This window comes from Haliotis rufescens, unplaced genomic scaffold (assembly GCF_023055435.1).
Source record: "Haliotis rufescens isolate VD_foot unplaced genomic scaffold, xgHalRufe1.0.p SCAF_1, whole genome shotgun sequence".
In the NCBI taxonomy this organism is placed as follows: domain Eukaryota; kingdom Metazoa; phylum Mollusca; class Gastropoda; order Lepetellida; family Haliotidae; genus Haliotis; species Haliotis rufescens.
Window position 1 is genome coordinate 6,598,079 of NW_025963779.1, and position 128,142 is coordinate 6,726,220.

The 128,142-nt window shown below is 39.2% G+C and overlaps 11 protein-coding genes across 11 annotated transcripts; 9 read left to right on the forward strand and 2 right to left on the reverse strand.

Annotated features, from left to right (window-relative positions):
• Positions 1–6,321: 6,321 nt before the first annotated feature.
• On the forward strand, positions 6,322–11,793 carry LOC125372626. Its single transcript, XM_048383069.1, has 3 exons — positions 6,322–6,727; positions 7,778–8,119; positions 8,519–11,793. Exons 1-3 carry the CDS (start codon positions 6,322–6,324, stop codon positions 11,791–11,793), a joined length of 4,023 nt encoding a protein of 1,340 aa, XP_048239026.1.
• Positions 11,794–17,473: 5,680 nt separating this feature from the next.
• Positions 17,474–18,309, reverse strand: LOC124136713. The gene has a single exon (XM_046502708.2). It carries the CDS (start codon positions 18,256–18,258, stop codon positions 17,524–17,526), a length of 735 nt encoding a protein of 244 aa, XP_046358664.2. The 5' UTR covers positions 18,259–18,309; the 3' UTR covers positions 17,474–17,523.
• A 3,083-nt stretch (positions 18,310–21,392) lies between these two features.
• LOC124136712 lies at positions 21,393–22,252 on the forward strand. Its single transcript, XM_046502707.2, has one exon. It carries the CDS (start codon positions 21,468–21,470, stop codon positions 22,200–22,202), a length of 735 nt encoding a protein of 244 aa, XP_046358663.2. The 5' UTR covers positions 21,393–21,467; the 3' UTR covers positions 22,203–22,252.
• A 4,198-nt stretch (positions 22,253–26,450) lies between these two features.
• LOC124136711 lies at positions 26,451–27,185 on the forward strand. Its single transcript, XM_046502706.2, has one exon. It carries the CDS (start codon positions 26,451–26,453, stop codon positions 27,183–27,185), a length of 735 nt encoding a protein of 244 aa, XP_046358662.2.
• Positions 27,186–41,981: 14,796 nt separating this feature from the next.
• Positions 41,982–42,849, forward strand: LOC124136728. Its single transcript, XM_046502724.2, has one exon. It carries the CDS (start codon positions 42,034–42,036, stop codon positions 42,775–42,777), a length of 744 nt encoding a protein of 247 aa, XP_046358680.2. The 5' UTR covers positions 41,982–42,033; the 3' UTR covers positions 42,778–42,849.
• A 740-nt stretch (positions 42,850–43,589) lies between these two features.
• LOC125372628 lies at positions 43,590–44,867 on the forward strand. The gene has a single exon (XM_048383080.1). The coding sequence runs from the start codon at positions 43,590–43,592 to the stop codon at positions 44,865–44,867; it is 1,278 nt and encodes a 425-aa protein (XP_048239037.1).
• Positions 44,868–52,576: 7,709 nt separating this feature from the next.
• LOC124136727 lies at positions 52,577–53,424 on the forward strand. Its single transcript, XM_046502723.2, has one exon. It carries the CDS (start codon positions 52,577–52,579, stop codon positions 53,396–53,398), a length of 822 nt encoding a protein of 273 aa, XP_046358679.2. The 3' UTR covers positions 53,399–53,424.
• Positions 53,425–57,296: 3,872 nt separating this feature from the next.
• Positions 57,297–59,483, reverse strand: LOC125372633. Its single transcript, XM_048383092.1, has one exon. The coding sequence runs from the start codon at positions 59,481–59,483 to the stop codon at positions 57,297–57,299; it is 2,187 nt and encodes a 728-aa protein (XP_048239049.1).
• Positions 59,484–63,763: 4,280 nt separating this feature from the next.
• LOC125372636 lies at positions 63,764–64,585 on the forward strand. The gene has a single exon (XM_048383099.1). The coding sequence runs from the start codon at positions 63,764–63,766 to the stop codon at positions 64,583–64,585; it is 822 nt and encodes a 273-aa protein (XP_048239056.1).
• A 2,715-nt stretch (positions 64,586–67,300) lies between these two features.
• On the forward strand, positions 67,301–68,194 carry LOC124136709. Its single transcript, XM_046502705.2, has one exon. It carries the CDS (start codon positions 67,301–67,303, stop codon positions 68,120–68,122), a length of 822 nt encoding a protein of 273 aa, XP_046358661.2. The 3' UTR covers positions 68,123–68,194.
• A 3,376-nt stretch (positions 68,195–71,570) lies between these two features.
• On the forward strand, positions 71,571–72,314 carry LOC124136708. Its single transcript, XM_046502704.2, has one exon. It carries the CDS (start codon positions 71,571–71,573, stop codon positions 72,312–72,314), a length of 744 nt encoding a protein of 247 aa, XP_046358660.2.
• Positions 72,315–128,142: the final 55,828 nt, after the last annotated feature.

Sequence of the window (128,142 nt, forward strand, 5' to 3'; positions counted from 1 at the left end):
CATGACGTCATAATGTATGATGCAACGTCACTTGCCTGTCACGTCACAATGACCCTGTCCGCAAATGATATAATTGTCACTCAATCTATGTCTTTGTAACTCGCAAAACTAAATAAATGAAGCAGGTAAATGTCTGACTCAAAACAAGACTAGTGTGTAAGGAATGTTACGAGGTGAATCTACCTTATACATACATCGCCCTTCGATCTTGGGCTGTGCAGAACCATTCAGCTCGTAAAGTCTCGCACACCCGTCTGGCTACACTACTGCCTACGCCAACAGCCTGCATTGTAACAGAATCCTATCTCATGGAACATTCACGGTGACGCGGCCATAGTACCACTTTGATGTGACTTGTAATTTAAAAGGATTTTTTTATTTTTTTAAAGTACAGAAGATAACCATACAAAAACAGATTCCATTTTCGAAGCAGCACATATCTTTAACTCTCCCTGTGGCATTCTTGGCCAATGAGCATATTTCGATTTTTTTCACGGTTTCTTTTTAACTGTGTTCAGAATTGTTTTTATATTTGATTCAATTTTTTATTGAATTTGATTTGCCTTTAGCTTTGCATAGAGGATACAGTTCTTCTGTGAATATAAATTAGAGAGAATGGTTGTAAAGCTTCATTACGCTAGGTAATTTATGTATTTAACGTTATTGATCTGAGAACGTTTGCACCTCTGAGTGCGATTTAATTTAGATAACCTTGCTAAACATTTAAAGTCACCTTACAAACTCGAGCAAGGGAAGCGGAGTCTCACTGAGTAGAGGTGAAGTCACACGTGCTTGAAGACTCATCGCCTCTCCGGACTGATTTCCTGTGGATTCAATATGTGAAGTCCATTGTTGGTGACCACCGACTCTAAATGGCTCGAATAATGCTGGTACACATTCATCCTTTATATCATGACAATGGAATCTTCAAAACCATTGAATAGCTGTAGAAATGGCTGTCACATTTCATGATGACGACAGTATGGACATCTGACTGCTGAAAACGAGAGACATTTTCCTTTGTACACTGTCATTTCTGGTTGTATAGAGTTAATATTTCATGAACATTTTTTCAGTCGGTATCCGCAATGCAGTCGAAGATGAGTATTAATGTTTACTCCTATGTTATTTTTATTATCAATTACAAAACGCTACGCTCCCTCAGTATTCATTTATTTTACATCCAGACATGTAATCTGTAAAGTGGTCGGGCGTCCAGCCGGAGAGCGGAAGGTAAAAGATGTTACTTCCTTTACCCTAGGCCTGCCTGGCGCTTACCATTAAGGGTGCTGAAACAAGGACTGCTCGCCTCGGAGCCAGTACACTGTGTCTGAGTGGGGTATTCATGTTAAACTGCGGCATGGTATCTCAGTGAGATAGCACTATCAAATCGGCATTAGTCCGGACAAGTACATGCAATCACACACGCACGCACGCACGCACGCACGCACGCAGGCACGTGCATCTTGGACGAGACGTTAAACCCCATTTTACTTCACCTCACTTTATGAAGTACTGTTAATACCAACAGCGGAATTTAGTTACGGTATAATGCCATATATGACATGATTTCATGATACAGTGTTCAGACTGTGATGGCATGGCTTGTATAGCATAGCTGTATGACGGAGAGTTCAATAATATATCGTAATATATGTAGTGACGGTATAATGCCATATATGACATGATTTCATGATACAGTGTTCAGACTGTGATGGCATGGCTTGTATAGCATAGCTGTATGACGGAGAGTTCAATAATATATCGTAATATATGTAGTTACGGTATAATGCCATATATGACATGATTTTATGATTCAGTGTTCAGACTGTGATGGCATGGCTTGTATAGCATAGCTGTATGACGGAGAGTTCAATAATATATCGTAATATATGTAGTGACGGTATAATGCCATATATGGATTTACTTTATGACATTTTTTATATTCAAAAAGAGGAATCGAGTGGTGTGGTATAGCTCACTGGTTTCTGACAATATGATTGTTTTGTCCATTGCACGTAATTCGTCATGACAAGATAAGCTCACAGGGATTTGACTATTTGTGCTATCATGTCCTCGCTGTATCCTAATCCACCGTGAAAGCTACGCAAGGCCTCAATGTTTGGCAAAAACGATTATTAAAGATCTGTCTCAGAAATGGACTACGCGATGACATTTTAAAAGGATATCGAAACGTAGCCACAGCTTTACAAACTGCTGTTGATTATCTAAAACACTGCCGACACTGTATCGTTCAGTAAATCTGCTCCCAGGTGTCGCTTGCCGATAGCTATGCATTGATTGGTAACCCACGCAAATCTAATCGATGTCATGTACAATATTATGGAAACAATGAACATGGAAAAAGGTCAACGATTTGTAAAATTATAACTTTAAACAAGCGTACTGTAAATAAAAAAACACTCATTTATTTAGTGATATTATATCATTTAAAATTAGGGATATGCCAATTTAGTTACTCTGCATAGTGTGAGTGAGTTGGGTTTAACGCCGCTTTCAACAGTATTCCAGTTATATCACGGCGTGTCAGCCTAATGTGGGAGGAAAGCCCGATGTGACTCAGGTCTCAGACGTTTACCACTTTGGTGAAACCCACGAGCACGGGTATGGTGCTGACAAACCTAGAAACATAATCGGGGCGAACCGGGATTCGAACCCACGATCATAGGTTTCTGTCGTGCCCAAGGGACGTAACTCTGCATAGAGAATCGCGGCGCCTTAGATGACTGGGCCAGCCGTGCCCCCTACTCTGCATAGAAAGCATAATACCCAATAATAAGATTCAGTGAGTTGTATTAGGGTTATGTTATTTAGTGATGCTATCTTTATGAATGACCAAATATATTGCTGTCTATGCTGTCAAAATAGTAATAATGCATGAAACCAGTCGCTTCGAAATATTTAGTTCCTTTTTGATGGTGATGCTAGATTCTGATAGCAATTAGACAACTGGAGAGCGAGTTCTTGTTTTTCAAAAAGACTGCCTCGTCAGTCTTCATATAATCAGATCCGCTTTAAGGTCAAGCCTCTGTTGTTATATGGGGTGGAAGTTTGGGAGTTGAAGAAAGAAAGGCAATTGAAATCTTTCAACAGAATAATGGATTGTGATAAGCAGCGTATTCTTGGTAACATCACTCAATCATTGCATCTAAGATATTAGAAAGTAATTATAAAATGATGAATGTTATGTAAGCTTCATTATTAATCAGACGATTGTAAGAAGATATATGTGTTTACTTAGATTACATGCAGTGCCCCTAAAGTGTAACATGAGAGGTAAAAGTGCACTTCCCGAGGCAAGTGCGTCCACTAGCCTTTTTATCAAAGTCTTGTTCCCACCCTTGTCGTATCAAGCCCATTTTTCTGTGCTAAATATGATTGGATTAAATTTCACAAATTCAACATACACGACTGGCACACTTTCGTATGAAAGTCATTTTATGCTGCCTGTATTTGTTGACACGAATATATCTTTTTCATCTTTTAACACACCCCAAATCCATATCAGGAAGCAATTGTAAGATACAATATGGTTGTTTTTCAAGATAGTTGTGTATTTGATGACAAATCCTTTTTCACAACCCTTCCACTGATATACAAACTGAACTGGAAAAAGGGCGACCAATGACACCTCCACGTCTATTTCATAATTATCTAGACCTATGCCTAAAGATTCAGAGTGACAAAAACACTCTCAACAAGACTCAGTGACAAGAGAGATGACATCAGCTTTCCAATAGTTCCTGCATCTCCGACCCTCGGTGTCTACATTTCACAAATCACAAGATTTCAAAGACCGTAATGGGACTCTTGCTCACAAGTTGTTTGAGTAAGGTTACAACTTTCAAGGCCTCAGTAAAGCTTTCAAAACGTTTAACGGTAGACATGTAAATTCGATGAATCATTGACAAAAATTATGTGCGATGTAATTTGCTGTTTTGCATTGTACCATATGTTCCCGTGTATTTTTAGGTGAATTGACTTTCCTTTGCATGGGTTTGTGACGGGTGCCACTGGTGGGGCAGAATACACTTACATTTTAGCGAACAAATTGTATCCTCGCTATTTGATAGTGATTTATGAACACATGCTCATGATATAGTCGGAGTCGTACAAAGGACTGCTTTTTGCAAAGATTTCTTATGAAAATAGAAAGGGGTTTTTGACAATCAAAATATCTCAAATGATCACAAAACCCTTCTTGTAAACTGTCTACAAAATGAATGTGAAGAACAGGGTCCCACTATGCATTTAATTCAAGTGTCGTATGTGTTGCTTATTTTACATAAAATGTTCATTATGAAAATGGCAAGGGAGAAGGGTCTGCGCGGTAGGACATTTACGCAAGAAGGCACCCCCATAGGGACCAATTGTGCTTCCCTTCTTGCGGATCTGTTCTTTATGATTCGGAATTTCTGTTAGGATTGGCAATGTCAAAACAAGGTAGTTTCCGTGCAATAACAGTCAAATGGCCAATTCCCTCCTACTGATTTGCCCACCTGAGCTAGAAATAAATGAGACCAGTGAGACCGCCTCATCTGTTTCATATTTAGATCTAAGCATAAAAAATCAGAGTGAAAAAACACTCTCCACAAGACTGTATGACGAGAGGGATGACTTCAACTTTCCAATAGTCAACTTTCCCTTCATGTCGAGCAATACTCTAGCAGCTCCCGTCTTTCACAACTTTTGAGATACAATCGAGTATTTCAATCGAGCGTCATACGACTCTTGGTCAGAAGTTGTTTAATCAAGGTTACAACATTCAAGGCCTCAGTAAAGCTTTCAAAACAGTTTTATGGTGGACATGTGGAGGACATTTCCAAATTTGACAAAAACGATGTCAGTGCAATTCCCTATTTTGACCTGTACCATATGTTCCCGTGTTTTCTCAGGTAAACAATTGACTTGCCTTTACATGTGTTTTTGACGTGTGCCACCGGTGGGGCAGGATACGCTCACCTTTCCACAAACACCTGGTGTCATTACTAATCGATAGTGATTCATAAACACATGCTCATGATATAGTCGGGATCGTACAATCGACTCTGCTTTATGCAGAGATTTATATTTGGTATGAGAAGGGTTTAATCGCTTTATTTTAACAGTATGGGCGTTTAATCACAGTGATAATTGATTTAGGTTATGAAACGTTTAAAAGGTCTTAAAATTAATAACATACATGTAGTTGAGTAACATGTCAATTAGAGATTATACTAGCTGCCCTACATGTAATAGCTGAGTTGACAACATGCACATGAAACGCGTTTCATGTATTTCACTCATTTACTAATCAGCAAGATGTAATTATTAGTTATCAGAGGATTGGCAAGGGAACAATAGGGGAATCAAAGGGTGGAGAGAGGCAATTCACATTTCCCCGGGCAACTGCGGAGGAAAGGAGAACCTGCAATTCAAGAATAGACAGCCATGGAGAAAAGATTGAATACACTTGAGTACAATGAATAAATGGTAACTGGTAACAATGGGTTCAATACAACAGATTGATAACATGGCATTGCATCGATCACAGGCAAGAAATACCTTTTGTACATTCGAACAGATAGGCTGCGGGAATATGTCTGTGAATGTTGCACACAAAGTCGAAGGAACTTCATGTGTTTGCATGTAGTCTTTACCGTAGGTTTGATAGAATAGTTATTCACTATTACTATCATTAATTTGTTTTTAATTGCCACTTGATGAAATGATGACACCTAATGACATATAAAAGTTTTTCCAACCTTATAATTTGTATTTTCACAACCTAAAAGGTTTGATAAATTACGTAATACAGATTGAACAGAAGGAAACAGTTGTTCTTGGTTGGGTTGGTATAGCTCGTCCAAATACACTCGATTAATATGGAAGTGCTCGCCCAAACACACCCGTTGCGCATGTTCCTTTTTGTGGTAAATCTCGTGCGTGTCATGCTGATGTAACGGACCACTACGTTGAACGGGGTAACATGTGGAAGTTGATGTTTATTCGTTGTGGGACGAAGACGTCCTTAGAGCTCCAGTCAGGAGATTGCCTTTGCTAATATTAGAATTAACTTCCATTATCCACTTTATAACAGAAAGTGGTCAATTATTCACTTTAGATGAATATATAGACACATTTGATTTTGGGGCGATTTGGTTAGTGTGGCAATGAAGGTTTGTGTTTCTGTCTTCTGTTTTCGTTTAATTAAAATGTCCGACATGATATGTTTGACTTGTTGTTTACTTAACGGGGAATAACGTGCCTCATTCCCATATGGTAGCAGAGCGTGGTTTCAAAAGGTAAGTCAAATTAATTATGTCGTATCTGCAGGAGGGAGGCTCTGTAAAGAGCAATGAGTCTCTGGCCCAAGAAACAGAAGCGTCTCTGTTAAAACTGGAGAATATTTTGAAACTAAAACAGCAAAAAGCAAATGTTAAATCAACCTTTACAAAAACCAAAAACAAGCTGTACAGCTTATTAGAATCTTCTGACCAACCATCTCGAATAGACATACGAGATGGTATAGATAAAGTAAATGAAAGTCTGGTGAAAGCAATCGATGTAATGACACAACTCACTCTGGCTTTTGCAAAGAATCAGCAAGGTGAAAATGTCGCTAAAACTGAACGAGAGATTAGTCATCTTGAGGATGAAACTAATGCTGTAGTTGAACAGGCACAATTTCATTTAGATAATAGATCAGATGTGACTTCCGTGTCAAGTAGGGGACGCAATAGATTGTCTAGACCTGAACAGGCTGCGGGAAGTGAGCCATGTATTCAGAAAGACATTGGGCATGATGTTCATAGCATACCACATGAACACACACGTGCTTATAAAGAGTCACAGAGTTATGCAATAGGCACTGATCTATGGAAACAACTCAAGCGTGTTTCTATCCCAGTATTTTCTGGTGATGTTAAATGCTATGAAAGTTGGAAAGCTGCATTTCTGACATGCATAGACCAAGCACCAGCAACTGCTGAATACAAGCTATTGCAGCTAAGGCAATATCTTTCTGGTGAGGCTTTGAAAACAGTACAAGCTTTGGGGCATAGTGCTATAGCTTATGACATTGCATTAGAGCGCCTAGAAAGGAAGTATGGTGGTAGGAGGCGTCAAGTAGCGTTACAGTTAGAAGAAGTGACTAATTTGAAGCCTATTCGCCAAGGGAATGCTAGAGATGTTCAAAGATTTGCTGATGTCTTGGACATTGCAGTCGTTAGTCTGAAAGAAGCAGATAGAATAGAAGAGCTTGGTAATGGGTTATTGTATGCCACTTTACAAAAGAAAATGACCGAGTCAATGATCGCACAATACCAAAGATGGCTTCATGACAGAGATAGGCAAGAGTCTGTCGAGACTCTAAGAGAATGGGTACTTCAGGAAGCTGAATACCAAACGATAGCTGCGGAAACAATACATGGTGTTTCTGATAAAAGCAAAAGACTAGAGTTCAAAAGAAAAGAGTCATGCTCATTTGTCAGTGAGCTGAATAGAAAGTCAAAGAGGGAGGTCTTATGCAAGGTTTGTGGTGAACAGCATGTGTTATGGAAATGCAATGTGTTCAAGAATATGAATGTTTCTGAGAGATGGAACACTGCTAAGAAAATGAAAGTATGCTTTCGCTGTCTTGGTGGTAATCATCGTGGCTCACAATGTAGATATGCATATCGCTGTGGGATCAATGGGTGTATGAAAACCCACAATAGACTCTTACATGAGAACATACCCAGAATTGACATTGCACAAGGCAATCTGGATTTTGCAGAAAATAGTTTAGTTGTGGAAAAGGAGGATACTCAGGTAGGTTCTCAAACAAAAGGTCATGACCAGGGCTTTTCTGAAAGAGCACATGCAACTATGCCATTGGAATTTGACCATCCGTTCACAGCACTTCGGACAGTCCCAGTAGTGCTGAAGAATGGAACTAAAAGGATCCGTGTTAACGCATTATTGGATGATGCAAGTACCAGGTCATACATAAATGCTGATGTAGCTTCAGAATTAGGGATGCAGGGGTCAATAGAGAAAATATCTGTGAGTGTCTTGAACGGTAAGAAAGAGACATTTGAGACCAAGCCAGTGGTATTTGGAATTGAGAGTGAAGATGGTAGGGTGGATATGGAAATGACAGCACTGACTACTACTAGGGTCACGGGCGACTTGCAAGTGATTGATTGGCAAAAATGTAGGCACAGATGGAGTCACTTGAAGAACATAAGCTTTCCACATATTGGGCGACGTCCAATTATCGATCTCCTGATAGGTATTGATCATGTGCAATTACATCAGTCATTCGAAGAGGTTTGTGGAGATGTAGGTGATCCTATTGCAAGGAGAACGCCTCTTGGGTGGACATGCATAGGCAATGTAAGCAGTCAGGCAACATCCCAAACACACTGTACATATACATACCACACATACAGCAAAGACAGTGAATTGTGCTCATTGGTGAAGTCATTTTGGGAAATTGAAGAGTTGAAGACTCCTTTCAAACGCCTTATACCAGATGACGAGCAAGCTCTTCACAAAGCACAGGAGACACTAGTGTATATGAATGGCCAATATCAGATTGGTATTCCTTGGAAGAACGTTCCATCATTACCAAATGACTATGCCATGGCATTTCGTAGGCTGCTTAGCACTGAAAAGAAGTTATCCAAAGACCAGGACACGGCACTAGCCTATGACAATATCATCTTGCAGTATCTTGAAAAAGGTTATATCCATAAAGTAGATCATGAGGAATCGAGGGAAGATGTGTGGTATCTTCCTCATTTTCCGATATTGCGCCCAGATAAGACCACAACAAAGGTCCGTATTGTTTTTGATGCTTCGGCAAAGTATCAGGACACATCATTGAATGATGTAATCAGTCCAGGTCCGAAGCTTCATAGTGAGCTCTTTGATGTGCTGATACGGTTCAGGAGAAAACCAGTAGCTCTCATTTGTGATATAGCAGAGATGTTCTTGCAGATCAAAATATCACCGGAAGATAGACCTTACCACAGATTTCTCTGGAGATCTATGAATACAGATATGCCTCCTGAGGTATACGAGTTCAGTCGTCTTGTATTCGGTAACACCTCTTCTCCTTTCTTGGCTCAGTATGTTACCCAGGAACATGCTAAGGCACATCTGGTAGATCTGCCTATGGCTGCAGAAACTGTCATAAAATCCACATACATGGATGACAGTATGGACTCGGTAGAGAATGTGGATGAAGGTATAGAACTGTACAACCAATTAACTCGATTATGGTCCAGTGCTTCAATGCATGCTCGGAAATGGTTGTCCAATTCCCTGAATGTCCTTGATAACATTCCTGAAGGAGATAGGGCTTCTGAAATTGATCTTTGTAAAGGCCATTTACCATCAGTGAAAGCACTTGGGTTAATGTGGGTGGCTGAAAAAGATATGTTCACATTCAAAGTTGGTACATTTCCTGAAGAAGAAACCACTAAAAGAGGTTTTCTCAGGCAAATTGCAAGACTATTTGACCCTCTTGGATTCATAGGACCATTTATAATCACTGCAAAGATTCTGTTACAAGAAATGTGGTTAACAGGACACGATTGGGATGATGAACTGCCTCAGAACCTGCAACAGAAAATAGAAAAATGGTTAGTACAATGGAAAGAAGTACAAGGTGTTCAGGTACCCAGATGTTTGCGCCTTGATGCTGAGGTTTGTTCAGTCTCGATTCATACCTTTGTTGATGCCTCTCAGGATGCATTTGGCACCGTTGTTTACGCCGTCTATACTTACATGGACGGAGAGAAGTCCAGCAGGATCGTTGCTGCAAAGAGTCGTGTAGCTCCGTTGAAAGCCTGTAGCATACCACGCCTTGAACTGACGGCAGCTGTACTTGGCCTCAGACTTGTCTCTGAAGTGGTCAAAGTTCTTCAGATTGAGATTGAAATGGTTACCTTCTGGTCAGATAGTAGGAATGTCTTGTGTTGGATAAGAAACAATAGTCGTACTTTCAAACCGTTTGTTGCCAACAGAGTTGGAGAAATACACAGCACTACAAATCCATCTCAATGGCGACACGTACCATCTGCAGAAAATCCTGCTGATCACTTAACAAGAGGTCTGTCTGTTTCACAACTCATACACAATGAGTTATGGTGGTCTGGTCCTACGTTTTTGCTCAGAGATGAAACTGAATGGCCATCTGATAAAGCATTTTCCCTTGACATGATCAATGATGATGAAAGAAGAACGAGCAATAAGCAGGTTGCTCTAGTTTCAATACAGAAACCTGACCTTGAGACGTGGAGACTTGACCCTTCCAGATTCTCCAGCTGGAGAAAATTGACACGTGTGAATGCTTGGATTTTCAGATTCTTGCATAACTGTTCCATGTCAGATGATTACAAAATGAAAGGTGAACTTACGGTAGAGGAAATAGCAGATTCTGAGTACAGAATCATTGCCGATGCACAGGCGGAAGCATTTTCAATTGAATATGCAACTTTGTTGTCAGGTAAGATGTTGGCTTCCAGTTCCAAACTCCTTACACTTCAGCCACATCTAGATGAAAATGGGGTCATGAGATTGAGTGGACGCTTAGGCAATGCTGAATGTTTGCCACTTGGAGCGCGATTTCCCATAATTCTACCTCGTAGAAGTTGGGTGACAAAGCTCATCATAAAACAGTATCACGAAGATGGTAAACATGTTCTGGGCACAAACCAAACACTGGCTGCAGTGTCATCAAAATACTGGATTATCTCAGCACGAGAAGCAATACGTGAATGGGAAAAAGAATGTGCTCGATGTCATAGGGACAAAGCAAAACCTGCCTATCCAATGATGGCTCCGTTACCAAAAATGAGACTTCGAACATCCTTCCGTGCATTCAGCAAGGCTGCTGTTGACTATGCTGGACCTTTCATAACAGTCCAAGGCAGAGGAAAATCACGTCAGAAACGTTATTTGTGTCTATTCACCTGTTTGACTACAAGAGCTGTTCACCTAGAGATGGCATACAGCTTGGACACCAGCGCATTCCTAAATGCGTTTTACCGAATGGTAAATCGAAGAGGTCTACCACAAGATGTCATATCTGACAATGGAACAAACTTCGTTGGTGCCGTCAAAGAACTCAAGGAACTTCTTCACATGCTGGATCAAGATGCTGTTCGGCGTTCCATGGCCAATCGAGGAGTGAAATGGCACTTCAACCCTCCATACTCGCCGCATTTTGGAGGCGTATTCGAGACGATGATAAAATCGGCTAAGCGTGCTATCTTCGCTATCCTGGGGAATGGTGACGTCACAGATGAGGAATTGGAAACGGGATTCACCGGAGCTGAAGCGCTGATCAACTCGCGCCCTCTGACATATCAGTCGACTCATCCCCAAGATGAGATTCCTCTGACTCCGAATCACTTCCTGCATGGCCAGATTGGAGGAATGTTTGCTCCGGAATCCGTAGACACAACCGATTATCACCCCAAAAAACGCTGGAGACGTATTCAGGAACTAATGAGACACTTTTGGAAGCGTTGGATGAAGGAATGGCTCCCAGGCCTGAACCCAAGACGGAAATGGCGAACTCCAAGCAGAGACCTGTGTATCGATGATGTTGTGCTGGTGATATCTCCTGACACTCCACGGGGACAGTGGCCACTTGGTAGAATTGTCAAGACATACCCAGGAAGAGATGGACATGTGCGTGTGGTGGATGTACGGATCGGACAATCAGTGATTACTAGAGCAGCAAACAAGATTTGTCCACTGGAGTGGTCAACTGTGAACTGTGATCCGGGATTGTGACTTCGGATATTGTGACTTTGGATATTGTGACTTTGGATATTGTGACTTTGGATAATATGACTTCATCAACTGACGTCGTGAACAGTGACTTTGTGAAACTGAAATGTGTTGTGAACTGTGACTCTTGAACTGTGACATTGTAAAATGTGATAAGAGCATTCATGGATATTCAAGGACTAATGGATTGTAATAATTTCAATCATTTTGTAAGTATGGTACAGTTTTATTTCAATTCATTGCAAAAGCTAGAAGTGTTAGTATTGTGATGATTTTGTATTTATTGTGTTGCCAGGAATCTGTCAAGGAGGGGGGTATGAACAGAAGGAAACAGTTGTTCTTGGTTGGGTTGGTATAGCTCGTCCAAATACACTCGATTAATATGGAAGTGCTCGCCCAAACACACCCGTTGCGCATGTTCCTTTTTGTGGTAAATCTCGTGCGTGTCATGCTGATGTAACGGACCACTACGTTGAACGGGGTAACATGTGGAAGTTGATGTTTATTCGTTGTGGGACGAAGACGTCCTTAGAGCTCCAGTCAGGAGATTGCCTTTGCTAATATTAGAATTAACTTCCATTATCCACTTTATAACAGAAAGTGGTCAATTATTCACTTTAGATGAATATATAGACACATTTGATTTTGGGGCGATTTGGTTAGTGTGGCAATGAAGGTTTGTGTTTCTGTCTTCTGTTTTCGTTTAATTAAAATGTCCGACATGATATGTTTGACTTGTTGTTTACTTAACGGGGAATAACGTGCCTCATTCCCACAGATATTTATTTTCTATGGTGTCTTTTTCGAATTATGGTGAAATGTCACAAAAGTCAAGCAAATCTAATTCAACTTTTCTGGAAAGTTCCCTGTTCCTAGTTAGTTGGATATCCTATATATCCCATATATATAAGACGTTTTATGCTACATTTATAACTTCATGACTAGTGACTAGTGACCAATATGTCAGAATAACCATTTTATTGGGATAAATAGGGTTGCTTAAGTGTAAGTCAACTTTGGCAAATGCATTAAATGTGTGGTACATAAATTGTATATTCAACTGTTTACAAATACCTTATTTGTAATAAAAGTCATGAGAACATGTTTTATGTTACACAACATTGATAACAATGTGTCCAATGATTGAAGAGTTTGGCGCGAAGGCTGTATATTTCACTAAAACGGGCTTTCAAAATGAAAAGTTTACTTCGGACATGGAGAACATGTTAAGCAAAATATAATACTGATCAAATGTTACGTAGATTTGACACTTCAGTGCTAGACTGATGGACTGACATGCTGACGAACGGACGGACACACATCGACGATGTTAAGGTGAGCTGAAAATAAGTTCTCAGAATAGATTGAGAAAATCATTTCTTATACATGTGAAGGGGGCCCCTTGCTACGATAACGCACCATAAAATCACTTGAGTTTAAGTGGTTTCATTCATCCGAATGGTATATTATAAATAACGATTATGAAGTTTCATCTACTAACAATTCTTAAATGTCAACTAAAGAATCCATAACGGCGATCTATGGTAGAGATTGCTATTTCGTAAGTGATTTCCTCAAATCAGCTTTCAGGGATTTTCGATTAACGATGTTTTAGGGCAGGGATGTCAAAAGTCTTCAAACTTCCTACAAATCGGTCACTGACTTGACCTCAGTGTTATGGAATGATTAAGGCGATAATCCAGCTTTTGAGAATATGAAGTAGTTGGACGCACTGCAAAGTGCAGACTGTTGAAATGTGAAATAACCTGATTAGTCAGATAAAGAACATCTTTTTACACAGGGCGACATAAAAAGCGACCTTTCACATGTTGAGATTAATGTTCGAGTATCACTAAAAATAGGTCGCCAAACCTTCCCGAAGTAATTGCAGAAGAAAATACCAAATCGAAAGAGTAATGTTATCTTTGCTGCAGTCAGTTATCAGGACTAATGATTAATTTTTTTTACGCTTGTGATGAATGAGCACCTTCACGGGAGTAATCAATAATCAGCTTCTTATCAGTCCATGTGATGTAATATTTTTGTGCACGACTACAATTCATATACGGGTGTATCGCTAGTTCCTATGATTTTTTGCAAGCCTTTTACCTGTTTCAAATAGAAGGAACTGCCTCGACGTTTCTACGTAAAGCGAAAGCGATCTCCTCGACTCGAAAGTAAATTAAAACCCATTGTTTGTTACATTTTTTTCTGTTATAACAGCACTGCGATATTCACACAGGATTAAAGCTGTTGATAAAACGGTTCATGACCAGAAGATGTTTGAAGGGGATCATATACTATTTGTCATTTCTGATTCTGACACTTCCAAGGAGGGTTGACTAAATCCTCTGACCATTATTTCTGTCAATCTTATTGTGATTTTCGCGATTTCATTCATTGTTTTTGTGTGAACTAGTGATACTGCGTCGGCAACGCGAAACAGGCAGAAGTCAGTGTTCAGTGGCCAATACGTTCAGTGTTTCACAGTCTGTGGCAGACCATAGAACACGTGCCAATAAAACCAAAATGTTGAAGATCGATCCCGTTCAAGGCGTTCCAGATCAAGGACAAGAGTACAGGGTCGATTGATTCGAAATGAGGCTCTACGAAGACGAGCTCACACGACGAATCAATCTTTGCAACTTTCATATTTCCAGACTTCTGGAGTACGGGGCAGACGATTAGAAATCGTCTACATGCAACTCATCTCCAAGCTCATCTTGTGCCGTCCCTTACAAATCGTATATTGCTAACAGACGTCAATGGTGCAAACAAAACTTGGGTAATCGTAGCTGGTCACGTATCATGGTTTTTAGATGAGTCAGGATTCACTTTGCACGTAGTCGTGTCTGACAACGTCGACTTGAACGTCACCTCCAGCAGTACAACATCCATAGAATGCAATGACCAGCAATGAGCCAAGACCTTTCCTTCATTGAACACATCTGGGACACGATAGGGACACGTGTGCGTCAACGTCATATGCCGCCGACCACGTTGGCTGAACTTGGCAAGACGTTGTAAGAGGAGTATGACAGACTCCCTCAAATCGCCATTAGGAGACTCATAAGCAGTTTGCCTCGTCGAGTGAATGAACCATGGCGGTATAACGCACTACTGATCCAAAAACGTCAGGTTTGAAATTCCCCATCTTACTCCTGTTGTCCTTCAAGATCGTTGGTGGCCATCACATCAACTGTCATACTTCACTACCAGTTGTAGTGTGTTCCCCATTCGTTCATTATTGTCATACAGCTATTTCTAGAAACTAATATCTCTTATATTTTTGAAAATTGTATCTTATTTCAGAGTATCCTCTACTTTTGTAAATATACCTACTCCATGGCATGCTTCTGTGTGCATGATACACCATACACTATTTTAAACCATGAACAATTTCTAGGTATAACAAAATCTGAGAAAAACCAAAAAGATCAATATTGTAACTAATTACTTGTAAAGTATCTGTTTGTTCAAATGAAACATTATTTTAAGAAACACTTGAATGATATTAATACCTGAGGGATCAGCTTACATAACTTCTTAAAGTCTGCTAAGGCTCTACACTTTAAAAGGTAATACGTCAAATTGTGTGCATCTGTTGAAATAGCCAAAGACAATATTGCGTGAAGACATGTTTAATGAACAAAAAACCGTTGACATTTCTCATACAATGCCAACAAACAACATGTGACCAATAATCAGTCAGATTACCCTTCAAAATGAAAGTACATCTGACAATAGCTGAAAAATCACGAAAACAAATTCATTGTCCTAATAAATAACTCTCAATAGCGTGTATGTGATCCACGTGTTGCGTTCACAGCATGCCAGCCTCGTCTCATGCTCCACATAAGTGTCTGAACGGTTGCCAAGGGAAGATCTATTCCATTCTTCAGGAAGAGCATTGACAAGTTCCTGTATAGTTGCCGGAAGGATAGGGCGTCAGGAAAGGGCGACATGCAGCTCATGCCACATGCATTAGTTATCGTCCATGAGGAAAAAATCCGGTCCAATTGCATACGGTCTCACCTACACATCCAGAATGTCATCCCAAATCATGCTTGAGCCCCTTCCATAGCGGTCATTTCGAATCCTGAAATGTTACCTCCTTGTCTAAGCCACACTCGGGCACGACGACCTGTGAAGTCTAGACAGTCTCGATTAATCTGTGAAAAGTACTGGAGCCCAGTCCTGTCCTGGTCTCTCCAATTGACTTGATCTTCAGCCCAATCCAAGCGTGCCTTCCTGTAATGTGGGGTCAGTGGAATGCGAATGCATGCCCTCCGTGACTGGAAACGGATTCGATGACGCACTGAGTAGAAACGTTAATACAGGTCGTGTCTGGGTGTGGTGGCAGTCACAAAGTGATGACGTCTAGCTGCTATCAGGAGAAACCTGTCTTCCCGTTGTGTGGCGGACCACATACATGTCGCCTTGTTCAATGTTGTACTACTGCAAGTCAGTTGTCAGTATGAATTCACTTTGCCTTGTCGGTTGTTGTCAGTACCCATTACATTTTGTATTATATATGTGATCATTACATTGTGCATTGGAAACTCGTGGCATTGTGATTTGGTGTATGTACTCATTGCATTGCTGTATGAATGTACTGCATTGTTGCCCGTTAAGATCCGGGGTGGAATAGGTCTTCAGCAACCCATGATTGCCGTAAAAGGCTACTATGCTTGTCGTAAGAGGTGACTAACGGGATCGGGTGGTCAGGCTCGCTGATCTAATGGATGCATACCATCGTATCCCAATTCTGTAGATCGTTGCTCATGATGTAAATCACTGGACTGCCTGGTCCAGACTCGTTTATTAACAGACCGCCGTCGTATAGCTGGAATAGTGCTGAGTGCGCCGTTATACAACAAACAAACAAACAGTACGCAATGCATTGTCAATTGCTGTATGTACCATTGCATTCAGCACTGATGTATGATTTGTACTGCTTGCATTGTGGAGTGATGTTTGTCCATGGCACTGTATGTTTTCCTGATACTAGAATCTAATTACTTGGTTTGTATCCCGAAGTCAGCCATATTGAATGTGTGTCAATACTGGCAATAATGTAAGGGTTCGGCACCATGTGAGCAAGTGGTTGGTACGCATTTCAAACGATGACACTCCCTTGGTTAGTCAGGTCAGCATCCTAATCTTACCACGTTGCACCGTCAAGTGTTACCCATCCCCGACAACTGTTACAAACTGTCTCCCAGATACTGGCTTCTAATCCCCCACCTCGACTGATGTAGCAGGACTATGTTTACCTTTAAGTTTTCGCCATCATTTGACCAAATACATCGTAGAGATGAATGCCTTACATTAAGCCGGATATGTTAGTGACATATTCAAAGACTGAAAGGTTAACACACCTGGACGTCATATCTATTTCACACATCATATAACAATACTGAGTACATGTATATGACACCTATATCACAACCATGACATTTACACAGATGGTACCAGGAGCGCGGGACTTTCTTACCTTATGTCATCACTGTGCCCATGGATACCGATATTGATATCCTTGAAAGAAGGTTCATGATGGATATCCCAAACTTATATAAATTGTCGTTTGTGATCATATGTAACACCATGTTACAGTGTACGTTTACATACATGTGCGTCGTGTATAACATATATCAAAAGATAAATAATACAAAAACGAAAGTAAACTTGCATGTTCTTTTTTATTTTAAACAGGCATACCCCTCGTATGCATTACATTGAATAGTAGTAGCAATAGTTGATGCCAAAGTTGGTACCATCCCCGATTTGGAATGGAGTAGATCCAACTCTGGCATTCTGGTTGTTGGTGTCTTCATCATCCCACATCTTCGTCTCCACTGTCACCGACATCCCAGCGACGCTCTGACACACGCCTGTCTTCATCAGGAGGTAGAAGGGGGCAGATGTTGGCAAGGCTATCTCTTGAGCTGGAGCAGCATCCTCTCGGCAACAATAAAACAGCTTGGTGTCTTTGTTGAACTCACCATCGGGGAGGGTGCTCTGGTCTGAGACATGGTTCATGTTGTAGTTGTTCTCATCATCCCAAAGAAGGGAACCTTCCTGGAAACCCCCTGGGCAGACGCCGTTCTTCCTCAAGATGCAGTAGGTACCGGCAGGCCAACTCACAGTTCTGGCAGCGGTGCCCTCCATGATGCAGTAAGTATTCAAATAACCGTCTTTCTTCTTAATGCCGCTCATGTTTGAGGTGTTCCAGGTATTTCCGTTGTAATAATCTTCAGTGTCTTGATAGAATGATCCATCCTTCCACTCACTACCAGGACAGCCACCAACGGGTTGAGGAAGAGCAAAGGATCCTTCAGGCCATGTTGTAGAAATTTGTATTGTAGTCGGGGCTTCAGTGTTTGAAGTAGGGGTTTCTGTCGTGTGTCCACAGTCTCGGGCATAGGAGACAGCCAGAACAGCGGCCAGCAGGAGAAGGACGTTCATGGTTGTTATGACGGCGTGAGCTTAGAACCAGGCTGTGAGACTCACTGAAAGGTTAGTGATGACGATAGAGAAATGTAGACATATATACACTACAGTGATGTCAATATGACGCAATCAGCAGGTGCGTGTTTACAGCATAATGAAACTTGGAAATTACTGTCAATCAATATTCATCCTCAGGGTATGACGGGGTGTTTATTATATCATTCGAATACATAGATTGCCTGTTGCCAAAACTAATTAAATACTAAGATAAGTATTGCCCGAGGATATTTATTTTAAAACGCAGATGAGATCGGTCGATACATAATAATTGCCAAACGGAGTCTCGCAAGTGCATACCTTACATTGGGAGAACCATATGCAAATGTTGAACAAACATACAACTGTACAGGACTACAACCGTAACGTTGATGACATACATGTATTATTCTTATTCTCTTTTCACGGACTTCTATGTGTTACTTAGGTCAGTTACCATGTATCAAATGAGCTCGTAACCCTCATAGCACCTTCACGTGTGTGCTCAAAATCATTTTCTACGCTGATATTTCCGGGTATTTTTAGTTATAGTTTAGAACTGATCGGCAATAAACCCGCACGACAGTATATATTTCCACGTCGGGTGAGTGGTACAGTTTGTTTTACAAGGCATAGTAGATATAACATTTAATGTACATGGGTACATTTTCAAGCAGCTACTTGTAGTTGTTGATAGCGATTGGTAAATCTTATGGAAACATAACATTTTCAAAATTCGTTATACAAATCACATATGATTACATATAATGCTCATCTACGTCTACATTGAGGTTACAGAGGAAAGCAATGGTGTTGTTGCATGAACGTTGTCATTGCACAACCTGACATCACAGTATCATCTCCGACGTAGGAGTAGTGATGTCCATACATTATTCATGTTAATGGTGCACAAATATGTTGAAAATGTACATTACAATGTAAACAAACATGAACAACTTTTGAGTTTGGTTGCCAGTTTTCCTAGAAACAATCTTCAAACCTTTGGGTTACCAGAGATACCAAATTGTGTTTATTCTCAACTACTTGCTCAAGTCATGCACACCCAAAGTCAAATCTAACTATATAACGTAAACGAATGTGATAAGTGTACCCCAGTTCATTTTAGTTCTGATGTGGCGCCTCAGATGACTGGATCACTTTAGTACCGAAAGGCCAAATGTATAATAATGATTTCTATCTAATTCACATAATAAATTTTATAATGACACACATACCAGCTTCCTCGTAAATTAAGGGCATTAATACACAAACACCATTTTATCTCATGGTGGTATATTGAAGACATCTGTTATAGTTAATATTTCAATTTATTTTTTACAACATTGTGAAGCATTAATCAGTTTTTTAGTGGGAGCTAAATAGTGCTCGTGCTTACTTACAAGCCCTCAAACTCCATGCTGAAACTCTTTGAGCGTATCTTGTGAACCATTCAAGAGACAAGTGAAGGTAATCATCGTAGGTGTTTTTTCCGTTTGTTAACGATAAGTACACAAGCTCAACCAGCTATCAAACATTATTTTGAGTTCAGAATATCTGCCCACCTAGACATTTAATCCCTTATAACAATAAAACAAAAAAACATTGCACATCAAAGGATTTACAGAAATCCCAAAGGTCCACTTTATGGGAAGACCTCCCATTCACACCCATGGTTCAACACACACTAACGAGATAAACCTCCCATTGCGTGTCACTGGACAGTTTAACACTACCGCCTGATACACATGACTGTCTCAACACATGGTTTGGATGTCACTCATAATCCCCAGTATTGAAGTAATCAATGTATATCTAAGGTAGCTCTGAAAAGACCTCTGATGTGTTACGTTATATGTATTTGCCGTGCAATAAGGATATGGTACAGTTGTTTAAGTGACACACTTGGCCGGATTGCCTCGATTGGTATCCGTGGGTTTCTATGATGTTGTAAACATCTAAGACCTGCACCAATTTGTGATTTCCTCCCACATCAGATCACGCTAAACTGACACACAGTGGCATGCCTTTTTAAATCCTTTGCGTTTTTTGACACATTGACATAATTGTCACATATTTTGTATTAAATTGACGTGACACACAGAAATCTGTATCAACTGTGTGTATGTATTTAGCCTACAACGATGTGAAATGAAAAAAGTCTCCATCAACGATTTCAAGTGACATTCAGTCAGGTGTGTTTGTATTACTAAGGAACGCAGCAAGAGTGCTATGCACGTGCATGCAATGTTACTACAAAACAGTGAGTGCATCCTGCCCTATCGTCAAAATAGGGCATTGCACCGGACAGCATGTCCGTCACTGATGCGTCAAACAAGGAATCAGATCACGGTGATTGTTGTCAGTCTTTGTTCTTCGTTAGTTTATGATGGAACTAAATCAAACTATATAATATATATTTATATGTAATGTAAATAAGGGCATTATCGAGAAATCCCAAGTTTGCGAAATGCCGAAATGCCTATCACAGTAGGCAAAAGCGTATTAATTGAGCACCTGTCTATGTTAGCCAACCACTTCCCCTCCACGTAAAGATCCGGGGTAGAAGAGTTCTTCAGCAACCCATGCTTGCCGTAAAAGGCGACTATGCTTGTCGTAAGTTGTAAGCTTGTCGACTTGGTTGATGCATGTCATCGTATCCCATTGGCATGGATCATGGTCATGATGTCAATAACAGAATGGTTTGGTCCAGACTCGATTATTTACAGACCGCCGTCATACAGCTGGAATATTGCTGAGTGCAAACAAACAAACAAAACCTTCCCCTTCAAGAAAATTAAATGGTTGCTCCCTTTCTGTGTTGAGTTTTGTGTACATTTGGATTTACTGATCATTAGCACAACCGAGTTAAAAGACGTATAAAGACCATATGCATGTTTCTGCAACTTGAAGTATGTCAGTCACTGTAGGACAGATTGAATTACGCTTAGAGGCAGAAGTTAAGATAACATCATTGAATATGCATACATATGCATGTTATCTTCGGATCAACAATTAGGGTGGCGGCCTCGAGCCATGAAAGCTGTGATTGGTCGAACGAACCTTAAACCTATTGATGTCCATGTAGTTGAGAGGTATTTAAGCGTTAAGTCGTCTTTCAACATCACTCCACTCTCACTGAGTTTACTAGTCAGGGTTTTATCTCACACCGTCACGACCTCCTCACTACCATGAACGTCCTTCTCATGCTGGCCGCTGTTCTGACTGTCTCCTATGCCCGAGACTGTGGACACACGACAGAAACCCCTACTTCAAACACTGAAGCCCCTACTACAATACAAATTTCTACAACATGGCCTGAAGGATCCTTTGCTCTTCCTCAACCCGTTGGTGGCTGTCCTGGTAGTGAGTGGAAGGATGGATCATTCTATCAAGACACTGAAGATTATTACAACGGAAATACCTGGAACACCACAAACATGAGCGGCATTAAGAAGAAAGACGGTTATTTGAATACTTACTGCATCATGGAGGGCACCACTGCCAGAACTGTGAGTTGGCCTGCCGGTACCTACTGCATCTTGAGGAAGAACGGCGTCTGCCCAGGGGGTTTCCAGGAAGGTTCCCTTCTTTGGGATGATGAGAACAACTACAACATGAATCATGTCACAGACCAGAGCACCCTCCCCGATGGTGAGTTCAACAAAGACACCAAGTTGTTTTATTGTTGCCGAGAGGATGCTGCTCCAGCTCAAGAGATAGCCTTGCCTACATCTGCCTCCTTCTACCTCCTGATGAAGACAGGCGTGTGTCAGAGCGTCGCTGGGATGTCGGTGACAGTGGAGACGAAGATGTGGGATGATGAAGACACCAACAACCAGAATGCCAGAGTTGGATCTACTCCATTCCAAATCGGGGATGGTACCAACTTTGGCATCAACTATTGCTACTATTATTCCATGTAATGCATACGAGGGGTATGCCTGTTTAAAATAAAAAAGAACATGCAAGTTTACTTTCGTTTTTTGTATTATTTATCTTATGATATATTTTTTTACGACGCCCATGTATGTAAACGTACACTGTAACACGGTGTTACATACGATCACAAACGATGATCACAAACGACAATGCATATACGTTTGGGATATCCATCATGAACCTTCTCTCAAGATAGCCTTGCCTACATCTGCCCCCTTCTACCTCCTGATGAAGACTGGCGTGCGTCAGAAAGTCGCTGGGATGTCGGTGACAGTGGAGACGATGTTATGGGATGATGAAGACACCAACAACCACAGAGAAGGATCCACTCCCATTCAAACTGGAAGTCCTGCCAACATTCATCTCAACTACTGCTACTACTTTCCTACAACACTGTAAATTGTTCAAGAATGTAGCCAAAAGCCTTGGAGTTGGATCAACTCCGTTCCAAATTTGGGATCTTACCAACTTAGGCATCAACTATTGCTGCTACTATTCAATGTAATGCATATGAGGGGTATGCCTATTCAGAATAAAAAAGAACATGCAAGATTACTTTCGTCTGTGTAATATTTATCCTATGATATATGTTATATATCACGTCTATGTATGTGAACGAGCTGTACATGCACTGTATCATGAGTGAGTGAGTAAGTGAGTGAGTATGGTTTTACGCCGCTTTTAGCAATATTCCAGCAATATCACGGCGGGGGACACCAGAAATGGGCTTCACACATTGTACCCATGTCGGGAATCGAACCCGGGTCTTCGGCGTGACGAGCGAATGCTTTGACCACTGGGCTACCCGACCGCCCCCTCACTGTATCATGATGTTATATATGATGTATATGTATCACAAACGACAATGCATGTACATTCTGGATATTCATTAACAAACAAATTGAAAGTGGGGAGTATATGAGCCTTTCTCACGAATATCTATACTGAACAACAAAAGTTCCTGTGACATTGAATAAGATCTAATGCAAAGTTGTTGTTTTTTACCAAATCTGAAACAATTTCGGTTTGCAAAAGAACAAAGACTCCTGTAAGTATTCAAATGGTTTAATTTGCCATACTGACTTAAGATAATGCGTGATTTCATAAAAAAAACATGAACATGCCAAAATGTCGATTTACAAATCAATGGCGTGTGTGTCCACCTCTGGTTGCGATGCAAGCAACACATCTTCGTCTCATGGAATGGACCAGGCATCGCACAATGTCCTGTGGGATATCTGTCCATATCTGCTGGAGAATGTTTCGAAGTTCCTGGAGTGTCTGACGAACAAGTGGTTGACGTCGAAGGCGCCGATCCATCTCATCCAACATGTGCTCGATTGGTGAGAGATCGGGGGAGCGAGCCGGCCAGGGGATGACATTCACGTTGTTTTGTTGCAGAGAATCCTAAACAGGTCGAGCAATATGAGGCCGGGCGTTGTCATGTTGAAAGGTAATGCCTGGGCCATGACGACGCAAAAACGGTGAAACAACAGGGCCAATGATCTCGTCGCGGTAGCGCTGTCCATTGAGATTCCCCTCTACCACTATCAAACGGGTCCTCTGTCTTGCTGTAATCCCACCCCATACCATAACGCTGCCGCCCCCGAACCGATCTTCTTCCATGACACAATGATTGACGTAACGTTCACCTCGACGTCGGTACACTAGAATCCGTCCATCGCTGTGGCTGAGGCGAAAACGAAACTTGTCCCCACTGCATGGCCGTCCACGCTGTCTTCACCACTGAAGACGTGCTTGACGGTGGCTTCCTGTCAAAATGGGACGTCTGGCGGGTCTTCTGGCGACAATCCCTGCACATCTGAGGCGACGACGTACGGTTTGTGAAGATATTCGTCGAAGGCCAGGGATGCTTCTTGCAGTCACTGTTGCTGACTGGAATCGATTTCGTAGGTGTGTTGTTCGAATCTAGTTGTCTTGTCGATTATTGGTTACGCGTGGCCTGCCACTCCGAGGATGGTCTCTGACTGCATTCGTCTGTTGCCAACGTTGCCATAAACACCAAATGTTGTTTCTGTGGACGTTAAATTGTCAACGTTGTCATTGCACAACCTGAGATCACAGTATCATCTCCGACGTAGGACTAGTGATGTCCATACATTCTTCATGTTAATGGTGCACAAATATGTTGAAAATGTACATTACAATGTAAACAAACATGAACAACTTTTGAGTTTGGTTGCCAGTTTTCCTAGAAACAATCTTCAAACCTTTGGGATACCAGAGATACCAAATTGTGTTTATTCTCAACTCCTTGCTCAAGTCATGCACACCCAAAGTCAAATCTAACTATATAACGTAAACGAATGTGATAAGTGTACCCCAGTTCATTTTAGTTCTGATGTGGCGCCTCAGATGACTGGATCACTTTAGTACCGAAAGGCCAAATGTATAATAATGATTTCTATCTAATTCACATAATAAGTTTTATAATGACACACATACCAGCTTCCTCGTAAATTAAGGGCATTAATACACAAACGCCATTTTATCTCATGGTGGTATATTGAAGACATCTGTTATATTTAATATTTCAATTTATTTTTTATAACATTGTGACGCATTAATCAGTTTTTTAGTGGGAGCTAAATAGTGCTCGTGCTTTTTTACAAGCCCTCAACCTCCATGCTGAAACTCTTTGAGCGTATCTTGTGAACCATTCAAGAGACAAGTGAAGGTAATCATCGTAGGTGTTTTTTCCGTTTGTTAACGATAAGTACACAAGCTCAACCAGCTATCAAACATTATTTTAAACATCACTCATAATCCCCAGTATTGAAGTAATCAATGTATCTCTAAGGTAGCTCTGACAAGACCTCTGATGTGTTACGTTATATGTATTTGCCGTGCAATAAGGTTATGGTACAGTTGTTTAAGTGACACACTTGGCCGGATTGCCTCGATTGGTATCCGTGGGTTTCTATGATGATGTAAAAATGTAAGACCTGCACCAATTTGTGATTTCCTCCCACATCAGATCACGCTAAACCGACACACAGTGGCATGACTGAAATCCTGTTCAAAGCGGGGTTAAACTCACAATCACGTCTTTTTAAATCCTTTGCGTTTTTGACACATTGACATAATTGTCACATATTTTGTATTAAATTGACGTGACACACAGAAATCTGTATCAACTGTGTGTATGTATTTAGCCTACAACGATGTGAAATGAAAAAAGTCTCCATCAACGATTTCAAGTGACATTCAGTCAGGTGTGTTTGTATTACTAAGGAACGCAGCAAGAGTGCTATGCACGTGCATGCAATGTTACTACGAAACGGTGAGTGCATCCTGCCCTATCGTCAAAATAGGGCATTACACCAGACTGCATGTCCGTCACTGATGCGTCAAACAAGGAATCAGATCACGGTGATTGTTGTCAGTCTTTGTTCTTCGTTAGTTTATGATGGAACTAAATCAAACTATATAATATATATTTATATGTAATGTAAATAAGGGCATTATCGAGAAATCCCAAGTTTGCGAAATGCCGAAATGCCTATCACAGTAGGCAAAAGCGTATTAATTGACCCCCTGTCTATGTTAGCCAACCACTTCCCCTCCACGTAAAGATCCGGGGTAGAAGAGTTCTTCAGCAACCCATGCTTGCCGTAAAAGGCGACTATGCTTGTCGTAAGTTGTAAGCTTGTCGACTTGGTTGATGCATGTCATCGTATCCCAATTGCATGGATCATGGTCATGATGTCAATAACAGAATGGTTTGGTCCAGACTCGATTATTTACAGACCGCCGTCATACAGCTGGAATATTGCTGAGTGCAAACAAACAAACAAAACCTTCCCCTTCAAGAAAATTAAATGGTTGCTCCCTTACTGTGTTGAGTTTTGTGTACATTTGGATTTACTGATCATTAGCAAAACTGAGTTAAAAGACGTATAAAGACCATATCCATGTTTCTGCAACTTGAAGTATGTCAGTCACTGTAGGACAGATTGAATTACGCTTAGAGGCAGAAGTTAAGATAACATCATTGAATATACGTACTTGTGGATGTTATCTTCGGATCAACAATTAGGGTGGCGGCCTCGAGCCATGAAAGCTGTGATTGGTCGAACGAACCTTAAACCTATTGATGTCCATATAGTTGAGAGGTATTTAAGCGTTAAGTCGTCTTTCAACATCACTCAACTCTCACTGAGTCTCCTAGTCAGGGTTTTATCTCACACCGTCACGACCTCCTCACTACCATGAACGTCCTTCTCATGCTGGCCGCTGTTCTGGCTGTCTCCTATGCCCGAGACTGTGGACACACGACAGAAACCCCTACTTCAAACACTGAAGCCCCTACTACAATACAAATTTCTACAACTTGGCCTGAAGGATCCTTTGCTCTTCCTCAACCCGTTGGTGGCTGTCCTGGTAGTGAGTGGAAGAATGGATCATTCTATCAAGACACTGAAGATTATTACAACGGAAATACCTGGAACACCACCAATATGAGCGGCATTAAGAAGAAAGACGGATATTTGAATACTTACTGCATCATGGAGGGCACCACTGCCAGAACTGTGAGTTGGCCTGCCGGTACCTACTGCATCTTGAGGAAGAACGGCGTCTGCCCAGGGGGTTTCCAGGAAGGTTCCCTTCTTTGGGATGATGAGAACAACTACAACATGAATCATGTCACAGACCAGAGCACCCTCCCCGATGGTGAGTTCAACAAAGACACCAAGTTGTTTTATTGTTGCCGAGAGGATGCTGCTCCAGCTCAAGAGATAGCCTTGCCTACATCTGCCTCCTTTTACCTCCTGATGAAGACAGGCGAGTGTCAGAGCGTCGCTGGGATGTCGGTGACAGTGGAGACGAAGATGTGGGATGACGAAGACACCAACAACCAGAATGCCAGAGTTGGATCTACTCCATTCCAAATCGGGGATGGTACTAACTTTGGCATCAACTATTGCTACTATTATTCCATGTAATGCATACGAGGGGTATGCCTGTTTAAAATAAAAAAGAACATGCAAGTTTACTTTCGTTTTTGTATTATTTATCTTATGATATATGTTATATACGACGCCCATGTATGTAAACGTACACTGTAACATGGTGTTACATATGATCACAAACGACAATGCATATACGTTTGGGATATCCATCATGAACCTTCTCTCAAAATAGCCTTGCCTACATCTGCCCCCTTATACCTCCTGATGAAGACTGGCGTGCGTCAGAAAGTCGCTTGGATGTCAGTGACAGTGGAGACGATGTTATGGTTTTACGCCGCTTTTAGCAATATTCCAGCAATATCACGGCGGGAGACACCAGAAATGGGCTTCACACATTGTACCCATGTCGGGAATCGAACCCGGGTCTTCGGCGTGACGAGCGAATGCTTTAACCACTAGGCTACCCGACCGCCCCCTCACTGTATCATGATGTTATATATGATGTATATGTATCACAAACGACAATGCATGTACATTCTGGATATTCATTAACAAACAAATTGAAAGTGGGGAGTATATGAGCCTTTCTCACGAATATCTATACTGAACAACAAAAGTTCCTGTGACATTGAATAAGATCTAATGCAAAGTTTTGTTTTTTTACCAAATCTGAAACAATTTCGGTTTGCAAAAGAACAAAGACTCCTGTAAGTGTTCAAATGGTTTAATTTGCCACACTGACTTAAGATAATGCGTGATTTAAAAAGAAAAAACATGAACATGCCAAAATGTCGATTTACAAATCAATGGCGTGTGTGTCCACCTCTGGTTGCGATGCAAGCAACAAATCTTCGTCTCATGGAATGGACCAGGCGTCGCACAACGTCCTGTGGGATATCTGTCCATATCTGCTGGAGAATGTTTCGAAGTATCTGGAGTGTCTGTGGAAAACGTGGTTGACGTCGAAGGCGCCGATCCATCTCATCCAACATGTGCTCGAATGGTGAGAGATCAGGGGAGCGAGCCGGCCAGGGGATGACATTCACGTTGTTTTGTTGCAGAGAATCCTAAACAGGTCGAGCAATATAAGGCCGGGCGTTGTCATGTTGAAAGGTAATGCCTGGGCCATGACGACGCAAAAACGGTGAAACAACAGGGCCAATGATCTCGTCGCGGTAGCGCTGTCCATTGAGATTCCCCTCTACCACTATCAAACGGGTCCTCTGTCTTGCTGTAATCCCACCCCATACCATAACGCTGCCGCCCCCGAACCGATCTTCTTCCATGACACAATGATTGACGTAACGTTCACCTCGACGTCGGTACACTCGAATCCGTCCATCGCTGTGGCTGAGGCGAAAACGAAACTCGTCAGTGAATAGAACTTGTCCCCACGGCATGGCCGTCCAGCATAGACGCTGTCTGCACCACTGTAGACGTGCTTGACGGTGGCTTCCTGTCAAAATGGGACGTCTGGCGGGTCTTCTGGCGACAATCCCTGCACATCTGAGGCGACGACGTACGCTTTGTGAAGATATTCGTCGAAGGCCAGGGATGCTTCTTGCAGTCACTGTTGCTGGCTGGAATCGATTTCGTAGGTGTGTTGTTCGAATCTAGTTTTCTTGTCGATTATTGGTTACGCGTGGCCTGTCACTCCGAGGATGGTCTCTGACTGCATTCGTCTGTTGCCAACGTTGCCATAAACACCAAATGTTGTTTCTGTGGACGTTAAATTGTCTTGCAACATTACGTTGACTCGATCCTGCTTCAAGCATACCAATGGCTCGCAGACGCTCATTTTCGGACAGGCGTGGCATTTCGTAATGTTGAATAATTGCGTAATTTTGTTGTTTTTCTGAGTGGTTGTTGTCAGCACGATGTTAAACAATGCATATTGAATCCCGTTAACGCACATGTTTTTATACCCATTCTTGGGTAGTGAAATGTTTGAGGCTTGCATAAAAGTCAACTTTTGCATGGAATGCATCCTTTTCTGTAGCAGTTGCGGTTTTTTTTACTTGATTCCATACATGTACTACAATATTGATAACCAAACTTTACTTGTTTGAAAAATGCACTAAAATATTGGTGTCACAGGAACTTTTGTTGTTGAGTAAATATCGTATCCATGGTTACAGTGATGACACGAGGTAAGAAAGGGCTAAGCCCCTGGTATCTCCTGTTTGAATGTCGTGGCCGTGATATAGGTGGCATTTACTCAGTTTTGTAATGTATAAAATAGATAATACGTACAGGTGTGTTACTCTTTCAATCTTTGAATATGTCTCTAACTTTTCCGACTGAATGTAAGGCATTCCTAACATTGTAATGTAGTGTCTTGTTCTCAACGAAATACCAGTATTTATTTTGAAATATAAGACATCCAAGTTAATGGCTTTTCCGTATTGTTACTCTTGTACAGTGGAGCTCGTTAGTCTGGATATCCCTGACGAAACAGTTCAGGACGTCCATCTATATTAAAGGACATTACTACGTAGCTGTGATTCGTTAATCCGTCAATTTGTTCATCCGGACGATTTTGCTAGGAATGACACTCTCCCGGTTGACAGGGTTTTGCTGTTAAATGTTGTGCATGCTGCATGTGTATGCTTGATATATTCTTGAAAAAGAGACCAAAATTTAAGGGACAAATGTATGTTCTGCTTTAGCTAGTCACTGTAAAGTTGTGGTGGTGACACCAAGTGTTCGAACCCTAAGGGCACGAACAAATTCAATCCAGAGAAGGATCCTCTACTTTTGAAGTGTGCCCTGTAACTATCGTCATCACATCCTACTTCTATTTTCTACACTACAGGCAAGGGACGACCAAGAGGATCAGCTGGTTAGGCCCGCTGACTTGGATGATGCATGTCATCGTATCCATTTGCGTAGATCGATGCTCATGACGTCAATCTATGGATTGTCTGATTCAGACTCGATTATTTTCAGATCGCCGTCATAAAGCTGGATATTGCTGAGTGAGGGGATAAACAACAAACAAACAAACAATTATTCCGGACTGGTTTTATTGGTACTAAGGCCACAACAGCCAGGTACTGTTATTACATGTGTTTGCGTTTTTACTAAATTCATACACGAAATATTTAATCAGATCAAAAAAGATATCAACACCTTTTTAAAACTGCTGTGTCAGAGCATAATACAATAGAAGACGGTTTGGATACATATGCAGAGAAGTGTCGTGTCGGACGTCATACCATTGTGACCCAGTTTTGCACAATATGGCAGTCTAGACAATAATTAAGATTAAGGGTGTCTACACACGGATAAAGTCCCCAAACATATTCGCACTCGACTATTTAATCTTCCACAACGTAATCAGATTTTCACCTTCTGCCCAACACCGCGATAAAGAGAGACGGCAGGACGTTTTCCTAAGCCTTATTATCCCTTATATTCCTGGTCATGTCGCTGTAATGTACTCATGCATGTGGATACGACGGAAGTAGTTTATCTATATATGTGTAAATCGGATTTGATTTTGCTGACAGAATTTGACAGATATTTTACTTAAATTGCAGAATTGCAATAGTATATAAATCTGATATATTAGGTACATATGTTTATCAAATGACATTTTACAATTATAGAGTATACATAATATTGAGTGACGCCGCTTTGAACAGTATTCCAGTTTTGGCGTGTCAGCTTGATGTGGGAGGAAAGCCCGAAGTGATGCAGCTTTTAGGCGTTGACCACTTTGGTGAAACCCACGAGTGCTGACAAACTTAAAACAAGATCGGAGCGAATCAGGATTCGAACCCACCCACGATCATCTATTAGGCTTCTGACATGTCCAAGGGACGCAACTCTGCACAGCGAATGTGGACGCCTTAGACGACTGGTCCACCAGTGTCCCTATAATCTTGACATGGATGAAATACATGATACTATTTCAAGTGGAAAAGCAAGATAACCCCCAAAACGACAGGAATGTTCATATATGATCTATCAATGCCGCCGATGTTTTCATGTTTCATTAGAATGGTGTATGTTGACAATTCTCTATTTAATGTTATTTTTTTATAAGTTCTTCAGGAAAAGGTATCTCTTATCTAATAACAAACCTTAAACATCTCTAGACATACTAGAGACTAGATATGGCTGAAATATTGCCGATGTGACGTTACATTTTTACTCACTCACTCACTCACTAAAATGACATATTGCATGTTATTTTCCATTAACGAAATGTATCTGATGTTTTTCTAAAAAGTTCTCTCAGTGATACATATCTATAATTTTCACCGTTATTTTGCCAGTTAAAGAAAGAAAACTGCAACGACAACTTTAATCGACGATGTGTAATAAACCTCTTCCGATTAGATAACGCGAATACTATGTGGATAGTTTAAAGCCGCAGTCACCAAACTGATCCTGGGCAAGGAAAACGAGGGGTCGGTGAGTGAGGGCCATGATTTCAACTTCCAAAGAGTAAACTTTCACTTCATGTCGAACAGTATTCCAGCAGCTCCATTCGTTGGTGTTTACATTTCGCAACTTTTGAGATACAATCGAGCATGCTCTTTCTACCAAGATTTCAAAGAGCGTCATACGACCCTTGCTCAGAAGTTGTTTGATGAAGGTTACATCATTGCCAAAAGTTTTATGGTAGACATGTGGAGAACATTTCCAAAGATGACGTAGTAGCGACGTGAAATGATGTGCGATGGAATTCCATCGGGTGCCACCAGTGGGGCAAAATACGCTCACCTTTTCGCGAACACTTTTTGATATCGATTCATAAACACATGCTCATAATTAGGTCGACATTGCACAAACGACTCTGCTTTATGCAGATATTTCTATTGGATACGGAAAGGGTTTCGTCGCTTTATTTGAGGCTATCATGGAGTGATTGAGGTCTTTTCTGACATATAATTCTCTCTCTCTCTCTCTCTCTCCCTCTCTCTCTCTCTCTATATATATATATATATATATATGTGTGTGTGTGTGTGTGTGTGTGTGTGTGTGTGTGTGTGTGTGTGTGTGTGTGTGTGTGTGTGTGTGTGTGAGTGTATATGGGTTGCTGAAGATCTATTCCACCCTGGATCGTCAGGGGTCTTATTGAATGGGACATCAAGACGACCATTAGGGCAAATTTGATATACATCTATAGTGAAACTTTGTCTGGACCCCGTTCATCTCGAACTGCTTTCTGGGCGCATTCTGTTGGAAGATCTTCATTAATATGCATTTGATGGTCATTGTTTCTTAACAATGATTCGTTACCATGATAGCTTATATTTATACGCCTCTGATATGAGAAAAAAACATCCCATACAAATTTCGTACTATAGCATTCTATATATAATACATATGGGAAGGATTTCCTAAAGAATTGACCTTCGGTTTGCATGGGTTCATTGGAGTATGAACCTGCATACACTTATGAACGTCAATTTCGCGGTAATGTGACCGACCTCTCGTCCAATGGAAAAGCCGTATATCGTGTAAACGTCAAATTAAAAAAATATGAAACAATGTACGTAATAATATCACTGAGGCCGACAGGGGGTGAATCTGTAATGGAAACCCGAAGATGCAAACATAAATGAAACCTTGATGCGATGAATCAACACGGCACCAAATCGAATGGTTTCTATTGAAAAGACAAATATGTTTGCTCTAAATGCATTGTTTAAACACTCAGATCTAAAAAACTCAAAGTGCGCTCATAAGCTGTGTTTGAAAGGTTTTAGCAGTGTAATGTGTGTTATCGCAGAATCCTGTCGCGTACACTGATCTTACCTCTAGTGTACGAATCCAGTGCAGGAATGTAACATATCGTCCTTTCGTTATGGTTGCAAAATGCAAAGGTGATACACTTTGAGTAAGATGGGTTTAACGCCGTTTTCAACAGTATTCCAGTTATTCTGCAGACTTTTACCACTTTGGTGAAACCCACGAGAACGGGTATGGTGCTGATAGATCTAGAAACATAATCGGGGCCAACCAGGACTCGAACACACGACCATAGGTTTCTGGCCTGCCAAAGGGACACAACTCTGTACAGCGAATTGCGGGGCCTTGGACGAATGGGCCCCAGGATACACTTTGAACAAATTGACAAAGTATGCATTTCGCATTCACCTCCTCATAAGCGCCCATGGACACAAATAGAAATAAAATAATTTCGACACTACACTGTAAAACGGAGAAATTAAATGAACACGTAGCTATTGAGTGAATTAGAACAATACGTCCATCAAGACACTGTATTACAACACAGAAAATAGAGGAGCCCTATAATATATAATGAGTTAAGCGAACGTACAGGGTCATCGTTCGGCAAGTCGTACTTGGACTCAAGTCAGAAGACTTTGGCAATACGTTAAAGATGACGTTATCTCCAAAACAAATTATGGATTCAATCCAGCTGGCAAACCACATGTCTGATGAAATCATTGATAAGCCACGCTTATAGTTGGCTGTGATAGTTGAATTAAAAATGAACCCCACTGAACCATTTCTTCATTTGCGAATGATATCTACTAATATCCTGTTTCAAATCGACTCCAATTCCCAAGTGAATTTCATTACTGAGAAACGTAAATATGCGCTCTCCACAGAGGGAAGTCCGAAACTAAAGAAGAAGAAAACTTCGCCATGCTTGTGGTTTTGACACAGAGGTCCATCCATGGTATGCCCAGCATATGTAGATGGGACATATGTATGTCGTGGAAATGATAAATAAACCATTCTTTGAAATAGGCCCGTTTACAGCCTCAGACGTATCCAGGCAAACAACCTGCTCTTGTCCTTTTTGATAAATCCAATGAAATCATTTATATCATTGACTTTTCTGTCCCTTTTGACACTTATTGTGATTGACAAGATTCAGGAAAAAACATGGCAAATATACGGACCTCGCTTTCGAAATGTCACGCTTGCATCCCAAGTACCAAGTCCATCTCCCAATAGTTCTCAGTGCTTTTAATTTGGTACCTCACCATTCTGTTATCTAACATTGGGAGAGTACCCGCGTTTGCTGCCAGGAATCCAGCCTATCTTGGTAATGCAGAAGGCTGCAGTGTTTGGGAGTCATGACATTCTCCGAAAAGTTCTTGGTGGATTCGACTTGGGCGAAGTCCCATTCGCTGTAAGTCTGGGTTGCGTCTACAGGGGGCAAGGAGGGGGCAAGGGCTCTGAGCTGATTATGAGCCAAACCATCCTGACTGTGCCAGGATCACCAAGACCCTCTTTGCTGCATTTCTTTTTATTTTAATCAGTACATAATTATTAAATAATAACGACAAAACCCGTTCATAAGAAATCTCTGATGAAAGCAGAGGCGACAGTACGATTCCGACTATATTGTAAGCACGTAAATCATTATGAAATAGTGATGAGACCATATCTCACTACTGTTTCATCTCGATACAGTAATCCCTATTCACAAAGATAAATGTAGATAATCATACTTCACAGTTGGTAGCTTTAAGGATATAACCCTTATAGCAATATTGAACCAATACGCGACGAGTGTTGCCGATTGTGATTGTGATACTTAACCTGCTTCGCGAACACATGGTTTCATCATTCTTTACAATATTCGCTTCTGTTCTGATAGAAAGTATTTGTTTCTATATGTTTTCTATCCAGATATATAAGTATGAATAACTAAACGGTCTTAAAAAGTGGCCTTTCCACACAAAAAACATACACGGATGGTTGATGAATGTGAGGCAATGCTTTTATGTCAGTCTATATCCAATTACACAAAATTGTATTCATATATTCTTAGATCATGAAAAATTAACTGAATGTAACAAGAGAGATCGTTTCCTCACTCATTTGTCTAAATTTTAATACGTTTACGAAGACAACGGAGGGGAAATGTATCAGATCTATATCTTAATGAACACCAAGGCAGAGCTATCCTCGTTTTTCGAACACGGTATCTTTATATACGTGGTTCTACTATGTTGTTGAATCATGATACTAAAGTTTAGACGTTCATGACAGAGAATACTCAGTTTGGAATATCTGGCTTTTGAGTGCCAAAACATATTACAAAATGGTGGTGAAAATTAGAGATGAAACCAGGTGTTAGCGAAAAGGGTCAGAAATGCTTCATACAGTTAAGAGAAGCATTAAGTTATTGGGTAGATATCATATCAAACTCTTAATGGGATCCCCTATAATGGGACCTGTGGTTACCTTTGCATGTGTCTGTGACGGGTGCACTAGAAAGGTGAACTAGAAATGCAAGAGATAAGTGAAACCTCGTCAACTGTTTCATATTTAGATCTATGCACACAAATCTAGATTGACAAAACTGTCCACAAAACTATGTTACAAGAGGGGGATTCAGGATATAGTCGGAATCGTACAATCGACTCGGTTTTCGCAGATATATTTTTATGAATATGGAAAAGGTTTTGTCCGTTTATTTCAACTTTTTCGATAGTAAACTCTCTCTCTTAATGTTAAGCAATATTGCAGCAGCTTTAGCCTTTGATGTCTACATTTCATAACTGTTGAGTTACAATTGAGCAAGAACTGTTTATGATTATATAAAGGGCGTCATACGTCAATATATATTAATTGACTTGCCTTTGCATGTGTTATTGACGGGTGCCACCTGTGGGCCAGGAAACGCTCACTTTTGCGCGAACATCTAACTGGTATCATCACTATTTGATTGTGATTCATAAATACATGCTCACGATAAGCCGGAATCGGACAATCGAGGTGTCTTGTGGGTATGGGAAGGGGTTTGTCGCCTTTTCACTTCGTGGTATTTAATTAAGTCGAGATGTATGACTAATATGCTGTTTCGGCTACGTTGTTATAAAACACCATCCTTATCTTATAACAATGACCTTGAAATATTTTGTAAGCAACTCAAATCCATGGAGGATAAATATAACATGGTATTGTTCAAAAACATTTTACTTGAACTTATATATGTAAAATGAGTGTATCATACTAATGTGCCAACTTGATTTTAAGGAACGTTTGATGGTCACAACGTTTGTATTCACTGATTTAAACTCACACCCAGTTCATCAAATTAACTCCTGGTTAGAAAATGTATTGTTCTTCAGCAACCAATGCTTGTCGTAGGAGACGACTCATGGGATCGGGTTGCTCAGGATCAGGCTCGCTGATTTGGTTGATGGATGTCATCGTATTCCATTTGCGTAGATTGATGCTCATGATGTAAATCACTGAATTATCAGGTCATACCGATGTCACATACATTCAAGTATAAAAGAAGTGCCTAAGGAAGAGCATCTTGTTGGAAGATCAGATCTGAAATACATGATTAACATATTTAACTAAACTCAAATATGATTCTTATACAGTAAACCTACTTTGAAAGTGTAACATTGGAAAGGTGAAAGGATTAAGGTACTGAACTATATACATGAACCCTACATAAAATGGTAATGGACTCATATATGGTATGCGAATTTAAATAATATTTCATAATGATTTATTCAACACGAACTAATAATTCATAGTTTGTATCTGAACCACGTTGACGTGAAAAAGCTGCATCCTCACTATCGGTTAATGTACATATCAACACTCTGTTGGAGATAATGAAACTAGTCAAACCAACAAACCAAGGGGCGGATCATTTGATATTTTATAGGCTTCACAGTTCTGTTATTATAGTGACAGACATTGTGATGTCCATATCATCATGAAACATAAGGGCTTTGGCTTGATTAACTGACTCTCATTAAAATATCATCTGCGACACAAAACAACTGCCTACAGTATAAATAATCCAATATTGCCAAGCAGTGAAGCAAGAGGAAACTATTTTATACACCTGTTCATGATAACGTGTTTCCGTCTCCCTCGAATCATAAATGAAACATTCGTTGAGTCTCACAGTCAAGTTGTTAAACATTGCTAATAAATTGTGAAATTCAATCACAAAACTCTGTCATACATAAAATGATTCTGATCAAATTCGACAAATTCTTGTATGCTTTTTCATTCCATGTGATGCTTAGTTCTAGTTTTGCAGGAGTTTTACATAGGATAGAAAAGAACGCAAATATATAAGTAAATCCATTTTGATTATTATGCTAGAATGTCCCAGAATTTCGGCGAAAGAGCAAATGAATTTATCTATATCAGTTAATAAGTTTGAAGTGGATTAAACAAACTGGCACAGCTGACTATGTCGTGTCAATACGAGTGGCGACCCTTGTTTCGTTATTCCTGAACACCCCCCTCCAACAGCCTACCGTTGGAGTCTTGAAAAACTGTTTGAAGAATGTATGAAGCACATATTAAACATGTAGCTGGTGTTTTCACACCAAACATCCCATCATTTCGAAACTTCTACTCGGATTGACACAATCAAAACAATGGAATTTGGACAAGAAATTTAACTTAGGTTTCAGGAATATCGATGGTCTAAAATCGTTCAATAATGGGCAAATAGGCAATTCCCTTCCACTGATTTATCTATCTGAGCTACAAATGATGGAGACCTCGTCTGATTCGTATTTAGATCCGTGGAGATTCGGAGATTCGGAGTGCCCGCGGACCTGTATGCCAAGAGGGATGACTTCGGCTTTCCAACGGTCAACTTTCCCTTCATGTCCAGCAATATTCCAGCGGTTCCTGCCTTTGGTGTCATCACTGATTTGCAATGATCCACCCATGCTATTGTCAACGCTGTTTTGCCTTTCAGGTCCAATGGAATCTGTTTCGGCGGATAATAGAGCCTGGTTATTCTCTGGCGTTGACAATTTATATGTTTTCATTTCCAAACATCTGCTGTACAATCGAGCATGCTCTTTCTCAAGATTTCAAAGAGCGTCAATTGGCTTTTTATTAATGGTTGTTTGATAAGGGTTACAACTCTCAAGGCCTTGGTAATTTTAAAGCCCTCAATGGGTTTTAAGGTAAAAACTGTGGAAGCCATTTCAAAATTTGACGCAGTAGTAGTGATAAATTTGATGTAATATGCAATTCCATATTTTGACTATTTTCACACTCTTTGGGTTCCCGTGGGGTTTTTTTGCCGAATGACAATTGGTTTGCCATAGTATATGTTTGTGTTTGTATCATCGTTATTTGGTTGTGATTAATAAACACATATGATATGGTCGGGATCTAACAGTGTATTTTAACTGGGATTTCTTAGGATCATAGAACGGTTTTTATCGAGTCTATTGAAGTGATAAGTGGAACAGATTAAAAACAAAAGAAAAACCTGCAGAAAATATTGAACATAAACAATTTTCGTGACAAGTAAACTGTTACTTCGGAACTTCAAATATAGTGAGTGAACCACTTGCTATTAAAACAACTTTATTTTAGCAAACACGGCATGACACATATACCTTCACAGTATGTGTGAACATGAAATAATACGATCAGTTATGGCGAATAAGAGAACAGAAAAACGGACGGGTGGTATGCAAATATAAACTTGCTTTCTAAACTGCAGGTGGTATATTTACACTAAAACAAGTAATTTATCAAAATGGCGACATCTGTGTTCTTTGCATCGGATCGGAAAGCAATACACTTTCGTTTCATGTTTTCAACTAAGTTTAATTAAACAAAGAGTTTTCAGACAATATTGGCGCATATTTAAGTATATTTAAAGTGACATTTTCATAAACAATACCATCTGCAATTCTGCCTTAAGCTATAATTATTAATATCTATCAAATGTTTCCAATCAGTCTTCATCAGGGATGTAAGATTAATTCAACAAAGAGTTTTCAGACAATATTGGCGCATATTTAAGTATATTTAAAGTGACATTTTCATAAACAATACCATCTGCAATTCTGCCTAAAGCTATAATTATTAATATCTATCAAATGTTTCCAATCAGTCTTCATCAGGGATGTAATCATTATTATAGACACCTGTTGAGACACATGTTGCTTGGCACAAGAGACAAATCATCTATAAAGGTAGACAGAAACATTTTCTCAATATACTGTTTACATTTAAAAAAACGCCTGTAATAAACCATCCTATCCATGTCGACGGGATATAAGTAAGGTCTTGTTTTAGTGTCAACGCCTAGGCAAATTTCCCTTTTACTGTTTGAGAAAAACTGCGAGCACGAGATGTTCTGTACTTATAAAATTAACGCGTTAACACCGCTTTAAGCGGTATTCAAGTTATATCACGGCGTGTTAGCTTAATGTGGGAGGAAAGCCCGAAGCGATGCAGGTTTCATACGTTTACCAGTTTGGTGAAATTCACGAGAACGGATATGGTGCTGACAAACTTAGACACATAATCGGGGAGAACTAGGATCAAATCCACGATCATAGGTGTCTGGCGTGCCCAAAGTACAAAACTCTCCAAATTGAATTGCGTTGCCTTACACGACTGGGCCACCCGTTCCCCTATAGTTAAAGATACAGTATTAAGTTAACAATATCAACAGAATAATGTCTTCACATCTGAGATTTAAAACAACACAAGCCAGTAATAGATTTCGTCTCTCTTTTCACGAGTAGCCACTCTTAAGCGTGTTATCCCTGAAATCTTCTCTCCAAACAATCTGGTATTTCCTGCATAATCAATCAAGCTGTGTTTTAAGACGTGTTGTAGAATGATTGAAACACCTGTGCAATTTAAACACGCAGTGGGTTTTTTCACATTTAACGTCCGACTATCTGTTTAGTGATGAGGATGTTTCTCAGACACAAGGTCGGTACTTAAAGTTACCGTTCAGAGCCGAGAAAACCTGCGACAAATAGTTGTGCTCAAAAAAAAAAATCTACTTCAACTAGATAACTCATATACATCTTCCAAACTTTTCCTAACAAGTTGACATCTTGGATATAACTCTAACTTTTAACGAAAAACATGTTCCTGTGCTGGCTGACATTGCATTTAATGTGTATTATGCTGTTTTGTTGTAGCTGCGGATATATACAACATGTGTGATACGTACAACATAGTGTTTAGAATATCACTACTTTTGTCGCAAGTGGAATTAAACTTTGTTACAAACGGCATCAACTACCCGATGAAGAACATTTTCATACATGACCGTCTCAACTGACTTGCAAACCAAAGTCAAATGGTGTGGAGGTTTTATCCAAGAAAAATATCGGGCAGAAGCCAGTGATTGATATGTGCAACATCCACGCACTCAGGGATCGAAGCCTCTTTTTGTGACAAGCATTAAGTTGTTGGATGGGGCCTTGTTCTAACCCGTAATCACCGAGGGGTATATGCACGTACCTTACAGAAAATGACTGTATTTGAAGTTTATGGAATGCACGAGCTTTGAAACTGCTAATATATTATTGACTCATCGTAAACAGTTTACATTAGAACTTAAGAACAAAACAAACGATTAAAAATACTTTTATATGAAAATATATGGAAAATCATCAACAAGACATCATTTAAATATCTATCAAGCACAAAGATAAGACGGTTTTATCTTTTTCGCGAAGACCTGGTGTCTTTCTCATATTTTCGGTGACCCATTCATATAATTTTCATCACAATTTCCACTTTTATGTCCAATGGTATCTGTTTCGGCAAATAATCGAGCTTTTCTTCTGGGATTGACATTTTATATTGAGTGTTGTATTATCGAAAGATGTCTATCTACAAATGATATGTTTTATAAGAAGAGATATGTTGGAAACACTGTAAAGGAGGATAACAATACCAGAACTACTCTATGAACAAGCAAAACAAGCCAAGACGTTAGTCAGGAACTTCAATTTACATAGAGAACAACATGTCAAGTTAAATGCTTGTCAAGTTTTCTTTTCTTGAAACAGAAATTTAAATTAAAATCGGAAAAACCTTTCCGTGTAGTAACTTTGAATATTACAAAAATAATTCTACTTCAACTAGATAACTCATATACATCTTCAAAACATTTCAAAACAAGTTGACATCTTGGATATAACTCTAACTTTAACGAAAAACATGGTTCTGTGCTGGCTAACATTGCATTTAATGTGTATTATACTATTTTGTTGTAGCTGAGTACATGTACAACATGTGTGATACGTAAAACATAGTGTTTAGAATCTCACTACTTTTATCGCAAGTGGAATGGTATCTGTTTCGGCAAATAATCGAGATTTTTTTCTAGGGTTGACATTTCATATACATTGTTGTATCATAGGAAGATGTCTTTCGACAAATGATCTGTTTTATAAGAAGAGATATGTTGCAAACACTGTAAAGGAGAATAACAATACCAGAACTACTCTATGAATGCAAATAAAAGACAATAAGGAATAAACTGGATTAACTAAAGGTAAATACATTACTAAAAAAAAGATACGTGTGTTTGGATATCAAGAAAGAAGGAATGATGTGTTAACTCCTTGTCACAATTTCGAAAATTGTATTTTTCATAGACAAGTATTGAATATTGTATCTACTTAAGATTACGAGAAATATTTATGGCTATCCAATGGCTGTTTTTTCCTTAAACCGTCATACATTCATAAGATGTTTTGCCGTCATAAATTATTCAAATCTTATAAAATAGGCGCAAAACAGAATATTATTCTCGATATATTTTCATTTCAGCTGATAAAGAGAGTTCAACAGACAAAGGAATTGCAGTTCTCTGAATTATTTACTTATATTGTGATACATAGGAACAGAAGGACACCAATCTGCAATATGTAAGTAACGAATTCATTAACGAACTTTCATTGTTATACCATCTGCAACTCTGCCTTGAGCTATGATTAAATTAATCAAATGTTTCCAATCACAATACGGAAGTATGATATACACCTGTTGATGACGCGAAAACAGTGTTTCTGCCATGTATAAATGTTACAGATGGCTCTCTCAGCATCATTGAAGTCTCGAGGAGTCCCACAGTCAGGATCTCATCTCAGGCCGTTACGACTACCTAACTACCATGAACGTCCTTCTCATTCTGACCGCTGTTCTGGCTGTCTCCTATGCTCGAGACTGTGGACACACAACGGAAACCCCAACGTCCAACCCCACTGAAGCCCCGACTACACTACAAATACCTACAACATGGCCTGAAGGATCCTTTGCTCTGCCTCAGACCAACGATGGCTGTCCTGGTAGTGAGTGGAAGGATGGAGCTTTCTATCAAGACACTGAAGATTATTACAACGGAAATACCTGGAACACCACCAATATGAGCGGAATTAAGAAGAAAGACGGTTATTTAAATACTTATTGCATCATGGAGGGCACCACTGCCAGATCTGGGAGTTGGCCGGCCGGTACCTACTGCATCTTGAGGAAGAACGGCGTCTGCCCAGGAGGTTTCCAGGAAGGTTCCCTTCTTTGGGATGATGAGAACAACTACAACATGAACCATGTCTCAGACCAGAGCACCCTCCCCGATGGTGAGTTCAACAAAGACACCAAGCTGTTTTATTGTTGCCGAGAGGATGCTTCTCCAGCTCAAGAGATAGCCTTGCCAACATCTGCCCCCTTCTACCTCCTGATGAAGACAGGCGTGTGTCAGAGCGTCGCTGGGATGTCGGTGACAGTGGAGACGATGTTTTGGGATGATGAAGACACCAACAACCACAATGCCAGAGAAGGATCCACTCCCTTTCAAACTGGAAGTCCTGCCAACATTCATCTCAACTACTGCTACTACTCTCCTACAACACTGTAAATTGTTCAAGAATGTAATCAAAAGGCTTGGGAGAGGTGTATTCTGCACTGTAATAAATGATATATTTTTCAAGAACTGTGTTGTTACATTTATGCGCTTTCTAGGTACACATACTCCTATTTTATTCAGGCACTCGTGAAGAGCAACCTCCTCGTGGTGAGTGCTGGGTAGCGCTAATAGCTCTTCCCCCGTGTGGAACCGGGGTAGAATATTTCCACAGCACCCCATTGCTGGTCGTAAGAGGCGACCAAAGTGGGCAGCCCGTTTGCCGTGGGTTGCGTCCCTGTGTCGGCGGAGGACGGGAGTCTGGTAGTTGAGGGCACTGGTTCCTGGAACTGTGTTCCTTTGCCCAACACACTACTTCGACCCTTACTTCGCCTAGACGGGTGGTAAGATGGGCCCGGTCTTATCAATCGGCTGGTCATGCCAGGCCCTGTGCGTAATATTGTAAATGCACACATGTGTTGTATTTTGATGTATATTTTGGCCTTGGCCATGCATAATTTGTGTGAATTAACTATTTTGGATTATATAAATTGCCTAGAGTCTTACGCCAGAAGGCGGTGGCTCATGGGCCAATCTGGTGATGTTGACCTCCAAATTCAATATGTATCCAATTACTTGTCATGGGCCGAACCAGCCTGGCATTTAATTTGGTATACAAATATTGCTATTTGCGTCATACTTGCTGGAGTATATCATCCCTGTATCCCTGGTGTTTGCATGTTGGAGTTCCGGTGCAACAAAACATCGCTCTTTGTAGCACTCCTTGGTGGGTGGGGAGCAGGGGTGCTGAATTACTATATTTCACCATGTCACACCAAAACCCTGGTTCAACCCGTTCCAAACGAAGACATGTCGATCTTGATGACATTGATCAAAGTGAACAATTATCTCGTGGCTTAGATTCCTGGTCCCGTTTTATTGTGATTGAGGCAGCTAACAAACAACCTATTAAGCTAAATCCATTCGCCATTTCCAAAGCTGTTTTAGGAATTTGCGGAGAAGTGAACAATGTTACACGTCTTCGCAGTGGCTCTCTTCTCGTTGAGTGTACACGGAGACAGCAATCTCTGAATCTTTTGTCTGTAACTACATTCGCAAATATTGAGGTTGCTGTGTCCGTCCACAAAACCTTGAATTCTTGCCGAGGCATTGTTCGAGACAGAGCTCGCTGCCTGTCCGACATGTCAGAGCAGGAAATTACTGATGAACTGACAACTCAAGGGGTAACAGCAGTTAAGCGTTTTACTATGAAATCGAGAGATGGTGACATCATCCCGTCAAACACTTATCTGCTTACATTTGCTCTTTCGGCCCTTCCTAAGTCAATCAAAGCTGGTTATCTCAACATCGGAGTGGAGGTGTATGTCCCCAATCCACTCCGTTGTTTCAAGTGCCAAAAGTTTGGACATGGTTCTAAATTTTGCAATCACTCTGTAGTCTGTCAGCGCTGTGGCGAAGGCCATGACAACACTGACTGCACGGCTGAAGTGAAATGTGCCAACTGCAAAGGAACACATCTGGCTTCATCAAAGTTATGTCCTGAATGGCAAAAACAGACAAAAATCCTGAAGCTCAAACATGAGAACAATATCTCGTTTTACGAGGCTAAGAAGCTCATTGAAAATCAATCTCCACAAACTCCACTAACCAGAACATATTCTGCTGCTGTAGCTATCGCTACTCCTGCAAATCCTACAAAAACATCCATTTCTATCCAGACAGATTTGACATGGATTACATCCGATCAACCTGTTAACATATCTTCTGTAGTAACTTCACATACATCTTCCACTCAAACAGTAGGCCCATCCGAACCTTTGACTGCTGAAGCTGGTGTGGAGTCTGTTGCTAAAGATCCAGAGGCTGTAGAACCAGCTACTATCGAATCTGCCGTTGTTACTCTGACAAGAAAAGAAAGAAAAAAATTAAACAGAAAACAAACTCCTTTGAAATCCTCGTCTTCAGAGGTTTTTCTCAACAACCCCTTTGATGCTCTTGACATGGATGTCACCCCATCTCCAGAGACCAGAAGGGGTTCTTCTTCCTCACATTCTCGTGAGCGTTCACCAATTGAGCCACCGTGACTCAATCATCACATTTAATACAGTGGAACTGTAGAGGACTTAGGAATAATTATAACGATTTACAACTCTTAATTCAAGATTTTAAACCATCAGCGTTATGTTTACAAGAAACATACTACAAAGAAACCGACACATTTGATATACGAGGTTATTCCTCCTACAATGTATTTTCACCTCCTGGTGCTAAGGCCACTGGAGGCTCTTCAATCTTCATAAAACAAGGTGTTATCCATAGCCCCGTCCATCTTGCAACCCCCCTTCAAGCTGTTGCAGTCCGTGTGACTCTGCACATTGTGTTTACATTGTGCTCACTCTATATTCCACCATCTTCTTCTCTCCGACAGTCTGAACTTCAAGCTCTCTATGATCAACTCCCAAAGCCCTGTATTATCATGGGCGATTTAAATGGACACAATCCACTTTGGGGTAGTGTTCAGACTAATAACAAGGGAAAACTTTTGGAAGATTTCATTTCCAGCAACGATTTTTGTATCCATAATGATGGTTCAAATACGTATCTGCATCCCGGTGCAGGTACCTACTCTGCTCTCGATTTGTCAGTAACAGATTCTGAATTATTAAACGAATTTGAATGGTCCGTCCATGAAGACCTCTGTGGAAGTGATCATTTCCCAACCATTTTAAAACCCGTCTTACCTTCCGATGTTCCTCCTTCAACAAGATGGAACTTTTCTAAGGCTAACTGGCCTTTATTCGAAATACTTGCATCCAAAAAGTTACAACCTGATCTGTTTCTTGATGCTACTGACCCTGTACAATTATTTTCTGATGAATTAAACAAAATCGCTGATGACTGTATTCCTAAGTCCTCTACAAATCCTCACATTCGTAAACCATGGTTTAACGATGACTGCAAACAAGCTAGGAAGGCACGGAAAAAGGCTGAACACTACTTCCGTCGCCATCCAATGGTACATAATTTGAATAAATTTAAAATTTTAAATGCTAAAGCCAGACGTACGTTTAAACAAAATAAACGCCAATCTTGGCAAAATTATGTTTCCAAGATAAATTCTCGTACGCCCATGTCTAAGGTATGGAACATGATCCAGAAAATTAAAGGTAAAGGTTCTAAATCTAGCATACATCACCTTAAAAATGGAGACGAACTATTGACTGATAAATCGGAAATTGCAAATAAACTTGGTGAAACATTAGCAAAACATTCTTCTTCCTCTAACTATGTGCCTAAATTCCAAAAATACCAAAAACTGCAAGAAACGAAAATCATAAATTTTAAATCAAATAATGGGGAAGATTATAACGAAATATTTTCAATCCATGAGCTTCATACTGCTCTTGGACAAGCACACGATACTGCTACAGGAGCTGATAATATACATTATCAACTCCTCAAACATTTACCAGACTCATGTTTAGAAACCCTTCTACTAATTTTTGATGAAATCTGGACATCAGGTGAATTTCCATCCTCATGGCGAGATGCTATAATTGTTCCAATACCTAAGCCAGGACGTGATCATACTGATCCTTCAAATTATCGTCCAATTTCATTGACCAGCTGCGTTTGCAAAACCATGGAACGCATGATCAATAATCGCCTAGTTTGGTACTTAGAAACCAATAACCTAATTACAAATATTCAATGTGGTTTCCGTAAAAATAGAAGTACAATTGATCATTTAGTACGTTTAGAATCATTTGTTAAAAATGCCATCATAAACAAACAACATGCAGTGTCTATCTTTTTCGATCTCGAAAAAGCATATGACACTACATGGAAACATGGTATTTTAAAGGACTTACACGATTTTGGATTGAGAGGCCGTTTGCCTCAATTTATATCCAAATTTTTAACTGACAGACAATTTCAAGTCCGCGTGGGCTCAACCCTGTCTGATCATTATAATCAGGATCAGGGTGTCCCACAAGGCAGTATCTTGTCTGTTACACTATTTAGTATTAAGATAAATAGCCTGTCTAAGGTCTTAAATGATTCCATAGATGGGTCGCTTTTCGTGGATGATTTTAACATATCTTGTTGTGGTAAAAATATGCATTCAATTGAAAGACAATTGCAGTTATGTCTTAATAAAATTCAAAGATGGTCACTTGAAAATGGCTTTAAATTTTCTAAAGCCAAGACAAATTGTATACATTTTTGTCGCAAATATAAACCACATCCAGACCCTGTACTGTATTTGGATGGCACACCTATCAAAATTGTAAAGGAAGCCAAATTCCTGGGACTTATTTTTGATAGCCATTTGACATTTAAACCCCATATCAAATACCTTAAAGCTAAATGCCTGAAGGCACTCAATGTGTTAAAAGTCGTTTCCAATTCAAAGTGGGGAGGTGATCAGAAGACCCTCCTCCAACTATATAGATCTCTCATACGTTCTAAACTGGATTATGGCTCCATCGTTTATGGGGGTGCTTGCAAAAGCAATCTAAAAATTCTGGATTCTATACATCACCAAGGACTACGGCTCTGCCTTGGCTCCTTCAGAACTTCTCCAATTAACAGTTTATATGTAGAGGCTGATGAACCATCACTAAAACTAAGACGTCTAAAATTATCTTTACAGTATATTACCAAATTATCTTCAAATCAGTCAAACCCTGCATATGATTGCGTTTTTCACCCCCTATATGAAGACCTCTACCCAAAGAAATCTTCTCTTATTCCCCCTCTTGGAATAAGGTTGAAAACTGCAATTTCTGATGCAAATTTACACCTTGAAAATATTTCTCCTTACCGCCTTTTGTCTTCACCTCCTTGGCAACTTATAAAGCCCGTAGTAGACCTGACACTCACACAACTAAAGAAATCACAAACTAATCCCCTAATTTATCAACAAGAATACCATCAACTGAGAACTAAATATGATACATACAAATCTATTTTTACAGATGGATCCAAGGATGGTGACGCAGTTGCTAGCGCTACTGTCATTGGAACCAGAACAATATCGTCCAGGTTGCCACATGACAGTTCAATTTTCACGGCAGAAGCACACGCCATCTTAACAGCTCTTAAATACATTCAAAATCAATCGAAGCATAAGAAGTTCATAATATTTTCAGACTCTCTTTCATGTCTTCAGGCTATTCACAATATGTCCAGCACACATCCACTTTTGCTCGAAATTGTCGAATTATACAATGATCTAGCTACTGGCCAATACGACATCGTTTTCTGTTGGTTACCCAGCCATGTAGGAATCGTAGGTAACACAATGGCTGATGCTGCTGCAAAAGCAGCACTCAACAAATCTGTGACACCACTTCTTCTACCCTACAGTGATTATAAACCTGTTGTTAGATGTTATATCAGAGATCTAATGCAGAAGAAGTGGGACACCCAAGTGGGTATAAATAAATTACATGAAATTAAACCAAATATCGGTTACACCTACTTGGGCTGTCAGTCCAGGTTTGAAGAGGTCATTATGCGACGATGTCGTATTGGCCATTCAAGATATACAAATGAATATCTTTTAAAAGGTGAGGATCCTCCATTTTGTATCCCTTGTGATGTGAGAATCACCGTCAAGCATGTCCTGCTTGATTGTGTTGATTTTTCCATCACAAGGGATAAATATTTCAAAGTTTCATCCTTAAAGGATCTTTTTAGTATCAATGCTCGTTTAATTCTTGCTTTTTTAAAAGAAATTGAATTGTTACATAAATTTTGATTGATATGTTTTGTATATAATATAGTTTTTATAATTGGTAAAATAAAGTTGATGACTGAGATTGTTAGTGGCTGTATCCTTGAAGGGGGTTGAAGTAACGTAAAATTATTGTCCCCCAGAGAGGATATGTAAGACCACATCATTCAAAGTACATTTATTCTTGCCACAGTTTTAGACGTAGAATATTTGTTTATTTTAAGTGTTGGCTAAATTGCATATAATCACCAGCGGCTGAAGGGATGGTGTAAATCCTGCTGGGGAGTCGTGCAGGTAGCAAAAGTATTGTAAGTCCCCACAGTCCCCAGTACGGTGGCCTAACTTTGGTTGCTGGTGATCTATAGCCCATTTTTATATTGTATTGTTGATTGAAAATGTATTCTTTTTAAAGCTCTCAACTAGTTTTAAAATCACAACTGTGATACTCTAGTTATTTTTACTGTCCTTCGATGACAGGTATTTACTCCATTCAAATTTTTGTATTTTATGTCAGTTCTCGTCACGATATGGCTGAAATACTGCCGATGTGACGTTAAATATTAACTCACTCACTCACCTATTTTATTCAAGGAAATCAAACAGATAAAGTTGCCTTTGCACCTTTCTTCGATCCAAATGCTTTACTTGTCTCCGAAAAGTCCATATGTTCGAAGTCAAAAGAACAAAGTATTATGTCCCATAACCAGTTTAGCCATCATTGCCAGCAACAGTTACTGCCAATCTTTTGACATCAATATTCTCAACAGTCCGAAGCATACATTTATTTAAGCAATTTCGGGGACAATATATTTTTGTTCTCTGACGTACACAAACTATCCGGTAATTGGGGTGGGGGTTGGGGGGGGGGGGGGGGGGGGGGGAACGGTGAGGGGATGTTCTTTTCTTTCATTTTCGAATTAACTGCAACGTTCAATTTTACAGAATCGACTAAACATGAATGCCTATTTATGGCAAGGGATTTACCAACACACATAATCTGAGACTGAGGTGGATGAAAATTATCTGATGGTTTGTGTCAGATGTCTGTGTCTTGTCAATGGGTATCACTGGCGGCGGCCTCCTGACATCAACAAATATATCAGCTCCGGCTCTGAGTAATTTCTCCGTCTGATTAGTAAATCCCTTATTCCCAAAGCTCAATGTGAAATCAATTGAAATGTAAAATAAACCAAATTGCCATCATTTAGGATTACTACATTTGAATAATTATCTTAAAGATATAGACGCATAGGTCAAGAGAAAAAGAAATCACTTTGATAGACATTGTTCCATGTCTTTGGAAATAATATCCTACCATGATTTGTATAGCGTGGTCGATTACAGTAATACAAAAAATTAATACACTGCAATTCGCATTATGAAATACTCTTTCCAATAATTATTCAAAGAAAATATTTCTGTATTTGCATTAATCAACAATTGAAAGTCCTTTGGAAGTGTCAGATGCTTGGCACAGGACACAAATCATCTGTAAAGGTAGACAGAAACATTTTCTCAATATACTGTTTTCAATAAAGGAACGCCTGTAATAAACCATATCATCCATGTCGACGGGATATAAGTAAGATCTTGTTTTAGTGTCATCGCCTAGGCCAGTATCCCTTTTACTGTTTGAGAAAAGCTGGGAGCAAGAGATGTTCTGTACTTATAAAATTAACGGGTTAACACCGCTTTGAGCGGTATTCCAGTTATATCACAGCGTGTTAGCTTAATGTGGGAGGAAAGCCCGAAGCGATGCAGGTTTCATCAAAATTTTCAATTTTATAACCAATGGTATCTGTTTCGGCAAATAATCGAGTTTTTCTTCTGGGGTTGACATTTTATATTCAGTGTAGTATTATCGAAAGATGTCTATCTACAAATGATCTGTTTTATAAGAAGAGATATGTTGGAAACACTGTAAAGGGGGATAACATACCAGAACTACTCTATGAACAAGCAAAACAAGCCAAGACGTTACATAGGAACTTCAATTTACATAGAGAACAACATGTCAGTTTAAATGCTTGTCAAGTTTTCTTTTCTTGAAATCGGAAATACCTTTCCCTGTAGTTACCTTGAATATTACAAAAATAATTCTACTTCAACTAGATAACTCATATACATCTTCAAAACATTTCAAAACAAGTCGACATCTTGGATATAACTCTAACTTTAACGAAAAACATGTTCCTGTGCTGGCTTACATTGCATTTAATGTGTATTTTTCTATTTTGTTGTAGCTGGGGACATATACAACATGTGTGATACGTACAACATAGTGTTTAGAATATCACTACTTTTGTCGCAAGTGGAATTAAACTTTGTCACAAACGGCATCAACTACCCGATGAAGAACATTTTCATACGTGATCGTCTCAACTGACTTGCAAACCAAAGTCAAATGGTGTGGAGGTTTTATCCAAGAAAAATATCGGGCAGAAGCCAGTGATTGATATGTGCAACATCCACGCACTCAGGGATCGAAGCCTCTTTTTGTGACAAGCATTAAGTTGTTGGGTGGGGCCTTGTTCTAACCCGTAATCGCCGAGGGGTATATGCACGTAGCTTACAGAAAATGACCCTTTTGGAAGTTTATGGAAATGCACGAGCTTTTAAACTGCTAATATAAAATTGACTCATAGTAAACAGTTTACATTAGAACTTAAGAACAAAACAGACGATTAAAAATAATGTTATATGAAAATATAAGGAAAGTCATCAACAAGACATCATTTAAAGATCTATCAAGCACAAAGATAAGACGGTTTTATCCTTTTCGTGAAGACCTGGTGTCTTCATTTATTTTCGGTGACCAATTCATATAATTTTCATTACTTTTTCCTTATTTATGTCCACTGGTATCTGTTTCGGCAAATAATCGAGATTTGTTTCTGGGGTTGACATTTTATGTACATTGTTGTACTATAGAAAGATGTCTTTCGACAAATGATCTGTTTTATAAGAAGAGATATGTTGGAAACACTGTAAAGGAGAATAACAATACAAGAACTACTCTATGAATGCACAAAAAGACAATAAGGAATAAACTGGATTAACTAAAGGTAAATACATTAATAAAAAAGATACGCATGTTTGGATATCAAGAAAGAAGGAACGATGTGTTAACCCCTTGTCACAATTTCGAAAATTGTATTTTTCATAGACAATTATTGGATATTCTATCCACTTATTTAGATAACGAGAAATATTTATGGCTATCCAATAGCTGTTTTTTCTTAAAACGTCATACATTTATAAGTTTTCATAATTTATTCAAATTCTATAAAATAGGCGCAAAACTGAATATGATTCGTGCATAAAGTACTCCATGAGTGAGTGAGTAAGTGAGTTGGGTTTACCGCCGCTAGTATTCCAGTATTATCGCGGCGTGTCAGCTTAATGCGGGAGGAAAGACCGAAGTGATGCAGGTCTCAGACGTTTACCACTTCGGTGAAACCAACGAGCACTGGTATGGTGCTGACAAACCTAGAAACATAATCGGGGCGAACCGGTATTCGAACCCACAATCATAGGTTTGTGGCGTGCCCAAGTGATGCAACTCTGCACAGCGAATCGCGGCGCCTTAGACGACTGGGCCACCCGTGATCCCCAGTACTCCATGAAGACAAATTGCTTCCACATACAAGTTACATGAATACTTCTCAGTTCAGACAACGAATAATATACAATCTCAGGCAATGCGTATTGTAATATCTCCAAATGGTGATACCTGCATTGTCATCATCGCTGCATCGATATATTTCATTTCAGCTGATAAAGAGAGTTCAACAGACAAAGGAATTGTAGTTCTCTGAATTATTTACTTATATTGTGATACATAGGTTATCATGGAACAGAAGGACACCGATCTGCAATATGTAAGTAACAGTTCCCTTAACGAACTTTCATTGGTGTACCATCTGCAACTCTGCCTTGAGCTATGATTAAATTAATCAAATGTTTCCAATCAGTGACGCAATACGTAAGTATGATATACACCTGTTGATGACGTGACAACAGTGTTTCTGCCATGTATAAATGTTACAGATGGCTCTCTCAGCATCATTGAAGTCTCGAGGAGTCTCACAGTCCGGATCATCACGCCGTTACGACTACCTAACTACCATGAACGTCCCTCTCATTCTGGCCGCTGTTCTGGCTGTCTCCCATGCTCGAGACTGTGGACACACAACGGAAACCCCAACGTCCAACCCCACTGAAGCCCCGACTACACTACAAATACCTACAACATGGCCTGAAGGATCCTTTGCTCTGCCTCAGACCAACGATGGTTGTCCTGGTAGTGAGTGGAAGGATGGAGCTTTCTATCAAGACACTGAAGATTATTACAACGGAAATACCTGGAACACCACCAATATGAGCGGCATTAAGAAGAAAGACGGTTATTTAAATACTTACTGCATCATGGAGGGCACCACTGCCAGATCTGGGAGTTGGCCGGCCGGTACCTACTGCATCTTGAGGAAGAACGGCGTCTGCCCAGGAAGTTTCCAGGAAGGTTCCCTTCTTTGGGATGATGAGAACAACTACAACATGAACCATGTCTCAGACCAGAGCATCCTCCCCGATGGTGAGTTCAACAAAGACACCAAGCTGTTTTATTGTTGCCGAGAGGATGCTTCTCCAGCTCAAGAGATAGCCTTGCCAACATCTGCCCCCTTCTACCTCCTGATGAAGACAGGCGTGTGTCAGAGCGTCGCTGGGATGTCGGTGACAGTGGAGACGATGTTTTGGGATGATGAAGACACCAACAACCACAATGCCAGAGAAGGATCCACTCCCTTTCAAACTGGAAGTCCTGCCAACATTCATCTCAACTACTGCTACTACTCTCCTACAACACTGTAAATTGTTCAAGAATATAATCAAAAGGCTTCAGAGAGGTGTATTCTGCACTGTAATAAATGATATATTTTTCAAGAACTGTGTTGTTACATTTATGCGCTTTCTAGGTACACATACTCCTATTTTATTCAAGGAAATCAAACAGATAAAGTTGCCTTTGCACCTTTCTTCGATCCAAATGCTTTACTTGTCTCCGAATAGTCCATATGTCCATATGGGTGGGGGCTTGTGAGGGGATGTTCTTTTGTTTCATTTTCGAATTAGCTCCAACGTTCAATTTCAGAGATTGGACTAAACATGAATGCCTATTTATGACAAGGGATTTACCAATACACAATATCTGAGACTGAGGTGGATGAAAATATTTGATGGTTTGTGTCAGATGTCTGTGTCTTGTCAATGGGTATCACTGGCGGCAGCCTCCTGACATCGACAAATATATCAGCTCCGGCTCTGAGTAATTTCCCCGTCTGATTAGTAAATCCCTTATTCCCAAGGCTCAATGTGAAATCAATCGAAATGTAGAACAAACCAAATTGCCATCATTTAAGATTACTACATTTGAATAATTATATTAAAGATATAGACCAATAGGTCAAGAGCAAAAGAAATCACTTTGATAGACATTGTTCCATGTCTTTGGAAAGAATATCCTACCATGATTTGTATATCATGGTCGATTACAGAAATACAGAATTTGACAACAATTAATACACTGCAAATCGCATTATGAAATACTATTTCTAATAATTATTCAAAGAAAATATTTCTGTATTTGCATTAATCAACAATTGAAAGTCCTTTGGAAGTGTCAGATGCTTGGCACAAGAGACAGATCATCTGTAAAGGAAGACAGAAACATTTTCTCAATATACTGTTTTCATTAAAGAAACGCCTGTAATAAACCATATTATCCATGTCGACGGGATATAAGTAAGGTCTTGTTTTAGTGTCAACGCCTAGGCCAGTATCCCTTTTACTGTTTGAGAAAAGCTGGGAGCAAGAGATGTTCTGTACTTATAAAATTAACGGGTTAACACCGTTTTGAGCGGTATTCAAGTTATATCACGGCGTGTTAGCTTAATGTTGGAGGAAAGCCCGAAGCGATGCAGGTTTCATCACAATTTTCAATTTTATGTCCAATGGTATCTGTTTCGGCAAATAATCGAGATTTTCTTCTGGGGTTGACATTTTATATTCAGTGTAGTATTATCGAAAGATGTCTATCTACAAATGATCTGTTTTATAAGAAGAGATATGTTGGAAACACTGTAAAGGAGGATAACAATACCAGAACTACTCTATGAACAAGCAAAACAAGCCAAGACGTTACATAGGAACTTCAATTTACATAGAGAACAACATGTCAGTTTAAATGCTTGTCAAATTTTCTATTCTTGAAATAGAAATTAAAATCGGAAATACCTTTCCCTGTAGTTACCTTGAATATTACCAAAACAATTCTACTTCAACAAGATAACTCATATACATCTTCAAAACATTTCAAAACAAGTTGACAACTTGGATATAACACTAACTTTAACGAAAAACATGGTCCTGTGCTTGCTTACATTGCATTTAATGTGTATTATGCTATTTTGTTGTAGCTGGGGACATATACAACATGTGTGATTCATACAACACAGTGTTTAGAATCTCACTACTTTTGTCACAAGTGGAATTAAACTTTGTCACAAACGACATCAACTACCAGATGAAGAACATTTTCATACATGACCGTCTCAACTGACTTGCAAACCGAAGTCAAATGGTGTAGAGGTTTTATCCAAGAAAAATATCGGGCAGAAGCCAGTGATTGATATGTGCAACATCCACGCAGTCGGGGATCGAAGCCTCTTTCTGTGCCAAGCATTAAGTTGTTGGATGGGGCCTTGTTCTAACTTGTAATCACCGAGGGGTATATGCACGTATGTAATAACTTGAAGTCTTTCTTTCTTAAATGATGATTTCTTTATTCTTTCCTGTTTTGCATTCTTTCTTTTCCTCACATTCTTTTCTTTCCTTTTAGATAAATGTCTTTCTTTTCTTAACTAGAATCTAATTATTTTCAGATTGACTGAAATACAAATAAATAAACAATAATTACTATTTTGATCAAATGATGCATTAATGCATATAATCATAATGACATTATAAATGAATTAACCTAATAAAATTGACTACCTTTCAGTGACATGAAATACTATGCAAAATGTAAACAAACGATGAAAAACACTTCATGACTAAATAACTGCTCTAAAACATTTATACACATGTAGATAATGATAAAATAATATATATGACAAAATTTGGCAAACTCACCATTGTTTTTAGACTCTTTTATCCTGAAAACCTTTTCTCATTTCTTTCATTCTCTCATGCATGCTGCATGCTTTTTAGGGCCACATGGAAGATAATACACGATACTAAGCAGTTATGCCCCTTGGCATATTATGATGAGTAAACATAAATTTGAATGGAAAAGAAATTAAATATGAATTAATACTTGCCAAAAACGAAATATGATTTATATTTGAATACTTTGATAACAAACAAAGGAAATATGATTCTGAACTTTGAAAATAATAACTTAACAATTTTGACACTTACACACCGGCCTCCTAATTGTAGAATGAAATGAAACAATTATCTTAACTAAGAAACAATTACCCACAAACACTCCTAAATAAACACTTAATTGTCAATATTCATGTGTTTACACTTTTACTTAGCACATCCTTTTGAAATTTCTGTTATGTTTGTATACAGCTCTACTAATTGTCTTCCATAACGAGACACAGTTTGTCAACAGGTCGCACAAATTCTGAAGAAGCAGTCTTCACTTTTACAGTTCGCACAAGGTTTTTCCAGTCGTGATAGAGTTCCGTTACTCTTGCAAGAGCCCACGCATTACGTGGTGTATTGTCCATAATTAGCACAATGTCTCCAATCTGAAGGTTTCTTTTGATCTGATTCCATTTTTGTTTTTGCTGCAGGAGAGGTAAATATTCTTGCTTCCATTTTTTCCAGAAAATGTCTGCAAGGTATTGTACTTGCTTCCATCGTCGACTATAGATGTCCTCTTTCTTGAATCTTCCGGGAGGCATCTTTTCACCAGAACGTAGGTATAACAGATGGTTAGGAGTGAGCACAGATAGATCATGCACATCATATGACAGACCAGTGATGGGACGTCCATTGATGATAGATTCCACTTCGCAAAACAAAGTGTTCAACGCCTCATCATCCAGCTTAATGTTCTGCTCTTGTAGTAGACAATGAAGCACTTTCCGTACAGTCCTAATCATCCGCTCCCAGAATCCACAATAATGGGAGGCTGCAGGTGGATTGAAGCTCCATTCAATCCCTTTGTCAACGAAGGCAGAGTGAATCTTTGATTCTTTTAAGTCCTTTAATGCTTCACTTAACTCTCGCTGACATCCGACAAGGTTAGTACCATTGTCAGATTTGATGAACTTGGGTGGTCCACGTCGTGCGACAAATCTTCTGATAGCATGGATACAGGAGTCTGTGTCTAGGGTGGCAGCCACTTCCAGATGGATAGCACGAAGATTCATGCAAGTGAATACAACACCATATCTTTTTACTGAGGTACGTCCACGTATCACTTTGAAAGGACCAAAAGAAGTCCATACCTACATTGGTGAAAGGTGGTAGGTCCGGAGTTATCCGTTCATCTGGGAGATCAGACATCTTTTGTTGTCCTGAAGAGGAGTGATATTTACGACATGTGACACACTTTGAAACTATTGACTTCACCAGTGACCCTGCTCCAATCACCCAGTACCATTGTCTGAGATGTGACAAGATGGAGTTCTTTCCTAGATGTCCAACAATCTTATGAGTCTCTTCAATGATCAAGCGTGTTACACGAGATTTCTTAGGAAGAATGATTGGGTGCTTTTTCGCTGAAGGAGATATTTGCATTCTTGAGGCGTCCTCCAACATGAATGACGTCATCTTGAAGAAATGGATCCAACTTGTAGACAGGGCTTGATTTATCAACTGTTGCAGAAGATTGCTTGAGACATCGTTGTTCTTTCGAGAAATGTTGTGTCTGACAGTGTTGGACTAGGAGCTTTTCTGCATCTTCAAGGACTTGAACATTCAAGGTGTAGTTCACTTTATTGGTGGATTGAGACTTGTTGACTCTCTGGCGCAAACATCTGATAGTTAAAATGATCCATGCTACTGCTCTTCTTAACTTTGTCCAACTTGAGAAGTGGTTGATTAGAATGTCTAGGAAGCTATCCTTCTCCATGATGGTTGCATGAACACATTCCTTAAGTTCAAGATCATCTTCTTGAGGTTCTTGGTTGATGTATTGCTTCGGCCAGTACTTGTGGTGCTGCCATAGGAATCTTGGTCCTCCCGTCCAATGCTGAATATGCTGCTCATTATCAAGCTTGATGCCTCTTGAAGCATAGTCTGCTGGGTTCTCTTTAGATGACACATACCTCCATTGATCAATATCAGAACAGTCCCTTTTCACAGCAATCCGGTTGGCTACAAAGGTTTTGAACCTGGCATTGGTGTTAAAGATACATCTCAACACTGACATGCTGTCCGTCCAGAAGAAAGTTGTGTCTACTTTGACCTGAAGTTCTTGAAGAATGAGGGATGACATGCGTACAGCTAGAGTAGCAGCAGTGAGTTCCATGCGTGGTATGGTTGTCTTTTTTAATGGAGCAACCCTTGATTTAGACATTACCAGAGCACAATGGATCTCCTCATCTTCATTCACAAATCTGATGTAACCGACGACTCCATATCCTACATTGCTCGCGTCTGCAAAAAGGTGAAGTTGACATGATGTTACAAGTCCAAACTCCATAGGCTTGTAGCATCTTGGAATGTGGATATCTTCTAACAAGGTAAGATCTTTCAGCCATTGATGCCATATCTTCTGTGTCTTTGAATCAACATCTTCATCCCAGTCTTTCTGTTCTTTATGCAGGTTTTGGAGCAGCTGTTTTGAAATGAGTATGAAAGGAGCCATGAGTCCAAGAGGGTCATACACATTGCTAACAACAGACAGGATGCCACGTTTAGTGTCTGGTTTCAACTTGCTCTTTATCTTGAATCCAAGAGTGTCTGATTGCACAAACAAGTAGACTCCTAAAGCTCTTTCAGATGGAAGGTCTTCACGGTCCAAGTTCAAGTCTTTAACATCCTTTGCTCTTTCTTGAGGTGGGATTGATTTCATCACTGTAGAGCTGTTGGAGATCCACTTGGTAAGCCTGAAGCTGCCTTCACTGCACAAACTGGTAAGTTCTTTTACAGTTGATACTGCCTTTTCTTCCTTCAATTCGGATGCCAGACAATCATCTACATAGAAGTTGTCAGTCAACTTTTCTATAATTTCTGGGACAAACTTATCCTGACTGTCTCTTGCTGTTTGTTGTAAGGCAAAGGATGCACATGAAGCAGAAGATACAGCTCCAAAGATATGGACTAACATAGGTTCTTTTCTACAATCTCCATCCGGCCACCAGTAGAAGCGAAGGAAGTCATTGTCTTCTTTTGGCACTCTGACTCGATAGTACATGGATTCGATATCACCCATGAAGGCAATGTTCTCCTGTCTATATCTCATTAGAACACTGAGGAGGCTGTTGCATAGATTGGGTCCTTGAAGCAAACTACTATTTAGGGAAACACCTTGGAATGTTGCTGAACAGTCAAAGACAACTCTTATTTTCCCTTGCTTGCGTGGATGGTACACCCCGTGGTGTGGGATAAACCATACTTTGCCTGGTTTACCTTTCAGTTCATCTTGAGGAACAATTTCAGCATATTCTTTGCTAAGGATGTCTTCCATGAACTTCTTATAGTCTTTATGTATTTGAGGGTTCATTGTAAATTTCTTCTTGAGTCCTCTCAAACGCTGTAAGGCTTGTTCACTGTTGTCAGGCATGATGACATCCTTGTCTCGAAAGGGCAGATTGCCAACATAGTGTCCATCTTCTTTATGAATAGAGTTTGTCACAATCTTCATAAATTCTTTGTCCTCTTGTGACATTTCTTTTCTTTCTTCTGCTGCTTTCTCTGGAAAGTCATAGTTCATGCTGTCTTACATCATAGTATTAATGTTCTGTAGATCTTCCATTGCTTTTATTGTTATGTCTGTTCTCATTGATGGAAATCTGTTTTCTTTTGCAAGTCTGGGGACATTCCAAAGTATCCATCCAAGCTTGGTTCTTGTTGCATGAGGACTTCCATCAGGACCGGTACGAATCTCTAGTGGTGCATAGGAATCTGGTACATTTCCCCCGATGAGGATATCTACACTTGCATCAATCTCAGGCAGATATATATCATTAAGGTGAGGCCATTTTTGAACGTCTGATGAAACAGGTATGTGTTTCTTCAAAACTGGTATGTGTTCTTTGGAGTAAACAGTAGGTAGTGCGATCGTGTTCCTGAGGTCAAGGTCGTGCACTTGTAAGCCATTCACTGCTTGCACTGAAGTAGTGTAGGGCTTCCCCGTTGACTGGGTGTTCTGAGTTGTATTTTCTACTATGTCTGTGCTGAAGGAAGGCTTGAATGATGATTGTGAAGCAATTCCTGCGTTCCTCTTTGGCTGTGTCTTTGTTCTGTCATCATTCCTCAGAGCATCTTTTCCATCCATTGGATCTGTTGCTTTTCTTGCTTCTCTCTTCACAAACTTAACTAGGTTATGGAATGCTACAGTTCCTCCTGAATCCCTGATAGATATGACAATATTCCTCCACTTCTCATGGCAATGGAAAGGTAGTTTCATAACGAGCCTTCTGATGTTGTCAGGATATTCCAGGATCTTTACTGCTGTGATGGAGCTTACTGCATTCTCACATTCTTGTAGGAAGATGGCATATTCATCCATGGATTTAGGGTTGTCTACTTTTACATTAGGCCATCCCAATGCTTTCTTGACGAGAGCAGATGCAATAGCGTCTTCATTGCCATATCGTTCATCAAGTTCCTGTCATGCCTTTTGATACCCTTGACTGGCCTCCAGGTAACTATATCCCTTGACAATTTTCAGCGCTTCACCTAATGTGAACTGTTCTAGATATGACATCTTCTCATCTTCTGTTTCTGAGTTGACAACAATCTTCACCTTGAACTGACGCTTGAATCTTTGATATTCAATAGGATCCCCAGAGAACTTCATGATTTCAGGAGGCGGCTTTCGGAGCTGTTGCACAACACACTGAATAAGATTCTCACCGCTTGCTGCAGTAGTTTGTGGAGACAAGTGTTGATTGAAGTCTTCTTGAAGAGGTAAGTTTATGTTATCAGGTAAGTACCGTTTACGTTCAGTGTTGAAATTTTCATTTACATCTTCATTCACAGGAACAGGGACATATGGATCGTGCGGTTCTAGTGAACGTTCTGATTTCACACTACCTCTGACAGAGAAATAATCTTGAAGCACTTTAGACTTTGCTTGAGAAATCTCCATTTCTGTTTTCAGTTCTAACTCTTCTTCTTCATTTTCAATTCCATCTTAGCTAAGTCTATTTTCTGTTTCTCTTTCAATGCTTTCATCTTTGTCTCTAATTCAACTTGCTTTTGTTTTTCTTTCAGATGGGCTGATGAAACACGACTTGTTAGTGATGAATGACTTCCTTTAGAGGAGGCTGATTCTTCTTTAAATATACAAGCACTTTTCAGGCTGACTGAACCTTGTCTACTTATCTTTCTTATCAGTTTGTTTAACTTCTGGTTTCTGTTCATCTTCACTTTTGTCATTCAGTGAATCTTTAACATTCTTTTTCTCCGTTTCACTTGGTTCACGGATGTGTTTGAGAAAGAATTCTTCTAACTTTGATTTACATGTCAGCAGAACAGAGTCTTGTGATTCACATTCTTCAATAAAAGGACTAAGTTCAATTTCATCCAACAGTGATGCAAAGTCTTTGCAGAGATCTAACAGTGTTTCGTAGAATTTCAACCAGCTTCCATGACTACATCTAATCTCCTCTATCTCTTCAGAAGTGAAAGTTTCAACATGAGATTGGGCATAAAGTTTATCAAAATCATCCAACAATTGTTTATATAAACTCTTAATTTTCTTATATTTAGTTTGCTTAGCATACTGCAAACCCTTTTCTGTCATCTTCCTTAGTCTTTGTTTCAAAACATTATCCTTTTCTTTTTCTTCCATACCTTTGTCTAAACAATGTCAATGCTGTAATAACTTGAAGTCTTTCTTTCTCAAATGATGATTTCTTTATTCTTTCCTGTTTTGCATTCTTTCTTTTCTTTACATTCTTTTCTTTTCCTTTTAGATAAATGTCTTTCTTTTCTTAACTAGAATCTAATTATTTTCAGATTGACTGAAATACAAATAAATAAACAATAATTACTATTTTGATCAAATGATGCATTAATGCAAATAATCATAATGGCATTATAAATGAATTAACCTAATAAAATTGACTACCTTTCAGTGACATGAAATACTATGCAAAATGTAAACAAACGATGAAAAACACTTCATGACTAAATAACTGCTCTAAAACATTTATACACATGTAGATAATGATAAAATAATATATATGACAAAATTTGGCAAACTCACCATTGTTTTTAGACTCTTTTATCCTGAAAACCTTTTCTCATTTCTTTCATTCTCTCATGCATGCTGCATGCTTTTAGGGCCACATGGAAGATATTACACGATACTAAGCAGTTATGCCCCTTGGCATATTATGATGAGTAAACATAAATTTGAATGGAAAAGAAATATAATATGAATTAATACTTTCCAAAAACGAAATATGATTTATATTTGAATACTTTGATAACAAACAAAGGAAATATGATTCTGAACTTTGAAAATAATAACTTAACAATTTTGACACTTACAACGTACCTTACAGAAAATGACTGTATTGGAAGTTTATGGAAATGCACGAGCTTTTAAACTGCTAATATAACATTGACTAATAGTAAACAGTTTACATTCGAACTTAAGAACAAAACAAACGATAAAAAATAATGTTATATGAAAATATATGAAAAGTCATCAACAAGACATCATTTAAAGATCTATCAAGCATAAAGATAAGACGGTTTTATCTTTTTCCGTGAAGACCTGGTGTCTTCACTTATTTTCGGTGACCCATTCATATAATTTTCATTACTATTTATGTCCACTGGTATCTGTTTCGGCAAATAATCGAGATTTGTTTCTGGGGTTGACATTTTATATACATTGTTGTATTATAGAAAGATGTCTTTCGACAAATGATCTGTTTTATAAGAAGAGATATACTGGAAACACTGTAAAGGAGAATAACAATACCAGAACTACTCTATGAATGCAAATAAAAGACAATAAGGAATAAACTGGATTAACTAAAGGTAAATACATTAATAAAAAAGATATGTATGTTTGGATATCAAGAAAGAAGGAACGATGTGTTAACCCCTTGTCACAATTTCGAAAATTGTATTTTTCATAGACAATTATTGAATATTGTATCTACTTAATTAGATTACGAGAAATATTTATGGCTATCCAATAGCTGTTTTTTTCTTAAACCGTCATACATTTATAAGATTATAATTTATTCAAATTCTATAAAATAGGCGCAAAACTGAATATGATTCCAGCATAAAGTACTCCATGAGTGAGTGAGTGAGTGAGTGAGTGAGTTGGGTTTAACGCCGCTAGTATTCCAGTATTATCGCGGCGTGTCAGCTTAATGTGGGAGGAAAGACCGAAGTGATGCAGGTCTCAGACGTTTACCACTTCGGTGAAACCAACGAGCACTGGTATGGTGCTGACAAACCTAGAAACATAATCGGGGCGAACCGGTATTCGAACCCACAATCATAGGTTTGTGGCGTGCCCAAGGGATGCAACTCTGCACAGCGAATCGCGGCGCCTTAGACGACTGGGCCACCCGTGATCCCCAGTACTCCATGAAGACAAATTGCTTCCACATACAAGTTACATGAATACTTCTCAGTTCAGAAAACGAATAATATACAATCTCAGGCAATGCGTTTTGTAATATCTCCAAATGGTGATACCTGCATTGTCATCATCGCTGCATCGATATATTTTCATTTCCGCTGATAAAGAGAGTTCAACAGACAAAGGAATTGCAGTTCTCTGAATTATTTACTTATATTGTGATACATAGGTTATCATGGAACAGAAGGACACCGATCTGCAATATGTAAGTAACAGTTTCCTTAACGAACTTTCATTGGTATACCATCTGCAACTCTGCCTTGAGCTATGATTAAATTAATCAAATGTTTCCAATCAGTGACGCAATACGTAAGTATGATATACACCTGTTGATGACGTGACAACAGTGTTTCTGCCATGTATAAATGTTACAGATGGCTCTCTCAGCATCATTGAAGTCTCGAGGAGTCTCACAGTCCGGATCATCACGCCGTTACGACTACCTAACTACCATGAACGTCCTTCTCATTCTGGCCGCTGTTCTGGCTGTCTCCTATGCTCGAGACTGTGGACACACAACGGAAACCCCAACGTCCAACCCCACTGAAGCCCCGACTACACTACAAATACCTACAACATGGCCTGAAGGATCCTTTGCTCTGCCTCAGACCAACGATGGCTGTCCTGGTAGTGAGTGGAAGGATGGAGCTTTCTATCAAGACACTGAAGATTATTACAATGGAAATACCTGGAACACCACCAATATGAGCGGCATTAAGAAGAAAGACGGATATTTAAATACTTACTGCATCATGGAGGGCACCACTGCCAGATCTGGGAGTTGGCCTGCCGGTACCTACTGCATCTTGAGGAAGAACGGCGTCTGCCCAGGAGGTTTCCAGGAAGGTTCCCTTCTTTGGGATGATGAGAACAACTACAACATGAACCATGTCTCAGACCAGAGCACCCTCCCCGATGGTGAGTTCAACAAAGACACCAAGCTGTTTTATTGTTGCCGAGAGGATGCTTCTCCAGCTCAAGAGATAGCCTTGCCAACATCTGCCCCCTTCTACCTCCTGATGAAGACAGGCTTGTGTCAGAGCGTCGCTGGGATGTCGGTGACAGTGGAGACGATGTTTTGGGATGATGAAGACACCAACAACCACAATGCCAGAGAAGGATCCACTCCCTTTCAAACTGGAAGTCCTGCCAACATTCATCTCAACTACTGCTACTACTCTCCTACAACACTGTAAATTGTTTAAGAATGTAATCAAAAGGCTTGAGAGAGGTGTATTCTGCACTGTAATAAATGATATATTTTTCAAGAACTGTGTTGTTACATTTATGCGCTTTCTAGGTACACATACTCCTATTTTATTCAAGGAAATCAAACAGATAAAGTTGCCTTTGCACCTTTCTTCGATCCAAATGCTTTACTTGTCTCCGAATAGTCCATATGTCCATATGGGTGGGGGCTTGTGAGGGGATGTTCTTTTGTTTCATTTTCGAATTAGCTCCAACGTTCAATTTCAGAGATTGGACTAAACATGAATGCCTATTTATGACAAGGGATTTACCAGTACACAATATCTGAGACTGAGGTGGATGAAAATATTTGATGGTTTGTGTCAGATGTCTTCGTCTTGTCAATGGGTATCACTGGCGGCAGCCTCCTGACATCAACAAATATATCAGCTCCGGCTCTGAGTAATTTCTCCGTCTGATTAGTAAATCCCTTATTCCCCAGGCTCAATGTGAAATCAATCGAAATGTCGAACAAACCAAATTGCCATCATTTAAGATTACTACATTTGAATAATTATATTAAAGATATAGACGCATAGGTCAAGAGCAAAAGAAATCACTTTGATAGACATTGTTCCATGTCTTTGAAAAGAATATCCTACCATGATTTGTATAACGTGGTCGATTACAGTAATACAGAATTTGACAACATTTAATACACTGCAAATCGCATTATGAAATACTATTTCTAATAATTATTCAAAGAAAATATTTCTGTATTTGCATTAATCAACAATTGAAAGTCCTTTGGAAGTGTCAGATGCTTGGCACAAGAGACAAATCATCTGTAAAGGAAGACAGAAACATTTTCTCAATATACTGTTTTCATTTAAGAAACGCCTGTAATAAACCATATTATCCATGTCGACGGGATATAAGTTAGGTCTTGTTTTAGTGTCAACGCCTAGGCCAGTATCCCTTTTACTGTTTGAGAAAAGCTGGGAGCAAGAGATGTTCTGTACTTATAAAATTAACGGGTTAACACCGCTTTGAGCGGTATTCAAGTTATATCACGGCGTGTTAGCTTAATGTGGGAGAAAAGCCCGAAGCGATGCAGGTTTCATCACAATTTTCAATTTTATGTCCAATGGTATCTGTTTCGGCAAATAATCGAGATTTTCTTCTGGGGTTGACATTTTATATTCAGAGTAGTATTATCGAAAGATGTCTATGTATAAATGATCTAACCCGTAATCGCCGAGGGGTGTATGCACCTAGCTCACAGAATGACTGTATTGGAAGTTTATGGAAATGCACGACCTTTTAAACTGCTAATATAACATTGACTCATAGTAAACAGTTTACATTCGAACTTAAGAACAAAACAAACGATAAAAAATAATGTTCTATGAAAATATATGGAAAGTCATCAACAAGACATCATTTAAAGATCTATCAAGCACAAAGATAAGACGGTTTTATCTTTTTCGGTGACCCATTCATATAATTTTCATTACTATTTATGTCCACTGGTATCTGTTTCGGCAAATAATCGAGATTTGTTTCTGGGGTTGACATTTTATATACATTGTTGTATTATAGAAAGATGTCTTTCGACAAATGATCTGTTTTATAAGAAGAGATATGTTGGAAACACTGTAAAGGAGAATAACAATACCAGAACTACTCTATGAATGCACAAAAAGATAATAAGGAATAAACTGGATTAACTAAAGGTAAATACATTAATAAAAAAGATATGTATGTTTGGATATCAAGAAAGAAGGAATGATGTGTTAACCCCTTGTCACAATTTCGAAAATTGTATTTTTAATAGACAATTATTGAATATTGTATCTACTTAATTAGATTACGAGAAGTATTTATAGCTATCCAATAGCTGTTTTTCCTTAAACCGTCATACATTCAAATATTTCATAATTTATACTAATCCTATCAAATAGGCGCAAAACTGAATATGATTCCAGCATATAGTACTCCATGAGTCAGTGAGTGAGTTGGGTTTAACGCCGCCTTTAACAGTATTCAAGTTATATGGCGGCGTGTCAGCTTAATGTGGGAGGAAAGCCCAAAGTAATGCAGGTCTCAGACGTTTACCACTTCGGTGAAGCCCACGAGCACGGGTATGGTGCTGACAAACCTAGAAACATAGCCGGGGCGAACCGGGATTCGAACCCACAATCATACATTTCTGGCGTGGCCAAGGGACGCAACTCTGCACAGCGAATCGCGGCGCCTTAGACGACTGGGCCACCCGTGATCCCCAGTACTCCATGAAGACAAATTGCTTCCACATACAAGTTACATGAATACTTCTCAGTTCAGAAAACGAATAATATACAATCTAAGGCAATGCGTATTGTAATATCTCCAAATGGTGATACCTGCATTGTCTTCATCGCTGCATCGATATATTTTCATTTCCGCTGATAAAGAGAGTTCAACAGACAAAGGAATTGCAGTTCTCTGAATTATTTACTTATATTGTGATACATAGGTTATCATGGAACAGAAGGACACCGATCTGCAATATGTAAGTAACAGTTTCCTTAACGAACTTTCAATGGTATACCATCTGCAACTCTGCCTTGAGCTATGATTAAATTAATCAAATGTTTCCAATCAGTGACGCAATACGTAAGTATGATATACACCTGTTGATGACGTGACAACAGTGTTTCTGCGATGTATAAATGTTACAGATGGCTCTCTCAGCATCATTGAAGTCTCGAGGAGTCTCACAGTCCGGATCATCACGCCGTTACGACTACCTAACTACCATGAACGTCCTTCTCATTCTGGCCGCTGTTCTGGCTGTCTCCTATGCTCGAGACTGTGGACACACAACGGAAACCCCAACGTCCAACCCCACTGAAGCCCCGACTACACTACAAATACCTACAACATGGCCTGAAGGATCCTTTGCTCTGCCTCAGACCAACGATGGCTGTCCTGGTAGTGAGTGGAAGGATGGAGCTTTCTATCAAGACACTGAAGATTATCACAACGTAAATACCTGGAACACCACCAATATGAGCGGCATTAAGAAGAAAGACGGATATTTAAATACTTACTGCATCATGGAGGGCACCACTGCCAGATCTGGGAGTTGGCCTGCCGGTACCTACTGCATCTTGAGGAAGAACGGCGTCTGCCCAGGAGGTTTCCAGGAAGGTTCCCTTCTTTGGGATGATGAGAACAACTACAACATGAACCATGTCTCAGGCCAGAGCACCCTCCCCGATGGTGAGTTCAACAAAGACACCAAGCTGTTTTATTGTTGCCGAGAGGATGCTTCTCCAGCTCAAGAGATAGCCTTGCCAACATCTGCCCCCTTCTACCTCCTGATGAAGACAGGCGTGTGTCAGAGCGTCGCTGGGATGTCGGTGACAGTGGAGACGATGTTTTGGGATGATGAAGACACCAACAACCACAATGCCAGAGAAGGATCCACTCCCTTTCAAACTGGAAGTCCTGCCAACATTCATCTCAACTACTGCTACTACTCTCCTACAACACTGTAAATTGTTTAAGAATGTAATCAAAAGGCTTGAGAGAGGTGTATTCTGCACTGTAATAAATGATATATTTTTCAAGAACTGTGTTGTTACATTTATGCGCTTTCTAGGTACACATACTCCTATTTTATTCAAGGAAATCAAACAGATAAAGTTGCCTTTGCACCTTTCTTCGATCCAAATGCTTTACTTGTCTCCGAATAGTCCATATGTCCATATGGGTGGGGGCTTGTGAGGGGATGTTCTTTTGTTTCATTTTCGAATTAGCTCCAACGTTCAATTTCAGAGATTGGACTAAACATGAATGCCTATTTATGACAAGGGATTTACCAGTACACAATATCTGAGACTGAGGTGGATGAAAATATTTGATGGTTTGTGTCAGATGTCTTCGTCTTGTCAATGGGTATCACTGGCGGCAGCCTCCTGACATCAACAAATATATCAGCTCCGGCTCTGAGTAATTTCTCCGTCTGATTAGTAAATCCCTTATTCCCCAGGCTCAATGTGAAATCAATCGAAATGTCGAACAAACCAAATTGCCATCATTTAAGATTACTACATTTGAATAGTTATATTAAAGATATAGACGCATAGGTCAAGAGCAAAAGAAATCACTTTGATAGATATTGTTCCATGTCTTTGAAAAGAATATCCTACCATGATTTGTATAACGTGGTCGATTACAGTAATACAGAATTTGACAACATTTAATACACTGCAAATCGCATTATGAAATACTATTTCTAATAATTATTCAAAGAAAATATTTCTGTATTTGCATTAATCAACAATTGAAAGTCCTTTGGAAGTGTCAGATGCTTGGCACAAGAGACAAATCATCTGTAAAGGAAGACAGAAACATTTTCTCAATATACTGTTTTCATTTAAGAAACGCCTGTAATAAACCATATTATCCATGTCGACGGGATATAAGTTAGGTCTTGTTTTAGTGTCAACGCCTAGGCCAGTATCCCTTTTACTGTTTGAGAAAAGCTGGGAGCAAGAGATGTTCTGTACTTATAAAATTAACGGGTTAACACCGCTTTGAGCGGTATTCAAGTTATATCACGGCGTGTTAGCTTAATGTGGGAGGAAAGCCCGAAGCGATGCAGGTTTCATCACAATTTTCAATTTTATGTCCAATGGTATCTGTTTCGGCAAATAATCGAGATTTTCTTCACGGGTTGACATTTTATATTCAGAGTAGTATTATCGAAAGATGTCTATGTACAAATGATCTGTTTTATAAGAAGAGATATGTTGGAAACACTGTAAAGGAGGATAACAATACCAGAACTACTCTATGAACAAGCAAATCAAGCCAGGACGTTAGTCAGGAACTTCAATTTACATAGAGAACAAAATGTCAGTTTAAATGCTTGTCAAGTTTTCTTTTCTTGAAATAGAAATTAAAATCGGAAATACCTTTCCCTGTAGTTACCTTGAATATTACCAAAACAATTCTACTTCAACTAGATAACTCATATACATCTTCAAAACATTTCAAAACAAGTTGACAACTTGGATATAACACTAACTTTAACGAAAAACATGATCCTGTGCTGGCTAACATTGCATTTAATGTGTATTATGCTATTTTGTTGTAGCTGGGGACATATACAACATGTGTGATTCATACAACACAGTGTTTAGAATCTCACTACTTTTGTCACAAGTGGAATTAAACTTTGTCACAAACGACATCAACTACCCGATGAAGAACATTTTCATACATGACCGTCTCAACTGACTTGCAAACCGAAGTCAAATGGTGTGGAGGTGTTATCCAAGAAAAATATCGGGCAGAAGCCAGTGATTGATGTGTGCAACATCCACGCAGTCGGGGATCGAAGCCTCTTTTTGTGACAAGCATTAAGTTGTTGGATGGGGCCTTGTTCTAACCCGTAATCGCCGAGGGGTGTATGCACGTAGCTCACAGAATGACTGTATTGGAAGTTTATGGAAATGCACGACCTTTTAAACTGCTAATATAACATTGACTCATAGTAAACAGTTTACATTCGAACTTAAGAACAAAACAAACGATAAAAAATAATGTTCTATGAAAATATATGGAAAGTCATCAACAAGACATCATTTAAAGATCTATCAAGCACAAAGATAAGACGGTTTTATCTTTTTCGGTGACCCATTCATATAATTTTCATTACTATTTATGTCCACTGGTATCTGTTTCGGCAAATAATCGAGATTTGTTTCTGGGGTTGACATTTTATATACATTGTTGTATTATAGAAAGATGTCTTTCGACAAATGATCTGTTTTATAAGAAGAGATATGTTGGAAACACTGTAAAGGAGAATAACAATACCAGAACTACTCTATGAATGCACAAAAAGATAATAAGGAATAAACTGGATTAACTAAAGGTAAATACATTAATAAAAAAGATATGTATGTTTGGATATCAAGAAAGAAGGAATGATGTGTTAACCCCTTGTCACAATTTCGAAAATTGTATTTTTAATAGACAATTATTGAATATTGTATCTACTTAATTAGATTACGAGAAGTATTTATGGCTATCCAATAGCTGTTTTTCCTTAAACCGTCATACATTCAAAATATTTCATAATTTATTCAAATCCTATCAAATAGGCGCAAAACTGAATATGATTCCAGCATATAGTACTCCATGAGTCAGTGAGTGAGTTGGGTTTAACGCCGCTTTTAACAGTACTCAAGTTATATGGCGGCGTGTCAGCTTAATGTGGGAGGAAAGCCCAAAGTAATGCAGGTCTCAGACGTTTACCACTTTGGTGAAGCCCACGAGCACGGGTATGGTGCTGACAAACCTAGAAACATAGCCGGGGCGAACCGGGATTCGAACCCACAATCATACATTTCTGGCGTGGCCAAGGGACGCAACTCTGCACAGCGAATCGCGGCGCCTTAGACGACTGGGCCACCCATGCCCCCTAGTACTCCACGAAGCTAAATTGCTTCCACATACAAGTTACATGAATACTTCTCAGTTCAGACAACGAATAATATACAATCTAAGGCAATGCGTATTGAAATATCTCCAAATGGTGATGCCTGCTTTGTCAGCAACGCTGCATCGATATATTTTCATTTCAGGTGACAAAGAGAGTTCAACAGACGAAGGAATTGCAGTTCTCTGAATTATTTACTTATATTTTCATACATAGAAACAGAAGGACACCGATCTGCAATATGTAAGTAACGAATTCATTAACGAACTTTCATTGTTATACCATCTGCAACTCTGCCTTGAGCTATGATTAAATTAATCAAATGTTTCCAATCAGTGACGCAATACGGAAGTATGATATACACCTGTTGATGACGCGACAACAGTGTTTCTGCGATGTATAAATGTTACAGATGGCTCTCTCAGCATCATTGAAGTCTCGAGGAGTCTCACAGTCCGGATTTCATCTCACGCCGTTTCGACTACCTAACTACCATGAACGTCCTTCTCATTCTGACCGCTGTTCTGGCTGTCTCCTATGCTCGAGACTGTGGACACACAACGGAAACCCCAACGTCCAACCCCACTGAAGCCCCGACTACACTACAAATACCTACAACATGGCCTGAAGGATCCTTTGCTCTGCCTCAGACCAACGATGGCTGTCCTGGTAGTGAGTGGAAGGATGGAGCTTTCTATCAAGACACTGAAGATTATCACAACGTAAATACCTGGAACACCACCAATATGAGCGGCATTAAGAAGAAAGACGGATATTTAAATACTTACTGCATCATGGAGGGCACCACTGCCAGATCTGGGAGTTGGCCTGCCGGTACCTACTGCATCTTGAGGAAGAACGGCGTCTGCCCAGGAGGTTTCCAGGAAGGTTCCCTTCTTTGGGATGATGAGAACAACTACAACATGAACCATGTCTCAGACCAGAGCACCCTCCCCGATGGTGAGTTCAACAAAGACACCAAGCTGTTTTATTGTTGCCGAGAGGATGCTTCTCCAGCTCAAGAGATAGCCTTGCCAACATCTGCCCCCTTCTACCTCCTGATGAAGACAGGCGTGTGTCAGAGCGTCGCTGGGATGTCGGTGACAGTGGAGACGATGTTTTGGGATGATGAAGACACCAACAACCACAATGCCAGAGAAGGATCCACTCCCTTTCAAACTGGAAGTCCTGCCAACATTCATCTCAACTACTGCTACTACTCTCCTACAACACTATAAGTTTATTCTTACTTGGCCTATAATAAATGATTTTTATGTCAAGAACTATGTTGGTACATTTGTCCTAGTGTATTCAATTAAATCAAAAGCACAATTTTCTAAGATCCATTTATTTAACTTGTCTCCGTATTTGCCCTATTTCAGACTGGTGACTTCAGAAAGATCAGACTATCTGTTACACGATATATATGGGTAAAATGGTGTCCTGACCGTTGTTACGATGAAAGTAAGACATTAGATACAACACTTTGAGCCTCATGCTTGAACATGGATAAAAATACAAGGCATTATGCCTTGTGACATACCTTAGGGACTACGAATTAATATATATTCGTATATAAAAATCCGTATATATCACTGTGGCAACATTTACTGCCAGGCTTCAGACATCTATATTTTCAAGTGAGAGAATGAATATGGTTTTGGGTCGCTTTTAGAAATATTCCAATAATATTGCGGCGCTGAACACCAGAAATGAGCTTTACACATTGCGCTAATGTTCGGAATCGAACCAGGGTCTTCAGCGTCACGAGCGAACGCTTTAATCACTAGGCTACCCCAGCGTTCATATTTTCAAGATAGGACACGGGAAAACGTGTGTAGGTTATTGTCTTTTTTTAGAACAAGAAGGCAAATGTTCAACATATATATGCATGCTCCTTCGTCGCGCGTCATGGTAATTTGTTGTTTTAAATGGACGAACCAGGATTCGAACCAACAATCATAGGTTTCTGGCGTACCCAAGTGACCCAACTCTGGACAGCGAATCGCGGCGCCTTAGACGACTTAAATCTTTCACCCGTGCCGCCAGTTAATATGAAATTTTGTCCAGTAGTTTATAAAAATGTGTGAGAATAAGTTTTGTTTTTTAAATTTCGCTTCGAACAAAATCCTAGTGGGTGTAAATTATAAGGGATTTACAGATGCACAGCCAGCGTCTTGTGAATACGTATAATGTCGGCAACAGTTACTGCCAGCCTCCTGACATCTACAAGTATATCAACGCCTGCTTTGTGTTATTGAATTTCTCCGTCTGATTAGTAGACCCCTTATTCCTCAGGATCAAAAAGAAATCAATCCTGAATGCGGAATAAACCAAATAGTGCCATGTTGTCCCGATAGTATTTCCCTTTGACTCTGCATGGACAATATGGAGCGGAGTTCGGCAAGTCATAGTGATACCATCCCGTATCATTATCGACCCAACCCCAAAACGATCATACCGTACGATATTAATGTCCATATAACGCTCATTAGGACGTCTCCCAACTCGATTCTTTTGGTCATGAAGGTCGAGAGTAGACCGCGATTCGTCAGAAAACATGACATTATCCCAACGTCGATTGTCCAAATGCTGACGTTCTCTACACCACTGACGCCTCTAATTCAAATGACGTGCAGTAAGTTGTGTAACAGGTGGACATCTTCTGTGCAGACGATATCTCAAGGTCTGGACACGTACTCATGTACCAGTTGCCTGTTGCAACCGGTCACTTATCTGAGTGGCAGATTTGCAACCGATATCTTAATATCATTGTTCTGACTAATCTGTCCTGGGCTGGACTTGTTGCCCCTTGGCGTTCTGGTCATCGACGTTATGTGTTTGTTGGTCTCGGGCTGATGACATTTTGAGAAACATGTAGCGTTTGGGCAACACTGTTCTGATATGTGCCCAACTGCAAAATGTCCATGGCGCGTGAACGTTCAGCACGTTACAAACATCGCATGGTGACTGCTGTTGCTTCCTGAATGATTAAATGTGTTTTGTGTCGTTGAGCGTTGCAAGAAGACAATATGTGTCAGCTCACAACGCCTGAGTGACAATCGTAAATTACCACACCTTGCACATGCTGTCCAAGATTACGTGTCTCATGACTGTCACAATGTTATGTTTGAGAGCTAGATTTCTTCGGAAATGTTCTTGCCACATAAATCACGTACTTTCATTGCCAGACATTAGTGTATATTCCTCTCCTCCTTGTTTTGCATATTATATTTAACAGTTGTACAGTGTTCAGTTTTAACCACATATTTCAATGTTGAAAACTAAAGGAGTTAAGAAACTTGTAAATTGTGTACAGCAGTATGAAAACTTTAACAGCTTCCGGCTAACTGCTGTCTGCCAGTAGGGTACATGAAGTTATTTCAATTTCAATATGCGAACATTCTCGTCTTCGTGGAAATAAATGTCATCAGTAATACAAACTTCCAGACACGTTTATTACTGATGGCGTGTTTAATATTATATATCAATGCACCCACTGTTGTTAGACTATCTCTGCGATCAATAGCATCTGCACGGAAAGGGGAAGGTTGGTGGTTCGATCCCCGGTCTGAGCATCGTATTACCAAAAGACTTTAAAAGATGGTACTTTTTGCTACCCTGCCTGGCGCTCGGCATTATGGGGATAAAACAAGGACTGGTCGTCTCCGAGAGTATAGTGTTTCTGAGTCTGGCATTGATGTTAACACTGCGTCGTGGTATCAGTGGGCTAGCACTGTAAAAAAAGAAGTATAATCATTTCCATAATTATAATATAAAACGTCACCGCCAGAGAAAACACAGTCTCGATTTATCAGCCGAAACAGATTCCATTGAGTGTAAAAGTCAAATAAGCGGTAACCATTATATGAAGGGATCACTGAAAATCAGTAATGACACCAGGTGTTCACGAAAATTACCTGCCCTACCGACAGCAACCACCACTCTCTCACTTTGCATAGAACAGTCTGTGTTTGTTGCCTGGCGCCTGAGAAATCCATTGTACGATTTCGACCATGTCATAATCATGTGTTCATAAATCACTATCAAATAGTGATGATACCAGGTTTCGCGAAAAGGCGAGCGTATCTTGCCCCACCGGGGGCACCTGTCACAAACACATGCAAAGGCAAGTCAACTGTCGAATGACGCACTTTGACATCTTCATAGAAAGTTCAATTTCGAGTGTACCTCATTAAGGCTGGAGCTGCTGAAATATTGTTCGACATGAAGGGAGAAACTTTACTGAGGGAAATCTGAAGTCTTCTTCAGAAGAGCAATGGATCCTGGAGCCTGTTCTGTGGGTATGTGTAGGATAGTCGGGTTTTTAGTGGTGTTTTCTGGTTTGTTTACAGGCAGCCGTGGCGTGTCAGATGAACAGCTGTGCCTCGACGGATATTTGAGATAATAAGCCGCGGAATCTCTTCACGTGCACACAACAGATATATTTCAAATATAGCAACCAAAATAGTTTCTACAAAATCATGAAATGCGCTATTGCGTCACAAGATTTTCTCGTCCATCACTTGACTTTCGGTTGTTAACAGACCGCGGCCGCGTTGCAGGAGTACTGCTGCACGTTTTATGCAAATTGTGTGAATGGCGGATGCTACTGGAAGGGCAGGACATGCTTACCCTTTTCGCGAACACCAGGTGTCATCGATGATTTCCAGTGATCCATTCATATAATTGTCACCGTTTTTTTGCCTTTTACGCACAATGCAATCTGTTTCGACGTGTAATCGATATTATATATATTCATGAGAGATTTCCGTTGTGTGTCCACGGTCTCGGGCATTACAAACAGTCAACACACTGTGCTCCAGCTGTGAGACACAAAACAGATACATTGCAGAAACACTGCTGTGGCCTCATCAGCAGGTGTATATCATAATTATTGCACTACTGATTGGAAACATTGGATTAATGTTATAATAGCTTTAGGCAGAGTTGCAGATGGTATATTAATCAAAGTTTGCTATTCAGATTTTTACTTAAAGATTTCATATCGCAATCCTTTATTTCCGTGATAACACAGGTATCAAAATGTTTGTCATTCTTTTCGAAACGGACGCTTTTAGCAAATGTTGATTAAGGAAATGGTTTTGATTTATTTATCTGTCACTTTCAGTGACATTACCATCATGTGTGCATATATGTGAGACATACATCGCTATATTCTATAAGCTGTGATATTTACAAACGTGTAGAATCAATAAGCATTACCGTGGACTGGCAGTTAAATCACAAAGATCAACGCCAGAGAATAACCAGTCTCGAAGGTTTTTTTATGTCTACCAGAAGAAATTCCACAGAGCGTAAAGGTCAAAGCAGTAATGAAAAGTATATGAATGGATCACTGAAAGGCTGTGTTCGACAAAAGGGTAAGCATGACCTGCTGTACTTTTAGCACCTGCCATTCACACAGTGGTCGTGAAAATGTCAATGACAAAAGACGTGTGAAACCTCCATGTGATGGTATCTCGCACCATGTTGAAAAGAAACGTATCATATTTAGTCAATTCCTCTGAATGTCTACCATACACGTTTGGAATGACCTCACCAGCCATTTCATGATGAAACATTGATTGTAAAGCTAAGTTTTAATTTAGAAATGTAGACGCCTTAAGCTTCAGTGGATGTTATATTGTTCAACATCAAGGGGAAGTTCACGATTGGAAAATCGAAAAAAGCTCCCTCTTGTCATACAGCTCAAAACATCATTTTGAAATTCTAGATCCAGATAAGACTCTCAATATGATTTCTCAGTGGCTTCTTTCATTTTCAACTCTGGTAGATTGATGAGGTGAAGACTTTATTGTCATTGTTAAAAGTAATGAAGTCATCCACATATCCGAGACTAAGGATAAGTTTTGGCAACGTCTCATTTCTTTGAATTATAAATGTAGTCAAAATGTAGTGAAATAGATCAGCTAGGAGAGGGGCACAGTTAGCACTTAAGGGGGCACCTGATACTTTGCTCTACCCCCATATTTGACAAACATATTGTTAATAAGGTATTCCATATTACTGAGTAGATATTAAAATATCAATTAAACCTGGATCAAGTAACCTTCCGAAAACCCAATGCCCCTTTCAGAAATGCTAAAAATACTGTGATATGTATCAAATTTCTTAAAATCTTGTCTCATAAACATGCATTAACGGCTTTGCTGTCCGTTTAGATACATTTAGCTTCACATTGAACATTTGACCTTCCTCTCATTCTCATTTACTGATTTGCTTACCGATTTCGATTTCATATTACATGTGTGTGTCCAACCGTCCTGGATGGACTGTGACGTCAGCAACATCAGAAATTATCCCGAAAATCCACGAGATGGTGATGACCGACGGGGGAATGACTTTGCATCATATTGCTAGTTCAGTAGGCATATCCCAGGAGAGAGTATGATCGATTATCTCAGACATTTTGGCAATGAAGAAAGTATCAGTTCGTTGGGTTCCAAAGCTTTTGACTTCTCACGCACCTGGAACAACATGTTTCATGATGATCCAACTCTGTTTGAAGCTGGTGCAGAAAGTTTTTTACGACGATGTGTGGCTATGGATAAAACCTCGGCGTTAAATATGTACAGAATGTGAATGTTCGCTTGGCAAAATTACGCCATTCCTCAACAACTACCTGACTGCTTCCTGAGCAGATAGGACCATCATAGATCGTTACATATAGCAAGTGAAAGTGCGCGTGTTTGACTACATACGATCTGGACCGGGTAGTGACAGATTTTCATACTTGCAACAAGAAATCTTATCTTCACTTCACATACACATATAGTGTATTTTCTGTGGTATATACAGTAACGTATCGCTGGAGTTTTATATCTATCAATATGATCGCGTGCTTCAGATCCCAAAGGAACAGTTCTGGGAAAAATAGCATGGCTGTTTAAGCTTTAGCTACGCAACAGTGGCGTTCAGAATCCATGCTCGCATGCATGTTCTAAAAAGCTCTTTCAATGCTGAATACCGCCCATGGTGATATAGTGCATGAGTCCTCGTTTGTTGAGTCGTAAAACTACATCAATATATTATTAAAGGAAAGTTAATTACTGGTATCCTACCTAAATGATATTTTATGCAACTAAATTATGTTCTTTATGCACAGTAATTTAGTTAGAGGCCGACTTCACACAGAAACGCAAACCTGCACTGACTTTTTAATGATTGTAACACTGGCGCCAATTGTCAAATAAATCTTCATGTATTTTATGATAATAGAAAATACCAAGTGGTCTCATGCAATATACGGGAACGAGCGACTAGGCGTTAATAATAAAATAAGACGTTCCCTATATTGTACCTATTTTCATGATAGTAGTGTGTTTTTTTCATAGGCGTTTTTATGAAGATGTTTCTAGGCCTTTATAGATAATTGTTTCTTATGAGTGATTGAGTATGGTTTTACACCGCTTTTTTTTAGCAATATTCGAGCAATATCACGGCGGGGGACACCAGAAATGGGCTTCACACATTGAACCCATGTCGGGAATCGAATCCGGGTCTTCAGCGCGACGCGCGAACGCTTTAACCACTAGGCTACCCGACCGCCCCTTTCTCTTTGGAGAAGTATTGGAATTAAAGTGTTATTTCAGACTGCAATGTGTACTGCATGTGCTCTATTTCAAATTTTATATCACTGTATCAACTTATACTTATAAACTTTAATGGTTACTCATAATGTCTAATCCACATTCAAATCGGGCGGAATATTGAACCGAAAGGATCTACTTATGAGAGAAATTCAATCATTCTGGCAGTAACTGTTGCGGACAATAACACGTTTTGACAAGCCACGCTCTTCTGGGAGGGGGGGGGGGGGGGGAGGTTATAGGCGTTTTTATGAAGATGTTTCTGGGGCGTCTTTTATAGATAATTGTTTCTTATGACGAGCATTTGACAATTGCTATGTGTACTGCATGTGCTGTATTTCAAATGTTATAACACTGTATTAACTTATACTCAAAAATTCTAAATCGTTGAAAAAAGTTTATTTCGGATTCAAATCGGATGTGATCTGAGATGGAACCGAAAGGGTCTACTCATGAGACCGAGAAATTCAATCCTGGCAGTAACTGTTGCCGGCAATAACACGTTTTGACAAGACATAGTCTTCTGGCCATTATCACCTACGACTAGTATGTATTTCATCCACTTTCGGGTCCCGTTCCACAAAACGATCTTAGTGTTTCGACGATGGTAATACTCATACGTTAACATTACGACACTTACGACAATCGTAGCACTGAAATCGCTTTGAGGAACGGGGCCCTGGATTAGATATCCCGCTGCTGAGTGCGGCGTTAAACAAATAATCACATCAATATGGACACATGTCTGTGTAGGCTATTTGAGAGACATTGACGTCAAAGTATGATAATAAACATGACATCGAAACAATGAACGAGTTCGTAAGTGTGCTTACAAATAAGAACTAAACAGAACTTCATTTAATCAAAGACGAGAACCTATAAGATTCAAATACGAACATTTTTACATAAACTTACATGGACGCAACTGGCAGACAATGTGTATCCTAAAGATATTACAGTTTCAATACATATTGCACATGATTGACATACTTTTTTATAATTTTATAGTTTTATTTTCTAACGTTGAAATATATGTTAAATATTATGATATTTACGGTAGATTAGTATATTGTCTAGGGCTATACAAATTGCGTGTTTGAAAGAGTAGCTTTGAAAATGATAGGGAATTTGTAATGGAAATAATCAACATCGTTTAGGTTACACCAATTCTTTCGTTTACACCATATCGTTTGCAAGACTAAATTCAGTTCTAAAGATGAAGTAAATTTTAACCGTTAGGGAACGTTGAAAAAGCTTAACAAGTGGAAAGAATTGATCAAAAGCAAATTTAATTTTGTACGAAGTTCACTTTAATGTGATATTATGAAAATCTTTTATCAATGTGAAATACGTATCATTCAGGCTTGTATACGTCTATGCCGAATTTGAAGGTCATCGTCATTTACCATTGTAATAATTTAACCTTTCAACTGATTGGAATCCGATGGGGTTTTCTGCCCTCTCTTAAATACCAATACATGTACTTTAAATGGAGGCATAGACTGTATCTTTTATCTATTTAGCTGACCACCTTACTTTACTTCGATCGATGTGCAGATAAATCTGCCACAGTAGTAAAGCTTCGAGTTTCCTGAATGAAGCTTGTTCATAGAGCGACGCCATGTATATGCCTTTATGTCATCAAGGGAGTTCCAGATCATTTCTATTTAAATATTTGAGAACCTTCCCGCAGTTCGTCAGCATTTGCTTCGACTCTTTGTCGTTAATTTCTTTCAGAATGAGAATATTTCAAAAGACATGTAACAAAAAAGAGATCAGTGACTCAATCAAGTACGGTTTGTCTTGTTTTAGATACCAAGTAACAGGTGAACAGCTTTAAGTGATTTCGGGTGACGCCCGATGGTTGCTGTGGCAACCATCACCGGCCATGTCCATCTTGTCTCAGACAAATAGAGTTCTTTCATCAAAGTCTATTCACACGGGTTTCAAGCCATCACTTTCAGAAAAAGCTGGAATGGAAATGAATAGTTTATATCTATCTTGTCAATATGTGGTGTAAAACATTTAGCTATATAATTCTGGGTCAGCAGGGCGCATGCTGACGTCTTTTATTGGAAGGTACCTAAGGTAGTATTAGTGTACTTCGTCTTTAAGCCATATCTCACTTCAGAAGATACTTTTCAATTCCGAGTAAAGAAACCTTATGTTTTAGGTTAATCGGGCCCTGATTACAAAAACGTCATTACATGATATATCCTCTCCCGGAGGGAAGACGAGTTTTACTGGGAAAAAAATAAGGTACACGTGAGGTCACAATATCATAAAACGTTGTTCTTGCCCGGAGAGAGGGATAAAACATAGTTGGGATGAGGTGATGGAATTAGGGGTTACAGTTGTATTAATGAATGGATGGTTTTATTGATTGACTCTATCTTCCCCTTGTCATTTCTGGAGGACATTACAAAACAAGACATCTATGTAATTCTAAAATCGATAACCTGCGTACTTCTAACCACAAGATGACAACACGTAGGCAGAAACTGTTGTAACGAGCCTAAACTTTTATGAAGCCGTACGTCGGGTTCAACGTCAGAAGTACTAATGCACTGAGACAGTCCAATTAGTGAGTTCTTTGCTTAAGGTTACAAATGTGTGGTAGATCGATCTTGAATTTGATGATAAAATCACATCAATTACAGTTCAAATTAGCTGTATATTTAAACTGATATATCATTGAAATACGTAAAGCCCTACTTCTGTAATATTTAAGATAGTCCAGTCATTCTATGGAACATTTAGATACACCTTTAATAAATTTCAATAAACAATATCTAGAACTTAATGTTCCACTTGCATTACTTAATAATATATACAAAGTATAGAGAAGTATACATAACGGAAAACGGATTCTTGGTCCAACCGCATTTAATTCATAGGTCTATCATTAGCAAAAGGGAACAACAAAAACAATGTACAACAATTTAGAGAATGTATATACCAATGTATGATTATGTGACTAACCAATAATCCCGCCTTGGAAAACAAATATATTTAATAGTTTTTCTTCACATCCTGCAACTACATTAGCACTAGTTTGGAACACAATTTATACAAATCCAAGGTAAATTACTTTGTTAGCTCTCCCCAAGTGCATGAAAACCTCACTACTCATTTTGGAACAATATTTCATATTTATGTTCTTTTTAGGATATTATAATAAAATAGAGAGAGAGATCAGAAGAAAGATTCGATTCTGAATTTATGATGGATTCATAACGTTTTTCACTCAGTCCAATATCCAAATATCCAGAATGTGTGTATATTTTTATATAACGCAACAGTCACGGAGACGTATTAACAGGGACATGTAAGCATGTGCTAAATTTCCCGTTGATTTATTCTTTCAAATGTCATCATAACACTGAAGAAACGTGCTATTAAATTTGATGAATAGTTTTGATGAATTTACTTAATTAAAGTTGTGACACGTTTAAAAGAGCATTGAATTCGCCGAGCATATAACAAGGAGAGTCCGCTAAGTAATTCAATTGTGAGAATTCATACCTCACTGTAAAGGAAATTAAAATAAATATTGAACGGCATGCTATTGTAAACGTCTAGCAGAAACTAATCGGGTTTCATAGAATAGCTATTTTTCTTTTTGAACATAATTCATGTTACGCAGCACTGTTTATTTTCAATTCCATTAGTTGAAGATTGGTAACACAGTTTAACAGTTTAAGGTTCAGAGAAAACGATGGGATTTCAAATTCGAGCATTATCACTGAAATCAAATCATCATTATTGTGGTGCAAAAAAGATCGTCAAGAAGACGTGATATATGAAGAAATATTTTGTTTTTCTTTGTCTTAGTAACAGAACACATTGCAAGTTCTGTACAATATCAAATCACAAGATGGCCACTGACTTAAGTTATACGATCTGTGGCTGAAAAACAGAAACACAAGTTTTCATCCATACGATAGTGGATGTAATAGGCGAGCTCTGAATATCACTTTATTTCTAAAAAAAAAAAAAAAAACTACCTTTAAAGAAACGAAATTGTTGTAGCATACGACCAGTTCTATCGCCTATCACATCTGTACATAAAAAACAACGACATATAGGTGAGTGAGTGAGTGAGTTGAGTTTAACGCCGCTTTGAACGGCATTCGAATTATATCACGGCGTGTCAGTTTGATGTGGGAGGAAAGCACAAAGTAATGCAGGTCTCAGACGTTTTCCACTTTGGGAAAGTCCACGAGCACGGGTAAGATGCTGGCAAACCTAGAAACATAATCGGGGCGAACCCACAATCAAAGGTTTCTGGCATATCCAAAGTACGCAACTCTGCACAGCGTATTACGGCGCCTTAGACGACTGCGACACCCGTGCCCCCACAAAATATGCGGTTACATGTAAACTTCGGGTTTGATATGCCAATAAATTGCTCTCATGAGGACTGCTAAATTATGTTTAGGGAAGGGCTGTGAGATTGTCTTAAGACTGTATATTTTTCTGAATCCCGTTTATCATTTTTCGTATTTCATATTTCAATACCCCAATATAGATCTGATAAACTTTCGCTGTCAAATTTTATGACACCCGGCTTAATCTCCCTACCAGAGTGAAGTCAAATTGAAAAAGAGTGTTGTGAAATATATCCCAGTTGCTTTCATCTTCACCAACTATTAAAATTATTTAAACACCCCATGCAAAGTAACCTTCCTGGTCAAAGCGTATGCTGGGTTCAACGCCATAGGTGTGGCGGGACTTGTGGGCTGCACTAAGCTATTATTAGAATGAGTTATATTTGGCAACTTGAGTTACCAGCAAGCAGCAAGCAGTAGCAGCAGCAGAACAGCAATGGGTAACTGTGTTGCCAGCAGCAAAATACCGCTAAAAAGTAGACATGAATTTAGTTTAGCCAAAAGGTTCCCATCTGCTGAAAAGCAGTGGGACGAAACAGATTCCCGCTGATAATTTTGATGATTACTTGGTGATTAAGTTAGTATTACAATTGTAGCCCATAAGAACCAAGCCCACCTAAAACAATTTTTGAATACAGAAGAAATGTACATGCTTTTGCCCTGTGTCATAGATGTACACAAGATTGATTAGAAAAAATATGAATGTGGCAAACTAGAGGAGGGTGGGAGGGAGCCAAAGAGTGGAGAATTGCTGTTCCAAAAAAGGGTACAGAATGTTTTGGACAGAACGTAAAGGACGATGGTGATGAAAGTTTGATGACGTCATAGGAAACAGAATTATGACGTATGTGGCGGGAGATTGGAAGAGGAAATGATGTAACGGAGGTACACAAAGAGATGCATTGTGGTTACTGGAAACCCATTTAGTGAGACGAACTAAATGAAATTAGTAACATAGAACACGTTTATTACTCAGTGTGTTCTATATCGCCACATGTCCCATGTATTAACATCACTGCATGAAATGCCACTTTACGAACGTAGGACAAAAAGGACTTGCCAGCGTGTTACTTAATGTATATGTTACAAACATGAAAATAACTTATTATTCAACATGTACTATCCTGTGCAAATTTTCCATTGCCCACGGACCGCCTACGATAAAATCAGCATATGACCTATTGTAGGTATGTATTTATGGGTGGGTGGGAGGCATGGATCCACCGTCTGATGCATATAGCTTGAGGCAGTCTCTTGTTAGGGATGTATTATACAGGTATCCATCTCATTATAAGAAGAGGCCGATTAACACGAGTGTCGTACTAATGAACCAGCCCCATGAATACGTGACGTGAATAGATGTTTGAACACTAAACTTAGAATTCAGATGAATGTATTACTAGTGATTTATTTGTAAGTGGTCTTTAATTTGAAATCGGAAACTGTATAAACTGTATACATAGATCGTGTAGTGTTGATCTTTTTAGCTACAGCTACATGTATATCTCATGTTAGATGGTGTAGTGCGTCATTGTCATTGCGCACCCGACCGCCTCCGTGATGTAGTGGATAGAGCGGTAGTCTGGAGAGCGGAAGGTAGATGGTTCGGTCATACTAAAAGACGCTAGAAGATGATACTTGTTATTACCCTGCCGGGCACTCGGCATTGATGGGATAAAACATTGCCTGGTGGGTTCGGGGTCAGTATACTGTGTTTTAGCAGGGTATCCATGTTAGATTGAGGCATGGTATCACAGTGGGCTAGCACTATTAAAAGGGTCATTAGTCCGGGATAATCCAAACAGCTTCACACACACGTGCATGTACAACGCTAATTACGTGCAATAATCTGAAACGCGACGTTAAACCCCGTTTCACCTCATCTATTGCCCACGAATCATCGTTTTCATAATTCAGCATTGTGTAACAGGTCTGAATTCTTGGAGTAGTGAGCAAATGAGTGTTTGGTTTATCGCTTTGAACAATGTTTCTGTTACGTCACAGCATGTCAGTTGGATGCGGAGGGAAGTCCAGCAGGTGTACACGTATACAACTTTGATGCAACTCACGAGTATTGTGCTGACAAACCTATAAACATAATCAAGGTAAATCCAGGATTCGAAACCACGAACGTTTGTCCGGTCCGACAACTGTGAGTGGTTTGTATATTGAGCTGTTGGCCATGATAGGCTGCACAATTACCTGTCTGGATGAAAAAGGCAACCCCAGTAAGTTTCATTGTGAACTCTTCATGTGTATTCCAAGATGAATCTTAACTGAAAAATTCACAATTTTATAATCTGTAGACATGATAAACATATGTTGAACATCCGCAACCCTTCAATTTCGACCACGAAAACAGATATTATATTTGTTGTGGCCTGACCAATTTATTTTAATTTCTTATTGTTATTATATTATTCACACTTGTCAGACTACATGAGTAGTGAACAAATCGTTAACTTGTGTTTCTAACCAATGGAACCTTTTTCATCCACGTGAAATAGATACCATTTCGACTCTGTGGCGTTACGATGTTACCAACCGTTAACAAACCATTCATACAAATAGTTACAAATTTGCTTCATTTGCATCCGAGATAGTCACTTGAATACTGTCCTTAGTTGTGCTCCCAGAGAACCATCTCTCTTAAATTGGGGGTCATCACACAACTCTCAACAGGATGAAAATGTCAATTTACATTCGTCTTAAAGTGACACATTTCTTTTCCTATCAGTTTTAATCAGGCTATTCCAACCTATATCACGTGCAGCTTTTTAAGATTACTGTAACCTGTTATTCGATCTGAGGATGTAATGGCACTGAATTGCTCAATCTAAGAAATTTAGAAAACAGGAAACCCGCTCCATGTTTTTTTTCAAATATTGATTCTAGAGTTTCGACCTTGGATGGTTCCTTCCCCAAGTGTTCGCATTTTCTCAGTGTCTTGTCAGACCGTTGTCCTTTAAATCATTGGACATTTGTTTTAATTATTTTCCATCAATTAACAATTTAACCACAAGGTGTGAAATTGTTTTTAAAATGTGCTTGCGGCTTCATGGCTGTGGGTCAAAATGTAGGTGTTAGCGATTGTGTGACGTTTATTTATGACAGAAGCTCATATCACAAGTGAGTAAGGTTATACGCCTCTCTTGGCAATATTCCAGCCATATCACTCAAGAAACGGACTTCTCACATTGTACCCAGGCGACATTCCAACCCGGACTTTCAGGTGAAGAGCACATGCTTCAACACCAAGCAACCCCATGCTATCTACATAAAAATGCCACAACATGGGTGACTCAGCGCTCAACAGAATGTTGCCCCTCACCCCGTGATAGGATCCGCTGATCTGTTGACACAGACATGAAAAACATTGATGCTACAATAACATATACACTGTAAAATACTACAGGAAATCGGTCTAACTTATTGTCGTTCCCGACAATGTTATAGGCCAATGTTATGATTCAGATAGAGCACCTATCCCGACGACCTCTTTCTTAAAAAGCGTATTTGAAAGCAGAGTCTTTATTTGTGGTTAGCAGAAAACCTAAAGGTTTCTAAGTGTCTTTAGATCGATAAAATCGATTCAACAACTCAAAATTAACTGTTTCAACTGGATCCAGTACGGCAAAATGATTGCTCATCGTCTTTGAGCTCATTTATCGAAACGATCTTTTTTAGGTCAAAACACGATTGGAAAAATTTAAAGAAGCAGATTCGGTACTAAGTTCCAATCTACCGACGACAGCAGAAATTTAACTCCAATTATGGCTATGATATAATACAGCGATCTGATTAACAAACATACAAAGATTGACATGCCGCTGGCAGGGGAGAGTAATTAGTCCATGATCTACGTCAGTGCTGATAACCTGGATGCTCCGTACACTATGGAATATGAACTAACCATGCCGTCTTTTGTAGAGACGGACCCTTAAAGCATTATAAAACGTCGTCAATCTCATTCTCCTTCACGCGTAGTTAAATGGTGTCAGGTCCACATCACAGAGACCCATACAGGCGTAGTGTATGTGTCCAATAACATCACATTAAGTACCCTCTATGGCTTAATTGGATTGATGTGGATCAGGTCTGCAGAACAGAACTCTTCATTTAACACAATGTTCACCAGCGTATTGCCTTAACAGCAACGCTTCGATAACGATGTCATCAACAGAACTGAAGGGGATTATACTATGACCTATGATACATGAATTTGTTTCAAATCTTTTTTTTCTTATCGTTGCATTAATTGAATCGGTTATAAATCAGCTGACAAGATTGATTGTACTTTATTAACTCATTTACCTTCATTGTTACAATCGATCCTTACAATTTAATTAGATAACAACCAGCTTTCAGGCTTTATAAAATCGATAGGATTAACAACTACAATCGCAGTGCCAGAAGCAGCGGTACAGTCTGAAGCGTTGGGATCGCAACAGTGCGGATCGCACTGGTGTCACCGACGTTGACGTCCGAATCCTTCAACTGTGGGGTTCTGTCAGGATGAAGAGGTTGCGACGGGGTTTAAGTCTTAGGGGCTCAACGTCTCAAGTCCAGAACGGGTATTATGCTATGAAAAAAACCATTGTGCTGATACAGCACACTCAAAATTATACCATATGTTTGAAGCCCAATACACATGTAACAACTGAGCTCAAATTATATTACTACATTCACTGGAAGCGAAAGTCGTCAAGTTATTGAAACGAATTCATCATATGGCGAAGCAGGTTGTTTTGGTGATATTTTCTTCTTTCAGACTTTTGTGCTTGTTGAAGTTGATGTTCCAGAAAAAATGTTTGATACTTGATTTACATATCGAGAGTCAAATGTCCTTCATCAACATAAAAAGACACAGTGTTTCATCCATCTCAAACATTGGATTTGAAGACAGCAAGATGCATAGACTTTTAAATAAACATTTTTGAAACTATCAAATTCGCGAACAGGGGTAATATAATTATATAATTGAATTAGTTCAATACACATTGTATCAAATATGCACGTCAGATTGAACGAGTTTCTCTACTGTTATTTGGTATTTGTACCGTGTCTTTGATACGATTAATGTGAGTGAGTCAGCTGACATTAACGCCGCTTTAAACAGTATGGCACTATATAACCAGGCGTAAGCTTGATGGAGGAGGAATGCCCGAGATGATGCACGCCTTAGACGTTTACCGCTTACGAGAAACCCTTGACCACGGATTCGATGCTGAAAAACATAGAAACATAATCAAGGCAAACCCAGATTCCATGAAAAGCGAGAAAACCCTTACTGTCCATTGTCCAGCTGTATGACGACAGCCTGTAAATAATCGAGTCCGGACCAGACAATCAGTGGTAGATATTCAAAGCAACGATCCACGACGTCACGTCTCACCCCCGTATCAATTACGTCGCCTCTTACGACCAGCATATGTTCATGTTGCTAAGGGACCAATTCTAACCCGGAATCCTAATGAGTTCCAAATTTAGTCGCCTCTGTCGACCAGCATATGTTGCTAGGGACCAATTCTAACCCGGAATCCTCATGGGTTCCTAATGCATAGGTGGCAGCAGCTATTAGTAGAAGACCATATAAGTGCACTCACGAACATGCAGCGTATTGTCTCCGGTACAGAATTCAGAACAGTGTTGGAAGCTGGCAGGAATTCGGGGTATACAAATAGGTATCCAATCCGCACTTGACAAGTGGATAAGACACCAGTATGGTCTAAAAGGTAACAAATCGCCCTCCTTTTGCTCTTATATAGATATAACAGAAACTGTTAAAGTTCTCGAATGATCCAGCCTGTCATGGTCATGTATACAAAGTTCTACCCGCTCGCACCGAAAGCACTCGATATTTTACAAGCACCACAACTATTTGCTGTCACGGTAAATTACTACAAATACACTTACACCAGTCTCTTCTGCCACAAAACAATGTCTAACATAAAACATTTTGAAAGCTCATCTTGTGTCTTGAATGCTGTAACATCGATCAACAAGAGTCGAGTGACGTTCTTCGAAATCTTCGTTGAAGAGCATGCACGAATGTACCGCAAAAGTGCAGACACCAAAGGCTGGAGCTGCTGGAATATTACTTGACATAAAGGGAATGCTGATGTCATCCCTCTTGTTTTTTGTCACTCTGAATCGTTATGCAAAGATCCAAATATGAAACAAATAAGGCGGTCGCTCTGTTCTCTTTTATTTCTAGTTCTGGTGGGAAAATCCATGGAATGGAATTGGCTGTTTAAACTTAATTCAACGACATCAGGTCATCCAAGTACCTGAAGCTTAAGTTAAACTCATTTCCCTTGTCTTCATTTTGCCAGTCCAAGCAGGACTTCCGGTTCATATGCATAAAGAAACATATCAGCAAGGATGGGAACGCAACTGGTGATGATGTGGATGCATATGTCTTTCCTAAATGACCTATATCCATATTTCACACACATGTTATCGATGAAAAGCCCAGTATTTTACATATGGCTTTCTCAATAAACATCAGATGGCATTTATTTTGACAAATTGTACTGAACCTTTGAAAGTAGAGATGTGACTATGACTTTTGTGACCACGTCTAGTGACAAAGTTTCTCAATCGGTTTATCATGTAAGGTTTTCGTTTTCAAAGAGGAAAATCACGTTTTGACAAGATTGCAAAAGATATTCCAGTAATGCCTTTGTGTTTTTGAGAATCCAAATGGAATTAATTTCACTGAAATACTTCCCGTGACTAGAAAGAAAATCCTTTCTTGATTAAGGATCAGTGTTAATCTTTGACAGAGGGGTTTGGTGGCATTAGTGCTGAACACTACAGCATATCTTTCTGTGTGGATTGTGTGAAGCTTTGGGATCCGGTACGAAAGAGGAATGAATATGTCTTCAGGTTTTCAAGAGTCATTTCAAGATTGATATTTCCGATGGTGGTCTTGGTAGATTTCTTCCTCGATTAACAGACTCAACCCACGATCTCACTTTTCTGGCAGGCCTTAGGGACGCAACTTTGCACAGTGATTTGGGCACCTTATTTTTTATCTCTTTATACAGATGAATTAATATAAATATCATTACAAACAGCTAAAAAGGTCGTAATATTTACAATAGCAAGCCGTCCCAATTTGACTGAAATATTCAGTTAAACAGAATTTAAAACAGCCAGTTGTTGCAACTAAATGCTATTCAAAGCGTTAAACTAACAATATGGATCTATATGTGTCCGATATGTTGACTGTTTGATGTGATAACTCGCCCCTATTTAGTTATCACTTACCGTGTCACACAACCCACAGCAATAACTATTAGATATTACAGGATTCCTTCCACTGAAGTAAACAGTTAGATACTACCTTTCCCCAAATCCTCATTCACACTAAAGGCAAGTCGACGTGACACTTCTACCGAGGCAAGACACTAAGCCCGACTGCATCAGCACTGATTACAACGATAGAGGCGTCATTAGACAGTCCAAACAAGATCTAAACTTTGACATGGAGCCCGGAGATTACGTGACCTTTTCCACCCAAATCTGTCAATTAACAGATTTCGCATCACAACTCTTGCAAACGGTTTAAGTACATTCTTTGTTTCAAAATGTCCCTTCTGACTTGGAATGATTTGTTGCACATATTTGTTGTAATGTTAGTTATTTAAAATGACGCTTATCTATATCCTTAACTCTTCATCTTATGGCTAATTGTAGACTCGGTGTCTGCACCAGAAAGGAATCACTTAAAACTGATCATAAAGCGAATAATCATTGTCATTTTCTATTAACGGGCTGGGAACAGTTTGGGGAGTAGAACTATGTATCTGCCGCATTGATGTGACAAGGCCAGTGGTCACAATAGGAGTTTCGTGTAGACAGTTATATATTGCATTATTGCCTGTGGTCCATAAATACATCCCCATAAATACAGTAGAAATGTCATTATATAAATTATGTAAAAGTTGAGAGGTAAAATGTCGGAGCTACAACATGGAAAAAACGATTATACCAGTGATGCATACTAATATACCACTGATGTATAACATTATACCACTCATGCATGAAATTATACCAGTGACGGTGTCATGGTGGTACGGTAGTCGTGAGGGCGTGCCCCTGGCTGTGAGATACATTGCAGAAACACGGCTGTGGTCTCATCAGCAGGTGTATATCATAAGTATTGCATCAGTGATTGGAAACATTGGATTGATGTTATAATAGCTTTAGGCAGAGTTGCAGATGGTATAATAATCAAAGTTTGTTATTCAGATTTTTACTTGAAGGTTTCAGATCGCTGCCCTTCGCTTCGTGATGACACACGTATCAAAATGTGTGTCATTCTTTTCGAAACGGACGCTTTTAGCATATATTGACAAAGGAAATGTATTTGACTGATTTATCTGTCACTTGCAGTGACGTTACCAACATGTGTGCATATACGTGAGACAAACCTCGCTCTATTTCATGAGTTGTGATATTTTAAAACGTGTGTAGTTGACAAGCATTACCGTGGACTGGCAGTTAAATCACAAAGATCAACGCCAGAGAATAACCAGTCTCGATGTTTTTTTTATATGGGAAATTCCACTCTGCGTAAAGGTCGAAGTAGTGATGAAAAGTATATAAATGAATCACTGAAAAGCTGTGTTCGCCAAATTGGAAAGCATGGCCTGCTGTACCCTTAGCACCTGCCATTCACACAATTGTCGTTTAAATGTAAGAGCCAATGAGCAAAGAGGTGTGAAACCTCTATGTGAAGGTCATAGCATGTGATAGTATCTCGCACCATGTTGACAAGCAGCCATTTCATGATGGAACATCGATTGTAAAGCTAAGTTTTAATTTAGAAATGTAGACGCCATAAGCTACAGCGGATGTTATATTGTTCAACATCAAGGGGAAGTTCACGATTGGAAAAACGAAAAAGATCCCTCTTGTCATACAGCTCAAAACATCATTTTGAAATTCTAGATCCAGATAAGACTCTCAATATTGTTTCTCAGTGGCTTCTTTCATTTTCAACTCTGGTAGACAGATGAGGTTAAGTCTTTATTGTCATTCTTAAAGGTAATGGGGTCATCTATATATCCGAGACTGAGCATGAGTTTTGGCAACGTCTCATTTCTTTGAATTATAAAAGTAGTCAAAATTCGGTTTCGTAACTATGCGAAGGGAAATAGATCAGCTAGGAGAGGGGCATAGTTAGTACCCTAGGGGAAACCCAATACTTTGTTCTATTGCCATATTTGACAAACATATTATTAATCCGGAGATAAAATCCCACATCTCACATATTGGGGTATTTCAATATTAGTAGTAGACATTACAATATCCATTAAACTTGTGATCAAAGAAAACGCCAATGCCCCTTCAGAAATATTAAAAATAGTATGGTATTTATCAAATTTCATAAAATCATTTTATGCATAAACGGTTTTGCTGTCCTTTTGGATACATTTAGCTTCACGCTGAATAATGCTCTCATTCATCATAACTGATTTGCTTATCGATTTCGATTTCATATTGCATGTATGTGTCCCAGGCTACAAAAATGTGAAGTTCATTTTAGTGAAATTCTAAGTCATCCATCGCAGGGAGAGATTTTAATTGATATATAGTCATGTGCTCTATTTCATCTATGCGAAACGGTTTGCCTGCAGTAAGCTCACTGTATAATTGTACCTGTAACGTGTTCACCAAACATATACAGTACTGAATATGCCTGTTCTAAACACGTGGTGCCAAGGTTGATTGTCACGTTCTGAGCCTCACATAGAAGGAATTGCGTAATAGTGAAATCTATTGCTTTGGACAATACACGATGTCATACAGATATATATCTACACTCAAAAATAAATCACTTGAAGTCACAAACTTGAATATTTGCAGTTGAGGGCTTGACTCCAAAAGCCATTCATGAAGATATGAGTACAACACTAGGATAGGATGTCTCTTCCTTTGCCACTGTTAAGAGGTAGATAGCTGAATTTAAGCATGGCAAGGGGTGCCTTGGAGATGACAATCGGTTTGGAAGGACTGTGACGTCACAAACACCAGAAATTATCCGGAGAATCCACGAGATGGTGATGATCGACCGGCGAATGACTTTGCATCATATTGCTAGTTTAAAGTTACAAAGCTTCTCACTTCTCATCAAAAACGCACTGGGACAACATGTTTCATGATGATCCAACTTTGTTTGAAGCTGACCCAGAAAGGTTTTTGCGACGATGTGTGACTATGGATAAAACCTGGGTGTTAAAGATGTACAGAATGTGAATGTTCGCTTGGCAAAATTACGCCATTCCTCAGCGACTACTTGACTGCTTCCTGAGCAGATAGGACCATTATAGATCGTTACATATAACAAATGAAAGTACTGGTGTTTGACAACATACGATCTGGGCCGGGTAGTGACAGATTTACATACTTGCAACAAGAAACCTTATCATTGTGTATTTTCTGGGGTATTTAAAGAAACGCATTGCTGGAGTTTTGTATCTAACAACATGATCGCGTGCTTGAGATCCCAAAGGAGCTGTTCTGGGAAATATAGCATGGCTGTTTAATCTTTAGCGACGCAACAGTGGCGTTCAGAATCCATGCTCGCATGCATGTTCTGAGAAGCTCATTCAATACTGAATACCGCCTATGGTGATATAGTGCACGAGTCCTCGTTTGTGGAGTCGTATAATGGTGCGTAAACTACATCAATGTATTATTAAAGAAGAGTTCATTACTGGTATCCTACCCAAATGATATTTTACGCAACCATATTATTTAGTTCATGCTCAGTAATTTTGTTAGAGGCCGACTTCACACAGAACGCAAGCCGGCACCGACTTTTCAATGATTGTAACACTGGCGCCAAAAGCAATTTCATTTCAATCAATGTTCATGTTGTATTTTATTATACAAAATATCAAGTGGACTCAAGCAGTATACGGGAACGAGCGGCTAGACGTTAATAATCAAACAAGAGGTTCCTGCAATGTACCTTTTTTCATGATATTAAGGGGGCGGGGGGGGGGGGGGGGGGGGGGGGCAGGGGGAGGTGTTGTAGGCGTTTTTATGAAGATGTTTCCAGGGCTTATTTTATAGATAATTGTTTCTTATGACGACCATTTGACAATTCAAAGGGACTCTCTGTTTGGAGAAGTATTGGAATTAAAGTATTACTGCATGTGCTGTTTTTCAAATGTTATATCACTGTATTAACTTATACTCAAAAATTCTAAAACGTTGAAAAAAAGTTTATTTATGATTCAAATCGAATGTGATCTGAGATGGAACCGAAAGGATCTACTCATGAGACCGAGCAATTCAATCCTGGCAGTAACTGTTGCCGGCAATGACACAGTCTTCTGGCCAATATCACCTACGACTAGTGTGTATTTCATCCACTTTAGGGTCCCGTTCCACAAAACGATCTTAGTGTTTCGACGATGGTAATACTCATACGTTAACATTACGACACTTGCGACAATTGTAGCACTGAAATCGCTTTGAGGAACGGGGCCCTTGATTATATATCCCGCTGCTGAGTGCGGCGTTAAACACAACAAACAAACAAATAATCACATCAATAGGGACACATGTCTGTGTAGGCTATTTGAGAGACATTGACGTCAAAGTATGATAATAAACATGACATCGAAACAATGAACGAGTTCGTAAGTGTGCTTACAAATAAGAACTAAACAGAACTTCATTTAATCAAAGACGAGAACCTATAAGATTCAAATACGAACATTTTTACATAAACTTACATGGACACAACTGGCAGACAATGTGTATCCTAAAGATATTACAGTTTGAATACATATTGCACATGATTGACATACTTTTTTATAATTGTATAGTTTTATTTTCTAACGTTGAAATATATGTTAAATATTATGATATTTACGGTAGATTAGTATATTGTCTAGGGATAAAGGGATTGCGTGTTTGAAAGAGTAGCTTTGAAAATGATAGGGAATTTGTAATGGAAATAATCAACATCGTTTAGGTTACACCAATTCTTTCGTTTACACCATATCGTTTTCAAGACTAAATTCAGTTCTAAAGATGAAGTAAATTTTAACCGTTAGGGAACGTTGAAAAAGCTTAACAAATTGAAAGAATTGATCAAAAGCAAATTTAATTTTGTACGAAGTTCACTTTAATGTGATATTATGAAAATCTTTTATCAATGTGAAATACGTATCATTCAGGCTTGTATTCGTCTATGCCGAATTTGAAGGTTAAAGTCATTTAACATTGTAATAATTTAACATTTCAACTGATTGGAATCCGATGGGTTTTTCTGCCCTCTCTTAAATACCAACACATGTACTTTAAATGGAGGCATAGACTGTATCTTTTATCTATTTAGCTGACCACCTTACTTTACTTCGATCGATGGGCAGATATATCTGCCACAGTAGTAAAGCTTTGAGTTTCCTGAATGAAGCTTGTTCATAGAGCGACGCCATGTATATGCCTTTATGTCATCAAGGGAGTTCCAGATCATTTCTATTTAAATATTTGAGAACCTTCCCGCAGTTCGTCAGCATTTGCTTCGACTTTCTGTCGTTAATTTCTTTGAGAATGAGAATATTTCAAAAGACAAGTAACAAAAAAAAAAGATCAGTGACTCAATCAAGTACGGTTTGTCTTGTTTTAGATACCAAGTAACAGGTGAACAGCTTTAAGTGATTTCGGGTGACGCCCGATGGTTGCTATGGCAACCATCACCGGTCCTGTCCATCTTGTCTCAGACAAATAGAGTTCTTTCATCAAAGTCTATTCACACGGGTTTCAAGCCATCACTTTCAGAAAAAGCTGGAATGGAAATGAATAGTTTATTTCTATCTTGTCAATATGTGGTGTAAAACATTTAGCTATATAATTCTGGGTCAGCAGGGCGCATGCTGACGTCTTTTATTGGAAGGTACCTAAGGTAGTATTAGTGTACTTCGTCTTTAATCCATATCTCACTTCAGAAGATACTTTTCAATTCCGAGTAAAGAACCCTTATGTTTTAGATTAATCGGGCTCTGATTACCCAAACGTCATTACATGATATATCCTCCCCCGGAGGGAAGACGAGTTTTACCGGAAAAAAAATAAGGTACACGTGAGGCCCCATATCATAAAACGTTGTTCTTGCCCGGAGAGAGGGATAAAACATAGTTGGGATAAGGTGATGGAATTAAGGGTTACAGTTGTATTAATGAATGGATGGTTTTATAGATTGACTCTATCTTCCCCTTGTCATTTCTGGAGGACATTACAAAACATGACATCTATGTAATTCTAAAATCGATAACCTGCGTACTTCTAACCACAAGATGACAACACGTAGGCAGAAACTGTTGTAACGAGCCTAAACTTTTATGAAGCCGTACGTCAGGTTCTACTTCAGAAGTACTAATGCACTGAGACAGTCCAATTAGTGAGTTCTTTGCTTAAGGTTACAAATGTGTGGTAGGTCGATCTTGAATTTGATGATAAAATCACATCAATTACAGTTCAAATTAGCTGTATATTTAAACTGATATATCATTGAAATACGTAAAGCCCTACTTCTGTAATACTTAAGATAGTCCAGTCATTCCATGGAACATATAGATACACCTTTAATAAATTTCAATAAACAATCTCAAGAACATAATGTTTCACTGGCATTACTTAATAATGTATACAAAGTATAGAAAAGCATACAGGACAGAAAACCGGATTGTTTGTCCAACCGCATTTAATTCATAGGCCTATCACTAGCACAAAGGAACAACAAAAACAATGTAAAACAATTTAGAGAATGACCAATGTATGATTATGTGGCTAACCAATTATCCCGCCTTGGAAACAAAATTGAATAGTTTTTCTTCGTATCCTGCAACTACATTACCACTAGTCTGGAACACAATTTGTACAAATCATAGGTGTCTTACTTTGTTTGCACTCCCCGAGTGCATGAAAACCTCTCTTTGGAACAATATTTCATATTTGTGTCCTTTATATGATATTACGATGAGAAAGAGAGTGCGCCAGTCTACAATATCAGAAGAAAGATTCATTCTAAATTTATGATGGATTCATAACGTTTCTCACTCAGTCCAATATACAAATATCCAGAATGTGTGTATATTTTCATATACAGCAACAGAGTCACGGAGATGTATTAGTGAGTGAGTGAGTTTGGTTTTACGCCGCTTTTAGCAATATTCACGCAATATCAAGGCGGGGATACCAGAAATGGGCTTCACACATTGTACCAATGTCTGAAATCGAACCCGGCTCTTTTGCGGGACGAGCGAACGTTTAAAACAGTATTAACAGTTATTCTTGCAAATGTCATTATAACACTGTAGAAACGTGCTATTAAATTTGATTAATAGTTTTGTTGAATTTATTAAATTAAAATTTGTGACACGTTTAAAAGAGCATATAATTCGCCGAGAATATAAACAAAGCGACTCCGCTAAGTAATTCAATTAGTGAGCATCCACACCTAACTGTAAAGGGAATAAAAAAATATTGAATGGCATGCTATTGTAAAAGTCTAGCAGAAACTAATTAGGTTTAATAGCATATCTATTTTTTTTCTTTTTGAACATAATTCATGTTACGCGGCACTGTTTATTTTCGATTCCATTAGCTGAAGATTGATAAAACGGTTTAACAGTTTAAGGTTCAGAGAAAACGATGGGACTTCAACTTCGAGCATTATCACTGAAATCAACACATCATTATTATGGTGCAAAAAGACGTGATATATGAAGTGATATTTTGTTTCTCTTTGACTTGGTAACAGAACACATTGCAAGTTCTGTAAAATATACAAAATTACAAGATGGCCGCGGACTTAAAGGGGCACTGATCTAAAGCAATTCCCCGGGACTGGTTGTTGCCTTTGTTATTGTTTTTCCCAGTGAGTACCCGGATGTATAGCAGAAATCTAGACTAGTTCGCGACCTCTGCTGCGCCATTCGTAAGCGCATTAGTCACTTTTTTGGGTAGTAAGGTCCCATTGATCAACAAAATGATCGAAATAATAAGGAAATGTAGGTATCTTTGTGGGTAGCATCGGTAATGGTGACGAAGTTTTGATAAGTCACTTGCTTGGTAAATTTGAGATTTTCGTTTACACTATTTTGTCTTGCAACACAAAGTAAATATTTCACCTGAGCATCCCTTTTTTTTAATAGTGTGTATATTTTTTTACTGTCAAAATGTGTAACATTTTCAAATTTATTAAACGCCTAAATATTCAGTTTTTTTACAATGTGTCTGAAAAACATTTCCATCTGTATTATTATCATAACGAATTCCAAACATTTTGATGTTTTATTTTATCACCAAGAGACTGAAAATGTTACGTTGAAAAGTACATTTCTATGTTGTTTGGCTTCTAAAACTACATAATAATCTGTTGTGATGTTTATAGGCCCTTTTGCTCGTCTTAATCAATTTTAGTCAATCTGGACAGATTTCTCAGTCAAAATGACTGAAATATTTACACATTTTAAAAATTGCCTGAGAAAATCACATTTTACAAATTGACGGTAATATATACACGATTACAAAGGAAAAGACTCGTGAAAACAACGTCTATCGCGCATTGAAGAATTTCCAAACTGACACGTAGAGAAACAAGAACGAATCGGTTCAATGCTACAGCAAATGAAGGAAAACAATATCCCACTCGTCTGCAGCTGTACAAAGAAACTTATTGGATGTCACGTGTCGCTGTTACAATCAAATATTTTAAAAGATATATATCGTTTCGGGATATTATAACCCGTGTTCGTTTCTCAGCTGATCACTTAGATTGTTTCAGGTGTTTCACATAGGTGTCCAGTCTCAAGGGTCGGCTGAGAAAGCCCACGTGACAATTATTTTCATAACGTCCACGGTTCCTAAATAAATCCATTGAGTGATAGATAACAATGAGCAATCAATCAACGTATTATCAGTTAACCCTTTGAACAAATGTCTTGTTTTTACATCGGCACTTCACGCCATGACATGAGTGTATTCCCTTTGTTTGAGTAAACCTAGACATGTAAACACTCACTTTTGACATATCCACTGTGCAAGATAACAGTGATTAATCAATCAACGTATTTTATGTTAATCCTTTGATGACTAGGAACGATCCGTTGATTTACATAAAAAGTAAATCAACTGATCATTCATCTCTTGCTGGGCTGCCACGTGCATATTACATAACACACATTTCACCTCACTTCAAACCTGAATTTAGATTGAATAATTACCCCAGACACAATAAATGCCAAATGGGAACCTTTGTCAGGTAATCTAAGTGGTGCTACCACTAATTGTACCTGTAGTAAATTCATTAACTGAGCATCAGGTGAATGACGACAAATACACAAGCATAGGGTTATACCAGAAAACGTGGATGACAACAAGGGAGTAGTAATCCTATTATCGACGCAATCCGAAAATGCTTTCACTGCATGGATCCTTTTTTATTATTTTAAACTATAACCATCTGGGGTATTTCCAAATGACGACATCCGATGAGCTCCGCCGTTCTTTTTGTCTGTTTGTTCAAGCTGAAGAAATTAAGTAACATGCGCCCTTTGTTAACCAATCAGTGTTCAAAAATGCGTAAAACAAATATTGCCTCCAGCCTCCAAGTTTATTTGGCTGTCCTTGCAGACGGTAGCCCAGTCTCTGGTCACGCTCAGTTGCATATCATCCGGGTACTTACGGGGAAAAAACAATAACAAAGGCAACAACCAGTCCGGGGAATTGCGTTAGATCAGTGCCCCTTTAAGTTCTATGATCTGTGGATGAAAAACAGAAACACCAAAGTTTTCATCAATCCGACAGTGGATGTAATACGCGAGCTCTAAACATAGCTTTATTTTTAGATACAAAACAAAACGAAATTGTTGAAGCATACGACCAGTTCTATCTCCTATCACATCAGTACATCCAAAACAACGACATATAGGTGAGTGAGTGAGTTGAGTTTAACGCTGCTTTGAACGGCATTCCAATTATATCACGGCGTGTCAGTGATGAAGGTCTTAGGCTTCCACGAGTTCGGGTATGATGCTGGCAAACCTAGAAACATAATCGGGGTGAACCAACAATCAAAGGTTTCTGGCATATCCAAAGGACGTAACTCTGCACAGCGTATTGCGGCGCCTTATACGACTGGGCCACCCGTGCCCCCTCGTGTAAACTTCGGGTTTTGATACGCCAATACATTGCTCTCGTGAAACCATGTCAAGACATGACATGAGGTACTGCCGATTTATTCTTAGGGTGGGGCTGTGAGATTGGTCTTAGGCCAATATATTTTGCTAAACCCCGTATATCATTTTTCGTTTTTCATTTTTCAATACCCCAATTTAGTTCTGATAACCTTTCGCTGTCACATTTCATTACATCCGCCTTAATCTCCCTACCAGTGAAGTCAAATTGAAAAAGAGTGTTGTGACATATGAAATATATCCCAGTCGCTTTCATCTTCACCAACTGTTAAAATTATTTAAACACCCCATGCAAAGTAACTTTCCTTGTCAAAGCGTATTTTGGGTTCAACGCCATAGGTGTGGCGGGACTTGTGGGCTGCACTAAGCTATTATTAGAATGAGTTATATTTGGCAACTTGAGTTACCAGCAAGCAGCAAGCAGTAGCAGTAGCAGCAGCAGAACAGCAATGGGTAACTGTGTTGCCAGCAGCAAAATACCGCTAAAAGGTAGACATGAATTAAGTTAAGCTAAAAGGTTCCCATCCGCTGATAATCAGTGGGACCAAACAGATTCCCGCCGAAGACCAAGAACCTGATAATTTTGATGATTACTTGGTGATTAAGTAAGTATTTACAATTATATCCCATAAGAACCACGCCCACCTAAAACAGTTTTTGAATACTGAAGAAATGTACATGCTTTTGTCATAGATGTACACACGATTGATTAGAAAAAATATGAATTTGGCAAGTTAGGGGAGGTAGGGAGGAAGCCAAAAAGTAGAGAATTGCTGTTCAAAAAAATTGTAGAGAATGTTTTGGACAGAACGTAAAAGACGATGGCGATGACGAGAAAGAAAGTTTGATGACGACATAAGAAGCAGAATTATGACGTATGTGGCGGGAGATTGAAAGAGAATGTGATGTAACGGAGGTACACAAAGAGGAGCATTGTGGTTTCAAGAAAACCATAACACATTTAGTGAGACGCATTAAATGAAATTAGTAACATAGAACACATTATTACTCACCGTGTTCTATATCGCTACATGTCCCATTTATCAACATCACTGCATGAAATACCACTTTGCGAACGCAGGACAAAAATGACTTGCCAGTGTGTTAGTTAATGTATATGTTATAAACATGAAAATAACTTATTATTCAACATGTACTATCCTGTGCAAATTTTCCATTGCCCACGGACCGCCTACGATAAAATCAGCATATGACCTATTGTAGGTATGTATTTATATGTGGGTGGGAGGCATGGATCCACAGTCTGATGCATATAGCTTGAGGCAGTCCCGTGTATGGGATGCATGGGATGTATTATACAGGTATCCATCTCATTATAAGAAGAGGCTGATTACCACGAGTGTCGTACTAATGAACCAACCCCATGAATACGTGACGTGAATAGTTGTTTGAACACTTATTATTATTGACCTTATTATATATATACTAGTGATTTATTTGTAAGTGGTCTTTAATTTGAAATCGGAAACTGTATAAACTGTATACATAGATCGTGTAGTGTTGATCTTTTTAGCTACAGCTACATGTATATCTCATGTTAGATGGTGTAGTGCGTCATTGTCATTGCGCACCCGACCGTCTCCTTGATGTAGTGGATAGAGCGGTAGTCTGGAAAGCGGAAGGTAGATGGTTCGGTCATACTAAAAGACGTTAGAAGATGATACTTGTTATTACCCTGCCGGGCACTCGGCATTGATGGGATAAAACATGGCCTGATCGGCTCGGGGTCAGTATACTGTGTTTTAGATTGAGGCATGGTATCACAGTGGTCAAGCACTGTTAAAAGGTCATCAGTCCGGGATAATCCAACAGCTTCACACACACGTGCATGCACGTCGCTAATTACGTACAATAATCTGATACGCGACGTTAAATCCCGTTTCACCTCATCTATTGCCCACGAATCTTCGGTTTCATAATTCAGCATTGTGTAACAGGTTTGAATTCTTGGACTGCGGTTAGGGTGCGAGTAGTGAGCAAATGAGTGTTTGGTTTATCGCTTTGAGCAATGTTTCTGTTACGTCACAGCATGTCAGTTGGATGCGGAGGGAAGTCAAGCAGATGTACACGTATACAACTTTGATGCAACTCACGAGTATTGTGCTGACCAAACTAGACACATAATCAAGGTAAATCTAGGATTCGATAGGCTGCACAATTACCTGTCTGGATGAAAAAGGCAAACCCAGTTAGTTTCATTGTGAACTCTCCATGTGTATTCCAAGATGAATCTTAACTGAAAAAGCGTTTGATTTTTTAATGTTATATTCACAATTTTATAATCTGTAGACATGATAAACATATGTTGAACATCCGCAACCCTTTAATTGCGACCACGAAAACAGATATTATATTTGTTGTGGCCTGACCAATTTATTTTAATTTCTTATTGTTATTATATTATTCACACTTGTCAGACTACATAAGTAGTGAACAAGTCGTTAACATGTGTTTCTAACCAATAACCGACTTTTTTCATCCACGAGAAATAGGCACCATTTCGACACTGTGGCGTTCCCATGTTACCAACCGTTAACAAACCATTCATACAAATAGTCACAAATTTGCTTCATTTGCACCCGAGATAGTCACCTGAATACTGTCCTTAGTTGTGCTCCCAGAGAACCATCTCTCTTAAATTGGGGGTCATCACACACCTCTCAACAGGTTGAAAATGTCAATTTACATTCCCCTTAAAGTGACACATTTCTTTTCCTATCAGTTTTAATCAGGCTATTCCAACCTATATCACGTGCAGCTTTTTAAGATTACTGTAACCTGTTATTCGATCTGAGGATGTAATGGCACTGAATTGCTGAATCTAGGAAATTTAGAAAACAGGAAACTGGCTCCTTTTTTTTCAAATATTGATTCTAGAGTTTCGACCTTGGATGGTTCCTTTCCCAAGTGTTCGCTTTTCTCAGTGTCTTGTCAAACCGTTGTCCTTTAAATCACTGGACATTTGGTTAATTATTTTCCAACAATTAACAATTTAACTACAAGGTGTGAAATTGTTTTTAAAATGTGCTTGTGGCTTCATGGCTGTGGGTCAAAATGTAAGTGTTAGCGATTGTGTGACGTTTATTTATGACAGAAGCTAAAATCACAAGTGAGTAAGGTTATACGCCTCTCTTGGCAATATTCCAGCCATATCACTCAAGAAACGGGCTTCTCACATTGTACCCAGGCGACATTCCAACCCGGACTTTCAGGTGAAGAGCACATGCTTCAACACCAAGCAACCCCATGCTATCTACATAAAAATGCCCCAACATGGGTGACTCAGCGCTCTAACAGAATGTCGCCCCTCACCCCGTGCTAGGATCCGCTGATCTGTTGACACGAGACATGAAAAACATTGAAAAAATCAGCTACAATAACAAATACACTGTAAAATACTACAGGAAATTGGTCTAAATTATTGTCGTTCCCGACAATGTTATAGGCCAATGTTATGATTCAGATAGAGCATCTATCCCGACGACCTCTTTCATTAAAAGCGAATTTGAAAGCAGTCTTTATTTGTGGTTAGCAGAAAACCTAAAGGTTTCTAAGTGTCTTTAGATCGATAAAATCGATTCAACAACTCCAAATTAACTGTTTCAACTGGATCCAGTACGGCAAAATGATTGCGAATCGTCTTTGAGCTCATTTATCGAAACGATTTTTTTTTAGGTCAAAACACGATTGGAAAAATTTAAAGAAGCAGATTCGGTCATAGGTTCCAATCTACCGACGACAGCAGAAATTTAACTCCAATTATGGCTATGATATAATACAGCGATCCGATTAACAAACATACAAAGATTGACATGCCGCTGGCAGGGGAGAGTAATTAGTCCATGATCTACGTCAGTACTGATAACCTGGATGCACCGTACACTACGGAATATGAACTAACCATGCCGTCTTGTATAGAGACGGACCCTTAAAGCATTATAAAACGTCGTCAATCTCATTCTCCTTCACGCGTAGTTAAATGGTGTCAGGTCCACATCACAGAGACCCATACATACGTAGTGTATGTGTCCAATAACATCACATTAAGTACCCTCTATGGCTTAATTAGATTGATGGGGATCGGGTCTGCAGAACAGAACTCTTCATTTAACACAATTTTCGCAAGAGTATTGCATTTACAGCAAGGCTTCGATAACGATGTCATCCACAGAACAGAAGAGGATTATACCATGACCTATGATACATGAATTTGTTTCAAATCTTTTTTTCTTATCGGTGCATTAATTGAATCGGTTAAAAATCAGCTGACAAGATTGATTGTAGTTTATTAACTCATTTACCTTCATTGTTACAATCGATCCTTACAATTTCATTAGATAACAACCAGCTTTCAGGCTTTATAAAAGCGATAGGATTAACAACTACAATCGCAGTGCCAGAAGCAGCGGCACAGTCTGAAGCGTTGGGATCGCAACAGTGCGGATCGCACTGGTGTCACCGACGTTGACGTCCGAATCCTTCGCCTGTGGGGTTCTGTCAGGATGAAGAGGTGGCGACGGGGTTTAAGTCTTAGCGGCTCAGCGTCTCAAGTCCAGAACGGGTATTATGCTATGATAAATACCACTGTGCTGATACAGCACACTCAAAATTATACCATATGTTTGAAGCCAAATACACATGTAACAACTGAGCTCAAATTATATTACTACATTCACTGGAAGCGAAAGTCGTCCAGTTATTGAAACGAATTCATCATTTGGCGAAACAGGTTGTTTTGGTGATAGTTTCTTCTTTCAGACTTTTGTGCGTGTTGAAGTTGATGTTCCTGAAAAATGTTTGATACTTATCGAGAGTCAAATGTCCTTCATCAACATAAAAAGACAGTGTTTCTTCCATCTCAAACATTGGATTTAAAGACAGAAAGATGCATAGCCTTCTAAATAAACATTTTTGAAACTATCAAATTCGCGAACAGGGGTAATATTATTACCAATTTTCGTTCTATTTGGCTGAGGTGTAGTTCAATACATATTGTATCAAATATGCACGTCAGATTGAACGAGTTTCTCTACTGTTATTTGGTATTTGTACCGTGTCTTTGATACGATTAATGTGAGTGAGTTAGCTGACATTAACGCCGCTTTAAACAGTATGGCACTATATAACTATGCGTAAGCTTGATGAAGGAGGAATGCCCGAGATGATGCACGTCTTAGACGTTTACCGCTTACGAGAAACCCTTGAGCACGGATTCGGTGCTGAAAAACATAGAAACATAATCAAGGCAAACCCAGATTCCATGAAAAGCGAGAAAACCCTTACTGTCCATTGTCCAGCTGTATGACGACAGCCTGTAAATAATCGAGTCCGGACCAGACAATCAGTGGTAGATATTCAAAGCAACGATCCACGACGTCGCGTCTCACCCACGTATCCATTACGTCGACTCTTACGACCAGCATATGTTGCTAGGGACCAATTCTAACCCGGAATCCTCATGGGTTCCCAATGCATAGGTGGCAGCAGCTATTAGTAGAAGACCATATAAGTGCACTCACGAACATGCAGCGTATTGTCTCCGGTACAGAATTCAGAACAGTGTTGGAAGCTGGCAGGAATTCGGGGTATACAAATAGGTATCCAATCCGCACTTGACAAGTGGATAAGACACCAGTATGGTCGAAAAGGCAACAAATCGCCCTCCTTTTGCTCTTATATATATATAACCACCTTTCCAGAAACTGTTTAAGTTCTCGAATGATCCAGCCTGTCATGGTCATGTATACAAGGGTGATAACTCCAAGTATTACCCGCTGGCACCGAAAGCACTCGATATTTTACAAGCACTACAATCATTTGCTGTCACGGTAAATTACTACAAATACTGTTCTCTTTTATTTCTAGTTCTCGTGGGTAAATCCATGGAATCGAATTGGCTATTTAAACTCTATTGAACGAGATCGGGTCATCCATGTACCTGAAGCTTAAGTTAAACTCATTTCCCTTGTCTTCATTTTGCCAGTCCAAGCAGGAATGTGGATGCATATGCCTTTTCTAAATGTCCTATGCAAATATTTCACATACATGTTATCGATGAAAAGCCCAGTATTTTACATATGGCTTTCTCAATAAACATCAGATGGCATTTATTCTGACAAATTGTACTGAACCTTTGAAAGTAGAGATGTGACTATGACTATTGTCACCACGTCTAGTGACAAAGTTTTTCTTTCGGTTTATCATGTAAGGTTTTCGTTTTCAAAGGTGAAAATCACGTTTTGACAAGATTGCAAAAGATAATCCAGTAATGCCTTTGTGTTTTTGAGAACCCAAATGGAATTAATTTCACTGAAATACTTCCCGTGAATATAAAGAAAATCCTTCCTTGATTAAGGATCAGTGTTAATCTTTGAGAGAGGGGTTTGGTAGCATTAGTGCTGAACACTACAATATATCTTTCTGTGTAGATTGCGTGAAACTTTGGGATCCAGTACGAAAAAGGAATGAATATGTCTTCAGGTTTTCAAGAGTCATTTCAAGATTGATATTTCCGATGGTGGTCTTGCTAGATTTTCTTCCTCGATCAACATACTGAACCCACGATCTCATTTTTCTGGCAGGCCTTAGGGAGGCAATTTTGCACAGTGATTTCGGCACCTTATTTTTTATCTCTTTATACAGATGAATTAATGTAAATATCATTACAAACAGCGAAAAAGGTCGTAATATTTACAATTGCAAGCCGTCCCAATTTGACTTAAATATTCAGTTAAACAGAATTTAAAACAGCCAGTTGATGCAACTAAAATGCTATTCGAAGCGTTAAACTAACAATATGGATCTATATGTGTCCGATATGTTGACTGGTTGATGTGATAACACGCCTCTATATAGTTATCACTTACCGTGTCACACAGCCCACAACAATAACTATAAGATATTACAGGATTCCTTCCACTGAAGTAAACAGTTAGATACTACATTTCCCCAAATCCCCATTCACACTAACGGCAAGTCGATGTGACACTTCTACCGAGGCAAGACACTAAGCCCGACTGCCTCAGCACTGATTACAACGATAGAGGCGTCATTAGACAGTCCAAACAAGATCTAAACTTTGAAATGGAGCCCAGAGATTACGTGACCTTTTCCATCCAAATCTGTCAATTAACAGATTTCGCATCACAACTCTTGCAAACGGTTAAGTACATTCTGTGTTTCAAAATGTCCCTTCTGACTTGGAATGATTTGTTGCACATATTTGTTGTAATGTTAGTTATTTAAAATGACGCTTATCTATATCCTTAACTCTTCATCTTATGGCTAATTGTAGACTCGGTGTCTGCACCAGAAAGGAATCACTTAAAACTGATCATAAAGCGAATAATCATTGTCATTTTCTATTAACGGGCTGGGAACAGTTTGGGGAGTAGAACTATGTATCTGCCGCATTGATGTGACAAGGCCATTTCTAGTGGTCACAATAGGAGTTTCGTGTAGACAGTTATATATTGCATTATTGCCTGTGGTCCATAAATACATCCCCATAAATACAGTAGAAATGTCATTATATAAATTATGTAAAAGTTGAGAGGTAAAATGTCGGAGCTACAACATGGAAAAAACGATTATACCACTGATGCATAATAATATACCACAGATGCCTAACAATATACCACATATACATGACATTATACCAGTGACGGTGTCATGGCGTGCCCCTGGCTGTGAGATACATTGCAGAAACACGGCTGTGGTCTCATCAGCAGGTGTATATCATAAGTATTGCATCACTGATTGGAAACATTGGATTGATGTTATAATAGCTTTAGGCAGAGTTGCAGATGGTATAATAATCAAAGTTTGTTATTCAGATTTTTACTTGAAGGTTTCAGATCGCTGCCCTTCGCTTCGTGATGACACAGGTATCAAAATGTGTGTCATTCTTTTCGAAACGGACGCTTTTAGCATATATTGACAAAGGAAATGTTTTTGACTGATTTATCTGTCACTTGCAGTGACATTACCAACATGTGTGCATATACGTGAGACAAACCTCGCTCTAATTCATGAGTTGTGATATTTTAAAACGTGTGTAGTTGACAAGCATTACCGTGGACTGGCAGTTCAATCACAAAGATCAACGCCAGAGAATAACCAGTCTCGAAGGTTTTTTTATATGGGAAATTCCACTCTGCGTAAAGGTCGAAGTAGTGATGAAAAGTATATAAATGAATCACTGAAAAGCTGTGTTCGCCAAATTGGAAAGCATGGCCTGCTGTACCCTTAGCACCTGCCATTCACACAATTGTCGTTTAAATGTAAGAGCCAATGAGCAAAGAGGTGTGAAACCTCTACGTGAAGGTCATAGCATGTGATAGTATCTCGCACCATGTTGACAAGCAGCCATTTCATGATGGAACATCGATTGTAAAGCTAAGTTTTAATTTAGAAATGTAGACGCCATAAGCTACAGCGGATGTTATATTGTTCAACATCAAGGGGAAGTTCACGATTGGAAAATCGAAAAAGATCCCTCTTGTCATACAGCTACAGACATCATTTTGAAATTCTAGATCCAGATAAGACTCTCAATATTGTTTCTCAGTGGCTTCTTTCATTTTCAACTCTGGTAGACAGATGAGGTTAAGTCTTTATTGTCATTCTTAAAGGTAATGGGGTCATCTATATATCCGAGACTGAGCATGAGTTTTGGCAACGTCTCATTTCTTTGAATTATAAAAGTAGTCAAAATTCGGTTTCGTAACTATGCGAAGGGAAATAGATGAGCTAGGAGAGGGGCATAGGTAGTATCCTAGGGGAAACCCAATACTTTGTCCTATTCCCATATTTGACAAACATATTGTTTTTTCGGAGATAAAATCCCACATCTCACATATTGGGGTATTTCAATATTAGTAGTAGACATTACAATATCCATTAAACTTGTGATAAAAGAAAACTTCCGAAACGCCAATGCTCCTTCAGAAATACTAAAAATAGTGTGGTATTTATCAAATTTCATAAAATCATTTTATGCATAAACGGTTTTGCTCTCCTTTTGGATTCATTTCCTCTCTTTCATCATAACTAATTTGCTTATCGATTTCGATTTCATATTGCATGTATGTGTCCCAGGCTACAAAAATGTGAAGTTCATTTTAGTGAAATTCTAAGTCATCCATCGCAGGGACAGATTTTAATTGATATATAGTCATGTGCTCTATTTCATCTATGCGAAATGGTTTGCCTGCAGTAAGCTCACTGTATAATTGTACCTATAACGTGTTCACCATACATATACAGTACTGAATATGCCTGTTCTAAACACGTGGTGCCAAGGTTGATTGTCGCGTTCTGAGCCTCACATAGAAGGAATTGCGTAATAGTGAAATCTATTGCTTTGGACAATACACGATGTTATACAGATATATATCTACACACAAAAATAAATCACTTGAAGTCACAAACTTGAATATTTGCAGTTGAGGGCTTGACTCCAAAAGCCATTCATGAAGATATGAGTACAACACTAGGATAGGATGTCTCTTCCTTTGCCACTGTTAAGAGGTAGATAGCTGAATTTAAGCATGGCAAGGGGTGCCTTGGAGATGACAATCGGTTTGGAAGGACTGTGACGTCACAAACACCAGAAATTATCCGGAGAATCCACGAGATGGTGATGATCGACCGGCGAATGACTTTGCATCATATTGCTAGTTTAAAGTTACAAAGCTTCTCACTTCTCATCAAAAACGCACTGGGACAACATGTTTCATGATGATCCAACTCTGTTTGAAGCTGACCCAGAAAGGTTTTTGCGACGATGAGTGGCTATGGATAAAACCTTGGCGTTAAAGATGTACAGAATGTGAATGTTCGCTTGGCAAAATTACGCCATTCCTCAGCGACTACTTGACTGCTTCCTGAGCAGATAGGACCATCAAAGATCGTTACATATAGCAAATGAAAGTACTGGTGTTTAACTACATACGATCTGCGCCGGGTAGTGACAGATTTTCATACTTGCAACAAGAAACCTTATCATTGTGTATTTTCTGGGGTATTTAAAGAAACGCATTGCTGGAGTTTTGTATCTAACAACATGATCGCGTGCTTGAGATCCCAAAGGAGCTGTTCTGGGAAATATAGCATGCCTGTTTAATCTTTAGCGACGCAACAGTGGCGTTCAGAATCCATGCTCGCATGCATGTTCTGAGAAGCTCATTCAATACTGAATACCGCCTATGGTCATATAGTGCACGAGTCCTCGTTTGTTGAGTCGTATAATGGTGCGTAAACTACATCAATATATTATTAAAGAAGAGTTCATTACTGGTATCCTACCCAAATGATATTTTATGCAACCATATTATTTAGTTCATGCTCAGTAATTTTGTTAGAGGCCGACTTCACACAGAACGCAAGCCGGCACCGACATTTCAATGATTGTAACACTGGCGCCAACAGCAATTTCATTTCAATCAATGTTCATGTTGTTTTCTATTATACAAAATATCAAGTGGACTCAAGCAGTATACGGGAACGAGCGGCTAGACGTTAATAGACGTTTACAAACAAGACGTTCCTGCAATGTACCTTTTTTCATGATATTAAGGGGGGGGGGGGGGGGGTTACAGGCGTTTTTATGAAGATGTTTCCATGGCTTATTTTATAGATAATTGTTTCTTATGACGAGCATTTGACAATTCAAAGGGACTTTCTCTTTGGAGAAGTATTGGAATTAAAGTGTTATTTCACACTGCTATGTGTACTGCATGTGCTGTTTTTTCAAATATTATATCACTGTATCAACTTATACTCAAAAAATCTAAATCGTTGAAAAAAAGTTTATTTCGGATTCAAATCGAATGTGATCTGAGATGGAACCGAAAGGATCTACTTATGAGACCGAGCAATTCAATCCTGGCAGTAACTGTTGCCGGCAATGACACAGTCTTCTGGCCAATATCACCTACGACTAGTGTGTATTTCATCCACTTTAGGGTCCCGTTCCACAAAACGATCTTAGTGTTTCGACGATGGTAATACTCATACGTTAACATTACGACACTTACGTCAATCGTAGCACTGAAATCGCTTTGAGGAACGGGGCCCTGGAATAGATATTGTGATTATATAGATTATATATTACTTTGGCAGTGAAGAGATCATCCGTTTAATAAACATATAGCTGTATTACACATTGTATAATACCAAAACGCGTGCTTATGTACTGTCGGAACAAGTTTCACGAACAAATATTGAAAGCTCTCAACATCCCTTATTCAACGACATTGCATGTGGAGATGATAGATCACTGAGAGGAGCTATGCACACTCGATGACCCCAGCAACCTTCTTCCTAGGCTGACGTCACATGACATTGTTTCGCCGATGGATCTTGCAACAAAACTGCACAAATTATGTCATCGGGTATTGGTAGGTAATATGAACCTCGTCACCAACAACTCGATTATTTACAGACCGTCGTCATATCGCTGGATTATGGCTTAGTTCGACGTTACACAACAAACAAACAAACACATCAATATGGACACATGTATGTGTGGGAGTTTTTGAGAGACCTTGATGTAAAAGTATGAAAATAAACATGACATCAAAACAATGAATGAGTGTGTACTATTGCTCACAAATAAGAACTAAATAGAACTTCATTTCGCTCAAGACGAGAACCTCAGCATATGAGATACAAATACGAGTATGTTTACATGGACGTAATTGGCAGACAATGTTTATCCTAAAGATATTAGTTTTCATACATATTGCACATGATTTACATACTTTTTTGATAATTTTATAGTTTTATTTTCTAACGTTGAAATATATGTTGAATATTTTAACATTTACGGTAGATTAGTATATTGGCTAGGGATACAAACTGCGACTTTGAAATAGGAGCATTTGAAAATGGGAAGGAATTTGTAATGGAATTAAAAAAATCATTTTAGTCACACCAAGTCTTTCGTTTACACCATATCGTTTTCAAGACCAAATTGAGTTCTAAAAATGCAGTATATTTTAACCATTAGTGAATGATATGATAGCTTAACGAGTATAAAGAATTGACCCAAAACAAATTTAACTTTGTATAAAGTTCCCTTTAGGACCATGTTACATTATGAAAATATTTTTCAAGTGAACTAGGTATCATACAGGCTTATAGTTGTCTATGCCAACTCAGAAATCGCAATCACTTTATGCTCTTGATAATCAGATGTGAGCAGCCTATGACTTAACTGAAACATACACACCAAAAATGAGATTCCTTTCAAATCCCTCTGAAATACCAATATTTTAAATGGAGGCATAGACTGTATTTTTATATATCCAGCTGACCACCTTACTTTACTTCGATCGATGTGCAGATAAATCTGCCTCAGTAGTAAAGCTTTGAGTTTCCTGAATGAAGCTTGTTCATAGAGCGATGCCATGTATATGCCTTTATGTCATCAAGGGAGTTCCAGATCATTTCTAATTAAATATTTGAGAACCTTCCCGCAGTTCGTCATCTTGGGCTCTTTGTCCTCAATTTCTTTCAGAATGAGAATATTTCAAAAGACATGTAAGAAAAAAGCGACCAGTGACTCAATCAAGTACGGTTTGCCTTGCTTTAGATACCAAGAAACAGGTCACCGGTCCTGTCCATCTTGTCTCAGACAAATAGAGTTCTTTCAAGTCTATTCACACGGGTTTCAAGCCATCACTTTCAGAAAAAGCGGGAATGGAAATAAATAGTTAATTTCTATCTTGTCAATCTGTGGTGTAAACCATTTGGCTCTATATATTTCTGGGTCAGCAGGTCGCAATCTGACGTCTTTTATCGGAAGGAACCTGAGGTAGTATTACTGTACTTCGTCTTTAATCCATATCTCACTTGAGAAGATACTTTTCAATTCCGAGTAAAGCATCCTTATTTTTTAGATTAATCGGGCTCTGATTACCCAAACGTCATTACATGATATATCCTCCCCCGGAGGGAAGACGAGTTTTACCGGAAAAGAAATACGGTACACGTGAGGTCACAATATCATAAAACGTTGTTCTTGCCCGGAGAGAGGGATAAAACATAGTTGGGATGAGGTGATGGAATTAAGGGTTACAGTTGTATTAATGAATGGATGGTTTTATTGATTGACTCTATCTTCCCCTTGTCATTTCTGGAGGACATTACAAAACAAGACATCTATGTAATTCTAAAATCGATAACCTGCGTACTTCTAACCACAAGATGACAACACGTAGGCAGAAACTGTTGTAACGAGCCTAGACGTTTATGAAGCCGTACGTCAGGTTCTACTTCAGAAGTACGAATGCACTGAGACAGTCCAATTAGTGAGTTCTTTGCTTAAGGTTACAAATGTGTAGTAGATCGATCTTGAATTTGATGATAAAATCACATCAATTACAGTCCAAATTAGTTGTATATTTAAACTGATATATCATTGAAATACGTAAAGCCCTACTTCTGTAATACTTAAGATAGTCCAGTCATTCCATGGAACATTTAGATACACCTTTAACAAATTTCAATAATGTTCCACTAAAATTACTTAATAATATATACAAGGTATAGAGGAGTATACATAAGGGAAAACGAATTGTTGGTCCAAACGCATTTAATTCATAGGCCTGTCATTAGCAAAAGGGAACAACAAAAACAATGTACAACAATTTAGATAATGTATATACCAATGTATGATTATGTGACTAACCAATTATCCCGCCTTGGAAAACAAATATATTTAATATTTTTTCTTCACATCCTGCAACTATATTAGCACTAGTTTGAAACACAATTTAAACAAAATCCAAGGTAAATTACTTTGTTTGTTCTTCTCGAGTGCATGAAAACCTCACTACTCAATTTGGAACAATATTTCATATTTGTGTTCTTTATAGGATATTATAATAAAATAGAGAGAGCGCCAGTCTACATTATCAGAAGAAAGATTCATTCTAAATTTATGATGGATTCATAACGTTTCTCACTCAGTCCAATATACAAATATCCAGAATGTGCGTATATTTTTATATACAGCAACAGAGTCACGGAGATGTATTAGTGAGTGAGTGAGTTTGGTTTTACGCCGCTTTTAGCAAGGCGGGGGACACCAGAATTAGGCTTCACACATTGTACCAATGTCTGAAATCGAACCCGGCTCTTCTGCGGGACGAGCGAACGTTTTAATTTCTAGGCTACCCGACCGCCCCCGGAGATGTATTTACAGTTATTCTTGCAAATGTCATCATAACACTGTAGAAACGTGCTATTAAATTTGATTAATAGTTTTGATGAATGTATTTAATTAAATTTGTGACACGTTTAAAAGAGCATATATTTCGCCGAGAATAAAACAAAGAGAGTCCGCTAAGTAATTCAATTAGTGAGCATTCACACCTAACTGTAAAGGGAATAAAAAAGATACTGAATGGCATGCTATTGTAAAAGTCTAGCAGAAACTAATTAGGTTTAATAGCATTGCTATTTTTTTCTTTTTGAACATAATTCATGTTACGCGGCACTGTTTATTTTCAATTCCATTAGTTGAAGATTGATAACACAGTTTAACAGTTTAAGATTCAGAGAAAACGATGGGATTTCAACTTCGAGCATTATCACTGAAATCAAATGATCATCATTATGGTGCAAAAAGATCGCAAAGAAGACGTGATATGTGAAGAGATATCTTGTTTCTCTTTGTTTTAGTAACAGAACACATTGCAAGTTCTGTACAATATCAAATTACAAGATGGCCGTTGACTTAAGTTATACGATCTGTGGCTGAAAAACAGAAACACCAAAGTTTTTCATCAATCCGATAGTGGATGTAATAGGCGAGCTCTGAATATAACTGTAATTTTTAAAACAAAACAAAAACTACCTTTGAAGGAACTTAATTGTTGTATCATACGACCAGTTCTATCTCCTATCACATCTGTACATCCAAAACAACGACATATAGGTGAGTGCGTTGCGTTTAACGCCGCTTTGAATGGCATTCGAATTATATCACGGCGTGTCAGTTTGATGTGGGAGGAAAGTTCAAAGTGATGCAGGTCTCAGACGTTTTCCTATTTGGTGAAGTCCACGATCACGGGTATGATGCCTGGGGGAGAATTTGTACGGGGGAGAGTTTATACCGGGACACCGGCATACCTAGAAACATAATCGGGGCGAACCCACAATCAAAGGTTTCTGGCATATCCAAAGTACACAACTCTGAAACTTCGGGTTTTGATACGCCAATAAATTGCTCTCATGAAACCATGTCAAGATATGACATGAGGACTGCTAAATTATTATTAGAGTGGGGCTGTGAGATTGGTCTTAGGGCTGTATAGTTTGCTGAGCCCCGTTTATCATGTTTCGTTTTTCATTTTTCAGTACCCCCAAATAGTTCTGATAAATTTTCAGTGTCAAATTTCATGACACCCCGCCTTCATCTCACCGCCCCCTGGCCCCTGTAATAAATGACCAGTCTCTAATAGAGTGCAGACAAATTAAAAGGTGTTGAAATATGTCCCAGTTGCTTTCATCTTCACCAACTGTTAAAATTATTTAAACACCCCATCCAAAGCAACCTGCCTTGACAGGCGGGATGTTGGGTTCAACGCCATAGGTGTGGCGCGACTTGTGGGCTGCACTAAGCTGTTATTAGAACGAGTTATATTTTGGCAACTTGAATTACCAGCAAGCAGTAGTAGCAGCAAAACAGCAATGGGTAACTATGTTGACAGCAGCAAATGCTGCTGAAAAGCTGACATGAATTCAGTAAAGCCAAAAGGTTCCCATCTGCTGAGAAGCAGAGGGACTGAACAGATTCCCGCTGAAGAGCAGGGACCTGATCATTTTGATGATTACTTGCTGATTAAGTAAGTATTTACATTTGTAGCCCACAAGACCCACGCCCACCTATAAAATTTATAGAATACAGAAGAAAGGTACATGCTTTTTCCCTGTGCCATAGATGTACACAATATTGATTGGAGAGAATATGAATGTGGCAAGCTAGGGAAGTGAGCCGAAAAGTTGAGAATTGCTGTAAGAAAACTGGGTAGAAAATCTTTAGGACAGAACGTAAAGGACGATGGTAAAGACGAGAAAGAAAGTTTGATGACGTCACAGGAAGTAGAATTATGATGTAAGTGGCGGGAGATTTGAAGAGAAAATGATGTTACTGGGATAAATAAAGAGGTGCGTTATGGTTTCAGTAAACCCCTTCAGTGAGGAGCGCTGTGGTAATTTTCTATTGCCAGCGGACCGCCTACGATACAATCAGCATTTTTATGACCTATTGTGGGTATGTATTTGTGTGTGGATGGGAGGCGTGGGTCCGCCGCCTGGTGTATATAGCTTGAGGCTGTCCCGTGTTAGGGATGTATTATACAGGTATCCATCTCATTCAAGGAGGCTGATTAACACGAGTGTCGTACTAATGAACTAACCCCATTTATTGATTTCATTACGGCATTAAAATTAAGAATACGTGACGTGAATCGTTGTTTGAACACTACACTTCAGATGAATGTATTACTAGTGATTTATTTGTAAGTGGTCTTTATTTTGAAATCGGAAACTGTATCAACTGTACACATAGATCGTGTAGTGTAGATCGTTTTAGCTACAGCTACATGACATTGTATATCTCATGTTAGATGGTGTAGTGCGTCATTGTCATTGCGCACCCGACCGCCTCCGTGATGTAGTGGACAGAGCGGTAGTCTGGAGAGCGAAAGGTAGATGGTTCGGTCATTCGAAATATAATATTATGTTATAATATTAATCACACTTTTCAGACAACATAAGTAGTGAACAAATCGTAAAGATCTGTTTCTAACCAAAGAAATTTTATCGTCCACGTGAAATAGGCACCATTTCGACACTGTGGCGTTCCCATGTTACCAACCGTTAACAAACCATTCAAACAAATAGTTACAAATTTGCTTCATTTGCATCCGAGAAAGTCACCTGAATACTGTCCTTAGCTGTGCTCCCAGAGAACCATCTCTCTTAAATTGGGGGTCATCACACACCTCTCAACATGATGAAAATGTCAATTTACATACCCATGAAAGTGACACATTTCTTTTCCTATCAGTTTTAATCAGGCTTTTCCAACCTATATCACGTGCAGCTTTTTAAGATTACTGTGGACTGTTATTCGATCTGAGGATGTAATGGCACTGAATTGCTCAATCTAGGAAACTTAGAAAACAGGAAACCGGCTCCATATATTATTTTTTTTATTGATTCTAGAGTTTCGACCTTGGATGGTTCCTTCCCCAGGTGTTCGCATTTTCTCAGTGTCTTGTCAGACCGTTGTCCTTTAAATCACTGGACATTTGTTTTAATTATTTTCCATCAATTAACAATTTAACCACAAGGTGTGAAACGGTTGTTTTTTTAAAATGTGCTTGTGGCTTCATGGCTGTGGGTCAAAATGTAAGTGTTAGCGATTGTGTGACGTTTATTTATGACAGTAGCTCATATCACAAGTGAGTAAGGTTATACGCCTCTCTTGGCAATATTCCAGCCATATCACTCAAGAAACGGGCTTCTCACATTGTACCCAGGCGACATTCCATCCCGGACATGCTTCTTCACCTCAGCATCCAAATGCTATCTACATGCAGATGACACGCCATTGGTGACTCAGCGCTCTAACAGAATGTCGCCCCTCACCCCGTGCTAGGATCCGCTGATGTGTTTACACGAGACATGAAAAAACATTGATGCTACAATAACAAATACACTGTAAAATACTACAGGAAATCAGTCTAACTTATTGTCGTTCCCGAAAATGTTACAGTTCAATGTTATGATTCAGATAGAGCACCAATCCTGACGACCTATATCTTTAAAAGCGTATTTGAACGCTGAGTATATATTTGTGGTTAGCAGAAAACCCAAAGGTTTCTAAGTGTCTATGGGAGATAAAAACGATTCAAAAACTCCAAATAAAATGTTTCATCTGGATCCAGTACGGCAAAATGATTGCGAATCGTCTTTGAGCTCATTTATCGAAACGATCTTTTTTGGGTCAAAACACGATTGGAAAAAATTAAAGAAGCAGATTCGGTCATAGGTTCCAATCTCCCGACGACAGCAGAAATTTAACGCCAATTATGGCTATGATATAATACAGCGAACTGATTAAAAACCATACAAAGATTGACATGCCGCCGGCAGGGGAGAGTGATTAGTCCATGATCTACGTTAGTGCTGATAACCTGGATGCTCCGTACACTATGGAATACGAACTAACCATGCCGTCTTTTGTAGAGACGGACCCTTAAAGCATTATAAAACGTCGTCAATCTCATTCTCCTTCACGCGTAGTTAAATGGTGTCAGGTCCACATCACAGAGACCCATACAGACGTAGTGTATGTGTCCAATAACATCACATTAAGTACCCTCTATGGCTTAATTGGATTGATGTGGTTCGGGTCTGCAGAACAGAACTCTTCATAAACAAAATGTTCGCAAGCGTATTCCATTTACACCAATGCTTCGATAACGATGTCATCCACAGAACTAAAGGGGATGACACTATTACCTGTGATACATGAATTTAATATAAATCCTTTTTTTCTAATCGATTCATTAATTGAATCGTTTATAAACGAGTTGACAAGATTGATTGTAGTTTATAAAATTAATTGTTACAATCGATCCTTACGATTTCATTAGATAACAACCAGCTTTCAGGCTTTATAAAAGTGATAGGATTAACAACTACAATCGCAGTGCCAGAAACAGCGATGTAGTCTTAGCACCGTTGATGGCAACAGTGCGGATCACACTGATGTCACCGACGTCAACATCTGAATCCTTCGCCTGAGGGGTTCTGTCTGGATGAAGAGATGGCGACGGGGTTAAGTCTCAGTGTCTCGAGTCCAGAACGGGTATTATTCTATGAAAAATACATTTGTGCTGATACAGCACTCTCGAAATTATACCATGAAGCCCAATAAACATGCAACAATTCGTCGTCAAACGTCGTCAATTTATTGAAACGAATTCATCATTTTGCGAAGCAGGCTGTTTTGATGCTAGTTTCTTCTTTAAGACTTTTTTGCATGTTGAAATTGATGTTCCAGAAAGATGCCTACTTGATTTACAGTTGTAGAGTCAAATGTCCTTAATCAATATGAAAAGACAGCGTTTCTACCATCTCAATCATTGGGTTTAGAGACAGAAAGATGCATTACCTTTTTAACAAACATTTTTAACTATCAAATTCGCAAAAAGGGGTCATATCATTAACAATTTACGTTCAGTTTGGCTCAGGTATAGTTCAATACATATTGTAACAAATATGCACGTCAGATTGAACGAGTTACAGCACCAGTAATTGGTACTTGTACCGTGTCTTTGAAAAGGTTAATGTGAGTTAGCTGATACTACCGCCGCCTTGGACCATTTCACTTATATAACGGTGTGTTAGCTTGATGTTGGAATACGCCCAAAATGATGCACGTCTTAGAAACATAAAGAAGGCGAACCGAGATTCGATTAAAAGCGAGAAACCCCTTACTGTCCATTGTCCAGCTGTATGACGACATCCTGTAAATAATCGAGTCTGGACCAGACAATCAGTGGCAGATATTCAAAGCAACGATCCACGACGTTGCGTCTCACCACCGTGTCCATAGACTAACATTAAGTCTCTGAAATCTTATATTACATAATATCCTTTTTGACTCTAAAAATATAAAAAAATTCTCTATGCTGATTTCGAGCTGGCTAGACTTTGTATGCATTTCTAGATTAATTTTTTTTCATAAAATAAATATATTCCACGGTCATGGTGCAGGACTACCGTATCCATTACGTCGCCTCTTACGACCAGCATATGTTCATGTTGCTAAGGGACCAATTCTAACCCGGAATCCTAATTAGTTCCAAATTTAGTCGCCTCTTACGACCAGCAAATGTTGCTAGGGACCAATTCTAACCCAGAATCCTCATGGGTTCCTAATGCATAGGTGGCAGCAGCTATTAGTAGAAGACCATATAAGTGCACTCACGAACATGCAGCGTATTGTTTCCGGTACAGAATTCAGATTAGTGTTGGAAGCTGGCAGGAATTTGGGGTATACAAATAGGCATTCAATCCGCACTTGAGAAGTGGATAAGACACCAGTATGGTCGAAAAGGCCCCGTGTCGCCCTCATTTCGCTCTCACATAGATATAACCACCTTTCCAGAAACTGTTACGTGCCGAAAGTTCTTGAATGGTCAAGCCTATCAAGGTCATGTATACAAGGGTGATCACTCGAAATTCCACCCGCTGGCACCAAAAGCACTCCATGTTTTACCAGCACTTCAACCATTTGCTGCCACTGACAATTACTACAAATGCACTTACTACAGTTCCTTCTGCCACAAAACAATGTCTAACATAAAACGTTTTGAAAGCTTAACTTGTGTCTTGAATGCTGTATCATCGATCAACAAGAGTCGAGTGACGTTCTTCGAAATCTTCGTTGAAGAGCATGCACGAATGTACCGCAAAAGTGCAGACACCAAAGGCTGGAGCTGCTGGAATATCACTTGACATAAAGGGAATGTTGATGTCATCCTTTTGTTTTTTGTCACAATGAATCGTTATGCAAAGATCCAAATATGAAACAAATGAGGCCGTCGCTCTGTTCTCTTTTATTTCTAATTTAGTTCAGCTGGATAAATCAGTGGAATAGAATGGACATTATTGATCGACATCACCGATATACCCAAAGCTTAAGTTGAACTCATTTGTATTTGTCAGTCCAAGCAGAAATTCCGATAATGTGCATAAAGAAACAGAGGTTGCATATTTCTTTCCTAAATGTCCTATGTCCATAGGGGGGCACGGGTGGCCCAGTCGTCTATGGCGCCGCGATTCGCTGTGCAGAGTTGCGTCCCCTTAGGCACGCCAGAAACCTATGATTGTGGGTTCGAATCCCGGTTCGCCCCGATTATTTATCTAGGTTTGTCAGCACCATACCCGTGCTCGTAGGTTTCACCAAAGTGGTAAACGTCTGAGACCTGCATCATTTCGGGTATTCCTCCCACATTAAGCTGACACGCCGCGATATAACTGGAATACTGTTAAAAGCGGCGTTAAACCCAACTCACTTATTCATTCACTCACTCACTACTATGCCCATATTTCACATACATGTTATCGATGAGTATTTTACATATTGCTTTCTCAATAAACATCAGATAGATTTATTTTCATTACATTGCATTCAAAGAAGAGATGTAACTATGTCTATTGTCACCACTTTTCTTTCAGTTTATCATGTAAGGCTTTCGTTTACAAAGGTGAAAATCACGTTTTGACAAGATTGCAAAAATAATCCAGTACAACCTTTGAATTTTACATAATCCACATGGTATTAATTTCACTGAAATACTTTCTGTGAATATAAAGAAAGTCCTTCCTTGATTAAGGATCAATGTTAAGCTTTGAGAGAGGGGTTTGGTGGCACTATTGCTGGACCCTACCATATATCTTTCTGTGTGGGTTTTATGAAGCTTTGTAATCTTTGTATGGTACACTGCAATGGAGCAATTATCAATTATTGACTCATGGTTTGACATATTCTTTCAAGCTATGTGTGGTAACATGTCAATAATACAAATCAGTTTGTACAGTTTCTGAAAAACATGTTACCTGCATGCTTTCCCTAATGGATACTCCAAAGCCAATATGGCAATCGGTAGGTGAGGTTCAACGTCGCGTTAAAAGATTATTGCACTCATATAGTGACGTGCCTGTGGATGTGCATGTGCAGAGATGCGGAGGTGCGTGCGTGCGTGCGTTCGTGCGTGTGAATGTGTGTACTAGTCCGACTAATACCGTATTTTAGTGCTAGCCCACTATGATACCATGCCGCAGTTGGACATGGATACACCACTCAGACAAAGAATACTGCCGAACCGACCAGTCCTTGTTTGATCCCCTTCCCGCCTGACAGGGTGACAATAAGTACCATCATTTTACAGACCACTCTCGAGTGAGACTCCGGACTGATGCCGATTTTATAATGCTAGCACACTGAGATGCCACGCTGCGGTTTAACATGAATACCCAGTTCAGACACAGTAAACTGACTCCGAGCCGACCAGTCCATGTTTTATCCCCTTAATGCCGAGCGCCAGACGTCTTTTGGTATGACGCGGCCGGGGATTGAACCCCGGACCTTCCGTTCTCCGGAGGGACGCTCTACCACTTGATCGCGAAGGCAGTTTTCTTATATAGAGATTGATACCTGTGTAATACATCCCTTACACGGGACTGCCTCAAGCTATATGCATCAGATGGCGGACCCACGCCACCCACCCACACACACATGCAGACAATAGGTCATATGCTGATTGTATCGGACATTGGGGATTATACTAATATGTAAACGACAGCTGCGAAATCTCCGGTCTAATAACTGAAGCATCAGTGGTGCGACTTGACGTCGAGCTGAATGCCAAGGGCCATGAATTGACTCTGATCAAATTATCAACACGTTTGCTGCTATTGTGTCTCACAAACTCTTTTTCAAACGTCATATACTGTGAAACTTCGGAAAGCGTGAATACTTTCTGGGTGACGTTTACTCAATTACTCCGGACGATTTCACAAAGATGACAGTTTGGGTTAAATCGTGAAACGTCTGTACAATAAAATAAGAAGTACAATTAAAGGAGATATCTAAATTTCCTAAAGAGCGTTTGTAGGGTGATGCATAGAGACCAAGCATGCAAAGTTTTGAAGCCTTTGCTCTGGTAGTTTCAGAGGAGATAGTTATGGCATCCAAGTCGTGAGAAAAGTGCTAAAATGCATGTCGAAAAGCTTCAATCCAATATGGCTGCCAAACGGTGCGTTGTAGCTACCATGGTCGTGATGTGTGGACATCTGATTGCGCTGCCGCATGGCAAATCTGGAAGTCATTGGACAATTAGTTTCGAAGATCATTGCTGCTGAAGTTGAAACTTTGATGAGTTATCTGCCCTTAGCCATTGGGCCTATGGCCTTGGGGTTTTGCTGATACAGTAGAACAGGGATATAACGAACACGGATAGAGCGAACAAACGGATACAACGAACTGTTAAATAATCCCCGATTTATCTCCTACATAATATCATATAAAATGTACGTATATAACGAATTCTCTACAGCGAAATAACGGATACTGCGAACTGATATTTGATCACCGACAAGCCCATCTTCCACCAATTAGTGATCGTGTATAGCGAACTTAGAAATCTCACTCCCTGTCAAGTGTCACTGACAATTGGCTGTAAGCAAGCAGCGGTGAATCAACACAGTCGTGGCGAATCAACACAATCAGCGGTTACGGATAAACCTTGTTAAACTTAAATTAATGTTATGAAATGTTATAAATTCAATGCTACAAGTCAAAGCTGCAGGTACGTGTATTGTGATTTGTTTTATCTAAGATGACGGACGTATCCGAGCGAAAAGGGGGCACGGGTGGCCCAGTCGTCTAAGGCGCCGCTATTCGCTGTGCAGAGTTGCGTCCCTTGGGCACGCCAGAAACCTATGATTGTGGGTTCGAATCCCGGTTCGCCCCGATTATGTATCTAGATTTGTCAGCACCATACCCGTGCTCGTGGATTTCACCGAAGTGGTAAACGTCTGAGGCTGCATCACTTCGGGCTTTACTCCCACATTAAGCTGACACGCCGCGATATAACTGGAATACTGTTAAAAGCGGCGTAAAACCCAACTCACTCCGAGCGAAAACGTGCATAACGAACAACGGATATAACGAACTGAATTCTCTGGTCCTTTGTAGTTCGTTGTATCTGCTTCACATTGGTGTCCATGTTGCTGTTGATTTTGGAGTGATTCTGTCCACTGGTTATTTTTGTAGCTCTGGACGGAATAATAAATGATAATAATCCTATCAATTAAAATAGGTCTTCTGCCTTGCGGGCACGAAGCCCTAATTATTCAGTTTTGACCGGGAAACTACAGGAACTAGATCATGGATATTGCATGTGTGGCCAACCACATTTGAAACTGAACACCAAAGATAGGGAGTCAACTACCTCGATAACAGCAAGACGTCAACTTTGAATGCTTCTGTTCTGATTGGTGGACCCAATGTGATTAACCTTACGCATTTCTAACAAATGCCATCAGAATACTTAGTAGTGTGGCCGGGAGGGGTTATTTGTGTTTCACCCTCGGTACCTTGGACACGACCACAATAAACACATTTTCAAAATGATGTGAGCTTGTTCGATGCTACGGATAGCATTATGACAAATCCGTTCTGTCGGATATTCACAGACTATAATTGAACAATGATGTTCGAAACAGTCGTCTGTTGCGACCAACGGCATCGGCCAAAGGTTTAACAATGGAATTTAGGGATTTCGTATCGGGACCTATTAAGTTGATTAGAAGGCACTCAATGACATAGTTCCTGCCAGAGAATGCCAGAGCAAAAAATAGAGCTTATATATTCCACCTTTATGTCTAAATATTACAACACAAGTCTTACATTTGCTCAACGATTTGTGGATTCGGTTGTAGCGGATTTACGCGAAGTTTGTTTGTTGTTTAACGCCGCACTCAACAATATTCCAGCTATATGACAGCGGTCTGTAATTAGTCGAGTATGGACCAGTGATACCAGTTAATCCAGTGATTAACATCATGAGCATCGATCCATGCATTGGGATACGATGACATGTGTCAACAAAGTCAGCGAGCCTGACCAACCGATCCCGTTAGTCGCCTCTAACGACAAGCATAGTCACCTTTTACGGTAAGCATGGGTTGCTGAAGACCTCTTCTACCCCGGATCTTCCGAGTCTTACGCGAAGTATGCACACCGGTTTTTACGTTCATATCTCCATAAACGCAAAATATGTTGAAGTTCTTTTTAAAAAATAGTCAACAATAATAACTTTACAGACTGCTCATTGAATTATTAACACACACCAAAATGTCGACAACAGTACGAAATCAGGGGCATCGTTCAGCGCAATAATGCAACACAAGCCCCGCCCATACTATTAGAAGCCAATCAGGAAAGTGTATTTTCTAGGATGACCGAAGTACAATCGGCAAAAATTATTTCCAGCTTAGCCAATCAAATGCCGCGGAATCGCTTACAATGTATTTATTTAGCACAAAACATGTTATCTGCATCCTTATTATCGTTCATTGGGCAGTTAGTTCTGTTCATTGACTCACGCTGTTGGGTAATGATGTGTGAGCAGATTCCTCTTCCAAGCTCCATACAGCGAGATATCATTCTCCAAACGAGTGTGGTGGGATGGAACCCTACTTTCACTGGTTCCTGAAGACTAGTCAGATAATGCTCTTATTTGTTTGTTTGTTGTTTAACGCCATACACAGTAATAATCTAGCAATATGACGACAGCATATAAATACTAGAGCCTTGACTAGAGAATCCGGTGATCGATATTGTGAGTAACGATCCATGCCGCCGGGGTACGATCACACGCACTCAACCAAGTCCCCAAGTGTGACCACACGATCCATTTGGTCGTCTCTAACGACTAGCCTACCTTGCTGGGGACCTATTCACATCTAGAAACTGGATTCTAGGGATAGATGGTGTTTAGCTCAGCTTGGCGTCGTAATGTCTTGATCACATGTTAAGAGTTCATTTCCACAAAACGACAATGTTTTCTGCACTCGTACAGACTTGTTGATGCAGCATGTCATCGTATCCCAGTTGCATAGATAGATGCTCATGGTGTCAGTCACTGGATTGTCTTGTCTAGATGCAATTATTTTCAGAGCGCCATCATATAACTGGAATAGTGTTAAAGAGTGAGGTGTTAATCAAGAAACAAATGGTTGTACATAAGTATCTTCTAAACATTGATTACAATATGAAGGGTTAAAATTTAAACTTTTTCATGTACTTCCATAAGGAACACTGCAGATGTATCATTATACCACTTAAACATGACATTATACAACAGATGCATAACATTATACCACATATGCATAACATTACACCAGTGATGGATAACATTATACCACATATGCATAACATTACACCAGTGATGGATAACATTATACCACTGATGTATAGCATGATACCATAGTTTTATGTGGTTATACATCCTTCAAAAGCAAAGCAAAAACACAAAAGAGAAGCAACTCATCACTGAAGAGCACTGTCTGTTTTAATGATTCTGATGTATGTACATATATCACAGTGTTCAAACTTTCCTTGTAGCATTAACTTTGATTCATACTTTTCAACAAAGAACATAATTTTCTTAGAGCTAAAAACCAGTCCTTGTTCAGTTTCAGTAACCATAACAAAGACTTACCCTATATATGAGATTTGGTGATGTCAACACAAGTATCTTAGTATCTTAAGATCATGATCCAAATTACCTCTGGACACTGCATCTATCCGATTTGCATTCAAAGATCTGAATGATTTGGTGTAATGATAAAGGTAAGGGAAGAATTTTGTTGAAAGCTTTCATTTTCCCTTCTTATTTCTGTTTTGTATGTCCTCTGTTACGAAAGGTTAATGAACTCAACAACACTGGTCATATAAACAGTTTATGCTTCACTGACACAGGAACATGGACAAGTAGGCACATAGACAGAGAGAAACTAAGTATGACTACAAAACCACAGTACTTGTGACACCTGAGATGCTTCTACTTGCAGACACCAGGGTCTACAACTGACAATACAGACTACGTGAGCTTTAGAGTAGCCTTGTGGTTTAAACATTTGCTCGTCATGTCGAAGACCCGGGTTCGATTCCCCTTATGGTTTTAATGTGTGAAGCCCATTTCTGGAGTCCCCCGCCATGATATTGCTGGAATATTGCTAAAAGCGGCGTAAAACCAGACTCACTTTATTATAACACAAATACCAGCTTCAGAGACAGAACTTTATACGTATTAAAAAAAATGTATATATACTTTGATTTCTTGGCTGAATAATCCTAGTCAGAGTCCTATGGTTGACAAAGTGGGCTGGACCACTTATTACCATTTTGGTATTACTAGATCACTGAACGGAACCATGCAGTTAGAGGACCAAACAGAGAGAATCAACACTAATGCAGTAGTTAACAAATTAACTTCATTTCTCCTAATCATGGACAGTGTCAATGTGAAAAGCATAACACAGTTATATTTGTTTACTGAACAATGATTTGTACAGAGAAACAAAATTAGTATTCTTCAGATACACACTTCGTATTCCTTTATTTTGGGTCCAACCTTCAACCATGTTAAGGAGATACAAAGGGGCTTAGGCCAATATCGGGTTTGTCATTTTTTTAAAGAACATGTTCATAGAATAAGCTATCAAAACATAATTGCACTTCTTAGGAGGTTGGTCGGTCATACAGGCAATAAAACCGATTGGCCACTGCCTGCAGAAGACCACAGTCTAAATCTGAGTTATGTCAACTGTTATCGCTCATTTATGTACTTTGTTTTGTTTACTGCCACGCTCAGCAATATTCCAGCAATAAGACTGGCAGCCTGTAAATAACCGAGTCTGGACCAGAAAATCCTGTAATTGATATTGTGAGCAATGATCCATGCTGTCAGGGAACATTAACCTGCTATCAACCTACTCGCCAAGTCTTACCACCCAATATAATAAGTCTTTAACAGCATAAATAGACTGTTTGGGACCAATTTAACCTGTAATCACTATGGGGTCAAATAGGTTGCTGGGGACCAATTCTAACCTAAATCACCATGGGGTCAAACAGGTTGCTGGGGACTAATTCTAACCTAGAATCACCATGGGGTCAAATAGGTTGCTGGGGACCAATTCTAACCAAGA

What these genes read in the sequence shown, in the direction of transcription:
- LOC125372626 (XM_048383069.1), top strand. Translation starts at nt 6,322, where the DNA reads ATGTCGTATCTGCAGGAGGGAGGCTCTGTAAAGAGCAATGAGTCTCTG. An exon ending in AGATGTGACTTCCGTGTCAA is followed by an intron (nt 6,728 to 7,777) that starts GTAGGGGACGCA and finishes TGGATTTTGCAG; the next exon opens with AAAATAGTTTAGTTGTGGAA. An exon ending in TGGAATTGAGAGTGAAGATG is followed by an intron (nt 8,120 to 8,518) that starts GTAGGGTGGATA and finishes GCCTTATACCAG; the next exon opens with ATGACGAGCAAGCTCTTCAC.
- LOC124136712 (XM_046502707.2), top strand. Translation starts at nt 21,468, where the DNA reads ATGAACGTCCTTCTCATGCTGGCCGCTGTTCTGACTGTCTCCTATGCC.
- LOC124136713 (XM_046502708.2), bottom strand. Translation starts at nt 18,258, where the DNA reads ATGAACGTCCTTCTCCTGCTGGCCGCTGTTCTGGCTGTCTCCTATGCC.
- LOC125372628 (XM_048383080.1), top strand. Translation starts at nt 43,590, where the DNA reads ATGTCACACCAAAACCCTGGTTCAACCCGTTCCAAACGAAGACATGTC.
- LOC125372636 (XM_048383099.1), top strand. Translation starts at nt 63,764, where the DNA reads ATGGCTCTCTCAGCATCATTGAAGTCTCGAGGAGTCTCACAGTCCGGA.
- LOC124136728 (XM_046502724.2), top strand. Translation starts at nt 42,034, where the DNA reads ATGAACGTCCTTCTCATTCTGACCGCTGTTCTGGCTGTCTCCTATGCT.
- LOC124136708 (XM_046502704.2), top strand. Translation starts at nt 71,571, where the DNA reads ATGAACGTCCTTCTCATTCTGACCGCTGTTCTGGCTGTCTCCTATGCT.
- LOC124136711 (XM_046502706.2), top strand. Translation starts at nt 26,451, where the DNA reads ATGAACGTCCTTCTCATGCTGGCCGCTGTTCTGGCTGTCTCCTATGCC.
- LOC124136727 (XM_046502723.2), top strand. Translation starts at nt 52,577, where the DNA reads ATGGCTCTCTCAGCATCATTGAAGTCTCGAGGAGTCTCACAGTCCGGA.
- LOC125372633 (XM_048383092.1), bottom strand. Translation starts at nt 59,483, where the DNA reads ATGAACTATGACTTTCCAGAGAAAGCAGCAGAAGAAAGAAAAGAAATG.
- LOC124136709 (XM_046502705.2), top strand. Translation starts at nt 67,301, where the DNA reads ATGGCTCTCTCAGCATCATTGAAGTCTCGAGGAGTCTCACAGTCCGGA.